General features: G+C 39.2%; 1 protein-coding gene across 1 annotated transcript; it reads right to left on the minus strand.

Moving 5' to 3' along the window:
- Positions 1-18,276: 18,276 nt before the first annotated feature.
- Clp (Cleavage and polyadenylation specificity factor subunit 4) lies at positions 18,277-105,989 on the minus strand. Its single transcript, XM_067144841.2, has 7 exons — positions 105,723-105,989; positions 105,311-105,514; positions 92,000-92,189; positions 77,082-77,241; positions 59,795-59,985; positions 44,074-44,159; positions 18,277-18,392 (listed from the first exon to the last, which is right to left on the minus strand). Exons 1-6 carry the CDS (start codon positions 105,823-105,825, stop codon positions 44,150-44,152), a joined length of 858 nt encoding a protein of 285 aa, XP_067000942.1. The 5' UTR covers positions 105,826-105,989; the 3' UTR covers positions 18,277-18,392; positions 44,074-44,149.
- Positions 105,990-144,179: the final 38,190 nt, after the last annotated feature.

Here is a 144,179-nt window from a genome sequence, read left to right on the forward strand (position 1 = left end):
TGTTTGTCTTGACATTCGGTAAACCAAGTTTCTTATACAGGCCTTCCTTTATTAGATTCGACTGAGATCCCGGATCCAGTAAGGCTCGGCATGTCATTCTTCTTCCGTGAACATCTTTCACATCAATTAAAGCTGTTGACAAAAGTATTTGTGATGTTATTCCTTTCGCCAAGTTCACATTGAGTGAAGCAAGTGAATGCTGAGATTCGACACACAGGTTTATGGACACTTGATCTTCTTTGAGATTTTGTTTCTGTTTGTCATCTTCCTCAGCATGTAAAAGTGTGTTGTGAAGAAGTCCACATTTCTTACATTTTGATCCTCTGCAATTTCTTGCAATATGTCCTGGTTTCAAACAGTTATGACACTGTCCTTTTCCTTGAAGCAGTTTTCTTCTGTCTTCAACTGATCGTTTAATTAATTCTTCACATGTAAAAATGAGGTGACTTCCACCACACAGATTACAGCTTGCCTGAGATGTCGTCATCACAACTTTCTTGCTAGGTTGTCTGTCCTTCGGATTTGCCTTCGTGTTCAATGCCTTGGTTTTGTTATGATTTAAAAGCATGTATGATTGGGAACGCTCGGTTAAAAATTTCAAGAAATCATCCAATGTTGGCACCTTCTCTGGAGTGTTGCCTTTCACCCTTTCCTGCCAGTCTCTTTGCTCAATGAAATCCAGCTGCTTCTTTGCTAGATGAATAACCAATGTGTCCCAATATTGTACCGGTTGCTTCATTGCTTTTATTGAAGCCATGTGAGTTTGAATATGAAATTGTAATTGCCTGAGTGATTCAGATTTGTTCTCTTTAAAAACTGTAGGAAACTTGAAAAGTTCATCTAGATGTGTCTCGATTATCATCATTTGATTATCATATGTATCTACAAGCAAGTTCCACGCACTTGTGTAGTTTTCTTCTGAAATGGTAAAACCTTGAATGACTTTGCGTGCCTCGCCCTGCAGAAGACCGATCAGATACTGATATTTTTGGATGTTTGTTAGTTGAGTATCATTATGAATGGTTGACTCAAAACTGTTCTTAAAAAGCAACCATTTTGTGAATTCGCCGTTAAATTCCGGTAATTTAATTTCTGGTAATTTATGTATTCTTCTGTTATGATGTTGTGGAACTTCCCGTTGATGAACAGCGTTGTTTACTGCCGTGTTCATTTGAGCTAGTAAATTATTTTGAACATCCTCTGCTTCATCTAATATCGTTTGCAGTTGTGTAACTGCGCGGAAATAAATAGATTCAAAAAGCTCTCGCTCTCCCTCACATTCCTCTTGAAACTGTAGTGCAGCTGTTTCATCAGTGATCTCTGTTTCCTCAATTTTAATTTGTACTTCTTCAAAAGAATTCCATAGCTCTTCACATTTTTTAATGCTAACCTTCGCCTCTGATTTTGACGTGTCAGCTGTAATCGACTTTATTATTCTTGTTAACGTGCCTTTTACTCGACTACGCGATTGTTTCAATTTCGTTAGCTGCGACATATTGAAATTAAGGTTATGCTGTGAAAGTTCGAAAGGATTGCGTGAAGGTTATGTATAAGTTCAAAGGAATCGTGTTGCTGAATTGAGGTTATATGACAAAGGAATTTGGATATTTTATATTTATGACAACAGGAGGATCAAAGGACTTCAATTATCATTTTCTTATTATTATGTTGATCGGTGCATGTGTATGTTTGTTTACACAAACATGCGCTAAGAGAAAGGCTAGAATCTAAGAGTACCGTACGTATAGCAAGGATGGTGTATATGTCAAAGAGACTCACGCTCTCACGGAGATTCTTATTTTGAGCGGCTAAGAGAATGTAAAACTTGAAATCTTGTCGCTAATTCTTTGGATGTACTAAGTACGAAAACTCGAATCGTACTTGCCTGATTACTGATTTATGCTGCAATCCGTTGAAGTTGTTGGCCTCAGCGGTCTGATCTTCGTTATGAACGAGAATGCAATATCCGTGAATGATTCCACGAATTCGAGATGTGTTGTATTTTTGCTCCGATGCTTAACCTCAATTGCGACGCATTGTTTTCAGTTCTGGATTTCACTTTTCATTATCTTGCTTGTACGGTATTGAACATCTCAGGTTATCGAGAGCCTTGCTTTTGGGCGCCAATGTTTGTTTTTGATTTTGAAGTAAAGCAACTTGGTACTTCAATACTTTATTGCATTTGATATGTCTTAATGATGCGATATCACAACTTGATGACGGACATGACTGTTGCATGCGTAACCATTTTCAACAATACAAAATCATCTGACCAATCGGAAATAGGCTTAGAAAGTGCCAACTTCAATTAATGAAATAATTTTACAAAAATGAAAAGTCTCTTCATAACAGTAATCATTCGCATATATTGATCCCCTTGGAGGATTGTATATAAAACCCAAACACACATTCTTTCTTTCCGCCCCCATTTTAAACCTAACCCATAAAACCACTTCTAGTTCATTTTCTATACCTATTACTTGATCACTTAGTTCCTCTTTAACTAATAATGAAATTCTGCCCGAAGTTCTCCCCTTCTTTCCCTGTTTTTCTTCATTTTATGCCTTATCACGAACCCCTTCCAGGTTAGATTCCTCCCTTCTTTTAGCCATGTCTCTAGGAGAGCCACTATATCCAAACTCTCCACCATCTTACAAACCTCTTCATTCGCCAACTTACTACCCACCCCTTAAATATTTATCACGCCTATCTTACACCCTAGCTACCTACTATCCTCTCCCACCCCTCCTTATCGCCCTTATTTTTATTTACCTTAGCAACGTTATTTAACTTCTAGTTCTACGAAGCCCTTCTGTTTCCTCTCTGCTCTCTCCCTTCTTAACCGCCTTTACAGATTCCTTGTTCCCCTTCTCCTCCTGTCCTTTGTTTCTCTTCCCCCACAGATCTTTCAGACTTACACTTCTAGTCCTGGTCGTTACCTCTCTCCGGGTACTTGCCGCCTCTTCCACTCCAGCACTTTCCGGTGGTGCACGACTGTTTACGTTGTGCTCCACACTCTGATCGCCTTCTTCTTCTTCCCGGCCATCTTCACTCTTGCCTCCTCTTCTTTCTTCACGCTGGTCCTCACTCCACCTCTCGCCAACCACCGTTTCTCCCTCCTCCACCACCGAGCTCTCCTCTCCTCTTGTCACACTTATCACTCTCTTTTCTGTAATCGTCTGTAAATAATTTTGGTCCATACGTTGCAGCCTTTCCATTGACCATTCTCTTATCCAGCGGCCATTTCCCAGCACCAACTTGTTTCCCCTAATGAAAGCTCTCAATCCTTGTTTCCTCGCACGCCACATGTGTCTTTTTAGCACTTTCAACTCTCTGTTGACTTCACTACCTATGTCCTGTCTCAACCATACCTTCTCTTCCTTTAAATTCCATGTGTTCTTTAGGATAATGTCCGCCATCAGCGTGAGCTTAATTGGTCTCACACCTCCACCTTTCACTCTTCCCACTCTCTGAGCCTCATCAATATCAATGAAGCATTTCCGGACACATGTTGTAATGTACTATTTTGATTGTCTACATCAATGTACATACCTGAAATTATGCCCCCTATTTTTGAAACACCCTGTATACCGGTATACGAGAAGTAGTGTTAAAACTTCGTATTCTGACTGATTTTCTCGATAAATTTCAGAATTTTCTTCTTGAAATCCGCTATTTTCTTCGCGTAAGTAGCCTTTTCAAACTCTTCGTGTCTTACTGTATTTCAGTGCAATGTTCGATTGTTCAACAATTTGAAATTAGTGCATTTATCTAAGTCACGGCCACTTGGATTCCGTTTGTCTGTATCTTTTACCTCACATTTACGGCCTCTTTGATTCCGCTCGTCTGTATATTCTCACTCGTATTTCCTGCCGCTTGATTTATGAAAGTGTTATTCACAGCATATGACGATTTTATCATTCCGTTTTGAATAATCAGGGCAATGAAATGGTACATTGAGTGCAGTATATGGATAAGGTGGACTACATAAGTGACAAAATGATAAAGATTCATTCTGTTAAGGATAGAGTAGGCCTAATGGTTTTTTCACGTAAGTGCAACACAGACTGGAAACAAGGAGGAAGATATGAATGCCTGGAGACATTGGAAAGATTAAATACTGATGTGGAAGAACCAGTGGGCAATTTCAAGGCAATATGAACTTCACATACTCACACAGGAAAGCCTTCTCAGGAAACTAAATACTAAATGCCCTGTGATTAAACAGGAAACTGATGAAAATGAAAACCTATGACCTGTTTTCCGATCAATGACCGGGTCAGGGATGGGATGAATGAAGCCCCCAATTTGCAGCGAGGATAAGAATTGTGCCGGCTGCCGAGGCCTGTCGCACTCCCCTGGGGAAATGATGAATGACTGACAGATGAAATGAAATGATAGCAGAGAATGTTGCTGGAATGAAAGATGACAGGGAAAACCGGAGTACCCAGAGAAAATCCTGTCCTGCCTCCACTTTGTCCAGCACAGATCTCACATGGATCGACCGGGATTTGAACCACGGTATCCAGCGGTGAGAGGCAGGCGCGCTGCCGCCTGAGCCACAGAGGCTCATAAACAGGAAACTAATATCCATCCTAATACAATTGCTAATAGAATAGTGTAGGTGTCTAACACTTGATAATGACCTTACAAGTAAGATCAATAGAGAACTTCACACACACAGAAATTCTGAGGAAAATTCAAAGACCTTATGAGATGCGTTCACATTAGATGAGGTGGAAAGTGATCTGCAACAAACAAAGATAGGGAAAACAGCTGCAGAAAACAGAATATACCCAGAATTCTTGAAGTACTGTCGTAAAAACACAAGGTTCCTTCAGTAACATCTCAACTACTTAGGATCTGCCAAAGGTATCCAGGCAAACCAAGATACTAGCATTACTGCCACCCAATAAACCAGCTGACAGACCAGAAAACTACCACCCACTGGCACTTCTTAGCTGCAGCTTTTAACTGTCTGAGACACTATTATACGGCCCTATCTCTACAACAACCAAGCAGAGTGGCCACGCGTGTTAACGTGCTTTGGCTATGGAGCCAAGTTATGCTTTCGAGAGACGAGAAGGTTTGAACCCCACGGTCACCTGTCCTGAGAATTGTTTTCTGTGGTTTCCCATTTTCACTTCCAGACAAATGTCAGGACTGTTCCTATTCATAGACCACTGCTGATTCCTTCCCTTCCTTACCCAATTTTATTCACCATCATTCATCTTCATTAGCTTCTCAACTTAGGTTGGCATCAGGAAGAGTATCCAGCCATAAAAACATGCTATATAGTGTAATTTTTTCTCACCCCATCCCCAACACCAGTATCAGGAAACAGGACTAAGGGGTACTCTACACATACATGCATCTCTCCATAATATTGGCCGTATTCCCTCCAGAACAAAGCTGGCCGATATTGTGAAGATAAAATACTAGCAATAACCATCTACAACGAACTAGGATTTCAGAAAAAGCTAAAAACATCCAGATCATTCACTGATCTTACAGCAGCATACAAAACTATTGAGAAAAGGACTTAGGTACAAACTTGGTGCCCTGCAGAAAAATAGTAAACATAATAAACAGCTTTCTGAACAATGGATGGGTCACAATACGTTTAAGCAACAAAAGCAGCAAGCAATGCTAATCAGTTCTTTCTTCATTCCTCTTCAATTTGTATAAGTACAACATGCCTCTCAAACTTTCAACAAGAACTTTGGTTATAAAGACAACTGGACCAAAGCCACGCAACATCAGTCTATTGCAGTAACTGAAGAAACACTGATAAAAGATTATTTCAGAAACAAGAAAGATGCCTCCCCAAAAATTGTTACAAAGCAACTGGGGATTCCCTGAGCAATGGTGAAATTGCCACCTAATCCTTTCACAACGGAAACATCATCTTGGTCCTTTCAGGACCACAGTTAACTGTCATCTCAATGAATACAGAAAGTATATCACAACCAAATGATCTGTGCAGGAAAATCAAGTGTGGTGTACTATGCATACAGGAGATTCATAGAAGCTATGAAATGCATAGACCGAGAATTAGTAGAATGTGACTGCTTATTGAAAGACCCAATCACAAATATGAAAAGTGTTATATTTGTCCAATTAGATATACAGATTATACCAACGGCCTCCACTGAGGCTAATGATCTAGAAGTTCTAACTCTGGAAATCAAAGGCTGTACAATTATATCCATATAAAAGCCACTGGTGAATTCAAAGTCAAGGTATCTGCTAACTTCTACTATCAACACACACAAATAGTAATTGGTGACTTTAATTGTTGTATTTTGTACCAATGCCAACAGAAGAGATATAAGAAAAGTAAAAGTGATCAGCAAATCTGCTAAACCTCGGTGTTTTAAACAACATAACCCATTCGCTTAAGTTGAGTACGAATAATACTGTAGAATAACTTGGATGACTGCTGTTGAATTTGACAAATGGATCAAAGATTTCAACAATGGCATGAGAATAAAGAATCAAAAGGTGTTATTCATTCTTAACAATGTGTCATGCCAAAAAATTCTAGCTAATATAAGCAACATCCGGGTGGAATTTCTTCCTCCTCAATGCACTGGGTATCTTCTGCCTTTAGATGCAGGAATAACAAAATTTAAATTAATAATAATAATAATAATAATAATAATAATAATAATAATAATAATAATAATAATAATAATAATGCTACTTGCTTTACGTTCCACTAACTACTTTTACAGTTTTCGGAGACGCCAAGGTGCTGGAATTTTGTCCCTCGGGAGTTCTTTTACATGCCAGTAAATCAACCGACACGAGGCTGACATATTTGAGCACCTTCAAATATCACCGGACTGAGCCACTCAGCCCAGCAGAATTTAAGTTACATTATAGGCAGGAAAGTGAAAAAATCATTCAATAAGTCAATGATGAGGATTCTGTTATCAGTTTGTTATTCAAGGATGCTTTGTGTTTCATGGGGAGAAGTTTCAGCTACAACAATGAGGAACTGTTTGTTCCACATCGGTGTCACTACTGAAGCTGATTCATCTGAGGAAGACCAATCAGTCCAAGCATTAGAGGAAATTCTTGAATGTCTTCACAATGGAACAAATCTCATAGCAAGAATAACTTATAGAGCGAATTAAGAAGAGCCAGTATTTCAGGAACTTTCCATTGACAACATTGTTGACTTAGTGAAACCATCAGAAATTTCAAGTGACAGTGAAATTGAAAGTGATATATCTGAGCTGATGCATCAGAAGTTCACTACTAGAGAAGCTGAAGTTATATGCCATTTGTGTGGTTAATTTGTTTTATGTGGAAACGTACTGTCACGCCATTGCTGTTCATTCAATATTTCAGCTGAGGGCGAGATTTGTAAAGTTCAATTCGAAATCTATCACGGTGTTGCATGAATACAAAAATGCCTACATAAATTAAATGTTGAATTAATACTATTCCAGAAAGTCACTACTTAGCACAAGCCATTCAAATAAATGTTTAAAAACATGGCCTCGATTTAATGCCATCCTCTTTAGTGTGCCAACTACTCTCTGAACAAACGGTTGGCATTATAAGGGGCATAACTGTACTATGCACCAGGGGCGTCGCGTGGTATGTAGGCGCCCAAGGGAAGGCTTAATCGGTGCCCCTCACCCCCAGTAAAACTCTTAATTTTGTTCGTTCCAGTTTCGGTTCGGGGGGATGATACCCTAGCTCTTTAGACCCAGCCCATTATCCACCCTCTATGGACCCGCAGTGTTGCGGACAGGAAAACAGGCAGCTATTATATCGTCCCTGTTTTGCCAAAACAGTGAATGTGACAATGCTCTTCTTATCCATTATTTCCCTTAAGACTGGTCACGCCTTCCAGCCATATATTGATATGCGGTCGACCAGAACAATTTTCGTTGAGTTCCTCCTCCTATACGCGTGTGTAAAGGAAAATGAACTTTACTGTACCATACTGAAGGAATGTATGTTTGCATGATATTTGCCCACTCCTAGAGTGTGTATTTAAGGCTCATTTTCCTTTACACACGCGCATGGGAAAATGAACTCAACGATGGACTGGATATCAATATGTGGCTGGGCGATGTGACCAGTCTTAGGGGAAATAATGCACAGGAAGAGCATTGTCAATCTCTCTGTTTTGGCAAAACAGGGACGATATACGAGGACGGTTTGAAAAGTTCTCGGAATCACCGCTAGATGTCAGTGCTAGAGCAACGAGGTTCCCGCGCAATAATCACACATCTTTTGTGAGTGAACACGTGGCGCATCAGTGCTCTAGCTGCAGGAGTGTGGTAGTGACGACTTTTTGTTATTGTTCCCGCGTAGTGATTTGTGACAATGGGAAATAATGCACAGGAAGAGCATTGTCAATCTCTCTGTTTTGGCAAAAGAGGGACGATATACGAGGACGGTTTGAAAAGTTCTCGGAATCACCGCTAGATGTCAGTGCTAGAGCAACGAGGTTCCCGCGCAATAATCACACATCTTTTGTGAGTGAACACGTGGCGCATCAGTGCTCTAGCTGCAGGAGTGTGGTAGTGACGACTCTTTGTTATTGTTCCCGCGTAGTTATTTGTGACAATGGGAAAAACTGAGATTCAAGCAGTGATTAAATAGTTTGTAAAGAAAGGTATGAAAGCAAAGGAAATTCATGCCGACTTTCAGAACACACTGGGGGACTCTGCTCCTTCATTTTCAACTGTTGCCAAGTGGACCAGCGAGTTTAAATTTGGTCGGGAGAGCTTGGATGATGATCAGCGTAGTGGATGGCCAAAAAGTGTTACGACCCTAGAATTTATCGCAAGAGTGCATAAAATGGTCATGGAGGATCGTCGACTGAAAGTGCGGGAGATTGTTGAAGCTGTAGGGATGTCTTCTGAACGGATATATTATATTTTAACCAAAGAATTGGGTATGAAAAAATTATCCGCAAGATGGGTGCAGCGGCTCTTGACATTGGACAATAAACGCACCAGATTGGAAATGTCTGAACAAAGTCTGGCCCATTTTCAGTGCAACCAACAAGATTTTTTGCGCCGGTTTGTGACTACAGATGAAACTTGGGTCCACTACTATACCCCAGACACAAAACAGAAGTCAAAGCAGTGGAAACATTGTGATTCACCACCACCAAAGAAAGCAAAGGCAGTGCGTTCGGCCAGAAATGTCATGGCCTCAGTTTTCTGGGATGGAAAAGACATTCTGCTGATAGATTATCTTCCTACTGGCCAAACAATTACAGGGCAATACTATGCAAACCTCCTAGACCAACTACAGGAAAAGATACATGAAACAAGGTCTTGTTTGGCAAGGCAAAAGGTCATTTTTCATCAGGACAACGCTCCGCCGCACACAAGTGTTATTGCCATGGCAAAACTTCATGAACTGGGGTACGAATTGTTGCCACATCCACCTTATTCACCTGATTTGGAACCATCACACTTTCATCTATTCCCCAAGCTGAAAATTTTCCTCAGTGGACAGAGATTTTCTACAAGGGAAGAACTGAGAACCGAATTGGAGAGGTATTTTGCAGGCCTGGAGGAATCTCATTTTCGAGATAGGCTCAAGGCATTGGAACATCGCTGGACCAAATGCATTAGTCTACAGGGAGACTATGTTGAAAAATAAAAGCAGTTCCACTGAGGTAAGATACTTAATTCTAGTACATTCCGAGAACTTTTCAAACCACCCACGTATAACAGCACCATGGACGACCCACCCTCCACTACACATTTGACATACATATACTAAGATGTGATTTATTTATATACAAAATACAGTCTGATTTTTCATTATTTGTTCTTGTCTTTGGTGCCCTTTTTGTCGTCCATATACAAACTTCACACATTGAAAGGCATTCGCGTGGCTTTTGCATGAGCAAATGTCAGAATTTCTCTAAAGTCTAAGTTTTTTGCAGTGTCATTTTCTATTGCTAGAATGGCGAGTGTTCAGCTTTTCCTGTGCCACCGTAAAGCGCAAATAAGTTTTTATAAACTTAATTTTACTAAAGCTTCGTTCGGCACTAGCATCAGTCGCGTGTATTGTTAGCAACACTCTTAATGCGACCCATAAGTTTCTAAACAAATCTTTACTGTTTGTGTTTTTGATCATACGCAATATTTCTTTTGGTGTGACTGTGATCTTTCCATGATCCAAAATCGAACTTACATGTAAAAGTTCAAGATACAGTTCAAAGCCTTTGATATCAGACACTTTGGTTGTTTTGTCAGTTAAATGTCTTTCAACGTACCAACAACTTTGTTTTAGATCTTATTTTCCTGGAAGTTGAGCAACATTACACAAAAATCCCAACACTTATTGGTGTTCTTTCAATGCAGTTGACCTCCTCTTAAGCGAGTTCAAAACTTTATCCACTAATGGATGAAAAATTTCTCTCATAAAGGTTTCTTCAGGTGACGATTGCACTTCCTCAGAAGACTAATACAAAAAACGTGTTTTCATTTACGAATCATTTTCTCGGGAAAAACAGGTTTGATACCAAGTTCAGCAGCTATTCCTTTAGTGGAGATCATTGCGTCCACATATCCATTTTCTCTAAATCTGCTTAAAAATTCCAAACACTTATTGAACTTTTCAGAACAGTCACTGATGTCTACCTCTTTCCCTTGAATGCTTTTACTGATCAAATTAACTTAAAAAAGAATGTCATTACACAAGATCAAAGTTACGATGAAGGAAAAGTCTTCCATCTGATTAGTCAAAGATTGAGCTTCAGAGGCTGTTTGCGGGTCATCAATTTTGTCGCCTAACTCAACCATTGCATCCCTAACTTCCGCGTATTGGTATCTAACAGCCTGAACAGCACTTTTGCGAGATTTCCAATGCGCTTCACACACTTGCTTTCAAGTAAGTGCTTTAGTATGGTCGCTTATTACACATCAGCGCTTCGTTGAACTAGAGAAGCTGGTAAAGAGGCGTTGTAAAATACCAAATAAAGATATAGACTTAACTGATGATTTTACTCTATCAGCAGTTATTATGTTTAGGCTATGGCACCCACAAGGAATGAACACAGCCAAAGGAAAGTTGACCAGTACACCGGCTTGAACTCCTTTATGTACACCTGCCATATTGGCGCTGTTATCTTATCCTTGACCACGACAGTTTGTCATGTTCAAACCACACTCTTCAATTTTTTTGAACAGCAAGTCAGCGAGAGCTTCCTGGCAACTCGATAGGCTATAAAGCTATCTTCTACTCTGATCTTCTCATCACCATCTTCAGTGACATAGCGAATCGTTAATGAAACTTGCTCCTTGTGACTTATGTGTGGAGTACAATCAAGGATAACGGAAAAATATCTGGCTTCCTTTATCTTCGTCGAGATACTTTGCTTTACTGTGTCACCTAGTATAGTTATTAGCTCATTTTGTATTGACGCACTTAATAAATGACATTGTGTTTCTTTGTTAGTTATACGTCTTATGTGTTCCATTAATACATTATCAAATTTTCTTAAAAGTTGCACAAGTCCAAGAAAGTTTCCATTATTTTTTGTGAAAACTTTGGAAGATGAACCACAAAAAGCCATACTGAGAACTGCTAGATATAAAGTAATTTCGACTAACCATCACAATACTTCTTCTGAACGCTGACCCTCAGTTTCAATTTGCTTCACGATGTGCTTGGTTGATTGATGTGTCTCCTTTAATTCTTATTTCTGCTTCAAACCATGTAGCCATATTTTTGAAATGGTCTAGTGACAACTCGTAGGATTTTAAATGGTCTGTCAATTTTTTCTAGTTGTTAAAACCCATTGTTTGCTCAAAGTGTGACACTGATGAGGGATTAAACAATCTACAACAGAAACAATATATATAATCTGATTGTTCTGAATACATCAACAATCGCCTTGATATTTTTCCTTCATTTTCCAAAAACTGATACCGAAATTGTTTTGAAAAGTGCCTATTTTCGTAATTTTTTGGGTAATCATGGTCTTCTTTAGAATATTCAGTCACCCCTTTCAAAACAAACTCATCAGGCTGAATGTGCATAATATGCACTTGCCACGTTGCAGGATCTAAAGTAATCACCGGCACCTGGAAATAAATTCAATTTCAGTTTCGGTGTCTGTTGACAGTTCTATCACTCTTTTATTGCCATTATCACTATCACGATCGCTTGTAACACTACCATCAGTAGGGGAAGGTACAGGTACAAATTCAGTGTCTTTGGCCTCTTGACTGCTACTTTGTGAGGAGGAACTACAGCTAGGTGCAGACGTACTCGTCTCAACCGCGGCAAAATTTTGTGTTGTATTAGATAAAAAAAAAAAAAAAAAATTAGTTTTGGCACTTTACTTAATAAAGCCTCATTCACCAACTCACTTTCCTTGTACAACTTTCTCCTTTGCGCCCCTGACAACTTTTTCGACATAATTCTTGAGTTTTCCACTAATCACTATCACTATGCACTTCACAACATCGTTAGTATACTGTGTAGCGATGAGAAGAATACAAGAATGAGAAATGTGGGCCTGCAAGCACGAACTTCCTGTTCTGCCCAGACAGATCGGCTCTTATCTGCTACACGAAAATATTGACTCACATTTTGCAGTTTGCTGGATTACGACTGACAAGGGCGAAGATAATACAAAGTCGCCTTGGTAGTAGCAGAGTTGCTATGGTAACCATTGCGTCACTGGCTCTGCTGGTGAAAACTCCTTCACCCCGTGCCTCACTGGGCATGTGCATTCTTCTGATCTCCCTACAATAAATAAAGCTCGTAACGCACGGAAGTATAAACTATTAGCGATTGGCGTAAACAGCGACGCCATGTCTATATCAAAGTAACCAAGACAAGTGTAAACTGTGCCCCACGTGCACTGCGGGTGGGGAGGGGTGTTGATGTTGACTCGCCGGCGCTGATGAGTCACGATCCTACTCCCACCCTCACCACCTGCTACCACAGCGGACAGCGCTGCTCAGTATACACAGCTACTACAGTGCATTATGCATAGGGAGAATTTGTGCGCACCTAGCCATGCATACATTGTGTTATTGTATAACACAGAGACCAATACAGTTGTCTATAGAATTAGACTAAAATGCATTTAAATTTTTTTTTACCCATGGTGCCCCCCCCCCCCGATCGCAGCACCCAAGGCGACCGCTACGGTCGCCCCACCCACGCGACAGCCTGGCTGCGCGCCTTAACAGTGACACAACCTCTTACCTGCCAAAGAGTTGATGTACAGGGCAATGGCCTTAACTGTAATGGAGTCCAAACCAATTTAACAACAGTGCTTACAGTACAATGTACTATTCATTCGTTTCTGTAAGTGCTGAGCAATGTCTAACAAACATGAGATAGTAGTATTCATGATATAAGAGAAGCTGGAAATAGCGCATAAACTTGAAGAAGGATGTTCCACACAGCACCTGTTTCTTGACTTAACAGTGTGGGAAAAACAATGGCCCATGTTATGCAGCAGAAAGGCAAAGACAATACTACAAGTTTTGCAAGTAGCTCTGACTCATCACAGAGTTTTTCAAAGAAGGAAACAATGAAAATTTACACAGAACTGGATAAAATAACATTGGAACAGTTTCAACAGAAACAAGCAGTAAGGTCACCAACTATCTGGTGTAATGTGTGTCAGAAATGCCCAATTTTTTCAGTCTTGGGCCTCGGGTAGTCATCAGACCTATATTTCATTCAGTTTACATGCTGTGTACATTAATGATTCTCCTTTCCTTATTGTGACAGACAAATTAGTTGTGGACCAAACATCATGCAGGTTTTTTGACATAAAACATATATACCTTATTCCTTTCTCTCACCGAGTGTTTCCAAACTTTTATCTGAGAAATAATTTTGACAGATCAACTGTCAACCTGGGTACCAGTACACAAAACACTAATTTCACCAGAGCAGCCATTAACACGTCTCTCATCATACCCTACCTAACCACAGCCGTCTTGATATATGGAAGCCTGCTACCAACAGATGTGATGTCCCACTCGTAGCGCCAATTCTACATCATAGCATGTAATTCCCATACTAATAATACAATACTTTTTTACCACAATGTGACAAGGGAATGCAATAATAAGCCTATAAACAAAAAACTGAAGAAAAGTTATCAAAAGAAATGAAATACACGTACACAAATATATATACCCCCAATGTACATTACATATTGTAAAATGTTCAAATGACACTTGCACTCCCTCTCTCTCTTTCTCTCCCTCATCACAAATCGCCAGGTTCTTCACCTTTCATTTTCAAAAGGTTTATAGAACGGTCTGTAAACCTGTAAAAACGAGGTACTTTTCTTTGGGAAAATTGAATGATCATAAATAGGTCTTTCAATAAAATGTGTATTGTGATGTAACCTAGCAACCGTGCAGGCTGTGATGTGACGTATTGATGGATGGCCATGACATAGAGATCTACGGACTGTGCAGCTTCCTTTATACAGGTCCATGACTTATTTCCTACAGCTCAGTGTAGGCAAATCAGTGCTTTAATTTTACTGTCATTGATACTTTTGAAATTTGTTTTACCAGACTACAGGGCATAAATATTTGTATATTTTGCAAAATTTTCAAAATCATCATCTGTGATATACTTGATGAAGAAATCAATAGGATAATCTTGAAAACCTTGAACGTCACTGAAATCATGTTGGAAACAAATAATGGAGAGAAAGAACAACGCCTGTATTAATTTTCAGTGTTTTTTTTTGTAGTATTTCAGCGACATAATCCTACAGGTGGCCACTGTTTGTTTGTTTTTTGTTTTGCTAGGGGCTTTACGTCGCACCGACACAGATAGGTCTTATGGCGACGATGGGATAGGAAAGGCCTAGGAGTTGGAAGCGGCCGTGGCCTTAATTAAAGTACAGCCCCAGCATTTGCCTGGTGTGAAAATGGGAAACCACGAAAAACAATCTTCAGGGCTGCCGATAGTGGGATTCAAACCTACTATCTCCCGGATGCAAGCTCACAGCCGCGCGCCTCTACGCGCACGGCCAACTCACCCGGTAAATTGTTTGTTATAGTTGTCTCACCAGTCTCTAACTGTATAAGTAAACCTACAGCTTCTTCCCCACCTTCTGCCATTAGTTGATCTGTCACAACACGTTCACATCCAATATCATCTGCCAGTCCTGTGAATCCCATTTAGGTTTCATGTCTTCCTTGACTGAAAGATTTGTACATCCTATCCTGACGCCTTGGCCAACAGCAGCTGGAATATCTTCAAAATTATCCCTTTCATCTGACATACCAGTATCAAACAGAGATCCGTCTTCGAGCATGTCCAGTATTCCCTTGGCATGCGTTTCATTCAGAACACTGATGTTTTCCTGGATCCTAGAAGTAAAACAAAATTTTACATAATTTCAAAAAATAACCTCACATTTTTATTGTTGAAGGGCAAAACCTAATTATTGTAAATTTTGAAAGAATTATTGTATAATTTAAGCCTGTAATAATTTGTAAAAGATTCACAAGTTGCAAACTCTCATCAGCATCCAGGTAATGAACTTCAGAAGAAGTACTACCTGATGTCCAAAATTTTGGACATTGAATTCCATCGCTTAGGAAGCTCAAGTAAACTTGTTTTTTCAGTTATCATATTATAAAGGTGAAGCTTATGTTACTCTCTTCCACACACATAATTTTCTGAAGTCATATGAAGCAAATTGCTCAAGTAATTAATACAGAAATGTGACTTACCTGATGATCCTGGCAATGAGTCTGCCATCTTGCATGTTTTGATGTTTACGTTATAACTCTATCAACAGAAGGCAGAGATATTCGATGCCTTGCACTAGCCAAACGTCCAAAATAATGATCATGAAGTTTGAATGGTAATTGAGACAGTTTACTGCGTTTAAAATAGGATAAAAGTTAGTGTCCAATATATTGGACATCAGGTCTGAAAGGGTTAAAATACAACGCGTGTTTTTTAAGTAAGGGCCGTTTCGTTATAGACACTAGTAGTTCAGTCATTTGCTGGCATGCCTCGGGAAAAACGGTGCTCAGTTGCAGCTCTGTTGGTAACCTATACGGTTCTGTTCTGTGCTTGCTGAAATGTTTAAGATTATCGACTCGCCCGCCCCGTGCGACATTCAGTCAGTGATGCAGTTTTTATTGGCAAGAAAACTGTCTGCTGCAGACATTCACCGACAGATTTGTGAAGTGTACGCTGCTAATGCTATGAGTGAAGGCAAAGTGCGTAAGTGGATACGAGACTTCAAAGATGGTCGTGACAACGTCCATGACAAGGCCCGCTCCTGTCGCCCATCACTGATCACAGACGATGTGGCTTCAGTTGAAGCAAAGATTCATGAGGAGAGATGTTTCACAATAACAGCTTTCTCAAACACCTTTCCCGACTTGCCTAGGTCAGTGCTTTAGAAAATTGTTTCTGAAAACCTAAACTTTAGGAAACTGTGTTCCCACTGAGTCCCTAAACTCCTAACAGAGGACCATAAAAACAAAAGATTTGAGTGTTCGATGACGTTTTTGACTCGTGACGACATGTTGAGTCAGATCATAATGGGAGACGAAACATGGGTTTCACATATTATGCCTGAATCAAAGCAACAGAGCATGGAATTGACACACACACATATTCACCTGTAAATATATATTCACCGCAATATCATGGCGTTCGTGTTTTGGAATAGCCATGGTGTTTTATTGATCAACTTCATGCAACGAGGAACCACTATCAATGCGGAAGCCTACTGCCAAACCTTGAAAAAGATATGCAGAGCGATACAAAACAAAAGACGTGGCATACTGATAAAGGGAGTTGTCCTTCTCCATGACAAGACAAGGCCTCATACTGCAGCTCAGACCTGACGTTTATTGGACAATTTTGGCTGGGAAATTTTAGACCACCCAGCCTACAGCCCTGACCTTGCGCCGAGCGATTACCATCTGTTCCGCCACCTCAAACATCACCTCAGCGGCAACCACTACAATGATTACCTCAAAGTGACAATGGCCGTGAGCTCTTGGTTATCGGAGCAGGTGGCAAGTTTCTATGAAGAGGGTATTCAAAACTTAGTTGTAAGGTATGGTAAGTGTTTAAACAAACTTGGTGGCTATGTAGAAAAATAAAGTAAAGTATGTAGAATCTGCAAATAAATGTGGTGTTTGAAAATCATCTTTCATTGTGCAGTTACTTTCAAACGGCCCTTACTTAAAAAGCCTGCCTCTTAAGATCACTACTCAAGAGAGGCAGTATGTTTTTATATTGACTAAATTTATTAAACAACTATTTACCTTCTTAAGAAGTTAAATTGCATTAATTGAATTTTGAATTTAACACAGTTTGCACTCACGAACATAATCAAACGTACAGCCCTCTGGTGTGTTGACCTTCTGCTCTCCAATACAACCTCTCACAGCGCAGTATTCTTCCTACTGCAGTTCGTGTCAGAACTCACCGCACTCTGTGTTATCGAGAATATCTTATCAGAACTCACCGCACTCTGTGTTATCGAGAATATCTTATGCCTAGCCGACATACTCTCGAATAACTCGTCACCGACTCGTGACCGTATTGTAACTCACTCGGGGCTAGATCAAGACTCTTGCTGGCTTTTGCTCTTTATATAGGCTAGCGGAAGATTTTCACAGTTTCCACTTCCAGATCATTCTGGGTGCCTGTTTCTTTTTTGTTAGCCAGTTTCCTTATCATAAGCCCCAAGAAACCAGCGCTGTTTTCCTCATCGCTGGCCAAACCCACATTATCACAACTGCACCAGCATTGTAGCCTTGCACCGGCACCCTTATTCTCTTGTACTTCGTCACAATATGGCTACTGGTTTGTGTCACTTTGAACTTGTTTTAATCCCACATGGCAGAGAATGCATAATGTGGTAACATAGTAATAATATGAACCAGTTTCATTTTAAAGCATTGAACTTTCCACCCTTTTTTGCGCTTTCATTTCTACATTAACAACAAACATAAATAAAGAAAAATACAAAACAGAAGTTAACCTGAACAAAACACAAAATCTGAACAGATGAAAAAAGCTTCTTCTCTAGAGGGTAATGCACAAGCACAACAACCAGGCTGGCACAGTGACTATCAAAGACATACATAATAGGTACTACAATGTTTCTAGAGCATGGCTCTGCTGTGAACTGCACACCTTGTACATGTGGGCTCTCCACATGATTTGCCCTAGCTCCAAGGCTCTTTTCTATCAGCAATTTGTTTTGTTTAGGACGGCACTATAATGGTTTGGTCATAGCAGTAAGAAACTAACAAAAGTAAAAACAAATAGTTTAATACCATAAATTGTATGTACAAAAGTTTCTGATGAAAATTTGATTCTTGTTCTCCTACTCTGTACTTCCCTCTGAAGGACCCTGGGATCTTGGCCTGAAAAAAAAAAAAAAAAACACATACGAGTTACTGACATTGTATAGTGAGGAGTTATACCTGCATCAGAAACTTGGGATTTTCTAGTCCATAAACAGAGAATGCTTTCATTTAGTTTTTCTAGTTTTCCTACAAGGAATACCAAATTTGATGGCACATAAGGCAGCACACCAAAATATGCATTAACAGTAAGAATCTTGCTTTGATTCATAACTCTGCTGACCTGGAAACACTACAAAACAGATAACAGATATACTTTATATAAAGCAGTTTGTATACAATTTCTGCTCAAGTTTAGAAAATGGAATAACAGAATCATTAGGGATAGTAAATTTATTCTATCAAGTAGTTACAGAGTTATCAATTTGTCTGTAAACTCTCCAACATGAATTAAAATCACTTTCAGCTGTGAATTCAGAGAATTTACTATTTTAAGAGTACAGATGCACACCATTTCATTGTTTTGAACAGTTATATATGTCTTATAGAAGTGCCAATGAAAATGGCTGGTGGAATACCTTTCCTATAACATAATATCTGCATGAGATTTGTTACTGTCATAATCTGAATTATAAAGTTGTAGTGTGTGTTTGTCTTATCATAAGTCTGATGCCCTGAATAGCTACTGTCTTGTTTCCACTGACTGTAAGACCAATTTAACTCTCAGTCTTGCACAAACAACTGACCCCTCTGATGTGCAGCATTAATGTCTCCTTTCATCACTATCCTTTACACAGAAGAAAGACTTGATATTGAAGCAGCAGGAAGATGCAGGCTTTAATGACAGCAAAAGCATAAAAGTGGACCAGCTAACACTCCCAAGGAACTGCAAATGTCTGCTGACCGCTTTAAAACAGCTTATGAACACACAACATTCAAAAAACTTAAGTTCTTGCACAACCTGCTCCAGAAACCAGTTTGCCAGACTTCAACATCACCATCTGAGATACATCTCTACAACAACCTCTCCTATCTTAGGAGTATTCTTTCAACACATTGTACCTTGGAGATGAACGTAGAAAACAGAATATGAGCTGCTCACTGTGCATTCGTACGTGTTTCCTGCAAAGTCTTATCAAATAAAGATCTAAAAATATACACCAAATTGATGGTGTACCAAGCTGTTGTTTCCACATTACTGTATGGCCATTACTCAAATCCACACATACGTTTTTCACCTGCCGATGACAATAACCTCCTACCTTCACAAAAATACAAGATTTTGCACACCTCAGTGATGATGAAGATGATAATAATACCTAGAAGGAAGCCATATATACCCTTGTACCATGCCCTCCCATTCCTTATGTTATGCGTCCACTCTCACTTTGCTCAGTTCAGTCTGGTGTAGTGCTGTTATCTTGTATATTCTTAAAAGTTCAGAGGACATATTCATGTCACTTCAACATAAGCAAAATTTCTGGAGGACTTGTAAATATACATTATAAGCAAAATGTTCAAAAAAGAATTGATTTTAAAATTAGGAAATGGCAATGCTAGAAAAACCGCTCTTGTGCTAATATGTCTGCAAAATAAGGTATTTCAAATTTCCAAAATTTAAAAATGTAGTAGAGAGTAAAATAGGAATTGTAATCTGCATTAACCCCTCAGTGAAAGCAGCGATCTCTATAAAAACTCACTGTTACAACATTTTAGCTCAGATTATTTCCAAATGTTTACAGTGGAGACTCCAAAGAATGTAGTTTACATTCATTAACTTTATATTTACCTTATAGTGTAGTAATGGAAAAGAAACCTTTCAAATTTTGTACGGAAGGAAAGTAATGCTCTTGTATTTGCCTGGGTTGATTCACAATGCAATGAAAATTATGGTAATTGTCGCTTCGGGAACTTTGAGCAGAAGAACCGGGAACAATATTTCAAAGATTCACGTAGCACAAATCCCAGGTTAGTGTGAAGATTAGTTTGTGAGAAAGAGGGCATAACATGTTTTGACGTTGATTATTTAGTTGCGCGCACCATGCCCTCCCATTCCTTATGTTATGCGTCCACTCTCACTTTGCTCAGTTCAGTCTGGTGTAGTGCTGTTATCTGATTTACTAAAACTTAATTAGTTCCCTTTCATTCAAACTGCACCGTGCCATCTTTTTGCACCACACAATATTGTATTTCAAAGTGATAGCGAGTCAAGTAATTAAGAGTTGTAAGAGGTTTTTTTTTTTTTTTTTTTTGCTAGTTGCTTTACGTCGCACCGACACAGATAGGTCTTATGGCGACGATGGGATGGGAAAGGCCTAGGAGTTGGAAGGAAGCGGCCGTGGCCTTAATTAAGGTACAGCCCCAGCATTTGCCTGGTGTGAAAATGGGAAACCACAGAAAACCATCTTCAGGGCTGCCGATAGTGGGATTCGAACCTACTATCTCCCGGATGCAAGCTCACAGCCGCGCGCCTCTACACGCACGGCCAACTCGCCCGGAGTAAGAGGTTTTGCAGCATTGAAAGAATGATAGGAATCCTCACCAGATGATGTCAACATTAATATCATGGCGATTTATACTGTCAATCTACATAAGGAAACATCCTGTAATGAAATATACACTGAGTGGCACGAAAAAACGCACCACCCAATAAATGATATGTAATTATTGTATAATTATCTATTTAATCAAAGTAAAGCACTTCAACAAAATTTTCAAGACGGGGTATGTTATTGGTGTTGCTTTGCGAGCAAACAATGGGGTGCTGATTGTTTATTGCATTAGCCTCAATTATTTTTCCACGCACAACCAGGAAAATACATCGCTGGATATGAGCCCATATTGTTTTCCCGTTCTTGTAGCGCTTATTGTTGTACCTTTAATTGTTCCCCTTTAAATCACAAGTGTTTGTAGGATCTTTCTGTGATTGTCTTAATCAGCTGTCTGGACTAAACATGCTGTTAAGCCCTGAACAAGCTATGAAAACTGTTGCTTTGGTAGAGGATGGTCGCAGCATGCATTACGTTGCAGAAGTGTTGAGGACTACATCTTCCACGATTTCCAGAACCGTATGAATATACAGGGAAACTGGAGGCTTTGCAAGACCAGGATCAGGCCTGAGAAGAGCAACATCAGAGAGAGATACATTCAGAGTAAAACAGGAACTGTAATCTATATTAACCCCTGAACGACGGGGAATATTTGAGGAACTGTAATCTATATTAACCCCTGAGCGACGGGGAATATTCGAGTGTCGCTTTACCCAGCGGACGGAGGTGATTCAGATGTGAGCATTAAGAGAATGCAGTGATCTCTTTAAAAATTCACTGTTTCAACGTGCTCTTCTTACAACTTCAAGTTCTCCGCAACCATCATACCACCGCCATTGAAGCACAAAATTGACTCCATCAAGTTCGAGGGGTCAATGTTAGTGAGAGAACCATTCGACGAAGACTGGAAGAAGCCAATCTTAAGTCTGAAAGACCTGCTACAGGTCTGGAACTCACCAGAGAGCATCGCACAGCTCGACTACGTTGATTACTTAGTTGCGCGCACCATGCCCTCCCATTCCTTATGTTATCTGTCCACTCTCACTTTGTTCAGTTCAGTCTAGTGTAGTGCTGGATATGAGCCAATAATGTTTTCCCGTTCTTGTAGCGCTTATTGTTGTACCTTTAATTGTTCCCCTTTAAATCACAAGTGTTTGTAGGATCTTTCTGTGATTGTCTTAACCGAACGTTTGGTCGGACGAGACTTTGCATCTCGAGTGCTCAGTTCCAGCGGAGTTGGAACTTTATAAGTTTCTTCAAGTGCCATGTTAAGACTTGTGTTTCAGTGACAAACTGAAGGAACACCTTGGCTGGACAGTACAACAGTGGGATCAAGTGTTGTTCACCCGAGAGTCGTGATTTGGAATCCAATCACCTGACGGATGAGAGAGAGAGTCTGGAGAAGGCCCAGGGGAAAGATATTCGATATTCACCTTGCACATTCTCATTCAGGATGCCTTTTTAGGGTGGTTCTGTGATGGTGTGAGCAGGAATCAATACAGCTGCAAGTATGGATTTGGTCTTCGTGAAGAATGGGAGTCTTACTGCACCTTCGTATGTGGAGGAAATCCTTCTGGAGCATGTTGTGCCTTTCGCTCCATTGACTGGTGATGATTTTAAACTAATGCACGACAATGCTCCTCCACATGTTGCGAGAACTGCGCAAGAGTTCTTGGTTGAAACAGGGATTTGTGCTATGGCTTGGCCTACTCGAAGCCTTGATTTGAATCCTACCTAGAGACCCTACAGGACGTACGGAACGCCCTCCTGGAAGAATGGGAGACGATTCCTCAACAGGACATTCCTGCATTAATCAGGAGCATGCCTGAAAGGGTGAATGGCGTCATTGGTGCAAGATGTGGCAACACACGCTTTTCAAGATGCGAACAGAGGTCCCCGAGATCATCTCCGAGGTCTGTGAAGTGAAAGTGTGATATGTATAACATTAAAACAGAAGTGCATTAATTTTATGGGGGTTGAAAGTTACTCATGCCCGTAGGTATTGCATCAAATTACCCTACACGTGACCCCCGGGTGGTGCTAAACGAGTAACAGTGTTAAAGGTGATATACAATATAATCTAATATCTAGCATGCTTAGTGAAAGACAATTCAAAGTATTTCTAGGCAACACTAAAAGCCACAAACGAAAACTAAATAATGGTCTCCAACAGGGAACTGTTTTAGCACCTTTGCTATTCAATTTGTATATTCATGATTTACTAACCACAGCATCAACTAAGTTCATATATACTGATGACATCGCACTGGTAGCACAGAGCAATAACTTTGAAGATGGTGAACAAATTCTTACGGAGGACCTCAAAAAGATGTCAACTTTCTTTAAGATCTGGAGACTGATCCCCAGCACAACAAAAACTGAAGAATCTTGTTTCCATTTAGTGAAACTACAAACCAATAGTTCTGCTCAATGGACGAAAGCTGAGGTGCAATCCTTTCACAAAATATCTTGGAGTCACCTTAGATAGAACCCTGAACGTCAAAGAGCACATCACTAAGCTTTCTCATAAAGTCGCCACAAGAAACAACATACTGCATAAGCTCTGTGGTACCTCCTGGGGAGCCTCTGCTGATTGTCTACGCTTAACTGGCATCAGCCTTGTCTATTCGGCTGCTGAGTACTGTGCTCCTGTCTGCTGTCTGGTTGGAATGTGTACATGTGAAGAAGGTAGACACAAAATTGAACGATACAATGCGTTGCATTACTGGTACCATCAAATCAACTCCATGTCACTGGTTACCTGTGCTGAGTCACATCCCTCAATCTCACTTAAGACGGAAGCAAGCTCTACAAAGGGAAGCCAAGAAAATCTTTGCATCACCCTCTTTGCCACTGCACCAAGAATTCTGTCATCCATCACTGCAGTGACTGCAATCAAGAAGACCACAGCAAGTGTCACTGCAGGGCAACTCATTGCAGATGGATAAGACCTAAATGAAAGCTGGAAGCGTGAGTGATCAACAAAAACATTGGGAACAAGTGTCCACCATCTTGATCCCACAAAGAAGCCAAACCTACCGAGGAATCTCTGGTGCCGTATTGTACCGGAAACACCGCTACGTGAAAACAAATTTGAAGAATGTGCATTAAACTTCGCGCAAGGTGGAGGATAGGCAGCCCGCCGAACTCGCTGACATGCGCAACCGTGACGTAGCCGCTTCGAACTAACTCCACGCAGCCAGGCGTGGCCATATATGGTGATATTCTGACCCATGTGTAAAAGTCAACTTGGAGTTAAGATGTTGTCGTTTTTACACCGCCAACGTGGAGGCTATCATAACCGACGCGATCTATTAAATTCTGGAGAAAATCCACCATGTACTTCGGGAGTTATAGAGGTGGATAACATCCATGTTTCTAGATGCTTCGTCAGCTCCGGGTATAAAAGGAAAGCGATCCAGGATACTGATTGTGTTACTCCACCGTCTCTGCGATACGGGTGATGGGTGGAGCTCTACAAGTGCAGCAGACCGAACGTTTGGTCGGACGAGACTTTGCATCTCGATTGCTCGGTTCCAGCGGAGTTGGAACTTTATAAGTTTCTTCAAGTGCCATGTTAGGACTTGTGTTTCAGTGACAAACTGAAGGAACATAGAATTTTTCTCGTGAGTGTTGTAACTCTTCCAAGTACTACATTTGAACTTGTGTTTGAACTTATGTTTCGTAAACATACTTTGAGAACATAAAGATTTTTCGAGTGTCATATTTGAACTTGTGTTACGCGACAAGCCATGGGAACATAGAATTTTTCTTGTGAGTGTTGTAATTTTCCAAGTACCACATTAAACTTGTGATTCGTGACGAACCGTGGAAAACTCAGGGAATTTCTGAGTATGTTGGAACTTGTATTTCGTAACGAACTGTGGGAACATAGAATATTTCTGAGTGCCACATCTGAACTTGTGTTTAAACTTGTGTCATCGTAACAGACTGTGGAAACAGAGAATACCCATGCCATATCTGAATTTGTTTTCCTCTCTTGAAGTTCTGAGAGAACCTAGAATTTTTCAGTGCCATACTGAACTTATAATTTCTACGTCATAATCATTTTTCACAGACAGTGTCAGACACTTTCCAAGTGTAGTTTAACTTTAATGATCATTTAATGACATTGCTGAACAGTCTTAAAGTACACGTAATTTTTATTTATAGAAGACGGAATAGGACATTTCCGAGTGCCATTAAATTTGCTTAATTTATTACGAACGTACTCATGTGTCCCGAACTTGCATGAACTGTGAATATTGTGCTAAATTTTGCGTTCTGATTATAAATTGACGAAGTCAGTAAGTTAGGAACTGTGATGATAAAGATTACGGATCTAATGGAACATTCCAGTCTGTCATGCCAATGCCAATATTAGCGGACTTACGTCGTGAACTTGACATTATAATTTTCCCAAGTATTCATTCGGCTGACATCCAATATGAGGTCAGATACCCAGTTTAATTGTCTTACTTTCACATAATAATTTATGAACCTTGGTGATTCAACAAGGTGTTTGAATCAAGATTCGAGCGTCAATTTCATTAACATTCGACACATTCCACTTGCAATGAATGAATGAATACAATATTTAAAGGTCAATGTTAATTCATTTAACAGTGCTACGAGTGAGTTGAGTGCCATACTGGGGACTTGTGTGCGTGGCACGCATCATCTCTCAGTATTATCGTGTGAGATTGAACCCCGCAACGTGTGCTCCTAGAAATTCAAGAACTCCCTGATCCTCTAGAACTTCGAGAAATTCTAGAACGCCAAGAACTTCACATCCAGTACGGGCGGTTCCTGTCCAGACCGTGTCCTGTAACCATCCCATACGGGCGGTTCCTGTCCAGACCGTGTCCTGTAACCATCCCGGAGTCCGGAGATTCCAGCCTGCTACAACGCTTCAACTCAACTTGTATGAAAGGTGATATGAATTTGTTTCCAATGAATAATAAAATCAAACGTTCAAAGAAATATAAGTTCAATGAACTAAACCCCTCTCTATACCAACTCCAATGTTTACGTACCGCACGCTTAGAAATATTCCATGCTCTTCAGCTAGTGTCAGCGGCCCCAAAAGACAAACATTCTTTATCCCGGTACCGCATCAACAGGTTAAGGACTGGACATGGTTGTTGCAGTTACTTCAGGTACTAGTGGGGTTGGATCAGTTCACCAATATGTGATTGTAACCGGGAAGGACAGACGATTGAGCACCTGGTCCAACGCTGTCCTCTTCATTCGTACCCTGGCACTCCTGACTATTTCTTCGCTCTCATACCCAGTTTAACTGAATGGCTGAGAAGGATGGACTTTAAAGTTTGAATTTGCCTTGTGTATATATAGATATAGTATAAAATCACCATACGATTAAATAAAGAAATTACTTTTACGAGCTTACTCAATACTTCCTTGAAATGTGCATCTCTGGCTTAATTTGTTCAATTTGTTCATAATAGTCTTTTCTTTTCATTGTTAGATACTTAAATGGGACCGTACCACAATATTCTATCATAAGATACTGGATAAGTGTCATAAATTAAAAATAAATTTCAGTTTTTAAAGAAATTGAAGAGTTGCGTTTTTCGTGCTGCTCAGTGTATATCCAATAGAACGCAGCAGAAATTTAAGCCTACATGCTCTCAAGCGGAAAGAGGTCAGACTTATTTCAAACACTGTAGAAAGAGAACAGGAAATGCTAATTTAGGCTGATTCATACAAGGAAGGCAGAGATCTTCAGCTTCAAAGATATACCATTTCCATCCCGACAACTTTAAAAACTTTACAAACTAGAACAAAATGAGGTTAATGCTATAGGGGTCTATACCACGCATGGAGGGCAGCATGCAAAGAAAAGGAGGTCTATACAACATATGGAGGTCAGCGCCAAGGGGTTTAAAAAAAACATAGTATATACTTCAATGTTGATTAGCCCAATTTTGTTTCAGGTACAATAATAAACTATGTTTTGTCCTAGCATGGGTCTCTTAAATTTAAATTTGATATTCTCAAATAATGCCTTTGCTGGCGAGATGTAGTGTTTACAATGCACTATGTCTTCTGGTATGGGCTATATCAAATTTGTTACTTTCATTGACCTGTCTTAGTCTCATCCTTGGCTTTGACAATATGAAAGTGACTGAGGTATGAGTGATGCTAGTAATACCATTGCTTATGCAGCCAGTCCCTGTTATGAATGGTGTGAAAATATCGCTCATAGGGTCGGTTGGTGCATACATTTCAGTGGGCTTGGCAGACTGATAGATAATAGCAGCGGCTGGCTCGGCGAGGAAAGCAACGGGAAACTACCTCACTCCTCATTTCCCTAGTACACCTCTTCAGTGACACCTAGGCTATTTATGACAGCTGTTGGTGGAGTTGCAGAGAATCAAACCAGACTTTCGGGTGAATACCCAACACACATTCTCAAATACATTTGTCTGGTTCTTTGGCAGAATGGTCAGTGTAGCGGCCTTCTGTTTATATGACGCAGGGTTTTATTACCTGCGGGACAAATGATTTTAGCTGTATCTGGTTATTTCCTTTTCTTCAGAGACTAGGTGTTTGTGTTTGTCCTAATATATACCTCTCCATTAGCACACAATATACTGCATTGCTAACCACCACAGAAACACGTATAGTACAATACACCCTCCCCCACCACAAATGGTTGGTGACAGAAAGGGCACCAAGCTATAAAATTGGACCAAGTCCACATGAGTGGCATTGCACCCACAACCCCACCAAGGTGTGGGGAAAAGAGGTGGAGGAACAATTTAAAGCACAAGTACAAATCTCCAGTTCATCCTTTCCTCTTTCTTTACTAACTCTGGAGACAGACATGTGTTACAATAATAAGGCTGTATACTAAACATCTATTCAGTAGCTATAGATTTTAAGAAATGCTGAGAGTCAGCATTTTGGCATGTAAAGAAGTTCTATAAAGTGACAGAAAACTGAGCGAGTTGGCTGTTCAGATAGGATCACGCGGTTGTGAGTTTGCATTCAGGAGATAGTAGGCCAATTGCAGAAACGATGACTAGTTTTAAGCCTTAGACAACGCCTAAGTTACGCACGATCTTCCACTGAATAAACAATGTCAGCCGATGTTTAGCTAGATGTCATTTAAAGTTTCAATATTGGTTCAAAAATGGAAATAGATGTATCTTTCATGCAACTCTTTCTAGTTGCAACCAATGAAATTTATTGGTGGGCGTGCCAAAAGCTGTTGTCTTCCTACACATTACTGGAATATGGCTAAGCATGAGCATGATTTGTCCACAGATAAGAATATCGCTTTTGGTGGAAATTAAATCTCATAATATTATGACACCAAAGTGACACAGCACCGCACGAGGAAGTGTAGCTCTGATATAGTATTGGTGCGGTGAGTGTAATCTAAATGGCTCCAGGGAAGGGAAGAAGAAACAATAGTATTGTGTAACTGAATGAGTTGTATGGGCCATATAGATGTAGCTTGCATTCTGGAGATCCTAGGCTCGAAACGCACCACTGGCAGCCCTGAAAATTGTTTTCCGCAGTTTCCCCATTTTTACACCGGACAAATACTGGGACTGCTATTAAGGACACAGCTCTTCCTTCCCAGTCCTTGCCTTTTCCTATCTCATATTTGACGAAAACTTACCTGAATTAGCCTGACGATTATCCAAAAAAGGACAAAAATACCACAAACACAACCTACTTTTTAGTGTCACTGTTATGTATGCTTACTTGGCAGTAAATATAACTGAATCACTCCCGGTTGATGTATGTGACAGCCTTTTGACGATTGGAACAAGTAATTCTGATATGGATGTAGTTGAAACGACCTAAATTCCACATAAATTATATAACAAAATATATAGGTTGCCAAGAGCTGTAGTCAAGTTGAGAGTTACGAGACTGTCCCTTGTGTCAGTCTCATAAAACAAGTCCCTTACATTATCTCCTGAAAAGCAAAATCTTATTTTAAACTGCACCTCGCCGTGCTGTGATTTTGCAGCAGATGATCCACAGAGCGGCCATCGGAGTAACCTTTCTTCCTGGTATTGTCTCAACATGATAATACAAATTATATGTTTCATGGTGATTGTGATTCACTGCTCAAATTTGAGGTTAAACAGTGTTCTCAGCAGTGTTTAAACATGGTCGGTTGAACATAGGTTTTAGACAGGGTCTAAGTGATAAATAACACTGTAACTATATGATGAATACTAATAAATAAAATCATGAATAAAAATATATAAATAAAATTACTCAAAAAAATAATAAAATTAATAAGCATAATTAACCGAAATGTCCGTAGTATGGGCGCCAGAGTTCACCAGAATGGATCCCTCGAATTTTGATAGAGCATGATAAACTTTATATCCCAGGGCGTGTACATAATGCTGCATACTGGTACATCTGCTGCAGGCCTTACCTAACCTCCTGAAAACGACTAAATAGGGAGGAACTGCACCTAGGTTCATCAATAACTCCACTGATTCTAAAATAGCTAACTATATTCTTAACAACATCCGTGCATGAGCACCTCATCAACACACTAAAATTATACATATAATACACACATAAAATATTGCTGGAAGACTCCATATTTACAACAACAACAATAATGAAAACCGTGGGAAAACGAAAGCGAGAACTAAGCTACCATTTGTAGATAGTCCGATTAACAATGTACATATATGAAGATAAATACCCTTCACTGTCTCTATATCAATTCGACTTACCGATTCTCATAATCGGCAGTTATCACATCACACAGATACTGTACCTTGTAATACTGTGTTCACATATTTTAACACTTGTAAAGATATATACATTTTAGTGACACACGCTTGTCGATCCTCAACATAATTTATGGAAAGTCTGAGATAGCTTTCACCAACATATAATGCTAGACCTCCACAAGTACAACAACACTTAATGCGTGCGCCCTCCACAATTTATTGATCAGCCACTTTCCACGAACATAACAAGACTACGCCCCACGAACGTTTGAAGTCCAGTCCATTGCAGCCGCATCACTCGAATACCGTATATCCAGCACTACTTCCTTCTCGTACAGTGTGTCAGTTGTCCTTCTTGTCCGTACCGAGTGGCCCTCTTATACTGTAGTGATTGGTTGTAGTTGTCTTCCTTCTCGTTCCTTTACAATCTCCCTGGTTGCCGCCGTATGATCAACCTTTATAGACATCAACATCCCCCTCCTCTCAGATTATACGTCTGGATTGGTGCTTGCCAGCCAATCATGAGTGAACCTCTTGTCAAGACCAAGCCCTGAACTTCTCCTTGCTCCCAAGAGATGAACAAACTCTGGGGTTTATTACATGAGTCAACGAACTTCCCTAATACAACAACAAGCTCATCTGATCAGGCTGGGATATATACATGACTCATGGAATTTCCCGACGACAACAACAAATACATCTCATAAGACACTGGGGTAGCCACATGACTCACACGAATTACCAGAGTCAAAGATAGCAATGTTTTCCCACTCCTACAAAACAAATCACTCATACCTACATATGTGGAGATCTCCCAGCTTATAAATATAAATGACAAAACATACAGATGAAATACCGATAATAATAATAATAATAATAATAATAATAATAATAATAATAATAAATCGAATACTGACAATAATATCTCTAACTTCTACATATAATTCGGGGGTGTGATATATGTACTATCACAACACCTTTGCAATGCGGCAGCCATACTTAGACATTGTTTAACCATAAACATTGTCTAAACACCATTTCTGTCATCAGCCCAGTGGGTTCAGTCTGCAGCTCTGAAGATGGATCTCCTTGGTTTCCCATTTTCACACCAGGCAAATGTTAGGGCTGTAGCTCAATTAAGGCCACGGTCACTACCTTCCCAATCCTAGCCCTTTCCCATCCCTCCGTTGCAGATAGCTTGCGATGTGTTAGTGTGACATTGATCAACCAGAAGGAAAAAAAAAAAAAAGCCAGAAAATCTATTGATAAAGATATCCTGCGTTAATAACTCAAATCCAAGTAATGTCGTTGGCTGTAACTTGATCCGAGTATATATAACTTCTTCCTCCATACACTGGCCAGTTCAACTCAGTTTATGGATGTGTTTATGATGACTGGACAGACCAATCCTGGCATAAAACATACACCCCACACAAATCACACTGAATGGATGGAGGAAGGCAGGGTTGTAATTGACTGAGTTTTCTTGCTTGTTGCTTGGCCTCTTGATGACTGCAGTGTTCTCTTTCAAACAAGCTGACAGCAGTAGATGCAGTGTTCTGCCACAGAGAGCGGTCCACAGCACATTCTTTCCATGTCTGTATATCTATACCAGTTGTCTTCATGTGTTTCAGCTGGTCCTTAAAATGCTTAAGAGGGGCTCCATGAGTCAAGTCATGTACAGAAAATTGAAACATGAAAACGAACACACAATTGGATAAACACAATTACAAGACAAAATTGGAAGTGGGAGTACAGAAAAAGTGACCAGATAAACATAAGAACACAGAAGGACAATCTTCAAGTCTTCATACACTGTAGTCTTCAAACAGATAGGCTCTCTTTTCATTCATTTCAATTTTCGTACACCCATTTTTTCTCAACCTCTCCTCCCCTCCACTGAGCTTGTTTCTGATTCTTGCATCACGAGTAGGAAGGGCTTCAAGACTCATTGAGGGGCCATCTTGACAGTTCTTCAGTCTTGATGTGGGAAGTACGGGATATAAGAAAGTCAGATAAAGGCAGGGAAAGGTACGAGAGAAAAGATTCAAATGCAAAAGACTAGGAACACAGGACAAACGCAAAAGGAGAAAAGGAGCCTAACAGGTCAATACAAGTAATGCTGACCTGTTATAACAACTTGATTTGTCACTTGTTTCTTCCTTTCCATTACTTCACCCATCAGTTGCACCAAGATTCAAACTTGAAACTATGTACTCATAGGCGAGTGTTTAACCAAGTACAGTATAATATACAGCTGGTCAAAGTACTGTATTATGTTAAATATTTATATGAAGATTATTATGCATTGGCTTATACTAAGGGAAAAAATCAATCAATCAATCAATCAATCAATCAATCAATCAATCAATCAATCAATTGCATTTAGGGCTATTGCCCACACAGCAGATTCCCTGTCAATGGTTCACCTAGCCTTTTCTTAATTGTTTTCAAAGAACTTGGAAATTATCAAACATCTCCCTTAATAAATTATTCCAGTCTCTTCATCCTATAAATGAATATTGCCCCAACTTGTCCTTTTGAATTCCAACTCTATCTTGTACTAGCTGATGTACCCGTGCTTCGCTATGGGATTCTCAGAAAGACTGCCTTTGTGCTTTTTGTAACTGAAGTCAACATAGATAATTACAAAAATGTCAGTAGGAATGTAGCGATTAAAAGCAATGCTATCATATGAAATACTAGATCAAATGAAAAACCGCACATGTTCTCACTTTTAACGAACAGTACTATGGTGCCAATCTAACAGTCCAAAGTTCCAGAGGTGGAGTGACCAGGCCACAGACATCCGTGAACACTCCTCTACCATTTTTCCGTTAAATATTCACATTGCTCATTCGAATCAGTGCGTCAGAGTAGGGATTGAATACCTTGAATGCTATGAAGAACCAGTGTGTTATGTACCAGTAGTATCAGAAATTATGAACCAGAGGAATGGCAAGCTAAAGAAGATAGTTTTCTAATTCCCCATCTACTTCCCACCAATGTTCAGGCAGGCTGTTACACTCGGTACAACTGGGTGAGTGGGCCATGTGGTGAGGGGCTTGCAGCTGTGAGCTTGCATCCATGAGATAGTGGATTCGAACCCCACTGTCAGCAGCCCTGGAGATGGTACTCCGTGGTTTCCCCATTTTCACACCAGAAAAATGCTGGGGCTGTACCTTAATTAAGGCCAAGGCCACTTCATTCACACTCTTGGCACTTTCCCATCCCATCGTCGCCATAAGACCTATCTGTGTCGGTGCGACGTAAAGAAATTTTTTTAAAAAATCGGGAAGTAAGCAGTAAACCTATCGGAGATGAGTGGGAACAGAAGACACAATGCACATCAAAACAAACAATGATCAATGTAATGTTATTGTTGATCAATTTTATGAGCTTTCTATGTTGTAGGCCTTCACATAATTTTCTTCTCAACTCTGTGATATTTGGATGTCTTATAAAATTATTTGTAGCGTAGACTGTAGTTCCTTATTATCCTACTTTACATAACAGTTTTCATTAAATTCTGTTTGCCCATTTTCTTGTGGATTGGCGCTGATATGGACTTAGTAACAAATATCCAAATTCATGAATATCTCTGTGATCATAGCTGGTACAGTAAAAATGTATAAGACATAAATGATCGGAAATTTAATACTATATAACTTTAGTTATGCAGTCGTTATTGATACGAACACTAATAACATAAATATTTGAGAATTAAATTTTATGCCTTCCCTTAAACTACCATTTCACTCTGCATGAATAAAATTATTTATAGCCTAGATTGTAGAGACTTATTGCCCGACTTTGCGTACCGGTTTTCATTAACATACGACCACTAATAGTATAAATATTTGAGAATTAAATTTTATGCCTTCTGCTAAACTATCATTTCACTCAGCGTGAATAAAATTATTTATGGCCTAGATTGTAGTGACTTATTCCCTAACTTTGCATACCGATTTTCATTAAATTCTCTCAGCTGTTTTCTTGTGATGCGTGTGCAGACATACATACAGACGGACAGACAGACATTATGGAAAATTAAAAAGTGCATTTCCTTGTTGTTGTGGACACGACCAATACAGAAATACCATCCTTTTAAAATTCTGAGCAATATACAGAGAAAACTCTTATTTTATATAGATTATGATCTCTCCTACTTTTAAAAGCTTCACTCAAGCTTATTCGTCTAATAATGTCATTCCAAACCATCTCTTCACCGACAGTTCACTTAGTCTAGTATCTAGTCTCCTTACTCCCAAGTCTTCCCAGCCCAAAGTTTGCAACATTTTTCTATCACTACTCCTTTGTAGGAATTCATCCAGAACAAATTGTGCTGCTTTCCTTTGGATTTTTTCCAGTTCTCGTATTAAGAAGTCCTGGTGTGGGTCCCATAAACCACTGTGCTCTAACTGTGGTCTTACCAGAGACTCATACCCCTTCTCCTTTACATCCTTTTTTTATTTGCTTTACATCACACCGACACAGACAGGTCTTATGGCGACGATGGGAGAGGAAAGGCCTACGAGTGGGAAGGAAGTGACCGTGGCCTTAATTAAGATATATCCTCAGCATTTGCCTGGTGTTAAAATGGGAAACCACAGAAAACCACCTTCAAGGCTGCCAACAGTGGGGTTCGAACCCATTACCTCTTGAATGCAAGCCGATAGCTATGTGACCCAACCCATGCAGCCACTTGCTCGGTTACATCCTTACTACAACCCATAAATACCTTAATAACCATGTGAAGAGATCTGTAACCTTTCTTTACAACCTCGTTAATGTGATTACCAAATGAAGACCATTCCTTACATTAGCACCTAGATAGTTACAATGATCCCCATAAGGTACTATCACCCATCAACACAGTTATTAAAAATGAGAGATGACTTATCCTCCCGGTCATGCTTGCAACCTGACTTTTCATCCCGTTTATCATAATACCATTGTCTGCAGTCCACCTCACAACATTGTGTCGGTTTTCTTGTAGTCACAATCATGTAACTTATTTATTACTCTATACAATACAACATGACCTGCAAAGAGCCTTATCTGTGATTCCAGTTCTTAAATTTCATTTACTGTATATACATACAAGAAAACATAAAGGTCCAATCATTCTGCCCTGAGGGACCTCCTGTTTAATCATTCCAGGATCACATAACACTTCACCTACTCTAATTCTCCGAGTTCTATTTTCTAGAAATTTAGCCACCAACTCAACCACTCATTTTTTCTAGCCCATTAGCCTTCATTTTTGTCAGTAATCTTCCTTGAACATGACAGCATGAACTACGAAGAAATGTATGTAGAATATCAAGATTGATTTGAGGAGAGGACATCTAGGTAAATATGTTAACACTAGAACCTCAGCTGGGTCAGTACTGGAACGCTTACTAATTCTTTCTTTTATACCATATTTTATCGCATATAACTTGCACGTTTCTTAATCTGTTTACCCTCCAGGGTAGGTTTTTTCCCTCGGACTCAGCGAAGGATCCCACCTCTACCGTCGCAAGGACAGTGTCCTGGAGCGTGAGACTTTGGGTTGGGGGATTAAACTGGGGAGGAGGACTAGTACCTCACCTTCTATGCTGAACAGGGGCGTTGTGAAGGCATGGGAAGATTGGACGGGAGAGACAAAGAAGAGGGAAGGAAGTGGCCGCGTCCTTAAGTTATATACCATCTCGGTATTTTCCTGGAGGAGAAGTGGGAAACCACAGAAAACCACTTCGAAGATGGCTGAGCTGGGAATCGAACCCATCTCTACTCAGTTGACCTTGCAAGGCTGAGTGGACCCCGTTCCAGCCCTCATGCCACTTTTCAAATTTCGTGGCAGAGCCAGGAATCGAACCCGGGCCTCCGCGGGTGGCGGCTAATCACACTAACTACTACACCACAGAAGCAGACTACACTGAAATGTAATTTTCAAAAATCGTGAGCAACTTTCACCAGAGCTATGTGTAGGCTCTAGTGAACTCTATTACGCTTCCACTACGCCTTCGCAAAACATAGGTTGAAGATCGAATGTGGTGCAGCTAAGACGATGATGTCACAGAGGCTAGACATACAAGATGGCACAGTTTGGACGATGTCACAGCATGTTTAAAAAAGGCTGCAAAGACTATCTTTACGAGACCAGGCCAGTGAAAAGACCGTTGGTCTGGATTGTTGAGGTCCGGTTAGTAACAGTTGTGCTGGAAGGGGGGGGGGCAAGCAAAGAGAGTCTGGGGTGCGTAAGCTCTAGCATCCCATCTAAAGTCTTGCTAAATTGTGACAAAAAATAAGGTTATGGGCACATGCAACAATTTCAAATCATGATGTTTTCTAATTTTCAACGAGGGTGGCAGCCTTGTGGGCACACATGATGCAGGATCTATTGCAGGCAACAGAAAATAGTTTTCATGACAGCTGACCTGACTCACCAAAGCCAGCGAATAGCAACATATAAAATGTTCACAAATAGCAGCGAAGAGCAACATATAAAATGTTCACAAATCTGAGATTTATAGTGTATCCGTTTAATTCTTCTATATAAGTAACAATACTGCCAGTGGCAGCTTGGCGAGTCCCTGGCAAGCATATAGAAAGAATCTCTCCTCTACACTACTCAGGTGCCCGACTCGTTGGCTGAATGGTCAGCATACTGGCCTTCGGTTCAGAGGGTCCCGGGTTCGATTCCCGGCCGGGTCGGGGATTTTAACCTTAATTGGTTAATTCCAATGGCACGGGGGCTGGGTGTATGTGTTGTCTTCATCATCATTTCATCCTCATCACGACGCGCAGGTCGCCTACGGGAGTCAACTCGAAAGACCTGCACCTGGCGAGCCGAACATGTCTTCGTACACTCCCGGCACTAAAAGCCATACGCCATTTCATTTACTACTCAGGTATCGTTTCACGTCATTTTTATTATTTTTTTTCACCCGGTGAACTTGACAGGAAACTGCCAGATTATAACCGAACATTTTTGAGGACATATTTCCTTGTAAATTACGAATTCTCTTGTTCCAAGTTTAAAATTTTGTACTTCTAGAAACATCACCTCTTAATAGTCTTTCTCTTTCTTTATGGATAAAATGCATGTTAATACTAAGCATTATTGCCAATTAGCCCAGCTGTAGAAATTTAAGATATAGAAACATTGTAATTTAAGTCAATTTTATTATTTTTTCGGATCAAATGTGAAAAGATACCATATAGATCAACATAGAAATACTGCGATGCATTTGACACGAGTACAGAAAGCGTAGTCATCTCAGCTTTTCTACCAGTCCACTGTGAACAGCGACCAACAACAATTTTCTATAGACCTGTGCACGGCAATGGTGGGAGCTAATATCCCCCTGCATAAACTGGAGCATCTTCAAACTTCAACAAGCTGCTGGGAGCAATCACCGAGTTGGAGACGAGTGGCTTTACCCTGGTGGAGTCATTTAGGGTTGTGGAAGGTCAGAAGTTCTGACTGAACCTCTGGGATGGTAGCCGCTGTCAGCAAAAAGTCCATAAGAGTCCTGCAGCAGAATCCATGATGGAAAGCGACGGTAAAAATAGCCAGGGTGCTACGAGGTGAGGTAGATGAAGAAGTTGAACTAAAACCAGATGAAGTGGCTTCAGTGAAGTTTTGTCCAAACACTTCCTGTGATGTTGAGCGATCTTTCTCTCAGTACAAAACATTCCGCCCAACAGGAGAACAAGATTGTTACTGGAAAACATTGAAAAGTTACTCGTAGTAAATTTTATAGTAATTGAGTGCGTTATTAAATTATATTTTTCTCATGCCTATTTTGTTGCCTATTTTACACGTTAGTGCCCATTTACATGTTTATTTTGTCTAACTTAAGAGCTTATATGCCTGCCTATTTTAACTGTTTTTAGTGCCCATAATTCTCATCTCTAGTAATGAAGCAACTCGTCTTCCAGCTCAGGAAATTTACCAGCGTTTGGCTCTCTGAATGCCTTGTGTGTTCGGTTGGAGATTTCAAGCGCAGCTTTCTGTTTACGCCAGTAGCGAACATTAAACTCAGTCACACTGAATTCTTGAACGGTAGCTCTGTCACTATGTTCTTCAGCATATTTTATCACTTAAGAGTTTAAACCCAGCCATATAACTTCCATGTTTCTCCATAACTTAAACATCGACCTAGACAAGAAAACTTAACTGAAAAACAATGAAACGTGAAGACAGAATACTGGTACTTGTCGACAATATAACAGATGAACGATACCTAATACCATGATCACTTGACTGCCTGGACAAAGAAACACTCCCAGTTCACATGATCAGCTCTGCCGGACGGGTATCAATAAGCATATTGACAAACACAGAAAAGTGAGAGGGATGGCTGAGTGTGACTGACTGGCTAAGAATGTGGCCTTGGGGTAGGGGTTTGCAAGGTTGGTATTTTTTTACAACTAGCCTCATCCATTTTTCAGGTAGAAAGAAATGCAGCTTCTTCTTTACTGTCACATCCAAAGTACCATAACAACAATTGGTACAGTCCTGATATTTAACGTAGGCACGTACACAGAATACCCAAACTCTATTTTGTGTGTGTACCGTATGTCTTTATGACAATCTATTTCGTGTATGTACCTTATATCTTTATGACAAAGTCAGAAATTAATACAAGTTATGTGTGGGGATTTTCCCCCTGTAATTTCAAATGTTAAAAATGGGGAGCAAAATATACGCAAGCAAATATGGTACATTCTTTGTATTTTACTCAGAATCTCAATTTTTGAAATTTTCATTAATCAATATAACAAACATCCACACATAATTGACCCTAATTGACCATGAGTCCTAACTTCGCCACTACAATTAAAGGCAAATATAATAATATAATAATAATTTCACATTTCTGGGGATGACTTATTAGAAGAAAATCTATATATACCTAGAACCGCAGCTGATTCAGATTTCACCCATCAGTAACAGCGACTTTGCGTTTCGTGTGTCTTGTTTCTTCCTGCTTCCTCAACAATCACACACTGTGTCATAACTGGGCAACTATGCACGCCAGCTGTGCTGGAGGAGAAGCAGCCTCTGGTATCGGTTACATTATTTGTGTTTGAATACACCAGGTGTTGACACAAAACTTCCTCATTGCTTGCTAAAATATACAATCAATGTGCAACTTTTCTAGCAAGTTAAAGTAGCGACAAGGCTGTTTATTACGATTGTGCATTGACTAATGGAATTATTGACACCCTAATTGACATTTCAGACAATGAATGGAGGGCAAGCCTTTGAAGTTACGCCTGATGAACAAAATACACTAACTTTCAGATTCATCAACAGTAAAAGATTCTACGCTAGTAGTAAGTTTAGTGAATGCTAGTCCTTCAGGTATGTATCAATTTTTATTTAACAGCTCTTATTCAACTGAGCTGCAGTAGAACTTCCTTGGGATGCCAAGAGATCAATATAAGGTGGAGATAAAAGGAATTAACCACCCTGTCTCCACAAACCCTTGGCTTAATATATCTCTTTGAGATTCCCACAAGTCTTCAGGATGAGGACACAATACATGTACACTTTTCTATTGATACATCCAGTTAGAATATTTCAATTGCCTAACAATGCTACTTAGAAAGAAAAAAAGTTCAATTTATTAGAATACTGGTTCTGTTTTACTTTCAAAGTTCCTCGATGGGGGCGTGTTTGGGACCGCATATTAGTTCACTCTTCCAGTGAGGATACTACTACCATACAAATCGATAGGGTTCCAAGCCTAACTGATTTTGCCACAGGTACTAAAATTGTATCTTCAGATGGTATGACCTGGGTAGTTGGTGTAGTGAATGATGTCACAGTTGGTAGACATGCACACCACGTGTTCAAAGACCGTCATGATACCATTACACATGCAATACGCTACGTGACAGACTTGCATCAGTGCTTGGTGACTGATGATCACTGACAAAATGCTGAAACATACTGTGGCGTGCCCTGAGACAGACACGTCATGTACTGAAGTCAGATGATGGGTCTTAGAAAACCGAGGAATTGGAAGGGTTTTTATTATACTGTACATCTGTGCAACACAGGAGCAAAGAGCTTAGAACTGGATTCGCTATGGTCAGTATAATAATGGCATATAGCCTCTGAAGAGGCCTGGTGCAGGTCTTTCGAGCTGACGCTGTATAGACGACCTGCGCGTCTGTGAGGATGGGGCCCTACATGTGATGAATTCTAATGATGGAGACGGCACTCACACCCAGCCCCTGAGCAATCGGAATTAACCGATGAAAGTTAAAATCCCCGACCCAGCCAGAAAATTGAACCCGGGACTCTCTGGACCAACGGCCAGCAAGCTAACCATTTAGCAATGGAGCCGGACGCTATGGTCAGTGAAGTGGGGTGTTCCTTTTGTAAAAGTGACGATGGCACGTGACAGATTCAGGAAAATAATGCAATATTTAATATCTGGTGTAAAATCTAAAGATCCAAAAGGATAAAATAAAATACAGATAAGTTTGCTTTGATATCTGTAATATTTCATTCCAAACACACAACTTAGCTACACACCAGGGCCATATATACCTGCTGATGAGCAACTCTCTTTCTAAATGTCACTGCAGATTTATACAGTTTATGGCCTCAACCAGATAAATACTCACAAAATATTAGATGGCAGTAGACAAGGACTCGAAGTATGTTGTGAATACATTGCCTTATATTGGAAGAGATGACACCAGTCCCAATGGTGAGTATGTTGACGATTTTGTTGTAAAGAAACTGATGGAACCTTACATGTACAGTGGAACCTCGATTCTCCGTTTTTGGAGGGACCACCATAAAAAAAAGTACAACACGGGAAAACGGAAAATCCAAGAATGAATGAACCACGAACAATTTGGCTAAACATCACAAAAAAGAAATATGTATACTTAAAATATTACAAACACCCCTAAACTAAACCAAACTACAGCCCCAATGGGCCTTCCGCCTACCAAGCAACCACTGCTCGGTCCGAACGCCTGCAGATTACGAGGTGACGCATGGTCGGTGTGACGAACCCTCTCGGCCGTTATTCCTGGCTGTCTAGACCGGGGTCGCCATCTCACCATTAAATAGTGCCTCAATTAAAGGTAATCATAGAATGAGTGAACCTGGAACCAGCCCTCATATCCAGGTAAAAATGCCTGACCTGGCCGGGAATCGAACCTGGGTCCCCTGGGTGAGAGGCAGGCAAGTTCGACAGCGGGGCCGGCTTCAAACATTAATTACCGATACCGGTACGCGGCTTAAAAGTCTCGCAACTTTACATTCAGTTTTAGCGGGGAAACTTTGTCAGTTTCCTCTGAAAAGTTCTTTCAGTTCAGCAACTTGTGATAGGTGAAACTTTTCGAAAAACCTAATAACATCAAGCCAAACAATCGACCACAAGTATTTTTCAATTCTCTAATCTAATAAAATAAAGCACATTGGATACAAAAGTGCCCAACATGATGGCAAAATCCCTTTTTCTGTAAATCTTCCATTGCAATTTGGTCACCGGTGCCTAGGTACTGTTCGTAGTCAGTTTGTGGAAATCTTGTACCGAGCAAATTAGGCCTACAGCCTACATCGACTTTTAAAGGTTATGTTGAACTCGAGAATACTGTTTTGAATGTTAAGTATTGATTCTCAAGTTTTCGAATGCATTATATTCAATTATGTCCGTCACTAATCACGATTACATTGAAAAGAGAAAAAATATCATCAAAACTTCCGAATTTAAGGTTATTCTCGACCGTGAGCTCAGCTGGAAAACACGCTCGCTGTTCAAGTCGGTACGAGTGTGAAATGATGCAAAGGTTTTTACATGTAACGTGCGCAAATGAAACGACTGCGGTTTTAACATTTTAACACAATAACGTGAAATTCCTAGTCTTACATTAGGACCAAAACAGTAATAGGCAAGAGGGAAGTGCCGAAAACTTGTTCGACGATACATTCGGGGGTGGAAAGTATAAACATCTAACCCTGGACATAATGTAGACGCTTTACAAGTACGAACATTTGAGGAAACTCGTTCCGTCTTCAAGTAGAGCAGTCGAAATGCGCTCTGTCTCCTTCCAATTGTTGTGGACACTCTCTGCTTTATGATTTTGATTCTCTAAACAATAACACCCCAATGCGATGCTAAGATGGTCCCTTATGCAAGTTCACCGCTGATCACTTTTCCGCTTCCTTAAATTACCGCAATGACTGGACGTTAACACCAAGATCCGCAAGTATGCCGTAGCCGTCCTTTCGTGAGATACAGTTTCTTGAAAAACGCGTGATCGAGGATTTAGCGTTGATGAGACTGAAATTTCTGAACGGTTGATATGGGAAATAGTTTCTTCGAGGAACGGATGATGCAGGATTTTTACAACTTGATTTAATTAGGATGCTCGGGGGACCACGTAATTTGAACGGATAATACGGGAAAACGTAGTTTCCGGGAACGTATAATCGAGGTTCTACTGTACAAAGAAGAAACATCACATGCAAAAGTTTCACTACCTCCTTGTCTCTAGCTAAAACCTTGAAAACCAATTCAACTACCCTTGTCGGTACTATAAACAGAGCTTGTGTGGAAGTACCCGTCTGTGTCCAAAAGGCAAAGATTCACACGTTTTACAATGTACTTGATTTGGCAGGAACAAACTCGTGGGTGGAGTACAATGCACTAAATAAGACTAAACTTAAGCATATAGAATTCATTCTGCAGCTGAGTGAGGAACAAACTGAAATTTATGCAGCAGGTAGGGCAGTAAACATCAGAGCTGACGTACCTGACGAAATTCCTGACAGACAACAGAAGTGCACATGTTGTCTAGTCAAGACTAAGTGCACAGGAAACAAGTCATTTGTGAAGCGTCATGCCTGCAGAAAACCTGTTTGTAGCAAATGCATAGTCACATAGTCAATGACTATTACAATACTCGTTATGTGACATATACTGTAAAGGCACCAACGCACGTTTGAAAATTGTATTGTACTTTGTACTAAGTTTTTCATTTTCTGTTTAATATTAAATAAATGTGTTATAATTCTCTAGAATTTAATACTTAGTGATCAATAGCTTCATTCCTTAATTGAAAGTCACATAAAAAGAAAGGTAGGTCATAAGTGACCCATCCGCAGTTCTAGGGATCAGCCTAACTGTTGTGGTTCTAGTGTTAAATTGTCTTATTCTTAGTGTGCTTTCTGACCTACCTGTGAATGCTCCCAGTTATTGAATTCAGCACGCAAGTTTTGAGAACGGCCAGCCAAACTGTTGTAGTTCTAGTGTTAAATTGTGTTATTCTTAGTGTGCTTTCTGATCTGCATGAGAATGCTCCTAGTTATTGAATTCAGCACGCAAATTTTGAGAACAATATTTCAAGCTTTTTCATAGGTCTATGCTTATGCAAGTGATATCTGGACTCAAAATATGTGCAAGGTTTCAGCTTAAGCTCATGAAGGAATTGTCCCATAGAAGTCCACCTTTTCAATATATTTTGTCATTTATTGAAAATGAAAATTGAAGTTACATGTTAAAATAACGGGACATGTTTTGCATATGATCAAATAGGCATCTCCTGCCGTATTGTCCTTAACATTAAAATTAAAGTGATGGTTTTCCATGGTTTCCCATTTTCACACCAGGCAAATGCTGGGGCTGTACCTTAATTAAGGCCATGGCCGCTTCCTTCCCATTCCTAGGCCATTCCTGTCCCATCGTCGCAATAAGACCTATCTGTGTCGGTGCAATGTAAAACAAATTTAAAAAAAAAATTAAAGTGGTAGACTAGACTTCAGGCTAAACATAAAATGCTTAAGCAAAATGCTCGGCCGCTGTAAAGATAAAAACCCATCTTTGCTTTTAAAACTGTCAGAAATTACTTTGTAACATTATTTTTTGGTTTTTAATTTTATTTAGTGAAACTATCAATACTATCTTTACAGTAATCTGAGCAACAACAGCTAGTGCTGTAGTTACCTCTATGTTAGAACGGATCCCAACAAACACCGATATGCGGCGCCACTTCATTACTGTATTGTACAAAGACTTCAGGCTAAATTTAAAATGCTTAAGCCTTAAGTCTACTATACCACTTTAATTTTAATGTTAAGGACAATACGGCTGAAGATGCCTATTATATAACAGGCGAAACATGTCCCGTTATTTCAAGTAACTTTGATTTTAATTCTTAATCAATTACAAAGTGTATTGAAAAGGTGGACTTCTATGAGACAATTCTTTCATGAACTTATACATAGTTCAATACGGACCCCAATATGAAGTTTATAACTTGCAAGGTTTCAGTTTTGCATAGATGTTTGTGGAATTTATTAAATAAACGTCACTTAATTTATTGTATGAGTATTGGAAAGGAACAAACAAATGTCAAATCAAGTCATTTATAGATTTCTTATCTACTGTATGAACAACTTTAAATTAATGTTTAAAGATGGCTTACCTCATGACAGCATCTACCCAAATTTCGAACAGTCGGAGTCATCACAAGGTAGCACATAGTAGCAGAACGTCCAAGACTATTGGCCGCTGTAAAGATAAAAACCCATCTTTGCTTTTAAAACTGTTAGAAATTACTTTGTAACATTATTTTTTGGTTTTTAATTTTATTTAGTGAAACTATCACATACTATACTTATACTGGTATATTAATAGTATTGTATTATTAACCTAACCCAGTTTAAATAAGATTAAACATTGTACCTTTACAGGAAAATCGTGAGATATGAATATACAGATTGGGAGAAAATTATACAACATAACACACCAAAATCAGATGGATGGCAGGGCTACAAAATGCTTTTATAACCGGTTTTTGGAATGACATTTAACTGTAGGTGCGTAGTTATCAGTTACTTAACAAGGTGACACGTTTAAAATAAATTTTTGAAACAACAGTTATTGCCTACTTTACAGTAATCTGAGCAACAACAGCTAGTGCTGTAGTCACCTCTATGTTAGAACTGATCCCAACAAACAACGATATGCGGCGCCACTTCATTACTGTATTGTACAAAGTCTTATATTACACTGAAGAAAATGGAAATTGCAACACCCAGAAGGAGTAGTGCTACATTGCTGCAACTGAACATGCAGGACGAGTGTTCGGTTGTGATTCGATGATTACACTTTCAGGTCCCTCTGACCGCAAGTTTGGACAACAATCAATACAGGATGTGCCCACCACGAGCTGCAATACATTGATGAATTTGTCGAGGCATGCAGTCAATAAGGCCCTGGATCGCTTCCTGAGGAATTGTGGCCCATACTTGCTGCACAGCACGGGTCACTTGTTCCAGAGTTGTGGGTGGCTGAGAACGGTTGGCCAGTTGTCAACCCATCATGTCGCACACATGCTCAATAGAACTGAGGTCCGGGGATCTGGCGGGCCATTCTAAGGTTGTGATGTCGTGGAGAGCTCCTCTGGAAATGCGTGCAGTGTGAACCCGGGCATTGTCCTGCTGAAACATCCCATTAGCAATGTTTGCCATCATAGGGACAACCACAGGATTGAGTACCCTATCAACGTACTGTCGAGCAGTCATAGTGCAATCAACAAGCACTAATTGTGATTTCAAATTAAAGCCAATAGCTCCCCAGACCATAATGCTTGGTATTGGCCCTGTGTGCCTCTCGACAATAAGATCTGCGTGGCCCCTCTCCCTGGTACGTCGGCGCATACTATTCCGGCAATCACTGCGGGCAAGACAGAAGTGCGATTCATCACTAAAGACGACCCTATGCCATTTGTCGACCCACGTCGATCTTTTTCGACATCATGCCATCCTTACACGTTGCTGTTGTGGGGTCAATGGAACACCTTCTGCAGGGACACGGGCTCATAAGCCAGCTGCACGCAGGCGATTACCAACTGTGTGTGTTGTGTAACATGGGGTGCCACAGCCGCTCGAATTTGCGATGCTGTAGCATGGGGTTCCATCCGGGCCACCTGAATGATGCGGCAATCCTCTCTCGCAGTTGTCTGTCGCGCTGGGCCTGTGCCAGGTCGACGAGTGTGGGTACCTTCATTTGACCACTGCTGCCATACACGTTGTACCATAGATGCCTGTCGGCCAACACGATAGCAATAATCCAGCCTCACACAGCCCAATTATCCGAGCCCTCTCAAACGGCGACAGTTGTTGATAGCGTGCTCTTCTCTGTCGTCGAGGCATGTTTGACAGGGAACACTACACTGCACAGACTGCAAGTCAACTACGCTACACCAGAGTCCGTATACTGGAGTTGATTCCTCCGCGACCAATCATGTGGGGAGACCTGTAGCAACAATCCAATGGGTCTGAAACTTTGATCATTTACATACCTACATGGCATCGTTCCATATCTTGAAAATGACCAATGCCTTCATGGTGTTGCAATTTCCATTTTCTTAAGTGTAGTTTCATAAACATCAGTAAGTGATAATGAAATGATTATAATATATTTACAGTCATTTATTTAAGTTTTAACCTGCTTGGACATGCTGCAGTCGAGAATATATTGTTCAGTATGTTTACTTCCAGATTATCACTGGCTAAAGTCACTAATTCCACTTGTATGGTGTCATCTGTACAAGCTGTTTCAGTTACAATCTCCTTGGAGCATGACGCCTCTACTGTAGATATATCTTCCAACACGGGAACTGAATCGTCAAATAACATAGAACTCTATTCAAAAGATTTTCATCAGGCGCAAATTGATCTTTCAGTGCAGCTATAATCTTAAGATCTATTTTGTCAGACTTTGAATCATGAGTCCCATCACCAATTAGTTAACACCTAATCTGAAATTATGGAATACCGCATTTACTTGCGTATTAGACAAAGAAAATGAAAAAAATAACTTGCATACAAGACCCCCCCCCCCCAAATGTAATTCTCCAGAGAAGACCAACAATTCCACTTCGAAGCAGGTACATGCCTTATTGCAGCTCCGATGACATCACACAAATTTGTGAATAGTTTCATTCATACGACCCAAAGTCAAAGTCTTGCGGTACATCTGTACATCCGCCTCCGTAGCATTAGCCTGCTGCAGCTCAGATGACGTCGCACAAATAGGTGAATACTTTTGTGTCCAACCCGCACAATGCAAGCATGCATCCGTCATGCTATAAGTCTGTGTTTTGTAATTAAGAATGTCCGCCAGTGTAATGTTTAGCACAATTAGCTGCTGTTTTCAGGGGGTGTGAGTTTGATTCCTGGTACCGAACTGCCAGAGATTTAAGAATTGCAGGAAAATTGATATGCTGTAAAAACGGTACATGCTGCTCTCCTCCATTGGAGGCATGCCTAAAAAGAGCTGCACCACCTCGGAATGAGAAAAGTAGTTTAGTTAAGAAATATTCATGGTTTTTGCTATAATATAGCAGGTAACAAAGCGATTGTTTAACATCTCGTAACTCGGGCCAATATAGGTAAATTTTGGAGAGAAGTAGTTTAAAACGTGATAAAATCAATCCAATCATAACGACTGTTTTACTCCTCGAAGTACCTAATAAATAATATTATTATTATTATTATTGATTTTACGTCCCACTAACTACTTTTATGATTTCCGGAGATGCCAAACAAAACATACTATGCATTAATAAAAAATGGAGACAACAAACGTACGAAATTAAACATTATGATAATAAAATGAATTACCGCGACACCTGTAGCTATCCATAAATGTGTCAAGTTTCTTTATTCTTTATTCTTCTGACACTATCTGGGCTCTTGATAGCATACCTAACAATCTCATTCCGTATTGACGGTTATAACTTTACAAATAAAGTACAGTAGAAATGTTTTAATTGTTCGTATTGAATCTTTCAGACAGTCATCTGCACTCATAGTGATTACCGTACATTATCAGAATGGAAAATTCTAAATTCCCATGGAGGGAATTAGATATTTTTCACCAATAGAGCACTGAAGACATACAATCTCATGCTTTTCAGATGGTGTACTGTTTGCATCCCATTCTGTAAAAATAAAAAGGCTAAAAGTTATCTCGAAATTCCTGCAGACCCAGAACCGAAAAAGAAATGACTAAAGGTGATTTCACGAGATAAGTTTGAGCCAAATACGAACACCTCTGTAGTTTGTAGTGAACCTTTTTTCGGAATATAATTACAAGCCAAACCTTAAAATTCAAGTTTTAAAACCAGGTAGCATGCCAAGTACTTTCCCAAACTACCCACCCACCCCATAAAGTGGCTACAATAGAAATACCAAGATGGGATTAAACAAACTGTGCTGGTGAAAAACAGAAGACACAGGTTCAACCCTGCCCAGGAACAACATAATTATAGATCTATTTCTTGTTCCCTCAATGATGCTGCAATCCTACTGGGCAATGACCAACTTAACTTCAATTCAGTTGCTGCACAGATGGAGGGAACTTTTATTTCAAGGTTACAGAAATCAGAAAAGGAACACGGTGCCCTAAGGTGTAAGCTACGGCGGGCCAATAACAAGTTCAGAGACGTTTAAGAAAGCATGAGGAATCAGCTAAGGAGGTGAAGTATTTAGAGAATGGGTATCACTAGAGACGGGAATTTGCCTATTTTATTCCTGTGTTCAGAAACGTAGGCTTTTGAGATATAAATCCGTTTAGGGTCCTTCAAGCAAGATTTCATTGGTTTTATTGTGCCTATAAATGCCTATTTCAAGGGTTTGTGCCTATTTGTGCCTTTTGAATCTATTTTAAAGAAGCCGATTTTCTTCCAGTGCATTATACAGTATTGTAACTGATGTGCTCGACAGTATTATCTTCTCATTTCTCTAGACCTGTTTACCCCACAAACAAAAATTGGAATTCTTGGAAGTCACCAGAAATAGTTCTTGGGAAATTTCCGTCAGGAGAAACAAGGAATAATTTGACCTCAAAGCCTTCAACCCCTCCAACCTTCTAAAACATATGCGAGAACTAATCAACGTCGAACCCTTAAACTTCCTCCTCGATGTGAACTGTTGTACGCGTACGTTTTATCTTCAGGACGTGTTGTGATTTACTGTGAGAAAGTGTGTCTGCGGCAATGCCCAAAGAAAAATCACCGGGCGAGTTGGCCATGCGCTTACAGGCCCGCAGCTGTGAGCTTGCATCCGGGAGATAGTGGGTTCAAACCCCACTGTCGGTAGCTCTGAAGATGGTTTTCCGTGGTTTCTCATTTTTACACCAGGCAAATGCTGGGGCTGTACCTTAATTAAGGCCACGGTCGCTTCCTTCCCACCCCAAGGCCTTTCCCATCCCATCGCCCCATAATACCTATCTGTGTCGGCGTGACATAAAAAAAAAATTGTAACTGCAAAGAAAAATCATGGAAGTCTTACTGGTTGAAGCGGTGGATCATAGGGGATCCCAATTTCACTACAGATGGTAAGGTAGTCTTCTGCAAAGATTGCTGTAAGGAGGTAAGTTCGTTTGTTCCTTTTATGTTTTTTTGGCTGAACTACGATCGCATTTCACTGTAGTATTTATAAGCATATTATTGTGGAAAGTTGTTTTGTTACAATGATGTATTAATCGTGAACTTTCAATAATTTATACAGCCAAAATGTAAATAATCATTTAATTACTGAACAAGGAGTAAGAAGGCCAGGGGTCTTTTCACAGAGTGGATGAAAATTAAAAATCGGTAATTTGAGCTCTGATTCCATTCCCGTGAAAACAGAGTTACAACTGAAATATTTTCTTTCCTTCTTTCTTTCTTAATCTGTTCACCCTCCAGGGTAGGTTTTCCCCAAGGTGGGAATTAAATCCACCTCTACACAGTTGACCTCCCAAGGCCGAGTAGACCCCGTTCCAGCCCTTGTGTCACTTTTCAAATTTCGTGGCAAAGCCCGGAATCGAACCCGGCCCTCCATGGGTGGCGGCTAATCACGCTAATACACCACAGAAGCGGACTACGACTGAAAATAATTTTTAAAAATCGTTCGTAGCTTTCACCAGCGCTATGTGTAGGCTCTAGTGAACTCTGCAAGATGGCATGGCTTGGACAAGGTCACTGCGTGTTTAACAAGGCTACAAAGACTATCTTTACAAGACCAGGCCAGTGGAAAGACTGCTGGTCAGGATTAGTGAGGTCCGATTAGTAACCGTTGTGCTGGGGGGGGGTGGCAAGCAGAGAGAGCCTGGAGTGCGTAAGCTCTAGCATCCCATGTAGAGTCTTGCTAAATTGTGACAGAAAGTAAGTTTATGGGCGCATGCCACGACAATTTCGAATTGCGCGGTTTTCTAATTTTCAACGAGGGTGGCAGCCTTGTGGGCACATATGATGCAGGATCTATTGCAGGCAACAGAAAATAGTCTTCATGACAGCTGACCCGGCTGACAAAAGGTGGCGAATAGCAATATATAAAATGTTCACAAATCTGAGATTTATAGTGCCTCTGTTTTAATTCTATTTAAGTAAGAATACTGCTAAGGGCAGCTTGGTGAGTTTCTGGCAAGCATATAAGAAGGATCTTTCCTCCACGCTACTCAGGTATCGTTTCACGTCAGTTTTATTCTTTTTTCACCCGGTGAACTCGCCAGGAAACTGACAGATTATAACTGAACAGTTTTGAGGACATATTTCCATGTAAATTACAAATTCTCTTGTTCCTACTTTAAAGTTTTGTACTTCTAGAAACATCACCTCTAATAGTCATTCTCGTTTTTTATGAAACAAATGCATGTTTATACTGTCCGACTCGTTCGCTGAATGGTCAGCATACTGGCCTTCAGTTCACAAGGTCGTGGGTTCGATTCCCAGCTGGGTCGGGGATTTTAACCTTAATTGGTTAATTCCAATGGCTCTGGGGGTGGGTGTGCGTGGCGTTTTCAGCATTAGAAATAATCCAAGGTAGGGCCCTCATTTTCAAAGACATGCAGGTTGCCTAATAGGCTGTCTACGAGAAAAAGACCCGCACCAGTCCTCTCCGGAGGCCATATGCCATTATTATGTTTATACTAAGCATTAATGCCAATTAGCCCAGCTGTAGAAATATAAGAACACTGAAATTTAAGTCAATTTTATTTTTTTCAGATCAAATGTGAAAAAATACCATATAGATCAACATAGAAATACTGCGATGCATTTGACACAAGTACAGAAGACGTCATCCCAGCTTTTTTACCAGTCCACTGTGAACAGCAACCAAATACAATTTTCTATAGACCTGTGCACTGCAATGGTGGGAGCTAATATCCCCCTGCATAAACTGGAGCATCTTCAAACTTCAACAAGCTTCCGGGAGCAATTACCGAGTTGGAGACGAGTGGTTTTCCCCTGGTGGGGTCATTTAGGGTTGTGGAAGAAGTCAGGAGAAGTTTTGACCGAACCTCTGGGAAGGTAGCCGCTGTCAGAAAAAAGATACATAAGGGTCCTGCAGCAGAATCCATGATGGAAAGTGATGGTAAAAGTAGCCAGGGTGCTACTAGGTGAGGTAGATGAAGCGGTTGAACTAAAACCAGATGAAGTGGCTTCATTGAAGTTTTGTCCAATCACTTCCTGTGATGTTGTGAGATTTCTCTCAGTACATAACATTCTGCCCAACAGGAGAATGAGATTGTTACCGGAAAACATTGAAACGTTGCTTGTTGTAAATTCCTTTTATAGGAACTGAGCGTGTTATTAAATTATAAGTATTTTTTATGCCTATCTTGAACGTTAGTGCCTAGTTACATGCGTATTTTGGCTAATTTAAGAGCCTATATGCCTGCCTATTTTAACTGTTTTTAGTGCCTATAATTCTCGTCTCTAGGAATCACAAAACTGTCAAGTTCTTACTTTTGGAAGACTGTAAAGAGAATGCCAAATGTTTATGTTTATTGGATGAGATACTGAATTTGAGAATACTACAACCCAAAGATGGTCAGAAACTTCAATTTAAAAAATGTGTTTTACGGCATTATTGTTAGCCGAAAAGATATAAATTCGCGAAATACTGTATAATTATACTGCCAAGATACGTCTTGAAACTGGAGTTATGCCTCTAATTAAAGCCAGGCTCATGGCAGAATCTGAAAACATCAATATGGCTGAATTATTATGCAGTATAGCTATTGATGAAATGTCAATTGAACAGCAGCTCCTGTATGATGCCAAACTTGACGTATTTTTTTTAGAGAAGACCCTTCAAGCCACACTCAGACACTAAAAGACTCTGTACCGAGCTCGATAGCTGCAGTCGCTTAAGTGCGGCCAGTATCCAGTAATCGGGAGATAGTGGGTTCGAGCCCCACTGCCAGCCCTGAAAATGGTTTTCCGTGGTTTCCCATTTTCAGACCAGGCAAATGCCGGGGCTGTACCTTAATTAAGGCCACGGCCGCTTCCTTCCACTTCCTAGGCCTTTCCTCTCTCATTGTCGTCATAAGACATATCTGTGTCGGTGCGACGTAAAACAAAATAGAAAATAGAAAAAAAAAAAAAAAAAAGGACTCTGTAACTTCGAACAGAGACATTCAAGAAAGTTCATCATTGACTAAGGACCGACCTATATTAGCTAATTTATTATTGTGCTTCCTAATGTATGGTCTGTCTATTAAATACAGACTACCTTTAGCATACTTCTTTACGAAAAGTTATCAGGCCTCCAACTTCACACCTTGACCAAGCATGTCATCAAAGAAGTTGAAAGCTGTGGTTTTTTTGTACTTTGCATAGTAACTGATAACCATAAGATCAATGTAGCTATGATGAAAATATTTTCTAAAGGCAAGCAAATGAAGAGCGGTGTGCCTCATCCAAAAGACCTGTGTCATATTCTTAAAAATCTAAGGTCACATTTGCTCAAAAGAAATATGTTTGATGGACAGGAAAGTATAACGGGAGCACACATAAGAAATCTGTACGAGCTTCAGGCTAGAGATACAGTGAAGACTGCCAACTTTTTAAGTAGAAAATGCATTCTTCCTACAAATTTTGAGAAAATGAACGTCAAATAGTCTAAGGAAATATTTTCTCCTGAACTTGTAGCAGCTCTGAAATTTTTAAAGGACAGCCAGCCATCATCCTCAAATTCATTCTCAACAGCAGGGGCTACTGCAACATGTATGGAAAATGTATACAAATGGTTCACTCTTCATAATTTAAGTAGCACTACTCATCATGTTAGGGCAAGAAATGAAGACCTTATGCCATTTTGCTCCATAAGCGATGAGAGGCATCAATGGCTATAATCTCAATTTCTTGAATACCTCAACAATATCAAGATACGAAGTGAAGAATCATGAAAGAATTTCATAAGAACCGAAACATGTGAAGCGGTCATGGTTACGAGAGCATCAACAGTAAACTGCGTAAGATATCTGATCAAGAATGGCTTTCACTATACTTCAAGAATGGGATTTAATTCCGATTTCGCTGAACAGTTCTTCAGTGGACTGAGACAAATGTCAGGAGCAAACAACATGCTGGACTGTAGAACTGCTACTTTTAGTATGAATAAAATTATAAAAACAGGTATTCTGTCTCTGCCCTCTTCCACAAATGTCAAAATCACACAGAAGACAGTACCAACATGGACCCAACAAGTATCAGAAGATAATGCTTGCGAGATTTCTGAAACACTGTTACTGAATTCCACTCTACGAATTCTTGGATGGCTTGCATGATATTCAGGGTATGTAGTAAAATAAATAAAATTCCGTATTTAAGCAAACAATCCCCACATATTTTTTTTTAAATTTGAGGCACGAAATTGGGGTGCGAGTTTTATTTGCGTCAAGGTTGCCAACACACTCCCGGATCACTAGAAACTTCCTATTCTGCCCTCTTGGATCAATTTTTTTTAACTGTAAAAAGAACTCCACACTCCATTACCCAACCTGAAGGTTTATAGCACTTTTGTATGTAATACAGAAGTTCATAGAAAGTGCCGTCTCCAAGTTAGCAAAGACATATACTGTAACAGAAAGAATTTGAAGAAATATTTACTACCTGCTTTGAAAGTTAGTAACTTCTTCGTGCGCACTGAAAGTGAAATGCATTCCACTTCACTTAGTGAACTTCTCCGCAAGAATTTCGTTCCTGTTATTTTGAGACATATAGCTTCAACAGCAACTGAAGTGTTCGAGAATTCAAAATATTTAAATAGCAAACCCATTAGCCGTATGTGAAGTTGCTGCCTGGAGTCGAGACATGCTGAAGCCAGTGTTCAGGGATTATCTATCAGCGCCAAATGGAGAAATCTACAACTACTCCCTATAACAACCGAGCAGGCATATTGCTGAGGCTTGAAGGACATCATAGACGGCTATGCTCACAGTTAACTGTGGTGTATCAGAAACCGGCCATTAGTGTGTGTAAACCATCCACAGGAGCAACTGGAAAATAACCTGCTAAGTTTATATTCCTTATTTCCTAAATTCTTATTTGTGAGAAGTTTCATGGTTTCGCTCTCCATGAGTTCACTACATATGTTTAATCTGTGGAAACATACTTTCCAAAGTGAAAACTCACATGAATTTATGGAAATAGAATTCCAGCTCTCAGGTTCTACCGGTAAACAATCACTTAATTTTAATGCTATATACCGAAATTCAGTAAGAATAGGATACACCTCAAGATATGGCAGAATGCATCAGTGGCTTCAGAGGTTAGTTTATATTTTCTTGTGTCTGGTTAAATTTCGGAAAGGTTATTCCCATGTAAATTTATAGCAAGAAGGTTATCATTTCTCTACTGGTGCTTGAAATTTGTTTTCATGAATAAGAAAACAAACATTTGCCACAAAATGTGATCGGTCATCTTCTACTGAGTAATACCCATCGACTGCTCTTCCATAAAGAAAATTAGAAATGAAAGAAGAACATGTTTTCGTAATAAATAAGTAAATAACGTGGTTGATAGCAGTTGTTAACTCGTTAAAAATGTAGGCTAAAGTAAACGATTGAGTAATTTTAATAATATATACTGAAATAAAGTAAGAATGTGATACACCTCAAGATATGGCAGAGTGCATCACTGATTTCAGAGGTTGGATTATATTTCCACACGTCTGGTTAAATTTCGGAAAGGCTATTCCAATGTAAATTAATAGCGAGAAGGTTATAATTTCTCTACTGGATCTTGATATATGTTTTCATGGTACTTATATGATTAAGCTAGGTGACTATTTGAATAAGAAAACTGAAATGTTTGCCACAGAATGTGACCAATCATCTTTGGTATTGTTTTCTCGCTATGTGCAATTGCGAGCTCTCTCATCGATATTCGAAGGTGATGTCGGAGTTGATTAGTAATACACGTCGACTGATGTTCCCTAATTATACAATAGAGAAAATTCCACCTAATCAATACTACTTGTTATAAGTACAATGTATTCACATTAAAAATACACCATCTACAGGAACGCTTTTGATCTACAATCTATCATCATCAATTGCTGGAGAACCGAAGAATGAAGAATTTTCCCCCACCTAGAAGGAACATTTCCCCTCCACCTCCTTCTGCAGCAGTTGTTTCCCCTCCCTCCACCAAGAATACACACTATGTGAGCACACACAGATACAACACTAGGAGGAAAGCAGCTTTGAGCACAGCAGGAGACCCGGTGTGAGTCAGCCACAAGGGGTGTCAGGTGGTGAGTAAACTTGAGGTCTCGTTAAGCATGACAGTTATATCACTTTCACTATCGAGCTTCAAAATTTGTTCTCCTTTCCAGATTTGAACGTAACCACATCACAGAGAGTTGCTTTCCATCTTGAACACAATTAGTCCATTTCATCTGACAAGAAAATTTCCCCTTTCCACTCACATCAAGTGCTGAATGTTAAAAGAACTTGCATAGCTGTACAATACTGTTTCATGTATTAATTAATTTTAAAATCTCTTCATCTTAGGATAGTTTTCAAGTGGCATTTTATGAATAACACATCTTTTACATCAAGAGATGTCAAATACTAACAACGAAGAGAAAACCAAAGACTCTTTAGACCTATCTAGTCGAGGACGTTTTTAATATTGTGTTCTACTTTAAGAAACTTGTCTTTTTGTGCACATTTTAACCGTCATTCAGATGTTTTCTATGAAAAAAACTAAACATGTACCGACTAATTTTTAAAATAAATTGTTATTTTAATCTAAGAAAAATGGTAAGATTTTGAAGGGGTGGAAAGGTGAAACTTCCCAAACATACAAGTTGGAATTTGTTATATATGTAAATTACTGTCAGTAACTGTACAGTATTACCAAATTAAAAAACAAAATATTTCTACCAATACACCAAAAACAAAAAAAACCTTTAATTCTCACGCTTACATGTCTACAGTAATCACGTCACTCACAGAAAAAAAAACCCATATGCGTCTCTACATTCCAGAGCAGTTGATACTTCCGCGAGAGTACCTAATAAACAGGAAACGGAAAAAGCCTACATACCCCCACGAGAAGGAGAGGCCCAATTGTGGTGATTTACAAGTGTTGCAAGCAGGGGTGTGTACCCACTCGTAAATTTCCCAATATTGGAATGTTCGATTGTTGTTGTTATTATTATTATTATTATTATTATTATAGCAGACCTATGGTGGCTGATTACATGACAGATTTATGAAAAATGAACACATTCATTTCAATGTTTACCAGTGATAGAACAAATATTAACTTTTTTTTTGTGAATTAGATCCTCATTGACACGTTTGCCTGCGCGATCTGATACCTGTGTACCCTTGGTTGCAAGGTTTTGAAAGCTATACTAGAAAACAAGTGTATGCGGTGCCAGTAATTCCCGGTGACGTTGCCGACAAGCAATAACATACAGCCTTATGTATTTCAAATGAGAACTCATACTATCACAGGTGAATAAATTGTGCATTGTCCCGCGACCTCGCTGTCAAACTACAAATCGTGGCGCTTTTTTTGGACTTTTTTCCCCCCAGCTGTTGAATCAAGTAATCCTGGAAAGGGCCCCATACACTGGAACCATACTCTACAGTAATTACCATGCGTCACACGTATACTTGTATTATTTAGTTAGTTATACATTTGATCTGGACTATTTTAATTATTTTGATGTATATACACGAGTATTCCATGAACCATAAACTTGTACCAAATCCAATTTAGTTATAAAATAATTTTTTGAGCAATACAAATATTGGATGTTTTCAAAAAAATTTGGTATAAAAAGTGCAATGATTGTGCGGTGAAATACGGTATTCTAATATAGAATATTACACTACTAGTTTCTTCCCGATTACGTGGTGTCGGCACTATATGTGCATTAAGCCCAGTTTTATGGCCAGATGCCTTTCCAGACACCAATCTTAAGTGGAGAGGTGCATTCACAATTGTGGTGGTTGCTACCACAATGTGTTTTGCATAAATGAAGATTTGAAGTAAGAAAAACACAAATACCCAGAGCCCAAGCTGAAGGAATAAACCGAACTTACTGAAAATCCTCTGAATCACAGAACAATTAGCTGACTTTCAACCAAAAATATTAGTATCAGCAGTATAATAGCATGTGATATATACTCTGCACTCTCAGCTCCTTACAGCTGTCTTGATGTGAGTTTACACTGGCTTTTCTGCTTCACAAGCCACTCCAGCTAAAGATGTCCACAAATGTCAGTGCACTCACCCACTAGCGATAACTACTACTACTACTACTACTACTACTACTACTACTACTACTACTACTACTGGTGTTGAGTCATCTTCATTTCTACATAACTACTACATCCTACATCTACTCTAATCTGCTTGTCATATTTGTACCTTGGTCTACCCCTACCATTCTTACCACATACACTTCCCTCGAAAACCAGCTATACAAGTCCTGGGTGTCTTTATGTGTCCTATAATTCTATCTCTACTTTTGATCAAATTTAACCAAATCAATCTCCTCTCATCGATTTGATTCAGTATCTCTTCATTCGTGATTCTATCCACCCATCTCACCTTCAGCATTCTTCTGTAACGCCACATTTCAAAATCTTCTATTCTCTTTCTTTCTGAGCAAGTTATCGTCCATGTTTCACTTCCATACAACACCACACTCCAGACGAAAGTCTTCAAAAACATCTTTCTAATTCCTGTATCAATGTTCGAGGTAAACAAATTTCTTTTCTTAAGAGAGGCCTCCCTTGCTTGTGCTAGTCTGCATTTTATGTCCTCCTTACTTCTACCCTCATTAGTTATTTTACTACCCAAGTAACAATATTCATCTACTTCCTTTAAGACTTTATTTCCTAATCTAATATTTCCTGCATTATCTGTCCTTGTTTGACCACACTCCATTACTTTTGTTTTGGATTTACCGTATTTACTCGTGTATTAGACCCCCCTGGCTTTACGAGACGAAGAAAATGAAAAGAAAACAAAATCTCGCCTATAAGACCCCCCAACATAATTCGTCAGAGAATGACGACGATTCCGCTTTGAAGTGGCTACAAGTCTTATTGCAGCTCTGATGAAATCGCACAAATTTGTGAATAGTTTCATCCGCACGACCTACACAATGAAAACACATTGAATCCATGCAGTACATCTGTGTTTCGTAGTTAAGAAATGTCTGCCTCTGTAGCGTAGGTCTACTGCAGGTCTGATGACGTCGCACAAATAGATGAATAGGCCTAGCTTCGTGTCCAACCCGCGCATTGCAAGCATGCATCAGTCATGCTATATGTCCGTGTTTTGTAGTTAATAATGTCCGACAGCGTAATGGTTAGCACAATTAGTTGCTGTTTTCGGGGGTCTGACTTTGATTCCCGGTACCGTACTGCCAGAGATTTACGAATAGCAGGAAGGTTGATATGCGGCAAAAGCGGTACATGTAACTCGCAACTGACTGCTGATAATCGGATGGCACTTCTTCCGCATCATACAACTTACACACTAAAAAAGAATAACCTCGCCATGCTGGTTTCTCCTAAGGCAGTTGGTAATTCTGAGGGTATGTCATCAATTCCAGGTGCCTTGTTCCTACTTAGGTCTCCCAAAGCTCTGTCGAATTCTGACCTCAAAATTGGGTTTCCCAAGTCATCAGCATCAAGAGCTTCTTCTTGTTCCAAAACCCTATCATCTATTTCTTTACCTTGATACAAATGTTGGCTATGTTCCTGCCACCTTTCTGAGTTGTCTTATTTCCCTAGAAGTGGTTTTCCATCTGAGCTCTTAATATTCATATACCTAGTTTTCCATTCTCCAAAGGTTTCCTTAACTTTCTTGTACGTAGCATCAACCTTTCCTAGGACCAAACAACCATCAACATCCTTGCACTTTTCTTTCAGCCAGTCTTCCTTAGCTCTCCTGCACTTTCTATCTACCGGTACTTCATTCTTTATTCACCTGTATTCTTTCCTGCCCTCCTCATTTTTTGTATTCTCGAACTTTTGTCATTCATCAATCACTCAATCAATCAATCTCCTTCCATTCCTTCAATTTCTAATGGCATTTCATGACTAACAGGTTTTGGTCAGAGTCCACATCTGCTCCTGGGAAAGTCTTGCAATCCAACACTTGGTTTCTGCATCTCTGCCTAATCATAATGAAGTATACTTGATACCTTCATGTGTCCAGGTCTTGTCCATGTATACAGCCGTCGTTTGTGGTGTTTGAAGCAAGTATTAGCAAGGACTAAATTATGATTGGTGCAGAATTCAACCAGCCAGCTTCCTCTTTCATTCCTTTATCCCAATCCGAATTCTCATTCCAGTCTGGGACATTTTACAGCAGCCAGTAATACTCTACCATCAGAGAATCCTCTGTGAACAGGGTAAACTGGAAATAGGAATGAATAGCAGTACATAACCCAGTACAACAAAAGACCTACACAATGTGTCAGCAAGGTTGCTGGAATAAAGTACTCACAGTTATAACCGAATAACCAAGCTTTTACCATGAAGCCCTACTGATATACTGTAAGTTCTACACTAATTTGTTTATTCAGAAAAAAAAATCCTCAGTTGAAAGTTGCCAAACAAGACAAATTTATCATTTTGGCTTATAAAAATTTTGTTGATTACATTATTAATGTTGTTGAAGTACAAACAATTATAAACTGGCTAGAAGCATGTTTTGTGCTTTTTCAAGCAGTACTCTGGAAATGTTACATCCTTTAGAAAATATTCATATTTGCTGGTACCAAACAATAAATCACGGAACATAGCAGAATATCATGCATTCAAGTGAAAGCAAATATGTTGCTACTTAATCTATATTCAAGTGTATATCTTATTACAATGGTTACCTTCTGTATCCACCAGGGGGAGGTGGATTCTGGCTTTGACTGAGAAATGCAAGGTGGCCTTTAGGGCATTTATTAGCATAGTGACCCTTGCAGCCACATTTGAAACATGTTACTTCTTCCAGTGGCTTCTGGGGTGGTTTCTGAGCACTCTCCTCACTGCCTTCTTTGGCCACGTACATCAGGTTCTTGCTCTGAAAGTTAATAGACACAAGTAAATTATAAGTGTCTGGTAATGAACACAATATCCTCAAGTGTAAAACAGTTGGGTTATAAATGTTAACAGTAAAGTTATCAGAGAAAGAAAGAAGAAAGCCAGAGTTTAGAATTTAGATTCCGTGTTAAATAGATTTAAAACCATATTGAAGAGAATGAAAAAAAAAAAAAACAAAAAAAACCCATATTTGCATTATCTTAGCTGAAGTTGGACAAGAGAAAGTGATAATTACTGGTAGAATGGCACGGGATAATGCTGTGATAAATTTTTTGTTTGCAATTTTCTTTTTTTTTTTTTTGCTAATTGCTTAACGTCGCACCGACTCAGATAGGTCTTATGGCGACGATGGGACAGGGAAGGGCTAGGAATGGGAAGGAAGCGGCCGTGGCCTTAATTAAGGTACAGCCCCAGCATTTGCCTAGTGTGAAAATGGGAAACCACAGAAAACCATTTTCAGGGCTGCCGACAGTGGGGTTCGAACCTACTATCTCCCTAATACTGGATACACTTAAGCGACTGCAGCTATCGAGCTCGGTGCAATTTACTTTACGCCGCACCAACACAGATAGGTCTTATGGCAACAATGACATAGGAAATGCCTAGGAGTGGGAAGGAAGTGGCCATGGCCTCAATTATGGAACAGCCCCAGCATTTGCCTGGTGTGAAAATGGGAAACCACAGAAAACCATCTTCAGGGCTGCCGACAGTGGGGTTCGAACCCACTATCTCCCGGATGCAAGCTCACAGTTGCGCTCCCCTAACCACACGGCCAACTCGCCCGGTGATGTGATAACAAATAGGGAAGATATTAAAATTTCACAGCAGGACAGGCAACTTATAAATGTGTCAATACCTATTAAAAATACAGGAATTAAGTTGTAGGTTTTATTGTTTCAAGTACTGTATTTACCCACCCTTAATTTGGCAGGATATAAAAATTCATATCATTTTCCTGTCATGATTATGTAAAAGTTTTCTGTCATCAGTTTATTTTCTATTTTTATTTTTTGGTGAAGTGTGTGGTCGCAACATTCAGCCGTTGAATAATGCAAGAAATACGCACACAGACCGATGCAATATGTCATGGCTAGACAACTCCCCACAACTCCTCGCAATATCGAAATACAAAGCTGTTGTTGAGGTCACAACACAGACAAAAGGACTGCGTCCCATAATGTTCTGTTTAGACACAACTTTTAACCACTAAAGTTCGAGAGACTGTGTCAATCACCAATTATTCAACAAATCCATCACTTTCTTGGCGGTCTCTATTCATGTCATCTGACAACCAATTACGAAAAATTGCTTTTGATGTTAAGCTTAATTCCATCATGATATTTAAAAACATTTCATTTCTTTGAAAGTGCACAATGAGTCTATACCAGGGCCCTAGAACAAAGGCAATATACAGTACGTTAAAAATACATCACGTAACCAGTATGTTCCAAAACCTGTGTCATTTAATGCATACGTTATTTAATACACAGTCTAACTGAGGTGAATGGAATAAAACTTAATATTTATTTCAGCAAATATTGTTACATTTAACTATGTCTGTCTAGCTGTAATCCTATTGTTTCAATACTGGTCATCAATTCGTATGCGGCAACACCGCAGTAATGAGAGCACTCGGCACGACATGCTACACATAATGTTGGTCTCTGCAGGTTTCGTTAGAATGCTAGTAGTAACCATGCAGGAAGTGCGCACTTGTTCTGTAACATGTAAAGGACTTAACACAAGTTATTTTTACATATGTAGGTGAATAATAGTAAGAAAATGTGAGTTAAAGCTCGCAGCTTAAATCAACAGTGATTGTATTCGAAGAAAATAACAGCAATCACAATATTACAAATAAAACGCTGACTGTTTTAGTGGACTAATTTAATCTAGGATGACCCAATCAGTACAAATACACAATTACACTCGACAATGAATGACAACACTTCACAAATTAATTTATTTACAAAAGTCTATTGTCCTCACAGCATGTTTATGGTTGTTGGCTGTCTTTACCTGGAACATGCAATCCCTCCATTATCTTGACTGACAGGTTCCTACTATCAGTTTCAATTTGCGGTGGTCACAGTCAATATACAAAGCAGTTCCATGTAGTTAGGTGTAAACATGGAATATTGCAACACACAACTCTACACTTGGCTCGACTCTAGACAAGACCAATAACTCACACAATCAATTCACATGACTGCTTCACACACTTAATTACTCAATCCATATCACACAAGACAACAACTACTGTTCAAGGAGAGCCTGCTTTTATATATCTACTACCGCAGTGTAGGGGTAGCATGCCTACCCATTACGTGGAGGCCCTAGGTTCCATTCCCGGCCAGGTCAGGAACTTTTACCTGCATCTGAGGGCTGGTCCAAGGTCCACTTAGCCTACCAGATTACAATTGAGGAGCTAAATGACGGTGAGATGGCGGCCCCGGTCTAGAAAGTCAAGAATAAAGGCCGAGAGGATCTGTCGTGCTGACCACATGACACCTCGTAATCTGCAGGCCTTCGGGCTGAGCAACGCTCGCTTGGTAGGCCATGGCCCTTTGAGGCTGTTGTGCCATGGGGTTGGTTTTGGAAGTTCTAGTATCTTTGGAGTGTGGCCAGAATATGAGTGCTCTAGTTTCATCTGCTAGAAAATATGAGTTTATACTCTGTCAACATACTAGTACCAAATGATTTGAATTATACTGATGAAATTCTCCCATGTGCTAACAACTAGGAAAGGTCCTAATGGACTGTAAACAGGGCAAGGATACAGACAGCATCACTACAGTGTGACAAAGTTCTGAAAGTTCAGACACATGCCACTCCAAGGAGGAACCTCATAAAGAAACAAGCAAACTGAAAGTAATAAGGATTGTGGGATGAGAGGATTTTCTCCATTAAAAGCCATATTACTCTCAACTGGATGTTGTCATTAAGTCTGAAAAGAAGGAATCTTTGTAGTCTGTCAATGAAATCAATTAGCAAGAGACTGTTTCCTGGGAATACTATCTAGACATTGGCCAGTATTAAACTTCCTCAGCTTGTAAACCACTTTTCCAGGAATGAGTTTAAGTCTGCTATGTGGCACTTTATGTGCTGCCTCTGAATTCATCCAGCGTCGTGTATGAGCATAGATTGTGATATTTTTTGGTATTCAAACACAGGATGTGTACAGGTTGAACCTTGATTTAAAAAAACAGAGTGATCACAAGGAAAAGGGAGGGAAAAGGGATGGTGATATTGCAAAGGAGAAGAGAATACAGTCAAGTATTGAATCAAATGTTCTAAAAATTGAAAGTTTGAAGAGCTGCAAAATGACAAATAGTGGAACAAAAAATGTGTTAATAATTTCAGTGCCAAGAAACAAAAATTCATTTCTCTGTAAATTTGCTCAATACAGTAAAACCTCGTTAATTCGAAGTCGTTGGGACGCAAAAATCGGACTTCAAATTAACCGCCAACACGTACTTCAGAGATGCCAACCCTTGTGGCGACACAATATATACTAAGACCCGTTACTGCATGCAGTTAATCTTGATTCACAGTTTAAAGCTCTCAAATGCCAAGGAAAATTATCCAACAAGGTGAATTTACAGTATTCAAATAATGCACTTGGATAACTCACTGGCAAACATAACCTCACGCAATGAAATCAAAAGAAAGAAAACATTATTCAAAGACAAGGAGAAATCTATACTGGCTCCCCTGTGCAAGTGCTTTATTCATTCGATTACTGTACTGTATGCATTTTAGATGCCCTGTGTTTGCACAAAAGTACCCGATGCCCTTAAAACATTGTAGCTTATCGAACATTACAACAAATGTACAGTGAATATACTTGTACGATTTCCCGTCATGGCCCTTCTAAGACCCATTAATGCATGCAATCACCTTGATTCTCAGTTTAAACTTTTCAAATGCCATGGAAAACACTATTTCAGAAATTTATCCAACAGGATGCATTTACATTATTCAAATATGGCACTTGTATAAAACAATGGCAAACATAACCTCACGCAACGAAAGGAAGAAAACCACATTTCAAACACGAGGAAAAATTAGGCTGGCTCCCCAGTGCAAATGCTTTATCTTTTGGATTACTGTACTGTCTGCATTTTTAGATGCCTTGTACTGGCATGGCATTGAAAGTGCCCGATGCCCTTAAAACATCGCGGCTTTTCGAACTTTCCTATGACAGGGGAAGGAAGTATTTCGCTTCCGTGTGCACTGCATAGCAACACTGTACATTTCCTGGCTGGCAATTCTCTCCTTTAAAACCATTCGGCCTCAGCATTTAAAAAAATAAAACAAACAAACAATGCAGTTTCATCAGCATTGACAATATTGTTTGGTGCGTACGAATTGATTATAGGCTATAAGCCACGCTTTTCCGCCAACTGTCGGCATCACCAGTGTTTGCGGATACTACCTCTCCGCACACTTCCTGCTAGGCCTACGTGATACTGTGGTGTTCCTTAAAATGCCGAATACAAAATAATTACGATTCCGCTCGAACATAGCAGATATGAAGCACACTGTAGACATGCGGAAGTAGGTGAAAGTGCGCAAAGTTACCCTGCATGTTCCGGAAGACGCGTTCTTTCATAGCGTGGAGAAATTTTGAGTTTAAATTACTCTGTAAGGTGCTATTTTTTTCAAAATGTAAAGGCAGTTTCAAATTAAAAGACTGAATTTCGGTAATGGGACCAACATTGTTCTTTCAATTATGAATTATCCGTATTTCGAATTAAACGATTAAATAATATGCAAAACCGTACCTCACGTTTCCGAGAATGAGAGCCGCTTCGAATTACACGAGATTTTGAATTAACCGATTTTGAATTATTGAGGTTCTATTGTATGTGACACCAATATTTCATCTCACGTGCAGGCTCATTTAAAAACAACACAAGGATATTAACGTAAATAAATAAATAAATAAATAAATAAATAAATAAATAAATAAATAAATAAATAAATAAATAAATAAATAAATAAATACTGGATTAAAGCCACTATATTTATGTAATGAAGCCGAGCTTTCAGCCAAATTGCATTGGCCTTCAATTATTATTATTAAATATCCTATGTCCAGTCATTATCAGAAAAAGGAGAATCTTCACTAACGATAGTTAACCCAATGAACAGTACTGCCTTCTACTTACAGCAGTGTTGTGTCTATTTACGTTCTCAAAGTGTGCACCTGAACAGTACCGCTGTCTATTCATGTTTCATAGTGAATGTTTGAATTTGTTACCTGACATCGTACTGGCAGGTTTTTAGAACAAAGTTGGGGGATGTTTGACTTGTTCAGCAAACTTTATTCCGTGTTTTATCACATCTCGTATGTTCTATGATTAAGTTCTGTCGTAGCATCCGTAGTTACGTAACCTAACTTCTTACGCAGTTGTGCTACAAATTACAACATCCAGGAACTGTTTTCTATTGTTCTTTCCTGTGAGTGCATTGCATGACTATTCCTTGACAACACACATTATTTTTCTTTTCCCTCATCTCTGGTTTCCGTAAAACAAACACTCCCTGATTGTAAACAAATACACGTGGTAATGGCAGGATCGAATCGAGGCTGCGAGCTTGCTCCACAAGATATAATATTCTGACTAACGAGGGGTCTGACGACGAAAATGATATTTATGATAGTGATAGTATTATGTCCGATGAGAGTGAAATTAGCTATTCCTCAAAAGACGACAACACGGAAATTGAGGACAAAGTGCAGCACTCCACTGTCGTAAAGAAGGCTAAGCTGTCAGCTGTTGAGATATGAATTTGAATGAATAGATGCAGTAAAACCTTGTTAATTCGAAGTTGTTGGGACGCAAAAATCGGACTTCGAATTAACCGCCAACTCTTAATTCAGAAATGCCAACCCTTGCCGCACAAAAAATATTCTAAGACCTTTACTGCATCCAATTAACCTTGATTCAAAGTTTAAACCTTTGAAATGCCATGGAAAAAAACAATTCCCAAAATGTATCCAACAACGTGCATTTACAATATTCAAATTCACAATAGAGTATTCACTTAGATAACTCACTGACAAACATAACGTCACGCAACGAACGAAAACAAAAGCATGATTCAAAGATGAGGAGAAATCTAAGCTGGCCCCCCTGAGCAAGTCCTTTATTCGATGGATTATTGAACTGAATGCATTTTAGATGTCCTGTAATTGTATAGAAAGTACCCGATGCCCTTAAAACATCGTGGTTTATCCAACTTTCCTATGACGAGGGGAGAAAGTTTCTCGCTTCCGCCTGCATTCGAACACAGTACACTGACTCACCTATCCTTGTACGATTTCCCACCATGGTATTTATCTTGTACCTAATTCAGAAATGCGAACCCTTGTCGCGTCACAAAGTATTCTAAGATGCATTAATGCGTGCAATCACCTTGATTCACAGTTTAAATCTTTCAAGTGCCTTGGAAAAATCTACTCCCGAAATGTATCCAACAAGGTTCATTTATAATATTCAAATAATACACTTGAATAAATCACTGGCAAACATAAACTCATGCATCAAAAGGAAAAAAAACCCACACGATTCAAAGACGAGGACAAATTATGCTGATTCCCTTGTGCAAGTCCTTTATTCATTGGATTACTATACTGAATGCATTTTAGATGTCCTGTACTTGCACGGAAAGTGCCTGACACCTTTAAAACATCGTAGCCTATAAAACTTTCCTAGGACAAGGGGAAGAAGTCTCTTGCTTCCGTGTGCATTGCAACACAGTGCAATGACACCCCCTTGTACGATTTCCCGGCTAGCACTTCCCTCCTCGTAAGTCCGTTTGGGCTCGGCATTAAATAAAAACAATGCAGTTTCATCGGCACTGAAAATATTCAGTGCGTACGAAATGATTATATGAGCTTCACTTTTTCGCCAACTGTCGGCATCTCCGGTGTTCGCAGATTCTGCTTCTCCACACACTGATATTATGGTGTTCCTTAAAACAAAAGAATTATGATTTTACTCGAACTTAGCAAATATGAAGCACACTGTAGACACACCGAAGTAAGTGAAAATACTGAAATCACCCCAGCACGTTACGGAAGACGTGTTCTATCATGACACGGATAAATTTCGAATTTAAATTAATCTGAAAAAAAAACAACTATTTTTTAAATATAAAGTCAGTTTGAATTAAAAGTCTGAATTTCGGTAATTGGACTGACATTATTCTTCAAATTACAAATTATCCGTATTTCGAATTAAACAATTTAAATAACATGCAAAACCGTACCTCATGCTTCCGGGAACGAGAACTACTTCGAATTAGGCGGGACTTTGAATTAACCAATTTCGAATTACCGAGGTTCCACTGTAATTTCAACTGATTTCAAGAAAGATTTTGCTAAATAATCGGAAAGTTATCACTTTTTCCATAGGCCTGTGAGGAGATATAGTAAATATGAGATAATTCATGATTAGAAGTCACTAAACAATATATTATCAAAATATTCTACTAATAAATAAAATATTACAATGGATAGGAAATCTTAGCTGCAAGGGATATGATACCTTAATATAACTAAGCTTCCCATGATCAACTTGCATTTATTAACAATGTTATGTTGCAAATATTGTAAATACAATGAATAATTAGCTTATTTCAATGGTGATACAAAAATATGCTACAAAGAATGTGATTTTAACAAATAATTCCAACCTACCAAATGTTAACTTGTTAATTAAGTTTGAATTTCATTTTATTTTAATATTGGGCCGATGACCTTCGATGTTAGGCCCCTTAAAACAACAAGCATCATCATCATCATTATTTTATTATTCCACTTTTCTGTTCCAAGATTTTTATTTTTATTAATAAATCATAGTAGTTATGATTTACTGGCTGTCTTATTTATAGCTTGCCATGATAGCATAAGATGCCATAGAGTCGAAGTGATGAAATATTTAGGTATTGATATGATTTATGGATACGTCCATCGAGTCTAATCTATATATATAAAATAACTTGTCCTGACTGACTGATTCGTCATCGCCGAGCCAAAACAAGAAATGAAATTTTGGGGATACATTCATATTAACATGTAGGTGTTCGCTAAGAGAGGATTTTTGGATATTCCATCGCTAAAGGGGTGAAAAGGGGTGGGGGTGAATTTTTAAAATGAGAATATCTATATCTCAAAAACTTAAAAGTTTACAGACGTAAAAATTGGTATTTGGAATTTCCTTTAAAAATAAACACCTATTTTTTTGTTTTCGGAAAATCCCATTAAGGGGGGTGAAAAAAGAAGGAAAACTGGTTGAACACCTTTTATGAGGAGACTTATATCTCAAAAACTGAAGATGTTACAGACATGATAATTGAAATTTGAAATCCTCTTTGAAAATAAAGAAACACACATTTTTGCGTTTTTAGATAATCCGAAGAATAGGGGGTGAACAGGAGTGGAAAACGGGGTGAATTAAAAAAAAAAGACTATATCTGCAAATTATCTCAGACACGTAACATATTGCATATTTGAAAACTGGTATTTGGAATTTCCTGTAAAAATAAAGAAATATAAATATTTTTTTTGGAAAATCCAGTTAAGGGGAACTGGAAAAGGGGGTGAAATTTTAAAATTAGCGTATCTACAATATATCGCAGAAACTTAACATGTTGCAGACTTGAACATTGGTACTTGGAATCTCCTTTAAAAATAAGGAAAAATGCTTTCTTTCGTTTTCGGGGAAAAACCTTAACGGGGGGGGAGGTGAAAGAATTGAAATATTACTTGAATTATTTGTATGAGAATGTACAACGAGCGTTCCATAAGTAATGCGACCAATTTCTTCTGACGGAATTGTACACCGCAGCGTGTTCTAACCTGCTGGGCTAGGTGGAGGGGGGTGTTAGCTTCAAACGCTCTTTGTCTCATTCGGCAGCGAGCTGCCGGAGAGTCAGGACGTGTGTTTCCGTCAAGCCCGTTTTGAGTTCATGTAACATGGCACAATGGATCGTTCTGTAGAGCAACGGTACGATATCAAATTTTGCATTAAACTTGGGAAGTCCGCAACCGAAACGTTTCCATTACTTCAGCAGGCCTTTGGGACTGATTGCTTGTCCAAATCACAAGTTTTCCAATGGCACAAGACGTTCATGGAGGGCCGAGAAGAGATCACCGACGAACCTCGCATTGGACGGCCATCAACCTCATGAGTCGATGAAAATGTGATGCATGTGCGCGATTGTTTGAACTCTGTCAGACGGCTGAGCCTTCAATTGATAGCACAAACTCTAAACATGTCAAAAATAACAAACAAGTGCTCAAAAGACTGAAAAGGAGAGTCTCGCGCTGCTGAAGCGACATCAAGGACACATGGAAAGTTCATCACGACAACACGCCGAGTCACAGCACCTTCATTGTCAACGACTTCCTAGCCAGGACCAACACCCCATTGGTTCCCCAGACACCCTACAGTCCTGACCTGGCTCCCGCTGACATTTTTTTGTTTCCTCAGTTAAAAGGAGTCATGAAAGGAAAACATTGGGAAGAATCCAGGCGCATGTTACATGGGTCTAAAGGACATTCCAGGAAAGGCTTTCCAGACATGGAAACACCGCCACCAGAAGTGTATCGACGCAAGAGGGTGCTATTTTGAAGATTTTTGATTATTTGTATGAATATATTCAATAAATGATTTATTATGAATTTGGTCGCATTAGTTATGGAACGCACCTTGTATATATACACCAAAAAATCTAAAGGTGTAAAAAAACTTGAAAACTGGTATCTGCAATCTCCTTTAAAAATAAAGAAACATGCATTTGGTGGGGGAATCAACTTGGTAGGGGAAGGGATGAAAACGGAGATGAATTCCTTTTATGAGGATACATATATCTCAAAAACTGAAGAAGTTACAGTCGTGATGATTGGTATTTGGAAGCTCTTTTAAGAAACGGGTACTGTTGTTTTTGGAAAATTCACTTGAATGGGGAGTGTGAAAGGAAGTAAAGAAAATTGAATTCTTTTTCAGGAGAAACTTTTATCTCAAAACTGAAGGTTACAGACGTGGGAATTTGTAATTGGAATCTCCTTTAAAAATAAAGAAACACGCATATTACGGGTGGGGCGAAACCAACTTAACGGGCAGGGGTAGAGTGAAAAAGGAGTTGAATTCTTTTCATGAGGATACTTCTAAAAACTGAAGATGTTACAGACATGAAAATTTGTATTTGGAATTTTCTTTCAAAGTAAAGAAACATGTAATCTTTTGTCTTTGGAAAATTCACTTGGGGCGGGGGGAGGGGGGGGTTTGAATTGATTGAAAAATTAGTTGAATTCTTTGTATGAGGATACTTATATCTCAAAAACTGAAGATGTTACCGACTTGAAAATTAGTATTTGGAATCTCCTTTAAAAATAAAGAAACACACATTTTGAGGGAGTGAGAAATCAATTTGGGGGCAGGAGCGGTGAAAAAGGAGTTCAATTCCTTTTTATGAGGATACATATATCTCAAAACTGGTAATTGGCATTTGGAAGTTCCTTTATAAAGAAACAAGTTTGTTTGGTTTTCGGAAAATTCACTTAAGGGAGGAGGGTGAAAGGAAGTGAAAATCTAATTCTTTTTATGAAGATACTTATATCTCAAAAACTTAAGGTTGCACACATGAAAATTTGTATTTGTAATCACCTTAAAAGAATAAAGAAACACGAATTTTTGGAAGTTGGGGGGGGGGGGGGAAATCAACTTTACGGGCTTGGGTGAAAAAGGAGTTGAATTCTTTTTATGAGGATACTTATATCTCAAAAACTGAACATGTTAGACGCTTGAACATTTGTATTTGGAATCTCTCTTAAAAAAAAGAAACATGTACTTTTGGGGAGGGGGGAATCAACTTAACAGGTAGGAAGAGGGAGAGGTGAAAATGGAGTTAAATTAATTTTATGAGTATACTTATATATCAAAAACTGAATATGTAATAGACGTGAAAATGAGTATTTGGAATCTCCTTTAAAAATGAAGAAACACGCATTTTTTTTCGGAAAATCAACGTAAGGGGTGTGGGGTTGAAAATAAGTAAGTAAGGAGTTGAAATATGTTTATGAGGATACTTTATCTTAAAACCTGAAGCTGTTACAGACGTGAAAGTTGGTATTTTGAATTTCCTTTCAAAATAAAAAACACATATCTTTTTTGGAAATTACACTTAAGGCAGAGAAGGGTGGAAAGAAGTGAAGAAGGAGAAGTTGAATTATTCGTATGAGTATACATTTATCTCAAAAACTGAAGGTGCTACAGATGTACAGACATGAAAACTGGTATATGAATCTCCTTTAAAAGTAATGAAACACGTATTTATTTATTTTTTTGTTTGTTTTTTTTTTCAGAAAATCCAGTTCCGGGGCTGAAAAGAATTGGAAAAGCGGGTGAATTTTTAAAATGAGTACAGCAGAACCTCGATTATATGTTCCCAGAAGCTACGTTTCCTTGTAGTATCCGTTCAAATTACGTGGTCCCGCGAGCATCGTAATTAAATCACGTTGTAAAAATCCTGCATTATCCGTTCCTTGAAAAAACAATTTCCTGTATCAACCGTTCAGAAATTTCAGTCCCATCAACACTAAATCCTCGATCACGCGTTTTTCAAGAAACTGTATCTCATGAAAGGACGGCAACGCATACTTGCAGATCTTGGTGTTAACGTCCAGTCATTGCGGTATTTGAGGAAGCGGAAAGACGATCGGCGGTGAACTTGCATAAGGGACCATCTTAGCATCGCATTCGGGTGGTATTATTTAGAGAATCCAAATTACAAAGCAGAGAGTGTCCACAACAATTGGAAAGAGATAGAGCGCATTTCGACAGCTCCACTTGAAGACGGAACGAGTTTCGTCAGATGTTCGTACTTGCAAAACGTCTACATTAAGTCCAAGGTTAGATGTTTACTCCCCCCCCCGAGTGTATCGCCGAACAGGTTTTCAGCACTTCCCTCAGAGAAGTGTATAGTCACTGAGCTTTCAGGCAGGAATCTAAACTGCTCCTTCTTAAGTAACACAAATTTAGTATTTTAATATTATCGCATATGATTACGTTATCGAGACCATACATAAAGCCATGGGAGGTTTTGGGATTGCCTATTACTGTTTTCGTCCTAATGTAAGACTAGGAAATTCACGTTATTGTGTTAAAATGTTAAAACCGCAGTCGTTTTATTTACGCACGTTACGTAAAAACCTTTGCATCATTTCACACTCGACTTGGACAGCGAGCGCGTTTTCCAGCTGAGGTCAAGGTCGCAAATAACCGTAAATTCGTAAGTTTTGATGATTTTTTTTTCTTTCCAATTTAATTGTGATTAGTGACGGACATAACTGAATATAATGCATTTGAAAACTTGAGAATCGATACTTACATTCAAAACAACATTCTCGAGTTCAACATAACCTTTAAAAGTCGATGTAGGCCGTAGGCCTAATTTGCGCGGTACAAGATTTCCACAAACTGACTACGAACAGTATGCCTACACTGGTGACCAAATTACAATGGAAGATTTAAAGAAAAAGGGATTTCGCAATCATGTTGGGTGCTTTTGTATCCAATGTGCTTTATTTTATTAGATTAGAGAAGGAAAAAATACTTGTGGTCGATTATTTGGCCTGATGTTATTAGGTTTTTCTAACAGTTTGACCGATCAAAGTTGCTGAACTGAAAGACGTTTTCAGAGGAAACCAACGAAGTTTCCTCGGTAAAACTGAATGTAAAGTTTCAAGACTTTTAAGTCGCGTACCGGTAATTAATGTTTGAAGCCGGCCCCGCTGTCGAACTTGCCCGCCTCTCACCCGGAGGACCCAGGTTCGATTCCCGGCCAGGTCAGGCATTTTTACCTGGATATGAGGGCTGGTTCCAGGTTCACTCATTCTACAGTTACCTTTAATTGAGGTGCTATTTAATGGTGAGATGGCAACCCCGGTCTAGAGAGCCAGGAATAATGGCTGAGAGGATTCGTCAAACTGACCATGCGTCACCTCGTAATCTGCAGGCGTTCGGACCGAGCAGTGGTCGCTTGGTAGGCGGAAGGCCCATTGGAGCTGTAGTTTGGTTTAGGGGTGTTTGTAATATTTTAAGTATACATATTTCTTTTTTGTGATGTTTAGCCAAATTGTTCATGGTTCATTCATTCCCGGATTTTCCTTTTTCCCGTGTTGTACGTTTTTTCGGTGGTCCCTCCAAAAATGGAGAATCAAGGTTCCACTGTACTGGTATATCAACATTATATGTCAAAAACTTCACATGTTAGAGACAAGAAACTTGGTATTTGGAAGGTCCTTCAAAAATACAGGAACCTGTACGTTTTTGTTTTCGGAGAAGGCGTTTAACAGGAGGTGAAAAGAAGTGAAAAATACTTGAATTGTTTTTTTTATGAGGATACTTATATCTCAAAAACTGGTGGGAATGGGTATTTGAAATCTCCTTTAAACATAAAGAAGCATGTATTTATTTTTTCAATTTCTCACATGTAGAGTTCTATGTCGCATGGTTGTCTTAGCCCCAAAAGGTAATACCACAAACAGGGTTTACAAAGAATTCCTGGGGTAAATGTAACTCAATTTTTGGGTGAGTTTTTATACTTTAGGGATTTTCAGATAATGTCTTAGTACAATGCCGAGGAACGATTACTTTGTTCAAATTACGAAATCCACGCGAGCGAAGCTGCGGGTAATTGCTAGTGGTACATAAAATAATTAATCGGCGTATCAACTTTCTTTTCTCATCTCACGTAAAACAACTATTCAATCAAGAACCCTGAGAGACTGGCTGGGATTCCTTTTACGTTACCCATCCTGGACGCAGGAAGAGTGTAGAACTTGCTTGGAAAGATTGCCTAAAAGAGAAACAATACGTTCCATCAGAGCGACATAGGTTTGGTGTAAAGATGTTTATACTTTGCGACTGTGAAACTGGGTTTAGCCTTGATTTTATTATTTATACTGGAAAGGATAAGGAAATTGAACACGATGAAAAACTCAAGTGTCTGGGTCAGTATCATACCGTAAAAATATTCTGATAGGTGAAACTGTTGTAAAATCAAGTCAGTGTGATCCACTAAGTAATTAGTTAAGTATGCTATTTTGTAAATATTTTCTGTTATTCTTATTTTCTGTTATTCTTGTGTTAATTTGAGCTTTTAATATATGTTCATTTATTATTTCCTGACATTACATTAGTTAAAGACATAAATATATTATTATTTCTTGTGATATATACAGCCTATTTTTTTGAACCCCCTTTTAACCCTTTGGCACTCAGCCTATATGCAGGTGTTTGCTCAAAGACACTCAGACTAATTTTTGTGATTTTTCAAAGCAAATTACAAAAATTCAACACGTAAAGTGTTTAACACACATTAAAATAAAATTAATCACACTAATACAGGAAACTATGAACATTTCAGAAATGAATATACTTTGGACGTATTGTTATTGGTTAAGCCCAAAAAAATTATTTAATTTCGAAAATAAATTTAAAAAATAAAATATTGTTTTCAATGACAGAAAAATTAGACATTGTTGCGTCTTCCTTCTTTACTCTTAGACTTGAATGAAAGAACATTTAATTCTGAATAATTTGATATCAATATGATGTGTGTGCTGCAATTCACTCATGAAGCATTGCACAAAGTTATTCTGTGTACACGTAACGGTCATCGATGTCAGGTCCTCGCGGTCCGATGCACGGTGAGCAGTTACGACCGTGTCACTTCCCACATAACGGGAATCACTTTCGGCAAAAGAAGGCCATTACTACTGTCTAAATCATCTGAAAATTCAAGGATATCGGCCTCATTCGGCCTTGAATATGGCCTAGCCATTGCGATAAAAAGATGACGCAACCACGTGCAACAACGGAGTTATGCAAAGGAGTAAAATTGTAGTTTACGAAGTACATCGAACACACGATATACCAAAGAAACGAAATAAACTATAAACAAAACTCATAGCAAGATCAACTTGTTGTATTCATAAGGCAATCAAAACAGATCCACGCAATAACAACTTCAAATAACCACAACATAAACATTCACGGTCAACAGATTTCATTTGTCGAAAATAAAAACATTTTGTAGGGCTGGTGGATATATCTGTTGAGTTAAACACAAATTCAACGTTTTAAGGTACCGTCACGACCAACTATTACGATTTAACAGCTACGCAAATGACCAAAATCCGTACATAAGACAGAGCCGATGTATCGGCGCCGTGAGCGTTTTCGCCATAACCTCTCGCGCCGATCCCGGCGCGCTGAGTGCGAAAGGGTTAAGGAAGAGATATCAAATCCACCAGAGATTCATATTGTAGAACCTCGATAATTCACAATCGGTTAATTCAAAATCCTACCTAATTCGAAGAAGCTCTCATTCCCGGAAACATGAGGTATGGTTTTGCATGTTATTTAAACTGTTTATTTCAATATGCGGATAATTCGTAATTCGAAGAACAATGTTGGTCCCATTACCGAAAATCAGACTTTTAATTCAAAACTGCCATTACATTTTTAAAAATAGTATTTTACAGAGTAATTTAAATTCAAAATTTATCCGCTACATGATAGAACACGTCTTCCGGAATATGCTGGGGTAGCTTTCCGTACTTTCACTCACTTTAGTGTGTCTACAGTGTGTTTCATATTTATCACTCACTTTGGTGTGTCTACAGTGTGTTTCATATTTACTAAGTTCAAGTAAAACCGTAATTCTTTCGTATTCAACATTTTAAGGAACGCCACAATATCATGTAGCAGGCAGTGTGTGGAGAAGCAGAATCCACGAACACTGCCGATGCCGACAGGTGGCGAAAAAGCATGGCTCATATAATCAATTCGTACGCACCGAACAATACTGTCAATGCCGATGAAACTGTTTTTTTTTTTTAATGCCAAACTCAAACGGACTTATGGTTTTAAAGGAGATAAGTGTCAGCCAGGAAATTGTACAAGGGTGGGGGTCATTGTACTGTGTTGTAATGCACACAGAAACGAGAGACTTCCACCCCTCGTCATACGAATGTTCGATAAGCCACAATGTTTTCAGGCCGTCGGGCACTTTCCGTGCAAGTACGAGGCATCTATAAAATGCGAACAGTACAGTAATCCCAAAAAGAAAGCATTTGCTCAGGGAAGTCAGCATAATTTGTCCTCGTCTCTGGATCGCGTGGCTTTTTTTTCGTTGCGTGAGGTTAAGTTTGCCAGTGATTTATTCAAGTGCATTATTTGAATAATGTACGTGCGTCTAGTTGGATACATTTCAGAAATAGCTTTTAACATGGCATTTGAAAGGTTTAAACTGTGAATCAAGGTGATGGCATGCATTAATGGGTCTTAGAATACTTTGTGACACCGCAAAAGAATAGAGTTACGGTAATGTGTTGTAATGCAGACAGAAGCGAGAGAATTTCTCCCCTCGCCATAGAAAAGTTTCATAAGCCACGATGTTTAAAGGGCATCAGGTACTTTCCGTGCAAGTACAGGACATCCAAAATGCGTACAATACAGTAATTCAATGAATAAAGGACTTGCACAGGGGAGCAAACATAGATTTCTCCTTGTCACTGAATGCTGCTTTTTTTTTTTCTTTCGTTGCGTGAGGTTATGTTTGTCAGTGAGTTATCCAAGTTCATTATTTGAAAACTGTAAATGCACTTTGTTGGATATATTTTGGAAACAGATTTTTTTTTTCCATAGCATTTGAAAGATTTAAACTGTGAATCAAGGTTAATTGCTCGCAGTAACGGGTCTTAGAATATTTTGTGACGCAACAAGGGTAGGCCCTTCTAAATTACGAATTGGCGGTTAATTCGAAATCACATAATTCGAAGTACGATTTTTGTGTCCCAACGACTTTGAATTAAAGAGGTTTTAATGTACATTTTTTGTTCAGGTCTCTGGAAAATAATACCAAATGAAGCTTTACTGAATAGCACATCATATTTTAGAAGGAAACAAAAGCAAGCATCTAGTGTAATCTCCCGGTTGAAATAAATCTGGTTCAATTCTAAGTAGACTGATGATGTATTATAAAGCACTTTACCCTCATTTCCTCTTGTTTAGACTGAACTTCTCTCATTTCTGGTGGCATTTTATTACAGTACAAGGCTTTATGGCCAGTCTCTCCACAGTAATGGCATGTAATGACCAACTTCTTGCCATCCTTTTGCTGCACATCAGTAGCAGGCAGTTCAAATCTAGGACTGAAGAAAAATAAAACATTACCAATTATACATAATAAAAAAAGGATATTCAAGTGCAAAGACTTCAACAAAGGTTATAATAAAATATATTTTTCATAATTTTATATCATTAAATGAAACATGGCATTATATAAAAACTGCCTAATGATAGAATATGGAATTTGCAGAGTTCCTGTAAATAAATCAACAGTCAAACTCAGCCTGTAATCAATTGAGGTAATATCTGCAACACTGAAAACACAGTGGGAATTATTTAACCTTTTAAGTGCTGAGTTAGCAGTTTGACTGTTTGGTACCTCAGTGCTGAGTTTCTTCATTCGTATGTAAAAAAAGTGTGCAGAAGCCTCAATTTTTAACTCAAAATGTTTATAAATAAATATTTAAATAATATATAAATGTTGGGGAATGGAAAATCCTACACTTATGTTCAATATTATTTTGAGTTCTCGTGCACCGTCTATAGACGGGCGTAGCGCTCATCGGGTTAACTCCTAACTGTAGAAGTAGATGGACTGCACTAAAAATCTAGGGGAATACAAGACTAGCTATTTAGGAGGCTGAAAAAGGCCTCAGAATCTAAAGAACGTTTATTTCAGTTTGTTCCTCTGTTATCTTGAATAGGCTATAGCGGGCATTAAGCCCCAAGAGTCTTGTCCTTGATACTCCTAGCATTCACAAATCAGAACACCAGGCAAACTGACCATGCAGTTAGAGGTGTGAAGATGTGAGCTTGCATCCAGGAAGATAGTGGGTTTGAACCCGACTGTGGGCAGCCCTGAGATGATTTTCCGTAGTTTCCCATTTTCACAACATGCAAATGCTGGGGCTGTACCTTAATTAAGGCCACAGCCGCTTCCTTCCCATTCCTAGGCTTTTTCTATTCCATCGTCGCCATAAGGCCTATATGTGTCGGTGCAACGTAAAGCAAATAGTAAAAAAAAATATTTTAAAAATATCAGAACTTAGCTGCATGATGAAACAAATCACAGTACTACGACTATGGTCCTGAGCAGCAAGTCCAACCTTATTTAACACCACCAGTTACAAAATATGCAGCCAAGTAATGGTCTATAATTGTAAGTATACATTATCTTGATGCACAAGCTGGTTATTTCATATTTTGGTACAAGAAGACAATGCAGGAACTTCATTTACGAAACCATGCCTAATAATCGTGGTAATAATCACGTGATTTGTTTTACGTCCCACTAACTATTTTTACAGTTTTCGGAGACGCAGAGGTGCCAGAATTTAGTCCCGCAGGTGTTCTTTTACATGCCAGTAAAAGCTACTGACCCAAGGCTGACATATTTGAGCACCTCCAAATACCACCGGACTGAGCCAGGATCAAACCTGCCAAGCTGGGGTCAGAATGCCAGTGCCTCAACCGTCTGAGCCATTCGGCCCGGCAGAAACAGTACCTTAAGTTGCCAATGTTAAATTCCCATTGCGACCTAAGGTACGGTTTTGTTAGACTGCATAGATTGTTTCCAAGGTTATTTTGAGGACTTTTCCGTATGGTCACATCACTCTCACTCCTTTCATCACATTGTTCAAGGATCAGGCTAACAGATGGCGCTCAAATCTAAAAATCAATATTTCTCTTCTACTTGAAACATTTAATCCACATATTTGTCAGAACTTCTATAATAAAAACAAACCCCACCTCCATCTCTCCAACTCACCAGCACTCCTCCCTGCCCCCACCAGCCCCCCCCCACCCCCACCAATCCTCAAAAACACAGCCAAGCCAACAATAGACATGAACAGTAAGAACGGGACCGTTAAATTTGAGGCCGGGCCATCTGTTATCTTAACATAGCTTCTCAATTTTTCCCTGCCTTCCTGACTATTTAAAAATAAGGCAAACACAGCTAAGCCAACATTGGATACGATCATGAGAATGGAACCACTAAATTTGAGAAGGTCAGGCCTTTCGAGGCTGCAACTATTTAAAAAATTTGAACTTCATTGGGGGTTTCGATAATGTGTCACTTACATTTTACCTGGCACGTGTTTCCTCTCAAACTTAGTTTAACGAATTTTTTGTTCTCCTCTTAACTAGGACATCATAAATTTTCCAGCTAACTCATTCCTGGCTGCCAGCGTTTCGCCCCCCGTGTACTAAGTTGGGCTCATCAGTTGGTACTTAGGACATCCACCAAGACGCATGGCTAGTGCATAGCATGGATGCCATTGCACAGGCTACTTGGAGCCACCGGCAGTGCCAATGCACTACTGTATGAGGGACTTTGTCTCATCACCAAAAATTGATGCCTGCTTGGCCATCAGATGATATAGATGTTGATTCCCATAGGGAACCTGAAATATTTGTCCCGAATGATTAAATTTATAATACCAATAAAAAAGGTCCGTTATTGGACATTATAAATCTTCCGCTAACTCATTCCTGGTTGCCAGCGTTTCACCCCTGTGTGCTAAGTTGGGCTCATCAGTTGGTACTTAGTACATCCACCAAGACGCATGGCTAGTGCATACCATGGAATCCATTGCATAGGCTACTTGGAGCCACCGGCAGTGCCAATGCATTCTGAAAGACTTTGTCTCATTACCAAAAATTGTTGCCTTTGCTGGCGAGATACAGTGTTTACAGTGCACTATGTCTTCTAGTATGAGCTATATCCAATTTGTTACTTTCATTGACCTGTCTCAGTCTCATCCTTGGCTTTGACAATACGAAAGTGACTGAGGTATGAGTAATGCTAGTAATACCATTCCCTGTTATGAATGGTGTGAAAATATTGCTCATAAGGTCAGTTGGTGCATGCATTTCAGTGGGCTTGGCAGACTGATATGTAATAGCAACAGGAAACTACCTCATTCCTCATTTCCCTAGTACGCATCTTCAGTGACGCCTAGGCTATTTATGACAGCTGTTGGCTGAGCTGCAGAGGATCAAACCACCCTTCGGGCTGAATACCCAACATACAACATCATACAGGGAACCTAAAATATTTGTCCCGAATGAGTAAATTTATAATACCAATATAAATGGTCCGTTATTGGACAGTATAAAATTTCCAGCTATCTCATTCCTGGCTGCCTCTAATTATATTAGACATGTTTGTGAAATGAATAACTGGTTCAATAGAAGGCAGTTCGGTTTTAGGAAAGGTTATTCCACTGAAGCTCTACTTGTAGGATTCCAGCAAGTCAGGCCTTTCGAGAGTGCAACTAATAAAAAAATAAAAATTGAACTTCATTGGCAGTCTCCACTATGTTTTACCTGGCACGTGTTTCCTCTCAAACTTAGTTTCTAAAGTTTTTCGCTCCCCTCTTAACTATTTGTGATGGTGACTCAATGGAGACAGACTGTCATTTTGAATTTTTAGCACAGCGATTTCATCCTGTTTTTTAATTATAACACACTGCAAGTTTTAGACTAAGAGGTCCACAACCTCACCATAATCACTTATTGCTTTTTGTTTCTGTCATGTCCCATTTGTTTTCATTCTATTCTTCATTAGGTTTTAACACATTTTTTAGCATTATAAACTATGGTTTTGTAGGGAAATATTTCCCACCTAACTGATACTTTTTTATTTCTTGATTTATTAGTTTCATTATTTCCCGTATTGATAGTTATCATAGATCATAGAAGAGAAAAGAAAGGATCCACCTAATCAATACAAGTTTATTATAAGTTCCTATATTACAGTACCGGTTTCGACTCCTTTTTTACTTTGCCTTTGACAATTTATAATATCATTAAAAATAACAGTACATGTTTCGATCGCTTTGCAATCATCATCAGCTGTTTACACACAATCTTAGATAAAAAAAGCAATAAATTAAACACAATAAAATTCTTGTTGACTTTAAAACTATTGTTAGTAAAGGACGTATGGGTGTTGTGGCAGGAAGTGTACGGGTGTTACAAGGAAGTTAATTTAAAATAAGTTAAAAACTTCTATTGTGTTGAGCTAAAAATGTCTTTAGTATCTATTTAAGTCCTGAAGCCATAATTAAAATCACATTGTTTTAATACTAGAAGTGGGTGTTGTAATCTTGAAGAATGTTTTTAACTAGAATGTGCTTCTTCTTTCATTGAATTCTAGTCTTCTTCCTAGTCGCACTGTACTTTGTACTGTGCTAGAAAATGTATAGAAAAGGTTGATCCACTTGTTTGTCCTTTTCTAAGTTCAAAAGGTGGATTCGCTGTTGGTTTAAGTTAGAAGTTGTGTTCACAGACATTTCAGGTTGGATAGCTTGTTGCACGATCCCTGTCCGATTCTCTTCCTTTATTCCCCGTGGTTACTACTGAACCGATTTAAAAAAGTTCTTCACCTATAGAAAGCTATATTGCCAGGGAGTAACATGGGCTGTATTTTATTTTCAAAACAATTAGAGGTGGGGGAAGCGGGGGGAGAGGAGATATAAAAATAATAGGCTAAGATAGGCAAAATATCGAATATGTCGTTTAAGGATGAGACAAAGCTCAATTTAATCCTCTTGATGCAAAGAACAAAACTCGGTAAGGCCTACGGGCCCGAAAGCCATGTTTTAAGGCCATAAAACCAACCGCTATGGAGATATTGGCACCACACTGCCCCTGCTCTAAGAATCGGATAAAAGAAATGAACCGCCGTAACCATGGTAACGTCAGTTCCAGGATTCTAGAGCAGCGAGATTATGCATGTACGTTTGGGCATAGCTGCCAACAAAAATTGGTACACATAAGACTTACTATCTGGAAAAAGTATACTGTTGTGTAAGGCACCCATAGGACTCCTTTGAGAGGGGATGGAAAAGGGGCGCAGTATAAAAACCTTATCTTACACAGAGAGAGAGAGAAGCTTAAACAAAAACGAAACATTTTTAAAAATGGTTTTCAGCGAAGCTTCCCACAGGGAAAGCGCTAACCAAGATCCATAAAGCTGACGTTCTCATAAGACCCACTATCAATTTTTAGAAATAGTCCAACCTATAAAGTATCTCAGTTCATTCACAAATTCCTTAAATCACAATATCATTTTCAAGCCAATACGTCAGTGAAAAAATCCATAGAATTTTGCAATAAAATTAACTACTTTAATTTATCCAAACACTTCTTTCATTCGATATTATTAACAAGCTGCTTATGTGCCCGTTAGCAACACCATACAATTAATTAAGAACAATCTTCCCAAATTCAGCAAATTAAGCATAGGTGAAATACAAGAATTTATTCAGATTCTGAAAATCACATTAAATAACAATTTCTTCACTTTCAATAATGTCATTTACCAACAGATGTGTCTTCCCATGGGGTCACCGGCTTCAGGAATCCTTGCGGATATTTACATCGATCATTTAGAACATTCTCACATCACTGGTAAGATTAATGACATTCAGCATTGGGCACGCTATGTGGATGACACATTTGCTATTTTAGATTCTCGTATTACCAACAGCAACACAGTACTTGAACTCCTCAACTCCACTGATCCACACATGCGCAACTACAACAACACTTTATCCTTCAATATATACAGAAACCCCACCCACACCAACAATACAATCCAACAAACTTCTGTGCACCCAGACAAACATAAGAAAGCAGCTTACAATAGTATGGTACTCAGAGCATTGACTATCCCTTTATCTCGCAAAAATTAACACAAAAAAAGGCCACTATTTACAGTATTGCAGAACACAATGGCTTCATTAGAACCTTTGTCAAAAGAATCATCAATAAATACAAGAGCAGACCTAAGACTACCCTAGCAAAAGATTCTGCTCCTAAAGAGAAGTTTTCTACTTTTACATTCAATAGTAATAGCATTTACCAAATTTCTAATGTCCTTGAAGAACATAACATCAAAATAGCGTTTAGAATCACCCACATCAACTCCAGACTTATTTTCAATCTGCACACTATCAACAATAATAATCATAATAACAATAATAATACATACTTGAAATCCGGAGTTTACAAATTAGAATGCCAATCCCGTAATTCCAGCTATGTCGGTCAAACAGGCCACAATTTTGTAATAAGATACGCTGAACATCGCAATGCTCTCAAATATAATCATTTTTCAGCTATAAATGAGCATCAGAAAAAATCTAGTCACAAATATACAACAGCAGATACAGATCTTAAGAACTTGCATTATGAGCAAAACAGGCACCTTGCTCAACATTAACCGAGAGCATTCACATCGATATAGATCAGTTTAGGAACCCCTCTCATCATTTAAATGAAATCAACAAAAAAAACATTCTACTTGAAACATTAATTCCATACATTCGGCAGCAATTCTATAATAAAAACAAACCCCGCCTCCATCTCCCCAACTCAACACCACTCCTCGCTTCCCCTCTCCCTACCAACACCCACGGTATCCCCTGCCTGTCGTAAGAGGCAACTAAAAGGGGCCCCAGGGGCTCTGAACTTTGGAGCGTGGGTTGACGACCACGGGGTCCTCAGCTGAGTCCTGGCATTGCTTCCACTTACTTGTGCCAGGCTCCTCACTTTCATCTATCCTATCCGACCTCACTTGGTCAACTCTTGTTCTTTTCCGACCCCGACGCTATTAGGTTTGCGAGGGCTAGTGAGTCTTTCATTTTCACGCCCTTGTCTTGCTTTGGCCGATATCTTCATTTTTCGAAGTGTCGGATCCCTCCATTTTTCTGTCTGATTAGTGTTATATAGAGTATGGTTGCCTAGTTGTACTTCCTCTTAAAACAATAATCATCACCATCACTCTCCCTACCAACTTAGGACTTCCCTCCCCTACTCTGTTCACTCCTCCTATCCTTGCAAACACAGCTGAACCAGCTTCAGACACTACCAGTGAAAGCAGGACCACTAAATTGAGAAGGTCAGGCTGTTCAAGAGTGCAACTATTTAATAAGTAATTCGTGCTTATCTTCATGCTTATCTTTTATTTATTAACCCAAGCTTCTCATACCTATTATTTTTTTCCATTACAGATCTGAACTTCATTGACGGTTTCCACTATGAGTCACACACATTACACCTGGCATTTGTAATCCTCTAAAATATGCTCTCAATTTTTGCTGCCCTCTTGAGTATTTGAGATTGTGACTCAATGAAGACAGACTGTCATCTTAAATTTAAGTATTGTAATTTTGTCCTCTTTTTTTTTTTTTTTGCTAGGGGCTTTACGTCACACCGACACAGATAGGTCTTATGGTGACGATATTTTTAATGTAACAAACTGCACTCCTAGACTGAGGTTCTCAACCTTGCCATAACCATTTATTGTTTTAATTTCATAACGTCTCACTTGTTTTCACACTCTTGTTTATTGAGTTTTAACATATTCTTTCAACATTAATTGTGTAATTTTTAAACTTTTTTTCACTGAACATGTCTGATTAATATTACTCCATCTAAAGATGGAGGTATGAATTGAATAAAAGGACTAACTAAATTTCCTTTGTAAAGTGCTACAAATCCAGCAAGAAATGAAATGGAAGCTGAGGTGGAAGCCAATAAAATCATCTGAGATATAAGACACTCATTTTGTGGGCATCGGCTACCAACGAAGAGAAAATTTCTAGACTCTCTCAGCAGCCATATCACTATCTCATTCTTCCCAGGAACAGCTATAATGATAAAATGTTCTTTAAGATGCCAGTAACTTACAGAGAATATGAAACCTGTTGAGAAGAATGGATTGCCAGGAAAGCTCTGAATTGAAAAACAATTTCTCTTGAGAAATATCTATAACTGTTATTCCGGTACTCTTGGGCAACCTGCAGCTGTAGCAGGAAGATTGCCATCATCACCATCATCAATGTCCCACTCAGGTTGCCCAGGTGTGGTTAACAAGCCTCCTCCACTCCTTTCTGTCCTTCCACTTTTCCTGCTCCATTACTTCTGCCACATTCAAACCAGCTTCTCTAATGTCCTTCCAAATCTGATCCATCCACCTTCTTGGTCTTCCAACTGGTCTCTTTCCCTTAACTTCTCTTTCCAATTTCCTTCTTGCTACCCGTTCCTTTCCCATTCTTTTTACATGTCCGGATTATCTCAGTCTTGCTTTCTGTACCGGTATGTGCTGTACTAACAGTTCTATATTTAGCTCTTCTCTGATTTTAATATTCTAGATTCTATCTCTTTGTCGTTTTAACCGATGTTCTTAAAAATTTCATTGCTACTGCTTGGATCTTACTATCTTGTCTCTTATTAGTTACGAGTGTTTCTTGTCTTTATGTTACAACTGGTATGAAGTGCTGTTTATATAATGTTAATTTTGTTCTCTTGGGTTCTGTGCCATTCCATAAAAGCTCTCAGACTTGCTAAAATGTTGTACCTTTACTTAGTCTGTTATTAATATCTGGGTTGATTTCATTACTTCCATTAATAATGCTACCCAGATATGTAAACTGTTCTACATTCTCTAACCATTCTCCATCTATGTTCACTTGGCTTCTCTTTTTCTCTTTTCCACAGTACATGACTATAATTTTCTTTTTACTACTGTAATTACCAATCCAAACGCCTTCAGATTTTCATTCCAAATGTCCAGTCTCTTTTGTACTTCCTTTTCTCCCTTTCCCCAAATCACCACATCATCTGCAAATACCAAAGCATTCTCTTCATCACTATTGATACTCTGTTTTACACATCTTATGATTTCATCAATATAATAAACAATAATGGTGACAGTGCACTTCCTTGATTGAAACATTTTTTTTGGTATAAAATGTTTCAGAGTCACCACTCCCTACTTGTACACTGCTTTTACTCTCATTATACAAAATTTTTATCTTGATAAGGTATGATTTTGGTACATTCCTTCTTCATATGCATTCCCACACGTTTTCTCTTAATTGTATCATAAGCTTTTTCCAAATCCAAAAACACTAAGATGATTTCCTTGTTCCTTTCCAGATATTTTTTTCCATTATTGTTTGCACTGTAAATATCAAGTCTATTGTTGATCTATTCGGTCTAAAGCCATATTGTTCTTCTTCTAACTGTGTTTCTATTACATCCCTCAGTCTTTTGTCTATGACTTTCTTCATTATTTTTAGCCCATGTGATAATAGGGTTATACCTCTATAATTTTCACATTTCTTCCTAGTTCCTTTTCAGAACAATGGTACAATGCTTCCTTGCTGCCAATCTTCAGGAATCCTTTCATACTTCCATATGGCATTGAGGGCTCGGTATAGCCAATGTAGTCCACTGCTTCCTTAATCTTATCAACATTGAAGTCGTCTTTTTCACTTGCTTTACCTTTGGTCATTGCTTTCACTGCCCTTTCAAGTTCAAACCATGTTATCGGGTTCTCTTCTTTCTCTCTATCTATTATTTCCATTTTCTTATATCCTTCTTCCTCATAGCAGTCATCCTCATTATAAAGTTTTTCAAAATATTTTGCCATTACTTTCTGAAATGTACTATGAATCCATCTTCTCTCTCTAATGCCTTGATTTTTTTTTTTCTTTCATTCTTTTCAATTTTATTACTCTGTAGAATAGTTTCAGATTTCCTCAACTATCTTGCTCAATTTTGTTCATAAACTCTCCCCAACATTTCTCCTTTTCTTCCTAGATACTTGTAGTTTCAATCTTTTGTATTCCACATGTAACCTTTCTATCTTATTCTCATCCCTCTGATATGCTTTTTGCTTTTCCTTATCCATTTCTTTCTTCACCTTGTGCCTTTCTTTTTTTATTTTGTCTGTTCACCACCGTGTCTCTTTCCCCTTAACCTTTGTTTTCCTGCACACCTCAATTGCTGCTTCCACAAATGTCTGTCTTAAATTGTCCCACTCTTCTTCACTTTGTATTTCCATGTTAGGCAACTTCCTTTTTATCCAATCTTGGAATGTCATTCTTTTATCCTCCTCCTCCGATTCCCAAATCCTGATCTTTGGTTTCTTCTTCAGTACAATTTTAGGGATTTTTACTTGTTTTAATTCCATAATTAATAATCTATGATCACCTTCCATACTTCCACTGGGGATTATCTTCGTATTCATGATGTATCTTCTCCATTCTCAGTCTGTTGTTATAAAATTTATGAGTGTTGCATACTGCCCATCCCTATTATATCGGCTGATCTTATAGCTATTCCTCTTCATAAACCATGTGTTCTTTATTATCAGGTTATTTCTGATACAAAAGTCCAACACTTTCTCTCCATCTTCATTTCTATTGCCATACCCATGTGGCCCCAGAACATTCTCATAATCCCATTCTATCAGTTCCCACATGGGCATTCAGATCCCCCATTATCATGATCCCATCTCCAACAATATGTGTTTCCAGTTCATTGAGGAAATCATCTTTTTCTTCCACGCTACATCCTGTCTGCAGAGCATACACCTGTACTATCTTCAATAGTTCCTTGTTTACATGTATGTGCATTATTATAATTCTTTCATTTACATACTCGACTTCAGCTACTGCTTCAACATTCTGATTCATAATAAATCCCACTCCATTTCTTTTCTCTTTACTATTACCCATCCAGTACAAGGTGTACAACTTTCTTAATTTCTTCATTCCTTTCGCTTTCCATTTTACTTCACTTAATCTCAGGATATCGAGTTTTCGTCTCGCTATTAGGTCAATCAATTCATTTTCCTTCCCATTCATTGTTAAAATATTTGTTCCAAATCAGGTTTTGTTTTCTGATCTAACACTTGCATGAACATCAGCATTACCATCATACTGTGCAACTATAGCCAGAGACTTGTCAATTCCATTTTTTAAACTTCCACCCGAGGCTTGTATTATAGTTGAAAGCAAGTACAAATTTACTCATCTGCTGACCTGCTAAGCCTAACGCATCTGAGAATTTTCTTTCGGGGTTTACTCCCTTAGCCTTTGAAGATCCTCTCTTCTTCACAAGGCAGTGGTTTCCTCTTCTAACTTTCCCCAGAGAGGATGGGTTGTCTCATTCACCATCTTCGCTATTCTGAAGGTCTCCTTTTCTGCCTGGGCCAATGACCTTCGATGTTAGGCCCCTTAAAACAACAAGCATCATCATCATCATCATCAAGCCTTCTCTGCCTAAGATGCTGTTTAGGTCTTCACCTGTAACCCTGGGCACGGGTTCCATGTTATACCCCGGGAGACTAGGTCTCTGAATGAACTTAGCTCTCCTTCACACCGGCCTATTGATGTGGAGGATATCCACCCCCGCAACGTGGATGCGCCAGACAAGAATTACTCAAGTGAAGGATAGGGAAGGCGACCCCATCTCCCTTGAGCTGGGTTAATGGTTGTGTATGATGCCACAACCAAGGAAGATTGTAGAATAAATAAATAAATAAATAATATTAAAATGTTCACAGATAATTATCAGAAAATATCACAAAAATGAAAATTACTTCTTCCATTCAAAACTACAACATAAATCTGACTGAAAACTAATACATATTCAAGCTTGAATCATATGGGTATTAGACAGTCATTTTCAGAACCAAATGCTCTTCCTAATACTTTGCTTTTCAAGCACGTGTAAATTTTACTATGAATTCAAGTGGCCACTGTGTAATTGCAGTATGCCTGTACAGCTTGTGAAACAACAGTGCAGCGAATATTACTAATTAAGCTAACAGGAACAAAACATGACAAAGACTGCAGCCAAAAAATTTTGACCCATGTCTTTCTTTTGCGCATACTACATCCAAATGTTCTTATACAGTAAGTCATTACACGCCATCTATTTACTAATAACTGATGTACCCGTGCTTCGCTACGGAATTCTACATTGTATACAGAATTCTAGGTTAGGTAGCGTAGACGTTGTGAGCAAGATTGTATGAAATTGCATAGCTCTTAGCGTTACCCTACAAACGCGACGGGGAAGTCACCAAACATCTTTCCTCATATTATGAAGACTGAGTTAGGGAATTTTCACTGTAATGGTAGACCTGCTTGCATACCATCAGTCACAATCAGGTTAGGGAGCTTTCATTATAATGGTAGACACTCACTCTCCACCTGCCTTTTTACATCCTCAGAAAGACTGTCTTAGTGGTTTTCCCAACTGGAATGAACATACATTACAATGACGTCAGTAGGAATGGCGCGATAAAAGCAATGCTTTCATATGAAATACTCGATCAAATGGAAAACCACACATTTTCTCACTTAACGAACAGGACTACGCTGCCGATCTAACTGTCCAAAGTTCCAGAGCTGGAATGCCCAAAGCGCAGACTGCCGTGAACCGTGAACACTCTTCGTCCCTCTCCGGTGGGGAGGGCGTCGAATAGTGGCGACTCCCAGGGCAAAAACTATGCCCTTTTTCTAATCTATTTCCTAGGAGTACCGATGAGTCGGAAAGTATCAATTCACTACACTGGCGGCAGAAAAATCTATCTGACTTGGAGGCAAATTTTTCCTCCAAGCCAGAGGAGAAACCGCCTCTTCACTGCTAATTTGGAATAAAATGAATGTAGAATTTAATAAAAACGAACAGGAAGAAGCTTTTGTTAATAAAATACTTTTTTCAGGGTTGAATTTTGAGTTATTTACTGAATTGTGGTGCTATAATTTGGAATAGCCCTAATTGTTATTCTAGACCATGCCATACTACTACCACTACTACTACTACTACTACTACTACTACTACTACTACTACTACTACTCGACTAAGTGGGCCTCTGCCTTAAGTATCCCCACTGCTCATTCAAAACAGCGCGTCAGAGTAGGGATCGAGTAGCTAGAATACTATAATGTACCACTGTGTGTTACATACCAGCTGTATCAGAAAATGTATGAACCAGAGGAACAGCATGCTAAATAATAAAGTTTTCTAACTCCCTGGCTATTTCCCGCCAATATTCAGTCAGGCTGTTATACTCGGTACGCAGCAGTGATCTCTCGATCGGAGTTGAGAGGCAGCATAAGATACAAAGAACATCACAACAAACAATGGTCAATTTAATGTTATTGTTGAGCAATGTTATGCGCTTTCGATATTGTAGGCCTTCACATTTAGTTTTCTTCCGACTCTGAAATACTCTTATCATAGTCGGTACGCTGAAACTGAATAAAACATAAATGACCGGAAATTGTATTCTCTATAACTTTTGTTATGTAGTACTTTCCGATAGGACCAATGACACAGATATTTAAAAATTACATTTTAGGCGCCTTCCCCTAAACTACAACTTCATCCAGGGTGAAGACAATTGTTTATAGTTTAGACTGTAGTTTCTTATTCCCTGACTCTATATACTGATTTTCATTAAATTCTGTTTACCTATGTTCTCGTGGCTGGGCATTGATATGGACTTAGCAACAAAAATAAAAATTCATGAATATCTGTGTTATCATAGCCAGTACAGTAAAAATGTATAAGACATAAATGGTCGGAAATTTAATTTTACATAACTTTGGTTATGTAGTATTTATCGATACGACTGCTAATAATATAAATATTTGAGAATTAAATTTTAGGCCTCCCACTAAACTACCATTTAAATCAGCGTGAATAAAATTATTTATGGCCTAAATTGTAGCGACTTATTCCCCGACTTTGCATACTGATTTTCATTAAATTCTATTTAGCTGTTTTCTAGTGATGCGTATACATACATACAGAAATTACGGAAAAGTAAAAAGTGCATTTTCTTGTTACTGTGGACATGACCAATACAGAAATGCCATTCTTTTCAAATTCTGAGCAATTTACAGACAAAACTCTTATTTTATATATACAGATATACTGGGTGATTCAAATCAATACCAACAATGCTTAGTATGATGTGCAAGATGGCAAACTAATCATTTTTTAAGAGGAAATTCATGGTTTTGGCAGTGTGAGATGTCAGAGTTTGGTAATGCCTCAGATGTGGGTAACGGAGTGAGTTCAACATTTTGGCAAGAAATCTCCATCAACGCAATAATCCGAGCAAGTTGGCTGTGTGGTTAGAATCCTGTAGTTGTGGGCTTGCACTTGGGACATGGTGGGTTCAAGTTCCACCATGAGCAGGGCTGAAGATGGTTTTCTGTGGTTTCCCATTTACATATCTGAAAAAATGCTGGGACTGTAGCATAATAATTGCCATAGCCACCTCCTTCCAAATCCTAGTCCATTCTTATACTTGCGTCGCCAAAAACCTTTGATGTGCTAGTGCAACGTTAAACCACTAGCAAAAAACAAATAAAAACCCAATGACAGCTTTATACCATGCATTAAATTACAAGAGGAGTTTGAAATGTCAACCTCCTACTTGATTACAGAGCCTACATCAGCAATGCAGTGATCGGCACATGTTGTCAAATACTACACAGTACAAGTAGGCATTGTACTCAAGTAGGAGGTTGACAATTTGAACCCCTTTTTGTAATTTAGTGCATGATAGGATGCTCTTGTTAGACTGGTGGAGGTTTCTTGTTAACATTTAGAACATCCTTGGGTATCTGACGTAATGCCAAAATGTTATGCTGCGCAGCCCCAAAACCATGCATTTACAAACATGTGTTTGCTCTTGAAAAGTGATCAATTTGCCGTTGCATTGTTGCTGTTTCGAATCACCCTGTTTATATCTCACAAATGAATGTATATTTTGTTGTTTTACCTTATATGCAATTAAATTATGTCTTCCTACTAGTCATACTGTCAATACAATACCAATAGAAGAGAGAATTAGGACATTCAGGACTGAGATAAAAAGAGAGAAAATTTGAGCACCCAATATCCTTCCTTTGAGAAGGAAAATACTTCCCGTTTCTCAATAATGACAGCATTTGATACATTAATGAATGTAGAAAATGAAATAAACAATAACAGTACAAGATTAGACACACTTACTGCATAAACTTGCAGTCGGGTCCATCAATACAAAGTCCAGCAACATAATTCATGCAGAGTACCCGTCTCACATGGCGATGTCGACAGTTGGGACCGTGTCTGCAGAAACCACGATCATACCAAGGGCAATCCTTTATCTTGCTCTCCGGATCGATGTGTAGAAAGGGACACTCCTTGTTGTGACATGCATCTGCAACAGTGCTCAGCTATTGCATTCATTACAAACATTAACGACACAAAATGAGACAATAAACCTCTTCATTAGACAGACTGATCTGTTACTTCCAAGATCTTGTAACTTGCAGAAGTGGTGGTGGTGATTATTATTTCAAGAAGAAGTACAACTGGGCAACCATCCTCTTATTAACACTAATCAAAGAGTACAATAGAAGATATCAGGCACTTTGAAAAATGAAGGTATCAACCAAAGAAAGACAAGGGTCACAAAGAGCATGAAAATGAAAGACACCCTAGGCCTCAAATGCTCTAATACCATCGGAGGTCGGAAAAGAAGAAGAGTTGACCAAGGCAGGTCAGATAGGAAAAATGAACACGAGGAATCTGTGCAAGTAAGTGGAAGCAATGCCTGGGCTCAGCTAAGGGCTCTGTGGTCGCCAATCCATGCTCCAAATATAAGAGCCCCTGGGAACCCTTTCAGTCACCTCTTACAAGCAAGGGATAGCATGGATGTTATTCTACTGCCTCCACCCACAGCGAGGTAACTTGCAGAAGCACAACATACTGTATACGATCTGTTCTCATACAACAGCAGTAAGCTCAATGGTCGGCTGAGAAATGCCCACCTCCTGTATTGAAGTTTACAGGATCGAATCCCACCATGGTTGGGTGATATTTTGGACTTCTTAACTGTGTGAGACCAGACTCTGTAGATTTGTTGCCAAATTAAGGAACTGTCTTTTCAAGGCAAGTTTCCTGAACCTTTTATGATCAATACAAGCTGAAGTAGTATCAAACACATTGCTGCTGCTGCAGTAATATTTCATGATGTAAACTATGTAATGATTCTAGGATATTATTACAGCCAGCTATTTTCAGAAGTCCATAACCTTTCAAGGTAAGCCTACTCATATTTATTGTAGTAATAACAATAATTGTATGGCCTCAGCTATTCAGCTGGAGCCATTCTGAAGTAGTGCTGTCTACGCATTATGCCCATTTTGGCATTCCTATTATCTTGCTCTCTAGTAATAGAGGATGAATTCTACTGGACAATTTCTATGGGTGAGTTAATTTAATTTTGTCAGATAACGCCGAGTGCTCCACCACAGATGGTTAATATGCCAACAATGATGACATACAATGCCAAGATTTTTGACTGCCCTTTAAATACGGACTACCACAGCCGGGATCAAACTCGCAAAATTGGAAACGAGAATCAGACGCCTGACCTAATATATCTGTAAGAACATGATGAACAGCTTAGTTCACAAAGGGACATTGGGCACTTTTTTATGGGTTTGTATTTAATACCAGTTTTTAGTTCTATTAAAATTTTAATGCAGAAAAGACCCTGAGTCATGTCTTTTATAGAGCAATATTAAGGATCTTTAGTTTCCATGTAGTTCAGAAAATTACCACCATCAATAGGTGATATCAATAAAACTGAGCAAAATCTCAGGAGAAAATACTCTGAAGCAGAAAGGAGTCTACTCAGATGAAAGAGCAACATCTCCATTTTGCATATTAAAAATGTTCATGTATGCAGAGACTTTTCAATGTTATGCAGTGGGATTTTACTCCACTTTTCTCTACGTTGCAGCTCACACAGGTGAATACAAACCACTAATACAGTTTGGAGGTAACATAATGAAAGAATATAAGATTCCATTAAAGTTTCAAACATCGCAGTGAGCAGTTCAGCAAAAGAAAGTGAGGTTATACAAAAATCTGAAAGAATATCCCCATAGTCTTAGAAAAATCACATTTAAAGGAAGTGAGACCAAAAAGGCAATCACCTCAAATAAGGTAATTTAAAAGTACAAAATTAAATTTGGATCTGATATAAATGAATCAAAATTAACAAACAAAATTTTAACACGAAGAATATGAGGAAACGCAAAACAGATCTAAACAGAACAGGCAATAAACAGAACAATGTAAACGACACGGAAAAAACAAAAAAAACAACGGTTTTGCCTAATGCAAGAAGAAACAAACCCAACAGTAAAACAAGTATATTCTCTCCTTTCATCAGATGCTCTGGTGGGTGGTAGAACACTGACTTCAGTGGTGAGTCTGAATTCTGCTAAGATATAAAGAGCAAGCCCTAATGAAAAGAAAGAAAAAAAAAAAAAAAAAAGAAAAAAACCACTATATGTCTCTTTTCACGCTGTGGAAAGATATGCTCTTCTGAAAGAATAGTAGTATACTTAAAGAAGAAAAACTGTTGAGGAGGATGCAACAAAGGGACATTGGGCTAATGATCCAGTGCATTTTAATATATATATAGGTGTGAACCATACAACACATTCAAGAAGAAAACTGAATTATTATGGCATATCTCTTGTTTAGAATAGTGAATGAGCATCACAAAGACTGTCGTTATTCACAACATTCAGGTAATATACTGTAGGTACGTATTAATGTTTGTTTATTTATTTATTTATTTATTGAAAACTCAGTCCGAAGGCCGTTTGGATCCTCTGCAGTCCCACCAACAGCTGTCATAGATTGCCTAGGCATCACTGCAGAGGCGCACAATGAAACTGAAGAGTGAGGTAGTTTCTGGTTGACTTCTTAAACAAACTGGAAGTTGCCGTTATATATCAGTCTGCCAAGCCCACTGAAATGCACACACCAATGGACTCTATGAGTGACATTTTCACACCATTCATAACTGGAACTAACTGCATAAGGAATGGCATCGCACATACCTCAGTTACATTCATATTGTCAAAGCCAAGGATGAGACTGAGACAAGTCAATCAGAGTAATGAATTTGTTCTAGCCCACACTAGAAGACATAGTGCAGTGTCAACACTAGTTCTCGCCAGTAAAACATATTCATTAATGACTCCGTATTTTGACACTCTTATACTACTGGATTATAATTATTTTCTTAAGCTACGTACATTTCAACACCTCCTGATAAAGTGTGCTTCTTTATGAAAGTGTCATCCATTCAAAGTTTCCCAGTACAAACTTAATTTTGGAAGCATCATATAATTCAAACCATCTCCCCTCTTCTTTGCTGCCCTCTTTCTCCGATACGTCCATCTTCATGAACTTCTTCTTCTCCAGAAACATTTTCAATTTTGAAATCATTAAGGTGTTCAGCCACATTATGAGAAATGAAATAGCACACATTAACTGAAGGAACCTTTTCTTTTAACCTTATTTTACTTTAGAGAGATTTTACAATAAGCGAGCCAATGTTTTAGAAACCAACTTTTTTTGTTCTTAAATTTAACTAACTCAGTTCGTATTATACATAATTTATCACCTCAGATTATGAGACCAAGCTTCTTCTTGAACAGCTTATTTCAGAAGGGGGCCTGAGTCATTTTTCTATAGTTTCTGAGAAAAATACCAACAAACATAAAGGGTCTTACTAATAAAAAGTCCTTATACCGTTGTTTAACTCTTGTTTAGTTATACAGTGAATAAACCCTGTATAAGCGTTTTACATTTTTCTTACTAATAAACGAGGTATACGCATTGTATTACTACCGTTGCCTACGCTATAATACAAGGCCTTGAAATGCACTCGTGGAAACGGGTTGCGTCCTAGTTCACCATTCAGCCGCTAGGATCGCGGTCTTGCCCCCTTGTATTCGCATGGCCGTATATGTCAATAAATAAAGTATGTCCTAAATAAAAAGAACTGAATGTGTTTGCGAGTATTGACAGTACTTTATTTATAGAGCGGTGCTGCATTGGTTTGGATATGTCATTGAAGTTTCAGCCGGGCTGAGTGGCTCAGACGGTTGAGACGCTGGCTTTCTGACCCCAACTTGGCAGGTTCGATCCTGGCTCAGTCCGGTGGTATTTGGAGGTGCTCAAATACGTCAGCCTCGTGTCGGTAGATTTACTGGCACGTAAAAGAACTCCTGCGGGACTAAATTCCGGCACCTCGGCGTCTCCGAAAACCGTAAAAGTAGTTAGTGGGACGTAAAGCTAATAACATTATTATTATTATTGAAGTTTCAAAACTTTTCTTCTGAGGGGCTTCTTATCAAGTTTCAAAACTTTCTCTTCTACTTGACTGGCTCAAAGCAATGTTGTAATGATGTCTAACAGAGGTCTCAGAAATTTTCATAGTAGAAAAAGAGGTGGTTTGTCGCCTTTACACTTTCCACACTTAATTTCACTGTTGAACATATCTTTCGACAAAATAAACGTACACCTTTTAGTAACTCCCTTCGGGACAAGTACTGCATAGCGGAAGTGACAAATTCCATCGTTCACTGCAGAAGTGCCACAGACGATGATTTTCGGTATCTGAGGGCTCCTCGATCTTGAAACCGAATAAGACACAATGTTGGACTTTGAGTAGCTGGAGAACAGATATGTTCTAAACAGCCTTTAGGCCTACAGTCTGTTTTTTTCTTTTGTCACACGAACCATAATGTCATTGTATTCCGCTTGGCGTCTTAGGTAGCTGAAGAAAAGCTCGATGTCATAGCTCGTTAGGTTTCTCGTCAATGCATAATGCAAAATGTATACTTACGAGGTATTTTACGCAGGCCACAGTGGGCGGGGTAGTCAAGATCTATGCCTGATACATTTCTCTCATGATTCCTTTTTACTTTCTCTGAATGCATTTTAAGTTTCTTAATATATGACAGGAAATCATGAATTAACCAACTGAGGAGTTCATCTTCAGTACTAAAAGATGCTTTTTTTTTTTTTTTTTTTTTTTTTTGCTAGTGACTTTACATCGCACCGACACAGATAGGTATTATGGCGACGATGGGATAGGACAGGCCTAGGAGTTGGAAGGAAGCGGCTATGGCCTTAATTAAGGTACAGCCCCAGCATTTGCCTGGTGTCAAAATGGGAAACCACGGAAAACCATCTTCAGGGCTGCCGACAGTGGGATTCGAACCCACTATCTCCCGGATGCAAGCTCACAGCCGCGAGCTCCTAACCATACGACCAACTCGCCCGGTTAAAAGGTGCTCGTTTGTTCTCGTTCCTGAATATGTCCCATGTGAGGTGTTGCAGACGTTATGCGCATTGAACAATTTAATAAAATGCTCCATAAAACAAATGGCTTATTTTAAACTGTATTTTATGCTTCCGGGACAAAACCACCTCCATACTTTTCAAACCAGAGATTGTTTCAGGGGAAAATACAATATTTTTAACTCTTGCTACATTCATTTTCGTGAAATTTGTTGGGCAAGTTATCTTCCTCGTTGGTTTCCTAATTTAAGATTTCTGAGTTTGAAGATACCTCTCAAATGATTGTCGGTCACGGTAGCATAGTTTAAAAAAAGTCCAGTGACAAATTTTGGGATCGCCCGATTCTTATGCCGTAACTCGGATCAAAACTTGGGAACAGAGGCCTACTTTGATCAGCCTGAAGTCGTATCTCATGCGTAATACTTCCTCTGTATAATGTTTCGAACATTGAACATTCGCTGGAAACTTGTGAAACGAAATTCCACTACCTTTAATTTTTCGTGAATAAACCATGACTGGAACTGCGAATGCTTAGCATCAGACAAATACATAATGCATTCACAACCAACTCAGTTAATGAACACGTTTAAAGGTGCGAGCCTGGTAGACAGGGGGCAAAATAGCGATCCTAGCGGCCCGGCATTGAACTTCAGTGTAACCACTTTCATAGCGTTTTACGGGCTCTATTTCCAGGCCTTGTATTATAACGTAGGCAACGATTACTACACAGCACGTATACACTCGTTCCAAGGAGTAGGAATCTCTTCCTGCAGTTCACTGACGTATTTCGCACGTTCACCGCCTTTATGATCGCTTCTGCTGGTTATCTACGAGCAAAACTTTCCAAAAAGTCGCACAGTAGCACGGCATATCGAAAAGGCAGTGGCAACACTAAGTGAGACAGCTGGAAATTCGCTTATACTGATATCAACATTTCTTCAACTTGCTTGTGTAATGAACGCCAAAAAAAGAAATGGAATGGCCTAAGAAAAGATCAATAGCTCCTAACTGGGATAGTATGGAAAACGTAAGCAATTGTAATTGAATCGGCGGGTTGAAAAGGGTACACATTCCAAAATCCTTACTTTTCAGGAGAAAGGAAAACCTGTTTTGTAGCTAAACGAAAGGTTATATCAAAAAAGTTTCTATTAGGCATTTATACATCACATTTCTACGTATTCAACTACAAAGTATGGAAATCATGTTACGTACGGTTTTCAAGTTATACCATTTTTTATGTCAAGGAATATGTCCCTTTTTATACTCAATTTGAGAAAGATCTAAGATCTTTGTAGAGGCAGATAATGTATAATAAACTCGCAATTTAAAGTCTATTAAGCAGTAACACCTTAATACACAAACATACGCCCAACCACAATTTCTTTTATAGTTATTCATTGTCATTCCGTGAGACAGCTGGAAATTGACTTATATTGATATCAACATTTCTTCAGCTTGCTTGTGTAATGGACGCTAAAAAAGAAATGGAAAAGCTTAAGAAAATATCAAAAGCTCCTAACTGGGGTAGTTCGGAAAACGTGAGCAATTGTAATTGAATCGGCGAGTTGAAAAGGGTACACATTCCAAAATCCTTACTTTTCAGGAGAAAGGAAAACCTGTTTTGTAGCTAAACGAAAGGTTAGATCAAAAAAGTTTCTATTAGGCATTTATACATCACATTTCTACGTATTCAACTACAAAGTATGGAAATCATATTACGTATGGTTTTCAAGTTATGCCACTTTTTATCTCGAGGAATATGTCCCATTGTATACGGTAGGTACCTACTCAATTAAGAAAGATCTTTGTAGAGGCAGATAGTGTATAATAAACTCGCAATATCAAAGGTCTATTAAGCTGTAACACATTTTTACACAAAAATACGCCCAACCATCATTTATTTTATAGTTATTCATTGTCATTCCGTCTCTTTAAAGTTTTTTACTTGACGAAGATGTCTAGCTTCCATAACCTCCGAATGGTGTACGGTACCGTATGTCTTCTATGTTTAAAATATCGTGAAGATCATCAACGTTATCGTCATTCTTTCAACGTGTGTTCAATGTTAAATGGATATGTCGAATATATTACAACGATTATATTACTGTCGACAATAAATACCACGAAAATAAACTGCTCACTCGTTTCTTTTTTTTTCCGCTACACGCTGCTATACAACGCTTATACAAGGGTCCTGGACTGTATAAGCAATTCAGTGAATAACTATAACAGATGTATACATAGGAGGCTTATACACGGTTTATTAGTAACGAATTTCGCGTAAACTGTGTATAAACCTTGTATAAAAGTTATAAACCGTTTCTTAGTAAGACGGAAAATGTTTAATTTTGGGTTATACAAATTATGCTTTTTTTTTTTTTTTTTTGCTAAGAGTTTTACATTGCACCGACACAGATAGGTCTTATGACGACGATGGGATAGGAAAGGCCTAGGAGTTGGAAGGAAGCGGCCGTGGCCTTAATTAAGGTACAGCCCCAGCATTTGCCTGGCGTGAAAATGGGAAACCACGGAAAACCATTTTCAGGGCTGCCGATAGTGGGATTTGAACCTACTATCTCCCGGATGCAAGCTCTCAGCCGCGCGCCTCTATGCGCACGGCCAACTCGCCCGGTAATTATGCTTTTAAAGTATTGTTTACTTGCATGTAACTTAATGCATATTTCATATTACTATGAACAAAATTTAAAGCACTTTACTTCCAGAAAAATGTGCTTGAAAACTACCAACTTAGGTTGCTTTCTTGAATAAAATAAAAAAATGTACATCTTATAGACATGATATAGGCTTTTGGGCTTATATCATGTCAAGAAAATAAGATGAAATTCTTTACGTTTCGCAGAGATATTTGCTCTGCGTCATCAAAAGAAAATCTTGGACTGTCCACAAGAAAGGCTTCTAAAAAAAGTGAGATTTGAATTTACACGTTATCCAATAGAAAGAGTACATTCATTCATTCATGACCAGATGGCTCGCTGGACGCGGTACTGCGCTAGCGTTCGAAGTGGAAGCTGACGGAATCATCAGAATCAGTCTGAGAGGGTCACACAACATAACAGGTGTATGCACATATGAAGGTATGACATTGACACAAGCCTGGAATGAAACATCTGGCGATGAGGAATGTACGAATTTGGAAAACACCAAAACAAAATAACAATAGTGAAGGGACAGGGAAAGTAACTACCTATGTAAATCCTTAATGGCTGGCAACCAGGTATTACTGGCTATCAATTAAGTAATACCTGGTTGCCAGCCATTAAGGATTCATGCAGGCTGTTCCCTTCCATGTCCCTTCACTATTGTTATTTCGTTTTGGTGTTTTCCAAATTCGTATGTTCCTCATCGCCAGATGTTTCCTTCCAGGCTTGTGTCCATGTCATACCTTCATATGTGCATACACCTGTTATGTTATATGACCCTGTCAGACGGATCCGTCAGCTTCCGCTTCGAACGCTAGCGCTGTACAACATCTGGGGAGCCATCTGGTGACGAATGAACGTACCATTTGCACTTCTATTGGGTAATGTCTAAATCCAAACGTCATTGTTTTAGAAGCCTTTCTCATGGACAGTCGAGATTTTCTTCTGATGATGCAGAGCAAAGTTCTCTACGAAACGTAAAGAATTTCACCTTATTTTTTTGACACGGCATAAGCCCAAAAGTCTATATCATGCCTATAAGTATGGGCTGTGAAAGCATCAATGGCAACAATGTATATCTTGTCTTGAAATGTTTATACCAAAACAAAACATGCTACACAACTATCCTGACTTCTTGTCAAGAGGTTGACATATTTGAGCACCTTCAAATACCACCAGACTGAGCCAGGATCAAACATGTGAATTTGGGGTCAGAAGGATAGCGCCTCAACCAACTAAACCCGGCATTCTTCTTCGTATAAATGAGCATTTGCCAGAATCTCTCCTCTTGATTTCACCAACCACAGGATCCCTCAAAATTTTGAAGAAGAAGAAGAAGAACAGAGCATAGAGTTCTCGTCTCAGTTCGTGTACATCAACTAGATATCCGATATTCTGTTATTGAACCTTATCTAAAAGTTAAACTTGAACATAAGCACTCTTAATGAGACTATGAATACCGACCTAAGTCATATAACATATGGAGACTGGTACACTATGTCCACTTTTCAGTGTAGACAGCCCTGACAAAGGAATGTTAATTATGACCAATGATGCACCTCAGGGAAAATGCTACAGATATTTCATTATTTATCCACAAAACTTTCTTCTCCTCACACAGAAGAATGTTTATTTCATTTTTGGTTAAAACTGTGCTATGGTTTTTCTTAACTCTTTTAAACGCCGGTTTCATCAGTTCTTTTACATTTTATTTTAAGAGTTTCCCTACTTAGTCTGTTGGTTTCTCTCTTATCGCAGGTCGGATTTTTTTTCTCCAGCTTTAAAACAAGTTGACATAAGTATCCATTTTCCCTCCTGAAAACATTAGTTACATTTTCCTCTGTTATAGCTTGATGATAATCACACTCTTCTCGGGTTGCCGGGCTGAGTGGCTCAAATGGTTGAGGCGCTGGCCTTCTGGTCCCAGCTTGGCAGGTTCAATCCTGGCTCAGTCTGATGATATTTGAAGGTGCTCAAATATGTCAGTCTCATGTCGGTAGATTTACTGGCACGTAAAAAGATCTCCTGCGGGACAAAATTCAGGCACCTCGGCGTCTCCGAAAACCGTAAAAGTAGTTAGTGGGACGTAAAGCAGGTAGCATTATTATTATTATTATTATTATTGTTCTTGGGTTACTGACGTGTGTTCTAAGAGATGACTGGTAGGATCTTTTGTTTGCTGTCTTTTCAATGGGTATATCTAATTTAAGAGAAGGCATAGCAGTCTGTTTCAGTTGTCTTATGAAGTAATTGGTATAATATGAATGACACTTACCAAGCAAGGGCTACACAGTTTGCGCCAAGTAGCTATCAGTTTGCATTCGGGAGATAATGGCTGCTGGCAGCCCTGAAAATGGTTTTCCATGGTATCCCATTTTCACACCAGGCTAATGCTGGGGTTGTACCTTAATTAAGGCTATAGTCGCTTCCTTCCCAAACCTAGCCCTTTCCTAACCCGCAGTCACCCTAAGACCTACCTGTGTCAGTATGACATAGCAAATTGTAAAATATATATACAGCGTAGTTCTAAAAAAATGTGTTTACTGTTTGTTATTCAATAATTTTGAAACAAAAGGACTTACTAATCTCATGCGCAAGTATAATGTAACCATTACATTTGTCATGGGTATAGGCGACACTGGCAATTCGCTGCACACGCGCGAGTGGCGGTGGCCAGAACAGCGGACGACAGTCGAGTAGCAACAATGCCTGCGGTAAGGTTGTCACTTGCTGAACACAAAGCTGTGCTGAAGTGGTACTGGAAGTACGTGAACACTCAAGAGGTACAAAGGCAGTGGCAGGAAGAGTTTGGAACACCTCCACCAACATGTCGTACAATTACCTGTATTCGTGATAAGTTTGAAGCTGACAGAATAGTGCATGACGTGCACTAGGAAAGATCCGGCCGACCATGAACAGCTACAAGCCCAGCGTCCAGTGCTGCGTTGTTTAACACGATCACCGCAAAAATCAACATACCAGGGCGCGCACAAAAGTGGGATTATTCTTGGGGGTCTTCGGCCTCTCTTTGGTTCTACTATATTAAGAGTTTTCTGTACATTATGATCTTCATCATGTTGCACGACATGCCTGCATCAACAGAGATCTCTCTCCTCCAGTTTCTCACCGATAGCGGTGATAGCAAAGGATCCTCATACATGCTCATTATGCAAGCAGTCGGTCAGAGTAACACCCACAGACCATTTCTGTAGTGTGCATTTGTTGATCGTGCTCTTTCTGCCTTCCCCAACATTCAAAACTCTAATATGATGGCTGATCTGAAAACCATCTTGTAAACTTTCCCTTTAAACTTTTCTATCACATAATAAACACTTTCCTCCAACAAGACAATATTCAGATAATAATTCATAAGAATAAAATGCTACCAAATCAAGTCAACCAAGGACTCGACCTTCACAGCAGAATTCAAATGATCTATTTTAATGAACTTTCAAGTAGGCATGTCATAAAGGTAAAACTCTTGAATAGTGAATGCCAATTCAATGTCATGATGAATGCTGGGTAACGCAGTCATTAAAATTATGACTGATCCTTCCAGGAAAGTGTTACTTTCTTCAGTTGTGCGAGTGTATTCATTTATCATCATTCATTCAGCAAAAGAGGCCAGCAGCAGTGACACCCACTATCTACAATAGATCCACACCATGCTGGAATTTTAACCTAGCTGTAAAAAGTAGATAATAGATTTATTCCAGCTAATAGCCATTGATCCAAAAAAAAACTATGAAAATGAAAAGGTTATTCACTACACGAGTCACTACGACACCTCTGTCTCCTATTAAACCATTTCTTTCCACAAAGTTCATATATGCATTCTAAGGCTGGCTCAAAGTGAAAGCTATGCACTGAGAAATGAGTTGCCGTATGTCGGAGAACGTAGTCAGGCGCTTTCCAGTCAGAAGATATCATGATTTCTGATGCACAGAATTCGGATCTTATTTCATTCCCCTGAGATTCTAGTTCAGTTAGCAGGCCTTGATAGGCAGCTGTGGATGGTAGATACATCTGTAGTCTTATATCCTCTATATAAAATGATTCCCTGGTTAATTCATAAGTTACTCTGGACACAAGGTCTTCTTCAGAAATGTTGCCTTTGTTTTTTCAATTACTTTTAGGTTGCTTTTGGTGAGATAGAGTCTAATTAGTAGTATCCCATAAGTGACAGTGGGACTTATTTTGCTGAAGAAGAGGCACACTCTCCAATGCTGAATTAGATACTAGCATAGTTATTGGCCAATGTAATATGGGTTATGAATTCATTCCCAGCAATGATGAAAGTTATATTCCGTTAATAACCGCTGCAGAATAGAAGTACAAGTAAATAGAACCTGCAAAGGGTTACCGTAAGTTAGGCAGACCGCAGTTGGGAATTATTTGAAATGTAATGTTTTATAATACCTGAAGCGGCAGAGAGGAGAGATTCTTCCTCTTTGCTTGCTAGAAACCCACCCAACATATCCACAACAATTGTCTTTAAATTAACCTAGCTTTTAAAAGATATCTGTAGGTTGGCAGCCTTGTGCAGCTGGATGAGACGTTATCCGAGCCGCACCACGTTGTTTGTGTAACACTTGTGACATCGTCTGAGGTGCGCCATATTGTTTCTTTAATCGGTGTGACATCATCCGAGCCATGCCATGCACGCCCCACTAAAGGTAGAATAACATACTGTCCACACAGCAAGACAAATAGGCCCTTTAGTGGCTGTAACCTATTTTTGCACATCCACGCCTATCTCTATCATGAAAACAGTGGCTTCTTCATGGCCACACTCCCTTCGAGAGCCTCTTTTCTATGGCCGCGGCGCATACCGTCCGCACAGCAAGAAAAATGGTAATTTAATAGCTGTAACCAGATTTTGCACATCAAGGCCAATCTCTGCCATGAGAACCGTAGCCCTTTTGGGACCACACTCCCTTTGACAAGCTTTTTTTCTACAGCCACAGTGAATACTGTCTGCACAGCAAAATGAAAGGCATGATTCACCTTTTCGCCACTAGCCAACATTGAATTAGTGCTTTTCTTAGAGCCTAACTAAGACAGGTTGGTAGCCTTGTGTACCGCCCGACCACGTCGCTTGCGAGAAGTAAACAAACGGCAGTCATTCTGCCCGTAGATGCTATCGATACAAGTGGTGACCTGTGGCACTAATTCTGCGGATATAGTTTTAACCCACCAACCTCTGCCAAGATCAAACCTGCTATCTTGCATACACAAGGACCAAGCAACTCTACCACTGACATTGACACATGACCAAACATAGTCTTTAGATGAAACCACTAAGTTAGTACTTATAAAGAGTTAATATTTGATCGTGCTCTGTAAAAGTTAAAAATACGTTGGTTTATTCACCTGAATAAACAAAATGTGTATGTAAACTTAATTTTCCACTGCCACAAACACAAACTGAGATTGCAGAAGCACATGATCCTGCAATTAAGAATATACTCTTTAACTGGATTATGTTGTAAATATTACTCACTGAATCTTGAATAAAAATAACACTCCGGCATTTTGCTCATGTCATATTCGTGCAGAAATTCACACTGATCTCCTTTCTTGCACAATCCACGAAGCCAGTGTTTGCAAACAATAGTTCTGTCTCCACGAACATGACGGAAAGGACATGAAGCACTCTTTAAACAAGTGCCTTTTGGATAAAATTCACAAACAGCTGCAATGGATTCTGGAAAGATAGTAAAACAGTAAAGAATTAACGTTTATGCATAGGTCTATAGGTCTAATAAAAATAATATTTATGTATGCATCCACTTAAAACGAAGGCACGGATCAAATATAAGCGTCTTTAAAATAGGTGAAGCATGCGTTGAACATTACCGCGTGACCTTAAAATAATGTATATTCGTATTAATATTTTTTTAAAGAAAGCTTACTGTCCATTCCAGCAAAGGGTAGTGGTAAAGCCCCATACTGTTCTTCCAAAGCTATTTCTATGTCGAATTTAATGTTATCAACATTAGCAACGATGAATTCCATTTTTTAAATCAACCAGTATTGCTTCGTTAATTACATAAAAATACGCATCATTACTTGGCCGAACATTAACCACTACAAAACCTCTAAAACAAATCAAGCAAAGCAAATGAAGTCAATCACAGTACGTTCCGGTCCGTTCACGGTTCCAATTCATAAACAATACAAAGAGAATATAATGAAAATACTACTGCTATGTAACCACTATTCTTCTTCTCCTACTACTTGATATTGAATGGGCTTATCTTTATTTTGCCCATTAAGGTAGCTTTTATAATTTGATAGACTTAAGATAAATAGCATAAAAGTACTGAAAGCAAATACAGTAGAGACAATACGCGACACTTCCGGATTTAGCCTTGTTAAAATGGGAGACAAATCGCAAGTAGCGCTCTAGCGGCCTGACTTTCGCGGTAAATTCAAATATCAATGGAAATGGATATACGGAAATGGAAACATAAATTACGTCTACAAAGAAATTGTTGCTAAAATATAAACTTCAAAGTTGCTAAAGCAATTATGGATAGATGAATGAAGAGTTATTAACAGGTTATTATTTAAAGACTGAAATTAGACATAAAATCAAGATGTAAAAGGGATTGCTGTGAAAGGGCTTGATCTATCATATATGCACCACTTTTTCAGCTTCAGCATACCTGCCTGATCTTTCACGGCTAGATTTGTTTTTCTCTCATTTAAAAGCATTGTACATCATATTAGGACACTTGTCAATAAAAATATCGGCACATTCCTTACACACATGATTCAATGAATTTACATTTAAGAGCTGGACAATTTTCCTTTTAACTTTAAGCCTAATAAAAGAAAGAAAATCTATAAATTAAGCCGAAAAACATTCAATTTTTCCTTATAAGCAATACTTGCCATTACATTAGGGTAAAGCAAATTTGTATCATCATCACATTACTTAAATCACTCTTATTTTCTTCAGTGCTTGACAAAGCATTACGTCATTCCAAATGGGGCAACTTGGAACACAACCAGCCACACACATATGCATATGCATATGCATTTTCCTGAATTAAATCAAAACCCACAGATCACACCTACAACAACACATCGATACTGAAGGTTAACTGCTGCACTAATACAATAAAATAAACTTATTATATGTTAAGCCAGTTAAAATATGGGTCGCGTAGGTCAGAAGTTTAGGAAGTAGGACTTCTATAAAAATATCTTTGTAACTGAAAGAATATATATGTAAACACAGTATTTACTTACATTCTCTTGTCACGAGGGAAATGGAAGAAAGACCGCGAATCCTTCTGCAATTCATAGTTATTGCAGCCAAACGCAGCACACATCGTTCCATTCATATTAACAGGAGAAATAAAGGAATGACACACGCTACTATTTGCATATGTCAACTTAATGCAAACACATAAATAACCCCAAAAACGCCACAAACAAATACACGTGCGCAGTCTAGCTCGAGCAGCCGAGGAGTGAAGTCGCGTGGTGCAGTGCGTGCCGTAAACATGGTCGGTATTGGGCAGTACCGGGCCGCGATTGGGAAATGGCAGGTGAACCAGAGGAAGGAGATCAAGAATGGACGGGTGTTAAGAAAAGAAGGAGTAAGAGTGGGGGAAGCGGTGCTGGTAGCGACAGTGATAGCGGTGCTGCTGGTAATTGGGGGGGGGGGTGGAATTGAACCCAGGCCCAAATACCAGCAGAAAATTCAACATGGAGGACTTGGTAGCACTTAAGGTGGTAGTGAGTGAAGTTATACAGGAAAAGTGTCAATGGGATAAGGTACAGGAAATAAAGGACATGATGGAGGGGCAGAGGAAGGAGATAGGAGACATGTAGAAATGGATGGAAACAAAGACTGAGGAATCGAACAGGAGAGTGGACAACAATGAGAAAGAAATAGAGTTATTAAGAAGGAAAGTGAAACATCTGGAAGAGGAGGTGATGATGATGATGATGAAGAGAGAAGCAGAGGGGTACAGGCAGGAGAGAATGAAGAAAGCTATATTTGTATATGGTGTGAAAGAAAGTGAGGGGGAAGGCAAGTTTGAACTGATTGCTAAGGTGGTAGAAGTCATACGGGATAGGATGAAGATAAACTTCAGTGAAGGGGACATTGACGATGTGGAGAGATTGGGAAGAACAAAAGGGCGGAGGCCAATTAGGGTAAAAATTTTCTCAACCCTAATGACAGAAATTGTGAAAAGAAACGGCAACAATTTACAGGGCCAGAAAGTAGGGGTGAAAAGAGACATGAGAAAGGAAGGAAGTGAAAATATGAAGATACTGAATAGGCACCTTTGGAGAGCGAGATATCAGGGACTAAAGGCAAGAATAAGAGGCCAGATGTTGGTGCTGACAAATGGAAGATGGGTGAGAGATCACTCAGTGGCGAAGTTGAAGGAGATAGACGATCGTGCTAGTGCCGAGGGAGGTGAGATGACAAGGCAAGATGGAAGGAAGAAAGAAGTAACAACGAGGAGTGGAGCCGAAGAGAGAGAGGAGATCAACTCAGGTGAGAATGGACAGTGCAGTGTGAACATAGAAGATCAGAACAGTGAAGGGGTGAATGAGGGTGAGCAGCAACAAACAGCGAGAAAAAAGTGCAGTGGTTTAGTGAGCGGGAAAGAACTTAAAAAGTCTGATAGACAGGAAGATAAATCAGTTATGAACACGGGAAGAAGTAGGAGTTTAAAAGACCTTTGGGGTAAAATCCGTAAGGGATGGAGGTTACGGAAGGCGTGGAGCGGAATAGGTCGGCAAAAAAGGAGTAATGGAGATAGGGGATGAAGGGGCGAGAACTAGAAGGAGTAAGACTAAAGAAGGAGACTTAGAAGGGAGGGAGGGAAAATTATAACTATATTGGAAAATATGATGTATGAATATTGAGGGATTAATAAGCGAATTAGGAAATCAGAAAGTTCGGGAAGTAATAGAAAGTTTCGATGTGGTGGCACTCTTGGAGAAGTGGCTGGAAAAAGGGAGGGAGATAGCGTGGAAGGGGTTTGTGATTAAATATAAATATAGAAGAAAGGAGAGGAGTAAGGGACGCGCACCAGGAGGGATGATAGTATTAATTAAGGAAGAAATTAGTGAAATGGTAGAGGATATAGAGACAGATATGATAGAAACTATATGTTTGAGATTGAATATGGGAGGGGTTGAGGAAAGTGGGAAGAAAATAAATCTAGCGTTCGTTTATTGCCATCCTAGTAGTTCAGCATATGCAAATAAGTATTTTTTGAAGAGCTGTTGATGGATATTAGTAGGATAAGAGGGAAGTTTGTAGGAGAAGAGGATATGTTGTTATTCGGTGATTGGAACGCGAGAATAGGGGAACAGAGCCCAGTATATAGTAGGGAGGATGGTATATGTATGTTGAAAAGTAGAAGGGGTGAGGATAAAATTATAACCAGTTATGGGGAGAAGCTCCAAGAGATGTGCGCTGCGGGAATTCGTATATTCTGAATGGATGGATGGAGGGTGACAATACGGGGAAATTGACATTGACAAAAGAGTAGCGTTAAAAAATGTTTCAAAGTTTGGGTTGGGAAGAATTGAGAGAAAGAAGAACAGCTGCTCGACTGGGTGGTATGTTCCGAACTGTCAGCGGAGAGATGGCGTGGAATGACATTAGTAGACGAATAAGTTTGAGTGACGTTGATAAAAGTAGGAAAGATCACAATATGAAGATAAAGTTGGAATTCAAGAAGACAAACTGGGGCAAATATTCATTTATAAGAAGGGGAGTTAGGGATTGGAATAACTTACCAAGGGAAACGTTCAATAAATTTCCAATTTCTTCGAAATCATTTAGGAAAAGGCTAGGAAAGCAACAGATAGGGAATCTGCCACCTGGGCGACTGCCCTAAATGCAGATCAGTATTCATTCATTCATTCAGGAGTGATGGAGGATATTGTAAGAATGGAAATAGGAGACTGGATTGAATCACACAATTTCCCAGTGTGGGTTATGCTGAAAATGGGGGAAGAGAAGTGTATAAGGAAGGAAGCGGAGACGAAGGATAAACAAGGGAGTGGATATAATTATAAATAGTCAGAGAAAGTGGGACGGGATTGGGATAGGGTAGCAAAAGAGGAAGTACAACTTCTGAAATATGGGTGGGAAGGTGCGTTAGAGAAGAATAATATTGATAAAGCCTTGGAAATGCTGCTACGTCCAATAAAGATGATAGCGCAGAAGGCAGATTGTAGAAGGAGAAATAAGAAAGAGGGTGAAGAATGGTATAATATAGAGTGTGAATGAATGAGGAGGAGGGTGCTGGGTGCGTTAGGAGAGTATAGAAAGAAAGGTGGGAGGGCAGGAAGGGAGGTTTTCTGCAAATTGAGGAAGGAGTACAAAAAGAAAATTTGTGAGGTAAAAAAGGCGTGGTTAGAGGAACAAATTGAAGCTATAAATAAAGATTGTAAAACTAACAGCACTGAAAAAGTATGGGAAAAGATTAATAGAATAATTAAGGGGGGAAGGAATGTAGAGAAAATGAGCATTGAGGAAGTTAAATGGGTGACTTTGGCGAATTACTCGGTGAGAAGGGAGAAGAAAGGTGGAGAGAGACGGGCAAAGAAGTAATTTGGAGGAATAGGAGAGTGGCGAATTATGAATTGGACAAGGAAAGTACAAAGGAAGAAACATTGAGAGTGATAAGAAGAGTCACGAGCAAATCCGCGGGGGATGTAATGGGATAAATAACAAGTTTTGGAAATAAATTAGCATAAATGAGACAATGATAGAGGGCATAGTTAAACTATTCAATAAGATCTATGAGGGGGTAAGTAGACGAAGGAATGGGAAACAGGAATTGTATCTCCAATGTGCAAGGAAAAGGGTAGTAGGAACAGTTTGAACCATTATAGAGGAATTTCTCTGTTAGACTCCTTAAGTAAAATTTACACGGGGATGTTGGCGAACAGGTTAAGTGAATGGGCTCAGGGAAATGAAATATTCACAGATTTCCAAGGAGGATTTAGAAAAAAGAAAAGAACAGTGGATAATATAATGATAGTAAAGACCGTTTTAGAAAAGTATAGGTGCCTGTCTAGAAGCACGGTTTATATGGCAGCAATAGATTTTGAAAAAGCGTTTGATAAGGTGAATAGAGAGGCTCTATTAGAGAAATTACGTAGGTTGGGGGTTTCGGAAAAGATGTTGAGGGCAGTGGAGGGAATATATAGGGTAGTCAGATTTTGTGTAAAATTGGGAGACAGTAGATAGAGCAGACCCTCGGAGTCTAAGGTGAGTTTAAAGCAAGGATGTAAATTATCGCCAATTTTGTTTTATTTTATTTATTAACGATATCTTGGAGGGGCATGGGGTCACCAATTGGGCTGTGCCGGTAATTAAAGGGTTAGATGTACCGGGACTGATATTTGCTGATGATGTGACATTGATGACTCTAACTTCAGGAGGGATGCAAAGAGCTTTAAATGCAGTGTCGCTTTTTGCGAAGAAATGGGGCTTGAGAATTAATGGGAATAAATCTAAAATGCTAGTAGCCCAGGGAAACGAAGGAAGAGGGGTGGAAGGGAAATGGGTCCTGCAGGGAGAAAGGTTGGAACAAGTAAGGAAGTTGGAATATTTAGGAGTCATTATTAACAGTAAAGGAAACTGGAACGATCAGATTATTAGGGCGAAAAGCAGAGGCTTGGCAGCCCTAGCCTCAGTCAAAAACTTGTTAGCTAAATACCCGGGTATTAGTTATAAAAGCCTGAGGTTAGTGTTCAGATCGGTTAATTTCGGGAAGGTCTTGTATGGCGCAGAAGTATGGGGGTTGGATGAGAAAAGAGGTTAAATAAGACGTATTATTAGTAGTTTTGGTCAGATAGTGATGGGTCTCCGAGATGCACAGCTAATGCAGGGGCGAATTAATGTGTGGGGAGGATCTGGAATCTGGGTGTTAGATATTGGATGAATTTCAAAAGACAGGAAGGGGGACAGTATTACAGGCCGCGTATAAACAACAACGAAAGAACATGTATAAGGGCGGCTGTCTAGAAAAAATAGGGGATATTTGGAGATGATAGGATTAGGGCATCTGTGGAGGGTGGTTTGGACGAAGACAGAAGCCAGAGGGATGAGAGTGCTTGAGAGGAGGATTAGGGACATTCATAGGCAGAAATTATTGGAAGAAACTAGACTGAGAAATTCGTTGAATATTTTTATTAAAATAGAGGAGGTAACAGGTATAAATATTAGATACGTTGACAGGTTAAATAGGCGTGGGATGGTGTGGTGGATGTTGGGATTGTATAAAAATAAGGGATGGTTACTAGGGAAAGACAAGACAGTGTGTATACTATGTGGGTCAGTGAATGACGATTTTCACTTACTAAGTGACTGTGAAGGAATAAGTAAGATAAGAAGTAGATTACTGAGTGCCGAACATCGGAAACTATTGGGAAGAGGGGATGAGCAGGCTATTTTAAGATGGATTATCAACCACTGGGAAAACGGGGGCGAGTTGAATAGGTATCTATGTGCGGTAAAAATGTGCTGTGAGAGCAAAATGAAAGAAGCAGAGTTAGAGGGTGGACACGGGGATAGGTGTTTGGAATAGTGATGTAGGTCTAGGGTAAGCGTGTTTAATAATTTGATGATATGCACTGGATGAAGATAGTATGATAAAATTAATGGTGAGGGGAGGAATGGTATTGGGCAAATAGTGGAGTGGATGGAGTTGGGTAATTTGTGTGTGATTTTGTAAAGGAAGGGACTGTTTGTTTGTAATATGACAGGATGGAATGTAATTGCTGAATAGCGTTGTATTGGTATTTATCGAGAGTAGGTCAGGGAACAATGAATGTGACGCAAGTTGATGAGTGCATAAGGACACGTGATGAGTGTGCTGGAACGAGGAATCGTTGACTTGTACAGATAAAATTATCCTGTATAGGATATATTTAGTAGGTTAGGGTTGTTAAGGAGTATGTCGTCCAGGTAGCTACTTAGTATATAGAGTTTCTGTTTTGTATTATTTGTAGATTATTATTATTATTGTTATGTATTATTATTATTATTATTGTTGTTGTTGTTGTTGTTGTTGTTGTTGTTGTTGTTCCGGGGTATCTGTGGAACAGCAGAGGTGAAAGAAGGTGCTGGGATGAATAGGTCTCAACTTACGAAATTAAAATTAATTTAAAATTTAACAAAGGTTATATTTTCTTTTCGAGATCAAGAAATAACAAGTATAACAGGAACTCAGTTGTATATCAACAAGTTAAGAATGTACAATTACAGTTTATTAATGTATTTTGGGCTTCGAGCCCCAGATTCACAATCCCTGAGCAATGCGCCCAACTTTACTTATACACAAGGTTCAACAAAGGGACAGAAAACCCCAATCATGTCAAGGAGCATTTGCTCCCAATTACCCAGTTAAGCCTGCTCGAGGCACACAGAAACCAAATTTAAGAAAGAACAACCCGCTCTCAAAGTTCAAGCCTATTCAAAGGCCACACCAAACTTCACCTTCAAGTTGCCCTCCAGGCACACAAGAACAGGGGTAAAAATACCCAACCTACTGAGGCTTATACAGTAAAGAAACAGGACAATAACATGGCCCCAAAATACCAACTTGAGTGGAGGCGTAACTTGCAATCCTAATACACCTTTTAAAACCTATTTGGCACTAGGCCGCTTATTCAAGGGCTAATCCCATACTACGGAGGTGACACGATAGGAAAACTTCATTATATTACAAAAGAAGGGAAACTGTTATGAAAATGTAGTCACTTCAAAACACTATGAGTGGGAGCTCGAGAGGGTTAGGCACTCTCTATCCCAATTTGTAGTTAAAGAGATAGAATTTTATACCAAGTGTCTTTTACATTTTAAAGGAAAGTTACATGATAAAAATTTCGAACCTGCCCCGAGGGTTAAACTGCTGAGCTGGCGAGTAAAGAAGTTATTAAAAGGCCATTACCTTATGGATGAACTGCTGCCCGAAGAAAGAGGCGCTTCCCGTCCCCTGCTACATCATCACACTAGGGAAAATGTTACTGAAGTGGCCCGGAGACCAGAAAATCAGCAGTTTAAATACCCTCGTGGAACATTCGAGACCTTTCAAGAATGAGAACCCACACCCCCATCAACTTTATTGGCTAGGATCAAGCAACATATCCATATCGGAGAAGACGTACGTTATTGGTCAAAAATTAATTACAGAAATTCGGGATTGGCTAAATTCAAAACAAGCGGAAAGAGAAGGGTTATACTGCCAACCCAAAAAATAACTGAAAGAAATTTAACAAAGAACAAACTTATGAACACAACATTTCTCAAAAAACAATTCCTTCACTTCGCGCTAAGGTGCACAATAGTACTTCTTCAGTAGTGCCATCTAGAAGGGAATGTTCACACTTCTCACTACAGAGAAAACAAATATAAATCGAAAAAGACACAGTTTAGAACTCATCAAAATTTACAATAGCGACATCTTCTGAGAAACTTTAGAATTAACATGGTGGTTAAAGTTCAGGCTTCCTCCAGTAGAGGAGTTTCAACTGGCGCAATGTTTGAATTAGCGGCGCGGAGGTCTACCGCCCGGTACAATTATTATTATTATTATTATTATTATTATTATTATTATTATTATTATTATTATTATTATTATTATTATTATTATTATTATTATTATTATTATTATTATTAACTTTTTATTGTGAACATGTATTTGGGCGCTGAACACCTGTTATGTTCAAGAATAATACAAATATATACAAAAATACACGTGCTCTTATGACAGAATGTAACTGTCAGGTCACTCCGCTAGACAGAGCTCTAATCGCTATCCCTCGATATCTCGCAGAGTGTCGCGTATTGTCTCTACTGTATTTGCTGAAATTCAGCTGTTCGGGAAGGAGATAATTCACATTAGGTGTTCACCAAAACAAGAATCACAGCTTCTTCTTCAACACTGTTCACACAAATTTATGTAGAGCACCATCTCGTAAAGTTTTATTACGTTAATGTTTTTCCGGGCACTCTGACGCTCTGCTCGACTTACAAGAATATAAGGATAAAAGCCCTTTAAGACAATGACCAGTTACTACCTGTAATCAACGGAGGCAGATCGTATAGTTAGTTTCATTTTCAAAATCGGGATAGGAATATGAAAATCTCTGAAAGAGGGATACACAGAGGTAGTACAGGGACACAAGGTACAAATCTTCACGTCAGAGTGATTCTTCTCGACGACTTCCTACTTGACAAACACGACCGGATCGACATATAAGGAAGATAACATGTATAGGAGGAACAAAAACTAGTGGAAGTGATCCTAAAGGGAAAATATCAACACATGGGGGAGCGATGAAGTGTTACAATTACAAGGAGAATTACGGAGCTATGACGAAGGAATGAAACGACGAGCTACGCATGACCGGCATCTCTAAAACAATTGAAAGATCGAGGACAAAATATGTGGGAATATTGAACGTAATGTCAAAGTGACTGCAGACAAATGGATCTATGAAAAAACGTCATGACGGAAAGCAACCTATTTTTTCTGCGTAATATTGGTAGCAGGGATCTTACTAAACGATAAGCTTAACTCGATCAAGAAAGCGATTAATTACATTAATAAAAGTAAACTCGTGTCCTCAACCCGAGGTGGTGCAGCTCTTTTCAGGCACACCGCCAGTGGAGGTGAGCTGCGTGTACTATTTTAACCACATACCAGCCGTCCTGCCATTCTTAAACTTCTGGCAGTACCGGGAATCGAACCCGGGCCCCCGAGGACGGCAGCTAATAACACTAACCGTTACGCTACGGAGGCGAACATTACATTAATTATGGACGTAGAAGGTTCATGAAGCAAATATGATATACTGGTTGGAAACGGAATGCGTAACTCTAGTAATTTTTGCAAAAAATATGCGAGGGCCATCAAAACATTTACAGTGAAAAAAATCATTAGCATCACTTGCTACTTCACCACATAGACACGGAGCGGATGTTTGGAGATGAAATCTGCGTTTATATTGTGGTGTGAGTGCGTGATTAAATCTTAATCGGATAATATTTGTTACATGTTGCTGGGTGTAATGTAGTGCAGAGGATTGAAGTTCATAATAATATCGTCCCTTGTGTTTGGAAGTGGATTGCCAGAGATCATTCCACTGCTCATTGCTGTCTTGTTTATGTAAGTTTAGTAAATCACTAAACGGGTGGCGATATCAATTACTACATCTGTACCTAAGTCCGCTTCTTTTGCCAATTGATCTACAGTAGTATTACCGAAAATACCTTTATGCCCAGGTATCCAAACTAATGTAATATATTGCCCAGCCATTTTCAGGTCATAAATTAATTTTTTTAATTATAAACATACCAATTGAGAGATGTATTAAAAGAAGTTAACAACTGGAGGGCGCTCATCGAGTCAGTATAAATAGTACACTTTTTGTGATGGGAATCCTTAAGAACTAAGAGAGCCTACCGAATAACAAAAAATTATCTGCTGTGTCGATGGTAGTGACAATTTATGCGAGATTGCAAGTTGGGGAATGTAAAAGGCAGATCCTACTCGTGTCCTAGTTTTAGAACCGTCAGTATAAATGTCAATTCCAATATCCAAATTGGATAATCGAAGGTGCTTAATAGTTGCCAAGGAATTTTGATGCCTAGTTATACCATTATTGAAGGAATGTATAGAAGAGATAATGATTTGTGATTTGTAATATAAAATATCGAGTAGAAAAGCTACATGGCGTAGGGTGATACTTTGAATAAGCGAATTTCTATATGGCAAAATTTGCTTATATACCGTAACCAATGCGGGCTGTTACATAGGTCGCTTGATATGACGTTGGAAATATTCATATAAGAGCTGGATTTGGGGGATGATCACACTTCGTGCCATGGACATTTTCTTTAGAAGGTACTTTTTCGCTAATAGTAATCTTCGTATATGCAATGGTTGCTCGCCAGCTTATACTAGTAACGCATTTGTTGAAGTTGCTCTTAGTGCACCTAGACAAGGGTGGAGGGCACTATATTATATGAGATGTAAAGTTCGGAGTTGGGTCCCAGGAGAAGTGTCAAAAAGATGAGCGCCGTAATCTAAACGCGCCCGAACCGTAGCTTTATAGAATGACAAAGCGACAACTGGGTCTGCTCCCCATTGCCGCCTAACGAATGATTAAAGAATATTGACATAATTATTTGTTTGCAGTTTTAGCTTCTGAAAATGAGATTTCCAATATACTATATGATTAATAAGTGTGCCTAAATAACGATGAACGTTGTCAATAGGAATTGCATGGGAATCCATCATAATAGGGGATGTATCATTCTGTCTGTGGTGTTGTGTAAGGATCATGGCTAATCATTTATCAGGGGAAAGTTGAAAACCATTATCCAAAAACAGACATTAACCTCTCTCAAGGTGGTCATTATATTGTGCCTACATATATCTATATTTGCGTGGCTGGTGTAAATAATATATCATCTGCAAAGGTTATGATTCTAGCTAACATGCTAACCAAATGTTCCAAGTCCTGTTACATAATGCAAAAAATAGATCACACAATATATCCCCTTGAGGCAGGCCTTGCGAAGTAGACCTGGTGTGCATTAGGTGGCAGGGAGCTTTGAGGAATAATCGGCGAACAATTATAAAATTTCGCATCAGATGTAGGAAGTTATGGGGCAGTAGTTTAGAATGGAGTTTCCGGAAAAGGAGATCAATAAGGACATTACCATATGCTCTTTGGATGTCTAAAAACGTTCATATCAAGCTAAGCTTTCTAATATTTGCGAGCAGAATATCCATGATAAAAATATTGTGGGCATCATGAGTACTTCGACCTGGAATGAAAGCAAATTGGAATTTGTAGTCAATGTTAAATCGGAATGAAAGATTTCCATGCTTCTCTTCGTTTATTACTAAAAGTTTGTCTGATTGTGGCAGTTTGCTTTTTAGAGTGAAATAATTTTGTGGTGTTAAAGCACGACAATATACCTTAAAAAGATGCTTTCTCATCACAAGTAATTGGTGGCATTGATTATCCCACCAATGCATTTTAGCTGCGGTATGAACAAATTTAGGCATAATAAATAATAAAGGATGATACGTATCTAAATATTGTTTTATGAGGACCATTAATTGGAGATATGATAGCGGGGCAGCCCCATGATGTTGCATGTGGGTCAAAATATAATTATGAAAGGTGTCGGGGTTAAAACATTTTAGTGGCCAATGGGAAGATTTGTACGTTTAACACACCTGAATCCGGTTTAGTTTACTGACTCAGACTGTGAGAAGGGTGGGGAAATGATCACTCAGGTGTGTGTCCTTGATGGTTTCCCAGGTCATTTTATGAGATAATGATATAATACACACGGATATATCTACTGCACTTGGAGAAGCTCCCGGAGCCGTTAACCTAGTGCAATGATGGCGAACCTTTCCCAGCTAGTGTGTCATTTTAAGTCTGTTTTATTACCCTCAACTGTTTACTGTGCCACTTGTTATTTTCTTTTTAGGAATGGCTATACCCCCCCTCCCGTACGACTTCCTTTCTTAATTCCCAATTATGTTTCATAATATGTTAGTTATTCTTTTAGTGATTTATTTACTTATTTAATATATGTATCTTCTAAACACATTTGACTGCATGTTTCGTGGTTGTATTTTGCAAAACATCAAAAATACATTTTTAAGTATTTCGAGAATACCTAACATTACTTGTAAAAATATATAATAAGCTCCCATTGTAACACACCTCGTCATTAAATATTATTAGATATAATAAAAAAAATACTAATATTGCTAATGAACTTTGAGTGAAATATCGTTCTGACATTTAGTACCCATGTAATTTATATTAGGTTCATAACTTCTTGTCTTCAATAACACACAAGAAGCACATAGGTCTGAACCAAGACGGATTCTAACTGTTGACTTCACAACATTCATTGTAGGGTGTTTAACGTTTTCTTTACGAAATTGCACAAACCCATTATGAATACCCACCATACTTGAGGCTATTCTGTAAGTCAAAGTCCATTTTTAATACAAGTTCTTGCTTCACATCCTTCATTATATCCTCACCTATGGTCGTATTTAACAATTTTACTAATTCCTCCCTCCCCTCATCATATTTTCACAAGGAAATCAGATAAAACAGCAATCCTTTCTTGTAAGGTCACATACATGTTTTCATCAAGACATACTGAATACACCTGGGAGTTATCCGAATCAGCTTTCAAATGCTCCGAAACATCTTCACTCATTCTTATTATTCTAACCTTGACAGTATTTCGGCTGGCTGGCATTTCTTTAATTCTGTTAATTATTTGCTGTTTGTTAGGAAAGTCTTCAATTAATGTATGGGACGTCGATAAGAAAGTCTCTTTCAAGAACTCGCCGTCAAAAATCGGCTTCCCATGCTCTAATATGCAGTGAGACAGATGGAAACAACCGCACTGATATTATTCCTTGGCCTGAAAGTTGATACAAAACAAATAGTTTGCTTTGTGTATTCTTCGATTTTCTGTGAAACGAGCTCTCTTCTTTCTTCATCTGACATGGAACGAACATTTAAATGATTCGTCCGGAAATGGTGCTTTTGGCCTACATTAAATGTGCGGGACACGACGGTTTTCAGTCACAGGCAACACAAAGCGTTATTACTTATTTCTATCACTCTGAATTCCGTTGTCCACTGTTCTTGAAGAATCCGGTTACTACTTTTGATAAATTTCTGTTTTTTCGGCACCGAAAACATGTTTGTGAGGTCCGTATACAAACGACATTCAATAAACAGTAACACACAACGAATAATTACGCGCTACTGGCTACCACACACACGTCAAATTTCACTCACCGACTGACTGACGGCCAGGTTTTCGATATTTATTTCTTACGCGTGAAACACTATGACTACACGAACCATGTGATATTGTATAGTCTGTAGCACAAGACGTATATAAATACTTTAATATGTTCATGTGGCGTGCCACCGAAATCCTGTTCGCGTGTCACCTAGTGACACGCGTGGCATAGGTTCGCCATCCCTGACCTAGTGGGTGACCCATCATTCAAAATTAATAATTGATGCTCGTAGGCAGCATGCATTATGTTGTTACCCTTAGAGAAGTCGAAGTCACAACACCAGGAGGTGTGGTGAGAATTTAAGTCCCCTCTATGATTAAAAATGGATACTCCGCAAATTGGTGAAGAAGGCTATACCTAAATATGTTCATACCGCAGCTAAAATGCATAGGTGGGATAATCAATGCCACCAATTACTTATGATGAGAAAGCATCTTTTTAAGGTATATTGTAGTGCAGCCTGGTTATATAAAGTTCAAAGACAAAGACAAAGTCACCTCCGTACAGGCCATGAAGGCCCTTGGAAGAGTGGAATGTAAAGGCTTCCACCATTGTTAACCTCGCACGGGATGGGATATAGTGGTTAGCTCTACGTCCATCCGCCTTTGCCCCCAGGAATTAACCTGGTACTCATTTTTGGTGTAGGCTGAGTGAACCTCAGGGCAATATGCACGCACGGAAGTTGAAATCTCGTTTCTCAAATTGACGACATCCTGAAGGGGTCTCGAATCCACGTCCTTACGGGCAAATCGAGCACGCCTTTACCGCCTCGGCCAGGCAGCCCCTTATATAAAGTTCAGGTGGACAATATATATTAACTAAACACATGCTAAAAAGGTGACAGTGAGGACATACAAATTGAGGATGTTATGATGGACTGGAACTAGCTGATATGACAAATTGGAGGCAATAATGTAGAGTTTGAGGGATGTTCCGCCATTCAACACATTGCAACAATTTATTAAATTATAAGAAGACCGGTTTCGACTCCTTTGGAGTCATCATCAGTTCTTGGTAAAAATTAAATTAAGGGAAAATCTGATAACAATCATTATAAAGAAAAATCCTTGCACCTATAGGTGGTTGCATGGAAGTAAATCATTGAGTTGATAGATATTACCTTGAAATGCAACATACGCTTGGCAAGGAGAACTTGGAGCTTAGAAAGTTCCCAGTTCTGGCTGTAACAGTCTTGTGTTCATAGAACTAGGAACACTGTAATTACATGTACTGGATTGAAAATAATTACAAAAAACAATAAGGACACATAATGAAGCAAAATGTATAAATACATAGATCTAGTCTAAACTGTTGCGCGATCATGTACACGGAACACTGGGAACACTTGTATTGTTTGATCACACACTCGTTCAAATGAAAACACTTATAACCATATGAAATATTGGCGTTACTAGAACGTTTATGCGTTTGACTGTCCTGCTTTCCCTGACTAACTTAGTGAAATAAATATAAATTGAATGTTAAAGATAAACTACTTGGTATTTAAAGTTCTAATTTTTGTTTACAAAAATTGTCATGTGTTCGTGGAACATAGATTAGAACTGCTGGTCCTGCTTCTGTCTGCTGGAAACTAATTCATTAACGCAGTTGAAATTAATTTATTGAAATTTTATACACCAATGCGAAACACTTGGCACTTTAATATTCTTGGGTCTGAGTAAAATATCGTTGTATGTTTACACAACTTGGCATTGAGTTGTCGAGTGGTCTTGTCACAATCAACCAGAATAAGTGAAACGTTAAAAAAAATATAAAAACAGAAAACAAAGACTTTTTGACTATTACCACCACACATGAAATTATTAGTAGAATTAAGCTGGTTGAAGAACTGGGGGAACATCCTTCAATATGGAATACTTGCTATTGTAGTTGTAACTGTAGTTGCTACTGTTGTTGTAGTATGGCGATGGTATGGTCTTGGCTTATGGAGACGTGCATTGAAGGTGTTCCGTATCCGCTCGTGCTGACCAGCCGTTTGAAGAGTAGGTTCCGATCTGTTCAACTGTGCTGTGCGATCTGTTCAACACAAGGTCGACACGAAGACCTCTTGCGATGCTTATTGCGATGACATAGGAATCTTCCCCATCCTTTTCCGGAATGCCGAAAATATGGACACTTTGCCGCCGCTGGCATTGCTCCAGTTCACCTTGTCTGTTTTTAAAGTCACTTTTGATTTTCACAAGTTCCCTGTCCTTAGCGTGAAGCTGATCTTGTAACAGCTTCACAGATTCCATGTACTCCGCTCTTAGTTCCTGGAGCTGCAACATTAGGGGCTGTAACTGTTCGGCTACGGCCTGCTCAATGAATTCTTGTATGGTGACGCCATGTGGCGGGCTGGCTTGGGGAAGCTTCTTAGGAATCATTATGTTATATTACTAGTAGAACACTGATAGTTTACTTAAGTTAACTGCACACGTTGAACGAATCTAATAACTTCTTTATCACTTAGAGCACGTTTAACTACAGCACGAATCTAATAACTTATTTCTCACTTCAAGTGCTGTATCACCTGGGATTTACATTTTTTGCGAGAGAAAGTTTGCGTGCGATTAGCAGCTAGCGGTCATTAGAAAACATAAAGGTCCAATAATACAACCTTGCTGAATTTCCCACTTATTTATTACAGGGTCAGATAAACCTTCGCCTATTCTAATTCTCTCAGTTCCATTTTCTAGAAATATCCACCCACGGGTGGATCTATTATAAGGGCCAGAGGGACCGGGCCCCATCATTCTAATGCTTTGTAATTTATTATTTGTGGTTTATTATAGCAAACACTATGGATCGAGTATGATTTTCAGCGCTAATAGTCCGTCAATGGCCTTGGTTCCGTGCTAACGGGCCATCCTCAGCTGGCCCCATCAGTCTCGCCTCCCCACGTGCTCTCAGTGGCGCATCAATCGACTGGCTGACATCCCCTCATAGACTGCCTGGAAGAATGGCAGTGTTCATGGGTTGCTGGCTAGGTACCGCGTCGTTTGGGGCAAAGGAAGCCGGCCCGTTGCGATGGCTGTATTTCACTTTTCATTTGGCTGGGCGGAAGTGTGACAATTGTGATACAGAACTTCTCCGTTGTTTGGTGGACAAACGAGTATCTAATTTAAGATGAACCGAGTGGATTGTTTATTAAAAGCTTCCTTCAATTCATTAAGTCTGGAAGAAAAGATTCAAATTAAACCTTTAGGGGCTTACCAAGCAAATGATTTCACTTTATCTCAACTTAATGGTCAGAAAAAGAGAACTTTCTGTAATTCTTGCTCCAGTCAAATGGCATGGTTAACAGTGAGTGAAAAGAAACAAACTCTGTTTTTACTATGTGTTATTTCGTGGTGAATGACTCTGGTCAACGACCGGGTTTAAAGACCTAAAACGTATTAAAACACATGAAGAAAGCGCACTACACTTAGAAAATGCCTGTAAATACAATGTATTTGTGACTAACATTGGTGCACAAATTGAATCTGTTTATAAAATCTCAATCCAGAAACATAATAAAGTTTTCGCAAAAAGTAGACACATACTAAATAGAGTAGTAGAGTGATTAAAATGTTTTTGAACTTACGATTTAGCAACAAGGAGCCATACTGAAATACATGACTCAGCAAACCGTGGTAATTTCTTAGATTTGTTATATCTTCTTGGCATTCTCGACAGTGTGTTTGATGACTATATGAACAGCACTCGTACGTCAGTTTCTAAATATACCTAACACATTACACATACCGAACGATTAGATTGTATGTATCAAGTGTACATTGAAGACATGGTCAAATATATCAACGCTGCAAATTTGTTTCTGTGCAGGCAGATGAAGCAACAGACATTACATGCCAAAGTCAATTTGTTATCATATTGCGGTATATCAAGGACAATAAACCAGTTGAAAGATTCCTTTCCTGTGAAAATGTTACTGATAGGACAGCCTATGGTCTCAGCAAGCTTCTCAAAAGACGGCTTCAATGTTGAGAAAAAGCTTATAGCCCAGGCCTTTGATGGACCCGGGGTGATGCAAGGGAGTACGTGAGGTGTTAAGGCTGTGATGGAGAATATTTTCCCGTATGTCAACTACGTTCACTGTTACGCTCATCAACTAAATTTGGTAATACGAAATGCTTGTAGCAAGAACATAAAATCTGTTAGGTTATTCTTCGCAAACATTACAGGATTCATTACATTTTCCCCTTCATTGCCCAAGAGAAGTGTTGTATTGCGATCAGTTTTGCAATAAGCGTTTTCTTCCACGAGATAGAACCTTCAGTCTCGGGTTGTGAGTAGTGTTCACGAAAACAAATCACATTTATTGGAATGTTTTGAGAAGTTTGAGAGCGAATATTGTTGGGATGTTATAACAATAACGGAGTGTTTTGGTTTAAAATGACTTAACAATTCAGAAATATTGTTTTTTCTGAAAATCTTCTATGAGATGAAGAAACATGTCGATATTTTGTACATGATGAGTCAGGTGCATATTGCCAATGATGTTGCCACATCCAATGCATTACGAGGTTGTGAATCGGCTGTTTCTGAAATAAGAGAGAAAACTGAAAGGTATCAGGTAGATGAAGATGAATAATCTACTCCACAACAGAAAGATCTAAATGTAGCTCTGTTGTAAATCTGACTGTAGATAACAAAGAAGTGTGTGATATAGTGATCAACCAAATGAATGACCGATTTCAACAGTCTCATATTTTTAGTAATTTCGAAATGATTGATTACAGTGTAGTATAGTGCTGTACAGTACATTGAGGATTTATTGAAACTTACAGGCCTTCGCCCAATACGGTGTTCAAATCCATAATAGCCTAAGCAAATACAGCATGTAAAAATTTAATGAAAAAATAATAATCCGATTAAAACAAAACCATTTAGAATTTGTATACAAATGGTCACCGGTCAACTCACTGCCGGAGAGCCGTTGGCCCTGTGAATAAATCTAATCTACCGATATAAGTACTGAACAGGCTATGATAAGTATAGTGGGCCCTCCACACATGATCAGAGTCCAGTCGAGCCTGAAATCGCGAGGCTAGTCACGGTAGTAATAGTGGGCACACCACGCAATGCTCACCGCGCGCAGGAATCTGGAGATTACCAGATGTACGGTGATTACCAGGAATCATGAGGCTGCTCACGAGACTGTAAGAATTATGGACTATTAAGAATAATAGTAATAGCTCCTACCGGTAGTGATCACTGCTGAGTGGAGACCCGTGCTAACCAGATGACTAGGAAATGTTACAAATCATGCTTAGATTACGTAACATATAGAGATAAAAACTGAACTAAGGTGAATGGCTACTGCAGGCGACACCAGGCCTTTGTCGCACATTTCCCTTGCCTGGGTTGGCCAGTCTGGTATTACAATACCACTTCTAGTGAACTTTGGCAACATTACACTTCCCGCTGAGTGCACTGACTTTTCTGCTTGCTCAGGACCGTCCCCTTACCATTTACAATACTTTCCACTTATATGTTATATTCACATAAATTCTTCACTGTACTTACTCCATCTGCTGAGCTGTGACTGCCTATGTTACAACATATGCACTGTTCCACTTTAAGTTCCAAACTCCACATTAAATTACACATAAAGAAACTAACTCACTCTACCCGCCCGTAAACAAACACCACATTTCAATTCTCATCCATCTCAACACTTAAAATCTGCCATTACGTAAATTCCACCTCTTATCCCACAACCTTCAACACTTAATCGGCTTCCACATAACAACATTATAAACCACGACCACCACATCACTACCTCTCTTAACACCTAACAATACAGACCCAAATCACTCTATGACCAACGTTTTTCAACCATCAACGTTCTTTACATTCAACGACTTATCCTCCACACTTGAATTCTTCCATTACGTCCACTCCATATCTTAACCCACATCCTTCACTTCTTAATTTCCCCACCTAACAACCTTATCAACCCCAACCACCACATCACTACCCCTCTTATCATCCAAACATACAGACTCAAATCACTCTATGACCATCCTTTTTCACTCAACAACATTCTTTACATTCCACCACATTTTCATATCCCTATAAATCTCGTCACAATCTTACACCAACCTTTTCTCACTACAGACCCAAACACAGTCCACATTTCAAATTCTCCTCCATCACGTCAACTAATTACTCTTCAATTCAACTTACCCAAAATCAAATTCCACACTTAAATTCTACCATATGTCCCCAATCACCCTCTTATAATTACAAACCCGAACAACTCCATATAACAGAGACACACAACCAACATAAAATAGCCAACAAAATCAACTATAAATACCAACTACACTTCACTACCTCCCTTATACATACATACATTTATTGAACATAACAGGCGACTTCGCCCCTATACATGTTCACATGCAAAGTAAAATAAATAATAAAGAATGATAATAATAATAATAATACTAAGGATAATAATAATAATAATATCTAGCAGTCATTAGCTGTAGCAGTCCCTCACTCAATGTTCAAACATATTCATCCAGTGTCCTTATTGTGTTCTGTACTTGCGTCACATTATTGTTCCTGACCTCAAACAACAACACTCAGCATTTCAGCACTTGCATTCCAGCTAACTTTAAAACAAACAGACCATGCAATCCTGTATCATTTCCCAACTCCACATAACTAAGTACTCTATCCCTATATTCCCATATCCATTAGAATTTTAACTATTCCACCCCCCTATTCCCCTGCCTACCCTCTAACTCACTCTCCTTCATTTTACTCTCGCATGCCTTTTTTGTCGCACATAAATACCTGTTCAATTCACCCCCTTTCTCCCATTGTGTAATAATCCATCTCAGGATTGCGTTCTCATCCCCTCTCCCCAATATTTCCCGATGCTCGGCACTCAATAAACCATGTCTTAACCCCCTCGTTACCTCACAGTCTCTTAGCAAGTGAAAATCATCATTCACATCTCCGCAAAGTACACATCTAGTCTTATCCCTCCCCTGTAACCACCCTGTATTCCTTTGCAGACCTAAAAGCCACCACATCATCCCATACCGTTTTGACCTATCGACGTATCTAATATTCAACCCTGCTATCTCCTCTATTTTCGTCAAAACCGTCAGCGAATTTCTTAGTCTGCTTTCCCCCAATAATTTCTGCCTATGGATATCTCCTGTCCCCCTCTATCCACCCATTCAGAATATACAAATTTCCCACAGCACACATCTCTAGGAGCTTCTCTCCATAACTATTTGTAATTTTGTCCTCACTCCTTCTACTTTCCAACAAACACATTCCATCCTCCCTACTATAAACTGGGCTCTGTTCCCCTATTCTCGCGTTCCAATCCCCAAATAACAACATATCCTCCTCACCTGGATACATTCCCCTTATCCTACCAATATCCACCAATAACTCTTCAAAAAATATTTATTTGCATATGCTGAATTACTAGGGTGGCAGTAAACAAAAGCTAGAATTATTTTCTTCCTCCTTCCCTCACTCCCTCCCAAATTCAATCTCAGCCATATGGTTTCCATCATATCGGTCTCTATATCCTCTACTCTTTCACTAATTTCTTCCCTAATTAGAACTATCATCCCTCCTGGTGCTCGTCCCTTATTCCTCTCTTTTCTTCTATATTAATATTTTATCTCAAACCCCTTCCATGAAATCTCCTCCCCTGTTTCCAACCACGTCTCCAAGAGTGCCACAACATCAAAACTTTCAATTACTTCCCGAACTTTCTTGTTTCCTAATTTGTTCCTTAGTCACTCAATATTCACACAACCTATTTTCCAATATAGTTATAACTTTCCCTCCCTCCCTTCTAGGTCTCCCCCTCTATTCTTACTTCTAGTAGTTATCGACCTCTCGTCCTCTGTATCCTCCATCCCTTTACGAACTTTTCCCCATATGTCTTTTAAGCTCTTACTTCTGACTTTACTCATAATTTTTTTACCTTCCTGTCGATCTGTCTCATCTTGACCTTTCTTGTTCACTACACCACTGCACCCTGCTCTCACCGCTTCTTGCTGCTCACCCCCACTCACCCCCTCACTATTTTGGACTTCTGAATCCATCTTCCCTTGTCCATTCTTGCTCACTGCACCCCTACACTCTACTCTCCCAGTTTCTTGCTGCTCACTCTCACCGTCCACTTCACTATCTTGATCTTCTGTCTCCCGGCTGCACTGCCCATTCTCTTCTGAGATGCTCTCCTCTCCTGCCACGTCCCTCCTCCTCTTCTTTTCTTCTTTCTTCTTCCCATCTTGCCTTGTCCTCTCACCACCCTCAACCCTCTCGTTTTCGTCCATTTCCTTTAGCTTCGTCACTGAATGTACTCTAACCCATCGCCCGTTTGTCACCTCCAACCTCAGACCTCTTATTCGGGCCTTTAGCCCCTGGTTCCTCGCTCTCCATAGGTGCCTATTCAAGATCTTCATATTTTCACATCCTTCTCTTCCCATGTCTCCTTTCACCCCTATTTTCAGTCCTTGTAAATTCTTACTGTTACCTAACACAATTTCTGCCATTAAGGTTGAGCACAATTTAACCCTAATTGGCCTCCGACCTTTGGTTTTACCAACTCTCTCTACATCATCTATGTCTATCTCACTAAAGCTTATCTTCATTGTATCACGTATAACTTCCACCACCTTAGATATCAGCTCAATCTTGCTCTCTCTCGCCCCTTCCTCAACTCCATATATAAATATGGCTTTTTTCAATCTCTCCTGCCTGTACCCCTCCGCTTCTTTCTTCATCTTCATCACCTCCTCTTTCAGGTGTTTCACTTCCCCTCTCAATAACTCGATTTCTTTCTCATTATTGTCCACTCTCCTGCTCGATTCCTCTGTCTTCGTTTCCAGCCATTTCTTCATGTTCCCTATCTCCTTTCTCTGCTCCTCCATCATGTCCTTTATTTCCTGCACCTTATCCCATTGACACTTTTCCTGCATAACTTCACTTACAACCACCCTGAGTGCGGCCAAATCCTCCGAACTAAATTTTCCACTGGTATTTGTGCCTGGGTTTACTTCCACCCCCCCAATAACCAGTAGCACCGCTATCACTGTCACTACCAGCACCGCTTCACTCATATTTAATCCGTCCGTACTTATCACCAATCCACTCCTGGTCTCCTTCTTCTGCCTTGCCTGCCATTTCCCAATAGCGGCCCGGTACTGTTCAATGCCGACCATGTTTACAGCACGCACTTCACTACGCAACCTCTCTCCTCGACCGCTCGAGCTAGACTGTACCTCCCTTAAAATTTAGACACCATTCACTTAATATACCATACCCATCACAGTTTATAATTCAAATCTTAACTATAATTACACCTCCAAAACACACTTTACCATTAAATTCATATTACAAGCACATACCACCACATACCGTGAACTCCACCTCTTTCTCATCCTCTCTCTAACAATTACCAAGTAACATTTTAAGTTCGCTATACATTTCAGCTACAACATCAGCAGTAAATAAACACAATCCATCATCTATCATTTCACCATTTATTCACTTTTCTCTACCTTAATCGCCATAACTCTGACATCTACTAACTCTCTTTACTTAACTTCCTACTTCTCGTTACTACACCCTCCTCCATTCTGTCTTTCTTTCCCCACAGCTCTTTTAAACTCGTGCTTATCCCTTTCCTCAAAGTCTCCCTTAAGGCCGGTCTCCAAAGATTAACATTTAACAACAACATGTTAAATGTTAAAAGTGTTAAATGTTAACTGGTGACACCATCAACATGTTAAATGTTAAATGTTGAGTACTGTTTCATTTAACATTGTGTCCACACTTAATAAACATGTTAAACTTAACTTTCTTTGTTTATATGTAGGTAGTTCATCATATCAGTTTGCGGTAATAAATTTAGGTGGTGTCTAGTATTTTCAAACAAAGACAATGGACTCGGATGAAAAAGATTTGGCCTTTGTTATTGCCACTGTTGCTTCTTGTTATGATTTACAAATGCAGTTTTATTAGACACATTTCCTCCCCTCATCCTGCTCATTGCTTCGAAAGCAAAACACTATGAAGTATAAACTTCGTCCGTTCCCGCCCCCCGACTTCAGACTTTTTCTGATTTTTTGCAATACTCGACTGTACTGAGAGCGGAGGTACGCTAGGTATTTTTCGATGCACTCGCGGAAATAATTATATAGAGTTCGTGGAAACTGTCGGCTTTCTTCGCTTTATATCTGTATTCCTTTGATGAGACATACCACAAACAAGGCCTTTCTATTATATCGTTAATTAAGTCCAAAGGAATCTTGCTCCACTACATTTTTGACCATAAATTTTAGTATAGTGTAGACAGAACGACACGCGTACGCGTACCGGTACTAGTACTGTATTTGTAGCTTAGAGAATGAGTGTTGCGGAGTGTTGAAACTATAATCCTACTTCACGAGAAGCACGTCGTTTGCGTCGTTTGGCTATCTGTTGACACGGAAACGGCAAGGAAGTTGCCGAAGCTGTGCCAACATCTCACGAACAACGAATTGACTTGACATGTTTTCCACTTGGAGCGGAAAACACGCCAACATGTTAAAAGTGTTAACCTTAACATTCTGAGTTAACATGCAAAGTCAATTGGAAGACACAAACACAATATACATGTCAATTGTAACATGTTAAATTTAACATGTTGGTGTTAAATGTTAATCAGTGGAGACCGGCCTTTATGCTAGGTGTTACTTTTAACTCATTCTTCCCTTCGCGGTACTTCATCGTCTCCGAAAAAAACTCCGAATACGCCTCCTTATATGCTTCCTCGACAACGGTCTTGACTGCTGTCCTCGGCGACATAAAAATCACTAAACTCTCACTATCACTATTTCTGTGACCTCCATCACCACAATCATCTCTCTTTCTTTCCTCAGCACTTCTCACATTCGACGCATTTTCTATGGGCTCATTGGACTCTGCTTCTTTTCTTTCATCATGCCTCTCCTCCCCGGGAAGGTTTCCATCTTCCCACCTTTCTTCCGCACTCCTCTCCGTATCTTCCTCCTGTTTCATCTATTCGTCTAGGTCCAGTAATTTTGTCACAGCCCAATTTCTCCCCACCTGCCATTAGTCACTACTAATTGCTGTCCCCTGATAAAGGCTCTCAATCCTTGGTGTCTACCCCTCACCAAATATTTCCAAAGAATTTTAAAATTCTTAATCTCTTCATTCCCCATGTCTCTCTTAATCCATATTTTTTCACTCTGTATGCTACCCGCAATTCTAGTCACTATTTCGGCCATCAAAGTGGATAATAATTTCACTTTTATAGGCCTATTACCCTTTACTTTACCTATTCTCTTCACATCGTCTATATACAATTCGCTAAAAGTAATTTTCTTTTTGCCCTAGATTAGCTCCACCATTTTGTGAATTGTAATCACTTTGTTCTCTCTCTTCTCTTCCGGAACACCGTATATAAATAAGCATTTCCTTCTACGATATTGACTACTGGCCTCTACTTATGGTTTTAGCTTCGACGCGTCCTCTTCTAAACTTCTTACTTTCTCTCGTAGTGATGCAACTTCCCCGTTGTTTCTCACTTTGGTTGTTGTATCGTCTGCTTTTTCCTGGAACCATTTCTTCATATTCTCGAACTCGTTCATTTTCTCTTGTGTCATATTTTTAATTTGCTCAAACGGGCAAACTTCTTCTACCACCTCTTTTACTACCTCCCTAATTACTTTCATGTCTTCCCAGCTCAGCCCGGAATTCAATTCCTCTCTCCGATACATAGCATTACAATAATCACCAATGCTATCATCATCATCTTACCCTTCATTCCCAATTTCATTCTGCTTCCTCCATCTTTCACTTCTTCTTTCTTCTCTCTCCCCTGCCATCTTCCTAGAACTGACCTGTATTGTTTCACACCAATCATCTTCCTTAAACTCTTCGCTTCTCTCCTGCATTCCCCTCTAGCACTACCGGGATACTATACCCAAAACGACTGCACTCGTCACTCGCTCAGGCTGTACTGCAGGAGTAGAGTATAGAAATCCGTGTTTCAAAAATGGCTGCCTCAATCCCATATGCATGGTCAAGAACGTTATATCGGGCGCCAGTGGCGGAATTGATTACAATTCGCCACTGTATCCACCCATTCAGTCATTATGTCGTCTAGTCCAATTGCACGTAAGCTTACATGCAATGTATGTCAAAGTGACTCGCCTGCAATTTTCAGCTTTATGTCTGTCACACAGTAACTCTCCATTCCTTTGGTATAGCTCCTTCATGCAAACAATAATCAATTAAGTATTGAACTGCATCCCAACCCATTGTCATCAGCATATCCCCAGAAACCTGATTAATTCCAGCTGCATTTAAACTTTTCAACGTTTGTATCTTATTGTAATTGTTATTGTTGATAAATTTTAATACTTCTTTAGCATTGATCACCTCCTCTATCTGGACATTATCCTTGTAACCAACAATCTTTACATACAGCTGACTGAATACTTCTGCCTTTTGAAGATCTTCGCATACACACTCTCCTTGCTCATTAATGATTCCTGGAATGTCCTTCTTGGAACCTGTTTCACTAAAAATTTGTATGACTGTCAATTATCCTTGCCATCATGTTTTCCTTAGCTGGCGTCTTAGCTAGATTCATTTTCCTAGTAAGTTCCTTCAATTGTCATTACGTCCAGAGCCACTTCTATCTCTTTTTTCTTTCCGACCTGCGCCTCCCTCTTTATCTCTTTACTTTTCTGTTATAATATAGTGGATCTTTACCATTCCTTACTACCTTTAAATGTACAAACCTATTTTCACATTCCTCAACAATTGCTTTAAACATATCCCAGAGTGTTTACATTTTTATTTACCATTTTCCAGCGATCATAGTTACTTTTTAAAAACACGCACATGCCTGTTTTATCAGCCATATGGTACTGCCTAATAGTCCTAATTTTAATATCTTCCTTTCTTTCACATTTATGTTTAACTACGACAAAAACAGCTTCGTGATCACTAATACCATCTATTACTTCGGTTTCTCTATAGAGTTCATCTGGTTTTTTCAGCACCACATCAAAAATATTCTTCCCTCTTGTTGGTTCCATCACTTTCTGAATCAGGTGTCCTTCCCATATTAACTTATTTGCCATTTGTCGTTCGCATTACTTTCCCAATTGACATTTAGTAAATTGAGATCACCCGCTACAATCACATTCCTTTCCATATCGTTTGCACGTAGTCGATTTTATATCTTATAAAATAATTATGAATCAGCGTCAGCGCTAAAATTTCCAGGTCCGTACACTCCAGAAATATTAAGTTGCCTATTATGTCTACAGATGAGCTGTACACTTTGAATTTCACATTTATCATCTTTAACTGTTTCGTAGCTTACAAATTCTTCTTTCACAGAATGGAAACTCACCCTCCTACCATTCCATTCGAAACAATCGGTGGTTTCATGCATTTTATGATGAGCTTGAAGACAGGATTTCCAAATAGAGTAAGATGATGATGCAACTGCCGACAAAATTCTACGTTCTTCGAGGAAAGAAGTGCATCAAATGTTCGGAGCAAGAAACGAAGAGGATTGTTATTTCAGATGAAAAATCATTTTAGGGTAGGTCTTGAAAAGTTTCGGAAGTATTTTAGATTGACACCTTCACACTTTGATTTTGAGTTTAATTGAAAAATATATAGAGATAACAGCATACAATAGAAATTTCTACCCAATCAGTCCTGCAGAATTGTTTTTGTAACTTTCAGGTAAGTGGATAATAATTACGGTACATTATGTCTCTCCGAGCGTTCTTTCTGTGGAGACGCGTATTTAATTAGTTGAATTTTATGCCAATGTCCAAAATATATAGTAAAAATTCCATGTAGGCATATATCAAACGATTACCACAAATTTAAAAAACGGAACCGCCTAAAAATTATTTGTCACTGCCTCATGTAGTAAGAGTAAATTATCGAAACTTGCTTTTCCTCCAGTGTAATATCTATGTACCTGTAGCTAATTTTCACCAGTACTTCCATTATTTGATTCAACTGACCAAACTGTTGTGTAGGGAGTGGAAACATTATTTGTTGTAAAGTATGCACTGACTGGTGTGGATGATGAGAAAACTTGTAGTTGTAACCCAGTGTGAGGTATGCATCCGGTTTTCAATTTTGGCAACACGGTATAGAATTTACAGTTTGGCCTGATGGCGAGTTCTGGATACATACTTTTAATTGATTTGGCGATACTTTAAATAAAGCTGTATGATCTTGATCTTCTTCTTCTGCTTCTGCAAAAAAATTTTGAAGATTTCGTTGCGTTCTTTATCATTTCTCTGGAGGAGGCTGGCAAGCAATCTGCGGTATAAAATATGCACTGGTAGTAGGCGCAATATCGTTGTTTTTCGGCTCAACAAACTCTAGAATTTGGAAATCATCCGTTCTTGCTTCCTCTTCCCTAATGTGGCTGTAAACTCTGAGTAGCTAGCGTTGGAGATGCTCTTCCGTTGAGTATCTGCAGACTGAAGGTATGAAAATTTCACTGCTAACTGCCGTCCATTTTTACTTTTTCTCGTTCAACTTCAGAGCCTGTTGGTGTCTTCTAGCTCATTTTCGGTCATACGTATCCTTGATGCTCTTCGAAAGTTTCTTGCACTGTGCAACTGGTGAAGGGAGAACGTGCTGCATTCACAAAGAAACGCTAGCGACTGCGATTATGACTACTCCTAGAGCAGGCGTCTGCAGCCGTTCAACGATATCCATCCACAGATGAATATCAGGAGCAAAATTCCAACACCTACACACTATTCTATCAATCACATGGCACCCTCTTTAGTGTTCGTCGAAGAAATACCACAAATAATATAGACAACATACACCCAAAGGATTTCGGTAGGCTCTTTTATGAACGGAAAATACCGGGCATTAAAACTATACACAGAAAAAGGAGGAACCGGGGGCAAGCTAATCTTTCTGACAGCTGAAGTTGCTAACGTTTTTATGAGACACCCCATCATTATTGAAAAAGTCCTAAAGGCCTATATACCGTCATCCAACATATACAGAATCGGTTTGGTCAGGGGAGTGGATTTAAATCTATCTGAAGAAGACTCGCCTGTGCCAGTTATAAGTGTTCAGAGACTCAATAGAATGAAATCTACCGACGACTTGTTCGAGTATGTACCAACAGAACGTGTGAAAAAAACATTCTAAAGCCAAACCCTACCCAAGCATATTTATATATTTAGTGTCATACTAGAAGTGCAGGTATCCATCTTTAATTCTATAATATGCAAAAGCTGTCAGGGATACGGGCATACCGCAGCTAATTGTGGCGCAAGAAGTCCCAGATGCGGAAGATGTAGCGATAACCATAACAAAAGAGACTGTCAACAAACGCTAGTTAAATGCATACATTATAGTAACAATTACACAGTAGGACCATCTCGCTGTGCCGTACATCAACAACAGACAGAAATCAAGAAAAATTGTGTACAGGCATCTCTTTCGAGAAAGCCAAAAATAGACTTCAACCACCACCTTACAATTCCATCATTCTACCCAATCATTTCCCATCATTAAATGAAACCCTAGTTAACAGAAATGACAATATCAACCCGCGAAAGCGCAAAATATCTACATACATACACAAGGAGGACCATCCACCTCCACGACCAGTCATATCCAAGCATACTTATAAAACAATTAGAACAACACGCAGCTACAATATCACAGAATACTCATAATGCTACACAGGCGGTTCCTACAAATCAGCCTTACTACAATGAATCGGGAATGTCCCCTTCCACATCGAATACACCCCAAGCAAAGTTTTACGTAGAGAGATTAAAGATGACTTCATCAGTTTGATAGTCATAATGGGTCAAAACGCACAATGGAAACACCTATAAAAACATATACATGATAGAATAATCACATTTTTTGACTCAAGAAATGCAGATTCTTCAATGGAACTGTAGGAGTGTTGTGAACTAAAGACATGAACTAATTTCACTTATTAAAGAATTCCAACCCGATATAATTTCATTACAAGAAACATGGCTTCAAACCTCTTTTAAATTTATAATCAAAGGATAAAATACCGAAAGATTAGATGGCCCAGGATACGGAGGATTAGCAACGCTCATAAAGAATCATATACCTTATAAGCTTCTACAACCAGACCAAGTCTTAACAGGCACTCACTTCCACCACATACAATTCAATGATTTTATCATTTGTAACTTATACTGTCCCCCAGATATACACGGCTCTCATCAACACTGGCCTAATTTTTTCAACCAATTCTCCAGTACGAAATATATTTGGGGACTTCCAGGCCCACCACCACAACCTGGGGTAGCATAAACAATAGCACAAAAGGAACACACATATTTAATTCCTCCATTAAAAACAACCTAACCATCCTTAATGATAGCTCGCCAACACGAATAACAGCACCCTCAAACACTCCCAGTGCAGTAGATCTAACTATATGTAATAATGATATAGCACATACACTGACTGACAGAGCAAATGCAACACCAAGAAGGATTGGTCAGAACTTTATGCCAATTGCAGGGTAGACTGACGTCACTGAGGTATGCTCATGATGTGAAATGCGCCGCTGTGCTGCGCACGTAGCGAACGATAAATGGGACACGGCGTTGGCGAATGGCCCACTTCGTACCGTGATTTCTCAGCCGACAGTCATCGTAGAACGTGTTGTCGTGTGCCACAGGACACGTGTATAGCTATGAATGCCAGGCCGCCGTCAACGGAGGCATTTCCAGCAGACAGACGACTTTACGAGGGGTATGGTGATCGGCCTGAGAAGGGCAGGTTGGTCGCGTCGTCAAATCGCAGCCGATACCCATAGGGATGTGTCCACGGTGCAGCGCCTGTGGCGAAGATGGTTAGCGCAGGGACATGTGGCACGTGCGAGGGGTCCAGGCGCAGCCCGAGTGACGTCAGCACGCGAGGATCGGCACATCCGCCGCCAAGCGGTGGCAGCCCCGCACGCCACGTCAACCGCCATTCTTCAGCATGTGCAAGACACCCTGGCTGTTCCAATATCGACCAGAACAATTTCCCGTCGATTGGTTGAAGGAGGCCTGCACTCCCGGCGTCCGCTCAGAAGACTACCATTGACTCCACAGCATAGACGTGCACGCCTGGCATGGTGCCGGGCTAGAGCGACTTGGATGAGGGAATGGCGGAACGTCGTGTTCTCCGATGAGTCACGCTTCTGTTCTGTCAGTGATAGTCACCGCAGACGAGTGTGGCGTCGGCGTGGAGAAAGGTCAAATCCGGCAGTAACTGTGGAGCGCCCTACCGCTAGACAACGCGGCATCATGGTTTGGGGCGCTATTGCGTATGATTCCACGTCACCTCTAGTGCGTATTCAAGCCACGTTAAATGCCCACCGCTACGTGCAGCATGTGCTGCGGCCGGTGGCACTCCCGTACATTCAGGGGCTGCCCAATGCTCTGTTTCAGCAGGATAATGCACGCCCACACACTGCTCGCATCTCCCAACAGGCTCTACGAGATGTACAGATGCTTCCGTGGCCAGCGTACTCTCCGGATCTCTCGCCAATCGAACACGTGTGGGATCTCATTGGACGCCGTTTGCAAACTCTGCCCCAGCCTCGTACGGACGACCAACTGTGGCAAATGGTTGACTGAGAATGGAGAACCATCCCTCAGAACACCATCCGCACTCTTATTGACTCTGTACCTCGACGTGTTTCTGCGTGCATCACCGCTCGCGGTGGTACTACATCCTACTGAGTCGATGCCGTGTGCATTGTGTAACCTGCATATCGGTTTGAAATAAACATCAATTATTCGTCCGTGCCGTCTCTGTTTTTTCCCCAACTTTCATCCCTTTCGAACCACTCCTTCTTGGTGTTGCATTTGCTCTGTCAGTCAGTGTATATTGAATTGGCAAACTATTAAAGATATCCATTCTAGTGATCCTTTCCCCACCCCCATATCAAGTTACAACACCAGGCCTACATACAGCAACATGATTTCCATATACCCACACGCAATTTGCACAATATTTATTACGACCCCGTCACGCAATTTATACAAGACTAGAAGAAGAAGAAGAAGAAGAAGAAGAAGAAGAAGAATGGAGTACGCTCATCCCCTAGTTCCGGATTCCGGAATTATGGGAGAGAGTACTCTTTTATTGCAATTTGTTCAATTTGATACATGCTTAACAATTAACATTTTCCTCTTACATTTGTTTACTGTACTGAATAAAATTTGTTTTGTCCTAAACGTTAGCATTGCTATCTTGTCTAGGACAACATGTATCTTACCTTAATTTATATATACACTTAAATTAACAAAAAAAACCAGATCATTATCAAACAATGTAACTGCTCACCTTGCGGCAAATTAACAAAGGCACACATTTGTGCTTTACAGCAGAAGTAAATTAAATAAGTGTGAAAACCCACTTTCCAGCGGATACTACATATTATGTGAAACCTTTTCAGGCAAGTCACCTTATACAAGACTATTTAAGTCATAGGTCAAAATGAGAATCAGCGGAATATGAATCGTTATTACAGTGTATAAAATCGTACTTTGACACCTTTCACCCGCTTAAATACAAAACATAAATAATCCAATATACACCATCCGCTGGAGGGACAAGGAATGCGAGAACTGGATTAGGCGAAGGACGAGTCTGCTGAAAATTTTAAGAAAACACTTCACACTTAATAGATTATATGCACTATGAACGAATCTCTGCAAAAATCACATTAATATTCAACAATAAACGTAGAGACGCATGGACGAAATTCATAGAGAGCATAAATAGTAATACACCTAGCAAAATCTTATGGGCTAAAATTCGATCCATCAGTAATTCCAGGTTCACACAATTGCATATCACCCTACCGCCAGACAAATTATTTCAATTTTACCGAAATCAAACACCAGATTTTGTTAATCCTGGATATTTAATAAATTGTACAAACACATCTGCTCAATATCAAATCCTACTACAACCGATCACATATCAGGAATTGGAAATCGCGCTTCAAAAGGAAACTCATCTCCAGGCCCAGTTTACATTACTTAAACAATGCTCAACTCCGTACCCTATAGAGCAAAATCAATCTTCCTAAATCAGTATAACAAGATATTAAACAACACAATAATACCATCGGAATTGAACAATTTAGACATTATTCCAATACACAAGGCAGGACGAGATTCCTTAACCCCTTAAAAATTACAGAGGCATAATATTAGGGTCATGCATACGCAAAGACTTTTAACGAAAAATACTTCGAATATTAATATGGAATCTAGAACACTACAATACATTACCGAAATATCAATTCGCCTTCATAAAAGGCAGAAGTACCAGTGGCGCTCTAAACATTTTCAACCGCCCTATTGTTATCACGGTCCAGAAAACAATACGCAATTGCCGTATTTCTAGTTGTTCATGGAGCATACGGCCATGTGGAAATCAGTATTATACTACCAAAATTACAAACGATAAATCTCCTAATATCACTCATACGTGTAATTAAGAACTAACTAATAAATCGTAAATTAAATTTGAAAAAATATCAAATTCATTCTAACTCGCGTTGTGCCAACGTTGGTCTGCCACAAGGGGATATACTAAGCGGAATATTATTCACAATATATACAAGTTATTTGGAAAAAGTTTAAATCCTTACGCACGAATACGGCAATTTGCAGATGATGTTACTCAACACAACATAATGTTGATATATGCCGTCATTTTACGCAAGCTCTCCCAAATATACATATACGGATGAGAAAGCATGGATTACAAATGACACACTCTAAAAGCGCTGCGATAATTTTCACCCCAAAACGAAAACATGACAAATCCGCAATCCCTTATTACAATCAACACATTGCTGTTCAATCCAACACCAAATATTTGGGGATCCACTTCGACAATAAATTAAATTGGAAAACACATTCCACCCAACTGAAAAATAAAATTGAGAACACCATTCAAATCCTGAAATCTTTAACGCGAAGAAATTGGGGTTCAGACTCGGCCACATTACTACCATTATACAAACACACAATAAGAGCAGATATGAATTATGGATGCCATTTCTTCGATATAGATGCAGCAACAACCTTAAAAAATTAGACACGTTGCAATACACTTCACTTAGAATCATATTAGGTGCGTTTAAAACAACACCAACCAATGCATCTTTGGTTGAAACAACAGAACTACCATTGTCCTTGCGAAGAGAATAAATTTCGTCCAAATATTTATCAAAAAAGGTATTCCTGAACCAACATCCCACATTACCAACACTGCAACTATTAAGAGACTATCAAGAAATGCAAAAATTAAATCTAGCAATATAACTGCTCTTCCAGAAGCATATATCGCACTCATCCCTTCAGGAACAATGTCATACAAAACAAGGTTCTTACCGACATACTTCTATCAATACAGCATAACAACACACCAACGTTCAATTATTATTACAACCTTCGAACAAATACCTGGAAATTTGAGGCATATCTAAATCAACACAAACGATATGCCAATTGCTTCACAGAGGGAACAGGAGCTGGCTTCTACACACCGTAAAATAACATAGAGCAGAAATTCACCCTACCAGCTGATGCCTCAATTTACATTGCAGGAACATTCGCTATCCGACAAACTCTCTTATACATAAAACAATATAAAATCTCAAATGCAATCGTATGCACCGATTCCTTAATTGTATCACAAATCATTCAATCTCCAACGCAATCTACCTCTTCATATTAGAGATGGTGAAATTCTGAATGAGTGATTAATAATGAACGAATTATTGCACTGAACGATTGAATCATGATTCAGTGAACGAAATGAATCGACTCGTTTTTAAATCGAAAGCTGAATCGAGAGATGGCAGCCGCAACTCGTTCCTTTTGAATCAATGACAACTTGTGAAGAGCGACTCTGTTATGTTTTATTTAATCTGAACTAAAAGTCCGGTTTGCAAGCCAAATATTCCTACCCTAACCTTACAGGATAAAATATTTTTAAATAAGAAACTATCACGTCGTTTCAAGTCACATATTTCACGGAACTGTAACATACACTCATCTTCCAGCTCGGTGCGAAATGTTAGGTAAAGTTTACTTCAAGGTTCCCTCTCCCGTTCTCGTTGTCGTGAACTACAGTGAACTAACGTGTGGAACATGGCCACAAAGATGTTCATATCTACTATAAATTTCAAATTAGATTGTCGTATAGTTTCGAATTGTAACTACTTAAGTTTGGAAAGTATTAGTCAGACAGTTATGTAGCAGTTTTCGACTGTAACCTCTTAAAAGGACATTAATCTAGATTAAAATGCTAGCAATTACCTTGAACATTTCACTTCTTGTAACTTGCAAACTTCTAAAGCAGTACCAGTTATAAAGAACATAACGGAATGGTTCATCTGAGTCTATGGTTTCGCTATCGGCTCTCTGTCGCGTGGTAATGGAATGATCGAATCAACCATTGTCCTTCGAAGAGAATACATTTCAACGAAATATTTATCAAAAGATATATCCCTGAACCTACATCCCACATTACCAAAACTACAACTATTAAGAGAATATCAAGAAATGCAAAAATTAAAAACTAGCAACATACCTGCATTTTGGTGACTCGTTTCAAATGTATCAGTTCTTCTTAACGAGCTATAATAACATAGAGAGGCGGAAGCGCTGTCTGGGTGAAGCTAATAGAACCAACGTTCGCCATGTTTTCTGTGGTCACACAAGCAAGGGGGCATGGCCCTTGAATGACGAAAAGTGTACAAAATTCGCATTTTAGAATCACTAGGGAAGAATTAAAGACCGTTGCCGAAAGCATTAAAAATCATAGACAGCGAATACCGGCACTTCATCGTATAGCGACACGAGGGCCAACATCACGTTCAGTTGTTTTTAAAGTATTTCGAAATCATCGCACAGTGATATACGAATAGGCCTCGAAATTGGAACAAGAACGTTACCTTGCGTGTCTGTTGTGGTTAAGCATAAATTACGATAAAAACGTTGACAAAAACATTAATGACAAAAGGCCTTAAAATGATAGATTCCTACATTAGTTAAAAACCTTATTCTGCTCATATTTTAAAAAGGATTGCATCCCCAAGAGTACTGTCCTTCTTTCATTATCTATTTACCCTCCAGGGTCAGTTTTTCACACGGATTCAGTGAGGGTTCCCACCTCTTCCACCTCAAGGGCAGTGCTCTGAAGAGTGAGACATTTGGTCGGGAGTACAACTGGGAAGGAGGGAGAGTACCTCGCCCAGGCGGATGGACCTGCTATGCTGGAGAGGGGCCTTGTGGGGGATGGGGATTTTGGAAGGGATAGGCAAGGAAGAGGGAAGGAGGAGCCATGGCCTTGAGTTAGGTACCATCCCGGCATTTGCCTGTAAGTCGAACCCAGCTCTACTCAGTTGACCTCCCGAGGCTGAGTGGACCTTGTTCCAGCCCTCGTACCCCTTTTCAAATTTCGTGACAGAGCCGGGAATCGAACCCGGTCTTCCGGGGATGGCAGGTACTCACTCTATCAACTACAACCCAGAGGTTGCCCATGAGTACGGTTTGTTATTTTGCTATTTGCTTTACGTCGCACCGACACAGTTAGTTCAAACGGCGACGATGGGATAGGAAAGACCTAGGAAGGGGGGAAGCGGCCGTAGCCTTCATTAAGGTATAGTCCCAGCATTTGCCTGGTGTGAAAATGGGAAACCACTAAAAACCATCTTCGGGGCTGCCGACAGTGGGGGTAGAACCCACTATCTCCCAGATGCAAGCTCACAGCTTCGCGCCACTAACCCCACGGCCAACTCGCCCGGTACATAAGTACTGTGCCACTATAATTGTTTAGTGTAATAATTTATTATAATATAGGGGGCATATCATGTTTTTCCCATTACCATATCATACTGGGATTACTAGCTGAAAGGTGACCTTGAAAGTTGTCCATTATGAAGAGTAGACCTAGCCTAGTTTTAAATACCAATGCAACTGACATCTGCAATAAAGGCTGCATAAATTTCACAAATGGCAGTACAATGCTGTATTTACCTTTACCATACTTGGTGTACGTTTGACCAAAAGATGTGACTTTTCGTGGTTACATTTCCTTGGTGGTTGGCGCTCCATTTTCTTTGTTTGTAAATGTGAATGGAAATTAAATAGTGTTAGAACGGCATTTGCCATATTAATCGCCGTCTGTCATTTGTTTCATACATGTGCCCATGTTCGAAATATACAGAGCATAAGTGACTGTATTGAGTGGGATGCTGTTTATCTCTTTTCGTCCTCACAACGCATTGTTGCATTAATACATTGTTCTTTAAGTGAAACTGAAACATAATCCGACAAATAATTATCGTAGCTATCCGTACCTTCGCTGTGTAAACAATAAGATGGGTTTAATTACAAACAGAAATAACAAAAATAATATCGGATTTCATTCACTAATACTTACTTATAATACAATATATCCTTTGTTTTGTTACTCCGATAAGTACAACCGTACGTCGAGTATACGCCTGGGATTCTTGAAAGCGAGAATCTATATTTTCACTTCTTAAAAATTACGAAAACATAGGATATTAAATTGGCATGCACGATCTCTCTGTCACCTCAACATGTGTTGTCGCACCAAGTCGCCTTGTTTTGACAACCGTTAACATGGCTGCCCCTTATCAACTTGCTTCCGCAGGGAGCGCTAATGTCAGTCACACAGCCTAAATATATTGTTCTAACTCGTTGGTTCTTCTAAACAAATCAGATTCCCCTTCTCTACTTGGTATATTTGGAACATATGTAAGTTATTACATACCCTTTCATTAAATAATTACGATATAATACTGGTCTGGATACCGGGACACTGTAATATAACCGGTAATATTCGGGTCGATAGGTTAGCAAAGGAAGCAGCCAAAGGTACAGGACTTAAATATCAAATAGCCATTCCGCACACAGGCCATTCACTCAACACCAAAAAGCACATAATACCAAAAATGGACTTCCTGTTGGAAAGAATCAGTGAAAACGACTGGTAAATCATACTACCGAATACAACCAGAACTTCAGGGAGCCCCTTGGTTCCTCGCAGGCAAATACTCAAGAAGACACATTATCAATATAATCAGATTTATATTCAATGACGCTCTAACTCCAGAATACAAGTACAGAATTCACATAACCGACATAGATATTTGCTCATGTCAACAAGGTATTGTTACCATCAATTACATATTATTCCAATGCCCTAAATGCTTCATTCAAAGGAAAGGTTTTTTTTTTTCAGAAACAGATTGACCATTACATTCAACTACCGACAAGTGTCGCTTGCCTTACACTTCTGCAGAGCCTTCAGTAAAAATACTGAATGACTTTCTCGATTAATGTAGCATTACATTATAAATTCCTTAATGAACATAAACATGAAATACCTCTTTTTAGGCGT

The sequence above is a fragment of the Anabrus simplex genome, chromosome 1 (genome assembly GCF_040414725.1).
Source record: "Anabrus simplex isolate iqAnaSimp1 chromosome 1, ASM4041472v1, whole genome shotgun sequence".
Taxonomy (NCBI): domain Eukaryota; kingdom Metazoa; phylum Arthropoda; class Insecta; order Orthoptera; family Tettigoniidae; genus Anabrus; species Anabrus simplex.

Excerpts from the sequence above, each read along its gene's own strand:
- Clp (XM_067144841.2), bottom strand. The coding sequence starts at position 105,825 with ATGGAATTCATCGTTGCTAATGTTGATAACATTAAATTCGACATAGAA. Across the intron at positions 77,242-91,999 it reads CCCGACTGCAAGTTTATGCA|TCCTAGATTTGAACTGCCTG; the intron begins GTAAGTGTGTCT and ends ATTTTTCTTCAG. Across the intron at positions 59,986-77,081 it reads CTAAACAAGAGGAAATGAGG|AGCAAGAACCTGATGTACGT; the intron begins GTAAAGTGCTTT and ends ATTAACTTTCAG.